Source organism: Schistocerca americana, chromosome 1 (genome assembly GCF_021461395.2).
Source record: "Schistocerca americana isolate TAMUIC-IGC-003095 chromosome 1, iqSchAmer2.1, whole genome shotgun sequence".
Lineage (NCBI taxonomy): Eukaryota > Metazoa > Arthropoda > Insecta > Orthoptera > Acrididae > Schistocerca > Schistocerca americana.
The window spans coordinates 1204322577-1204466755 of NC_060119.1; positions in this window are offsets into that span (position 1 = coordinate 1204322577).

Here is a 144179-nt window from a genome sequence, read left to right on the forward strand (position 1 = left end):
TTGCCGCGGAAAATAAGACTTTTTGATCAAATAATTTTATTGGCTTTGAAATATTAACCGTAGCGACGGTGACATACTTAATTTGATACATAATTCCAAAGAAAGACCGAATCTGTGGTCGAAATTGTAGATTGAATTTTATTTTAAGACTCTCTCCTTGTCATGAGACTGGGCAGGGCTTCAGTTGCTCCCGCACACCTACCTGCAGGCCAAAGAAAAATCTCTGCTCTGCCTCTGTCACGAAGTAATTTTTCTGCAGCATAAGTTTGTATGAAATTGAAGTGTGAGTGATAATTCGTTCACAGAAGATAAGAAGAAAAATTGTTAAAGTATGGTGCTGCAAGGGAGTCGTAGAGATTCGTTGGGTTGACTGGGTACCTAATGAGGAGGTGCAGAATAGAGCAGTCAGCAAAAGAAATTCGTAGTGTACCTTGTGTAAAGGAATAGGTTGACAGGATACGTTCTGTGGCATCAAGAAATGCAAGTTTTAAAATGGATGTAAGGGTGGAGGTGATAATCGTACGGGGAGATAAATGCCTGAGTACAGTAAATAGTTTGAAATAGATACTACAGAAAAAATACTCCTACAAGAACACAAAAAAGACTAATGCCTTCTTTTTTGAAAGACTCCATCTGGAAAGTGGCACCAGATACCTCATTTTACCTTCCTCAGCTCCTTTATACATTTTCCGACGAATTCTGACATACGCACCCCTTTTAACATGCAGCTATCATCTGACTTCCACAAGCTTCCCTAGCTGCAATTCGCTGACACCCACTAGTCCATCGCTGTAAACCTCCCACAGAATTTTACGTGAATATTTTACTTGTACAAACAGGGTAACTTTGAATCTGTGTTTCTCGGAAACGGATAAATGAATATATTTGCGTATATCGTTAAGATTTTAGCTATTTAGTCTACATAGGCACCTTGGAATCCGCCGGCTGGTGTAGCCGTGCGGTTCTAGGCGCTACAGTCTGGATCCGAGCGACCGCTACGGTCGCAGGTTCGAATCCTGCCTCGGACATGGATGTGTGTGATGTCCTTAGGTTAGTTAGGTTTAATTAGTTCTAAGTTCTAGGTGACTGATGACCTCAAAAGTTAAGTCGCATAGTGCTCAGAGACATGTGAACCATTTGAAACACCTTGGAATCCACGGATCGGCTTTGGTTGCCAAAAACCATGTTTTTCGAGTTTTCTGAGGAACTAAACAATGCCTCCGCAAGCCCCTTAAGGCTCACCATGAACCACATACAATGCAACAAGAAGCAACCGATTTGCTCCATTTGCTTAAGCTGGTGCTTTTCCTGGTGTTGTAGGATATTTACAATAAGACTACACTTTTGTTCAGTATATAAATCGTCCCTAGCCAAAGGGCTTTACAAAACACTTGATCCTATCTTTCCATCACCAACAAAACCCGAGGTATGAGCCGCGGCGTTTTGGAACATACACTCCTGGAAATTGAAATAAGAACACCGTGAATTCATTGTCCCAGGAAGGGAAAACTTTATTGACACATTCCTGGGGTCAGATACATCACATGAACACACTGACAGAACCACAGGCACATAGACACAGGCAACAGAGCATGCACAATGTCGGCACTAGTACAGTGTATATCCACCTTTCGCAGCAATGCAGGCTGCTATTCTCCCATGGAGACGATCTTAGAGATGCTGGATGTAGTCCTGTGGAACGGCTTGCCATGCCATTTCCACCTGGCGCCTCAGTTGGACCAGCGTTCGTGCTGGACGTGCAGACCGCGTGAGACGACGCTTCATCCAGTCCCAAACATGCTCAATGGGGGACAGATCCGGAGATCTTGCTGGCCAGGGTAGTTGACTTACACCTTCTAGAGCACGTTGGGTGGCACGGGATACATGCAGACGTGCATTGTCCTGTTGGAACAGCAAGTTCCCTTGCCGGTCTAGGAATGGTAGAACGATGGGTTCGATGACGGTTTGGATGTACCGTGCACTATTCAGTGTCCCCTCGACGATCACCAGTGGTGTACGGCAAGTGTAGGAGATCGCTCCCCACACCATGATGCCGGGTGTTGGCCCTGTGTGCCTTGGTCGTATGCAGTCCTGATTGTGGCGCTCACCTGCACGGCGCCAAACACGCATACGACCATCATTGGCACCAAGGCAGAAGCGACTCTCATCGCTGAAGACGACACGTCTCCATTCGTCCCTCCATTCACGCCTGTCGCGACACCACTGGAGGCGGACTGCACGATGTTGGGGCGTGAGCGGAAGACGGCCTAACGGTGTGCGGGACCGTAGCCCAGCTTCATGGAGACGGTTGCGAATGGTCCTCGCCGATACCCCAGGAGCAACAGTGTCCCTAATTTGCTGGGAAGTGGTGGTGCGGTCCCCTACGGCACTGCGTAGGATCCTACGGTCTTGGCGTGCATCCGTGCGTCGCTGCGGTCCGGTCCCAGGTCGACGGGCACGTGCACCTTCCGCCGACCACTGGCGACAACATCGATGTACTGTGGAGACCTCACGCCCCACGTGTTGAGCAATTCGGCGGTACGTCCACCCGGCCTCCCGCATGCCCACTATACGCCCTCGCTCAAAGTCTGTCAACTGCACATGCGGTTCACGTCCACGCTGTCGCGGCATGCAACCAGTGTTAAAGACTGCGATGGAGCTCCGTATGCCACGGCAAACTGGCTGACACTGACGGCGGCGGTGCACAAATGCTGCGCAGCTAGCGCCATTCGACGGCCAACACCGCGGTTCCTGGTGTGTCCGCTGTGCCGTGCGTGTGATCATTGCTTGTACAGCCCTCTCGCAGTGTCCGGAGCAAGTATGGTGGGTCTGACACACCGGTATCAATGTGTTCTTTTTTCCGTTTCCAGGAGTGTATTTGGTAGCACACGGTGTCGGTTGCGTTAAGTTACATTGGCTATGCATAGATAAGATGCTTACACAGGATAGACTAGCATGGATAACAGCATCAAACTAACCTTCGGACTGAAGACCACAATGACAACACACAACTGCAGCGTGGTGAAGGACTTGTAAATCGTTCCACAAGTTGGTGGTCTTCTAACATTACCCACATTGTATTTAACTGACTTGTGATTATCTCCTGGAATACAAAGGCTATATTCGAACTTCAGATTATGTTTCAAAGAACCGCAAATATCGGTCGTGCTTTGAACTGCTCATAACAAGCTATGTCTCTCACTCTGTCGTTACAACTCGAATTCGTACAAACGTATAGAATAAACAGTGTATTTCCAGAATGAGATTTTCACTCCGTAGCGGAGTGTGCGCTGATATGAAACTTCCTGGCAGATTAAAACTGTGTGCCCCACCGAGACTCGAACTCGGGACCTTTGCCTCCCGCGGCCAAGTGCTCTACCATCTGAACTACCGAAGCACGACTCACGCCCGGTCCTCACAGCTTTACTTCTCCCAGTATCTCGTCTCCTACCTTCCAAACTTTACAGAAGCTCTCCTGCAGACCTTGCAGAACTAGCACTCCTGAAAGAAGCCTGGGGGAGGTTTCCAGAATGAGATTTTCACTCTGCAGCGGAGTGTGCGCTGATATGAAACTTCCTGGCAGATTAAAACTGTGTGCCCAACCGAGACTCGAACTCGGGAGTCACGAATTTCTTCCGTGGGCCAGATTGAAACCAAGTACAGTTCGGATCCAGAGCACAGGCCCCTGGTTGCGCACACATGCACAAGTTGGTGGTTTCCTCCAGAAATTACAGAGTTCAGCTATAGACATGGATATCACACTGTAGTTTCGCAGCTTTCACCTACAAAAGCAAAACATTTAACTTCAAGCAGCTTCCCTGGGTGAACTTGATATTTCGATACTAGAGATAGGATTACATTTCAGAAAACCCACTTTATCGTTCTATCTCCATTATCTTTGAAAGTCATTTCCGATTCTTCCTTGTTAAACTACTAGAAGTGATATTATTTGCTTCCTCGTCTTCGAGCGTCGGTGAGATTAGTTTTTGCGGAAGAAAGGTGGATCGTCTTACTGTCGATTGTTTTACAGTAAGATTTTATAAGAATTTTGTGTCATTATGTGATAACATTTTTTTCCGTATCATGTACTGAATGGAAACTGTAAAACACTGGCGAAAATGGACTGAAGTTAATGGCAATTATGCCTTTTTAAAAGGGAATAACATTAGGTAAAAGAATTTATGAAAAATTATATTCAGAATTGTTGCTTGTTACTCAAAAGTCTGTTACTGAAGTGTTATCTGAATAAGATACTTCAGAGGAATCAGTTAAATTAGAGTTAAAGAATATCAAAGTTCCTTTAAGTAATGATTTGCATGAATGGTGTGACTGTCAGTTTTGATTAGTAATATGCAGCGCTTATACCCAGTATACTCATTTACTTGTTGGGTTTATTCCAATCTCTGTCTCTTTTTATCGTCAACAAATACCTCTAGTACCACGAAACGTATTCTGTGGTGTCTTAACACATGTCCTATCATCCTTCCCATTCTTCAAAAATGGTTCAAATGGCTCTGAGCATTATGGGACTTAACTTCTGAGGTCATCAGTCCCCTAGAACTTAGAACTGCTTAAACCTAACTAACCTAAGGACATCACACACATCCATGCCCGAGGCAGGATTCGAACCTGCGACCGTAGCGGTGGCACGATTCCAGACTGCAGCGCCTAGAACCGCTCGTGCACTCCGGCCGGCTCCCATTCTTCCTGTGAGCGTTTTCCACATGTTCCTTTCTTCGCCGATTCCACTGAGAAGCTCCTCGTTGCTTATCTGATCAGTCCCCATTGTTTTAAAGGTTCTCAATAGTAGCACGTCGTAAATACTCTGATTCTTGCCTTTCCCAGTTTTCGCACAGCCGAACACTCACTTGCATGGGGTGCAGTTCCACAACGTACATTCTCAGACGTTAAATAGCAAATATTAAATTCACAATTTTTAGTAAAAATAATTTATTTATATTCTTAGTTACTATTCATGTCAAATGATAAATGCTTATAGGAAATAAAAATTTTATACATAAGTAGGAAAGTCTCATTATTAAGTAGAAAAATGTATCCCTTTTAAGAAGAGGTGTCATGGGAAGTCTGTGATCATCTTTAGAACTGAATGGACATATGTAGCGTTCGTCAACAATAGAATCTTCGATATCATCTAATATGCGTTTCAGGATACCCCCATCATCAGATCTCTTGAAACCACCAGTTACAATGTTGTATTTACAGTTTCGTTCTTTATTTGAGGGGGGGAGGGAGGGTGGCTATGCAGTTCATTTCACAACAGCTCATATTGGAAATTAATTTAACTGATCCATACTAGTTTAATGTCCAATATTATAAAAATAAAATGTGTTTGGCCTATATGTGTTTCACTAGAACACTAATGGCATTACAAAAACGTTTTATTGAGGTTATAAATTACGACATGAAATCAAATTGGTAGGGTTAATGATAGGAATAATTTAAATAAAACGTAATCCAGCTCCTGACAGAATTTTCTGCATGGATTCTATTAATTGCCTGTTTTTATAGTCAGGCCCGTGTTAATTTATTTTGAACTATATAAAACCTGCTTTTGTCTGATAATTCAAAACATACAAATAAAAAAAATCACTAAACCATTTACAAGAAATTTAAAGTGAAGTGGAAGATGGTCGTCTCTTTGGTTTGCTAAATCACTTATACAGTTTGGACATCAATCCTTTCTCGTCGGTGAATTGGAATCATTTGGAGCCCATTCAGACGTGCTTCGCTACTTGTATTTCTTACGCATTTCTTGATTCTCTGAAGTGTGCAGAAATTCATCTGATTCACGGTCGTTAGGACTGGTAGAGATGCCAAGAGCTGTAGAAACCGAAACACATCAGGTTGGATCTCACGTCGTAGGCAGTAAACGTTTTCATTGCGGTTTGAGGCAAGTGCTCCAGTCGACTCAGATGTTGATGAAAAAGCTGCAGCTCAGCCGTTGCCGTTGTTAAATCAGCGATTGATGGATCTGAAGCATAAAACGAACGGAATTTTACAACTCCATCTACGATACCTATGTCTTCAGTTTTTCGTGGTATAAGACAATTAAAGCTGTTGAAAAGCTCACAGTGTATCGAGAACCGAACCTACAGTGAATTAGTGAAGGTATCCAGAAAGGGCATGAACGCAGACACTCCGTAGTAACCCTCATCATCGTCACCGTTATTCTGATTCGCCCGATGTGCCTGCCTGGTGGGAATGGGTTGTTGCTTGATTTCAGCTCAGTTGGCCTAAGCTAATTCCTTGAATTCTAGCTCTCCTTGCTAACTGTTCCCTTTTCAGATCACAGGAACTTCGGTTAACTCTATAAAAGCTATATCTTGGCGTTGAAAATGATGACGGGTGAACTCAAGAAGTGCAAAGACATCCGAAAGTACAGGGTGATTGAAAAAGAATACCACAACTTTAAAAATGTGTATTTAATGAAAGAAACATAATATAACCTTCTGTTATACATCATTACAAAGAGTATTTAAAAAGGTTTTTTTTACTCAAAAACAAGTTCAGAGATGTTCAATATGGCCCCCTCCAGACACTCGAGCAATATCAACCCGATACTCCAACTCGTTCCACACTCTCTGTAGCATATCAGGCGTAACAGTTTGGATAGCTGCTGTTATTTCTCGTTTCAAATCATCAATGGTGGCTGGGAGAGGTGGCCGAAACACCATATCCTTAACATACCCCCATAAGAAAAAATCGCAGGGGGTAAGATCAGGGGTTCTTGGAGGCCAGTGATGAAGTGCTCTGTCACGGGCTGCCTGGCGGCCGATCCATCGCCTCGGGTAGTTGACGTTCAGGTAGTTACGGACAGATAAGTGCCAATGTGGTGGCGCTCCATCCTGCTGAAATATGAATTGTTGTGCTTCTTGTTCGAGCTGAGGGAACAGCCAATTCTCTAACATCTCCAGATACTGTAGTCCAGTTACAGTAGCACCTTCGAAGAAACAGGGACCAAAAACTTTATTGGCTGAAATGGCACAGAAAACGTTCACCTTAGGCGAGTCACGTTCATACTGAGTTGTTTCCCATACTTCGTTCGAAATGCACGCTGAACAGCTGTCGTCGATTCACTTCTGCCGTACTCAATAACACAAAAAGCTTTCTGTTGAGCGGTCGCCATCTTAGCATCAACTGACGCTGACGCCTAGTCAACAGCGCCTCAAGCGAACAAATGCACAACTAAATGAAACTTTACAGCTCCCTTAATTCGCCGACAGATAGTGCTTAGCTCTGCCTTTTGTCGTTGAAGAGTTTTAAATTCCTAAAGTTGTGGTATTCTTTGTGAATCAACCTGTATAAAAGGGCAGACAACAGAAACTCCCTTCGGGATGACTGCTAACAGAATCATGGTATCATGAGATGTGATGCTGTAGTCAGATTCTTGAATCTTTCCCAAGGTCGTAACAGCAAACCATATACACTGAAGAGCCAAAGAAACTGCTAAACATGCCTAATATCGTATAGGACTCCTGCGAGCACGCAAATGTGCCGCAACACGACGTGGCATGCACTCGGCTAAAATCTGAAGTAATGTTGGATGGCACTGACACAATAAATCCAGCAGGGCTGTCGATAAATCCGTAAGAGTATGAGAGGGTGGAGATCTCTTCTGAACAGCACGTTGCAAGGCATTCAAGATATGCTCAATAATGTTCTTGTCTGGGGAGTTTGGTGGCCAGCGGAAGCGTTTAAACTCAGACGAATGTTCCTGGAGCCACTCTCTACCAATTCTGGATGTGTGGGGTGTCATATTGTCCTGATGGAATTTCCCAAGTCCATCGCAATGCACAATGGACATGAATGGATACAATTGTTCAGACAGAATGATTGCGTACGTCTCACCTGTCAGTCACATCTAGACATATCTGGGCTCCCACATCAATACAATTGCAAACGCCCCACACCATTAAAGAGCCCCATCAGCTTGAACTGTCTCCTGCTGACATGCAGGGTCCCTGGATTCATGATGGTGTCTCCACACCCGTACACGTCCATCCACTCGATACAATTTGAAACGAGACTCGTCCGACCAGGCAACATGTTTCCAATCATCAATAGTCCAATGTTGGTGCCAACGAGCCTAGTCGATGCGTAAAGCTTTGTGTCGTGCAGTCATCAAGGGTACTCGAATAGGCCTTCGGCTCCGAAATCCCATATCGATGATGTTTCGTCGAATGGTTCGCACGTTGGCACTTGTTGATGCCCCAGCACTGAAATCTGCAGCAATTTGCGGAATGTTGGCACTTCTGTGACGTTGAGGGATTCTCTTCAGACGTTGTTGGTCCTGTTCTTGCAGGATCTTTTCAGTCCGCAGCGATGTCTGAGATTTGATGTTTTACCGGATCCCTGGTATTCACGGTACAATCGTGTAGTGGTCGTACAGGAAAATCACTATTTCGCCGCTCCCTCGCGACTATAACATCACGTTCAAACTCACTTAAATCTTGATAACCTGCCACTATAGAAGCAGTAGCCGATCCAACAACTGCACCAGAAAGCAGAGCAGTATTCTACCTACTTATATGCTTCTGTATTTGAATACGCATGCCTAAATCAGTTTATTTGGCGGTTCAGTATATTTCCTTGAAGTCTTGTGTGCTGCAAAGACCCCCAATCCATCTAGTGAATGTGGTACGTTTCAAACTCCTGCCTCGCACGTCGGTGAATGATTCAAGGGTATTAATTAATATTTGGCAACGTGCTGGTATCCCAAAGAAATGACGTCCAATTTCCAGTATTCCTGGTGAATTCTTGATATACGGACTTGTGCACGTGTTGGTGGCTACCATACTGAAATTATAAGTTGCACAATGGAAATATACAGCTAAATGGCAGTCCTGTTGATTTAATGCATGAGCCACACGGTGTTTTCTCGACACGGATGCTGCGCCTGTCCTTTAAAAATGATACATCAAGACCAAATTTTACCAAGTTTTCAATTATAGGTCCAACTAATCGTTTGTCAGGCCCTTCAAACACTGAGATAAATTGCAGGTGATTTTCATTGATCTTGAGATCCGGGGAAATACAGTGGGCACAAAGGGAGATCTGCTCTCTTACAGCACTTTCAGCAGTTCATCTAGAAGAACCATACAACCTTCTGCATCATCAGTGCGATGATAATTCCTCCCCAGGAGTTGGTTCAGATTTTGGAGTAGGGTACTTACCTACTTGTCGTGCTCACCAGCTTTTTCTAAACTTGCTCGCAGCTTTCGTCACCTTTCGTGGTATAGGCTTTTAGAATGGTGTGATAGTTACCTATATTCAATCTCCTGAGTCCACAGAGAATCACCACCTTGATGATTGTGACTGTACTTGTATCTTTTTCCACCTGCTTCATCCAGCCTTGGCCCAGGCAATGTTTTATGTCTTTTGTCTTGTTCATTATTATGTAAAAAAATTGTCACCATCGATTACAGCAGCCTTATGATAAGCATTGATCGCATGGATGTTACGATGCTCAAGAACATGCTTCCAATTCGAAAACTGGAGTTTACCGGGTCTCCAACATTTTTATAGCTACCTTTTCCCAAACTTCTCTCGTTAGCGAAAAACGCACAGTATTTAAAGAAGGCACCGTCCCCCTTGGGAGAATATACCAACTACAAATATTTCTTCTCCATCCATCTTGGGATGAACTTACGATGATGACCAGTTTTACAAACTGAGGAGAAATTTGGAAGTGGCGTCGGACGCAAAAAGATTTTGGAAATAATGTAGCTTCATGTGGTCAACTTTTTCGTTATTTATTAGCACTCACTTATGTCATACTTTCAGACTGGTGATGGATTTTCAGAGCCTTATGTTTCAATGAAAGATGTTGATTTTGCTTCACGACCCAACAAAGGCGAATCAGGATTAGCAGTAAAGGTTCTATTGTTTGAAAACAACTGTGGTGGCAGCTGTGGTAGATCATCCACTTTTCTGGTCTCAGAGGATAGTTTCTTCTGGCTGTGGAGTTTTCCTATTTTTGTTTTGACATGCATTGTGTTAGCTCTCAAAATCAAGATATCACTATACTAGCTTCAATAACACTGGTTTTCGCAACACTATCCTATCAACAATTTAACAAGTGGAAATAAGTACGGAACAAAGTAGAGCACTTCGTGCTCAACTCATACTCCGACAATGTGCACACCACCTCTGTAACGTGCATTGTTTCCGTATTCATTCACGTTCATTTACAGGTAATTTAATGTGTTAGGACTGAGCGCGTAATTTAACTCACCATTGATGTCAAACTGACATGTTACTAAAACAAAACTGGAAACTTGTAATGTTACTATCTAATGGAGCATGTTGTGTAAATAAATAAGCTTTAAAGGTTAAACAAACCTCTGTTTACCATTAACCAGTAGTAACAACATACAACCACGCCAGTTATGTGCTGTGATCGGTTAGGAAACAGTCTGCCGTTGGCATACTGTAGCAGCATACACTCCTCTTCTTCACACACTGAAGGAGAGGTATTTTTAACCCTTGTTTTCTACACGAAGTATTACGATACTGTGTGCAGGTATGTAAGAAAAACATGCCAGTAATTTAAGTTTGGTGGAAATGGGGCGGTCTTAAGCCCGGAAGCTAGGGGCCGTTTAAATATACCACTGCAGTGCTATGTACCTTATTACTACGTATCGGAATACCATTAGTTTTTGGGCTCTCACAGCGTGCAGGAATGTAGTGGGAGGCGAAATAGGTCTGCGTATGAATTCTGAAAACTCTGATGATGGGGATTTCCTGAAACGCGTAATGATGATATGTCCGTAAAAGTTGTACTGGTGACCAACACTAGTGTATTTCCACTTGGTGAAAACTAAAAAATAAACACCTAGGAACTCGTCCCAGCTTTTCATGGATAAGAGCAAGTATCTATGGGCGGACGATTTGTGTGGCGCAGTGGTAATATGTTATACACCCAGACTTCTTTCGTGAATGAGTCTCTTAGTGAAGACAGTATCTAAATCCCTACAGTTCCTGAGATTAGCTTCACAATACGGACAGAAAAAAATCGGCTAAGGAATTCAGCTCAGTAATATCTACACCTACAGCTAAATTTGTAGAGAAAAGACAACATTTTATTTTCTATCTGGTGTATCACAGCTTTCTGCCAAGTTGTAGTGCACTATTAGTCCTCGCACATCCAGGTAATTAATAATTAAAAATTTTAATGACACAATAACCAACCTGTGCCATAAAAGAAATTTAATTCTCTTATTGAGAAGTTTATGCCTACTGTAGTATTTGCCAGTGTCAACAATAAAGTACATACAGCAAAATGCCATGGTTATAAAAGATATACAGGAGCAGTAAGTGACACAGTACTCAGTCCATTAATACAATAACAGCTCTTAGAGGCCTACATATAATTCACAGTGTCTCGGACACTGTGAACTAGGGGTAGGCATCTAGGAGCTCTTATTGTATTAATAGATTGAGTATTGTGCTCCTGCATATGTTTAGGACCATGGAATTTTGCTGTATGCACTTTATTATCGACACTCGTAAATAATACGATAGGCATAACCTAGTGAAGAATCCCACTAAGTGCCTGTAACCAATAAGAAAATTATATTTCTTTCATGCAAATAGTTGCTTAATATTTTATTATATACGACTACGTTCGCTGAAGGTGGATAAAAACTAAAATTAAAAAGTAGACAGATTTTTGTTAGTAAGTATTGAACTTTTCATTTTTTTAATAAGCATCGAAATTTTACTATACATAGAGGGGTCTCAAATTAAACGGGCGCCCCTCACGATCGAGGTTCAAGTAACAATGAACTAAGAAGCAGTAGCTGATAGTAACGTTAAAAACACGTAGTATGCGGTTTATAAGAGATGTTGTAAGTGGTGGTCATAAGCATCCAGCCATCATTGACACCATGTGATGACATTACCAATAACACGCTGTAATTATGAAGGTGTGGTGTTCTTAATTTCTCTTGTAGTATTCCGTTCTACATCGTCTATTGTGGAAGGACAGTCAACATGCACTTCGCTTTTTAATGTGCCCCATAAATAAAAATCACTCGATGTCAATTCCTGGAACCTTGGGGGCCAGAGCACTCTACTGACAAGTCTTTCTCCAGGGAACACGTTGTAGATGAGGCCTTACTTTGGTTGGATGTGTGAGTCGTTGCTCCATCTTTCTGGGATACTGTGTGAAGCTTCTCTCCATCTGTTAGTTATAAAAAGTCAAATATCTCTAGATATTTGGCACTGTTTAAGGTATAACTGAAAATCGATTCCCAAAATTGCACATGCCGGACAACGCATACCGAACACCTCACTTTTCCGACATGAAATGTTCTTCATGCAGATTATGTGGGTTACCCTGCGATCAGTATATGCAATTCTAGGAGGATACATAACCTATCAAATGAACCAGGCCACTTCTGACAAAAAGTAAAGCAAGAGGTCCAAGTAACCGTCAGCAATTGTTGTCAACCGCCAGTTACAATAATGAACTCTTTTTATCTTGAGCCTCAGATTTCAGCTCATGCACCACACTCACGCTATAGGCTTATAATTTTATATCTCATAGTACACGATGACACGACGTACGAGAGACACCATCCTGCTGCGATAATGTCCTTAACGACTTGCGGGAACTTCTCGTAACGTCCATACGAATTTTGTATGTTGTTTCAGGAGTCCTCATTGTCGGTAGCCTATTCCTTTGCAGATTCCGAAAGCTTTCTACAGCCCTCCATTTCCTGCACAGGTCGTGAATAGCGTTTGTCGATGTGAGTTTCCTGCCAGGAAACTTCGCTTGATTTTTTTTTTTGTTTTGTTGTTTTACACTCTCTGATGGAACCTGTCTTTCTGTGACACTCCAAAATATCGGTACGTTGTTCTAATGCAAACTTCCCCATTTCTCCAACAAGTCAACAGCAAACGCTTCTCACAATAACTGACGCACGAACACGCAGCGACGCTCAGTTCTCGGTAAAGTGTAGTGTAACCAACTTTCAAGACAATGGTGCGCTTCACAAGGAGTTCTACTAGAGATGGTTAGGTTAGGTTAGGTGACCTGGTGTTATGTGGGACACCCTGTATAAAATTCAAAAGCAAAGAAAAGAATTACGGCCAGCGAGAATCGATCTAGTAACTCCACAATTATATGCCACGAGTCTACACATACGGCCATAGACTACTTCTTAAAACAAGATCGTCGAAGTCGATTATTTTTTCAGAAGATTGTCTGTTTTAAAAGTCGACTTGTAGGCTCAGCACTACAGTTTGTTCCCTGAGCCAGTAGTTTGGCATCTTGTCTCTCCCAATAAATTTCAGCGGTCTTACATTATGTTAGATTCAGTTTTCGTTCCATAGGCCCAAAATATGAGATGATTCTCGTGGGTGTAGAACATGCCAGAAAGTATAACACAAAACATAAAACATTTGAAAGTAATTCTTACTACCCCAATCATTTTTCAGGATATTGTCTAAATAGGTGAATAAAATGCCATAAACTGGAACAGCTAATATTTACAGAATTAACGTGCTGTCAGAATGAAACACTGTTATGTACTATTAATAAATTTATCGTACACAAAATACTTAATCTTGAGTGTTGTGACCAAGTCCTGTCAAAACTGAAATCAAACAGATATTATTACTTAAGATGGCTTAACAGTCTCTGTTAAGATATTCATCTGAGGAGTGGAAGGAACTGCGTATCAAAAAGTCTTTCAAACTCTGTTTAAACTGTGATTTATCTGAAACCAAGTATTTAATGGTTGCTGACAATTTATTGAAAATGTGTGTTCCTGAAAATTGGACCCCTTTTTGGACCAAGGTAATTGATTTTATGTCTTTATGTAGAGTGTTCTTATTCCTAGTACTGATACTGTGTATTGTGTTATTGGTTCGAAATAGAGATGTATTACTTACAACAAATTTCATTAAAGAATAAATATACTGAGAAGCAGTGGTTAGAATACCAAGTTTCTTGAACTGGTTTCTACATAATGTTTTTGAATTTATACCACAAATTGTTATCACATGCTTTTGCACCCTAAATACTTTTGCTCAGTTTGATGAGTTGCACCAGAACACTATCCAATAAGACATAATAGAATGAAAGTAAGCTAAGTATGCAAGTTTTTTTTTACATTTATGTCTCTTACATCTGACACCATTCTCAAAGCAAATACAGACTTGTTTAGACGTTTAATCAGTTCTGTGGTATGCCCTTCCCAACAAAATTTATCATCGATTTGTAATCCTAGAAATTTAACACTGTCATCCTCTTCGATCTGCATGTCTTCATATGTTATACACATGCCGGAAGGAAATCTCCTACATGTTCTGAACTGCATATAGTGGGTCTTCTCAAAGTTTAATAACATTGAATTGGCTTTAACCTCTTATTAATGTCAGTGAAAATTTGATTAGCAGCTGTTTGTAAATCTGTACTTGACTTGCTACTTATTGCAATGTTAGTATTATCAGCAAACAAACAAACTTAGCATCTGACAATGTAACAGCTGAGAGGTCAGTAATGTACATAAGAAAAAGCAATGGACCCAAGATAGAAGCTTGAGGAACACTACATGTAATTAATTCCCAGCCAGACAAAGACTGGCTGCTTACTGCAGAGGTATTTCGCAATGACACTCTTTCTTTCCTGTTAGATAGATAAGACTCAAACCATTTCACAACATTGTTGGTGACGCCATAATGATCTAATTTACTTAAGAATGTGCTGTGGTTCACATAGTCAAAGACTTTTGAAATGTCACAGAAAATGCCAGTAGCCTCAAATTTACTATCTAATAAATTAAGTGCATTCTCACTGTAAGTGTAAATAGTTTTTTCTATATCTGAAACCCTTAATAAATCCTAATTGTGACTTGGGCAATCTATTATTTGCAGTCAGATGGTTAAGGAGATGCTTGAACAAAACCTTTTCAAATATTTTAAAGGAAGGTGGCAAAAATGAAATTGGTCAATAATTTGATGGTATTTCTTTATCCCATTTCTTGTAAAGAGGGTTAACGTCAGCATACTTTAGCCAGTCTGGAAATGTTCCGCTGATAAGAGACTGATTACACAGATAACTTAAGATAGAACTCAACTCACATGAGCACTCATCGGTTAACTTTGTTGATACCTTATCATATCCACTGGAATACTTAGATTTTATGGATTTTATGACGGATGCTACTTCTTTGGCAGACGTGAGTGTCATTTCCATTTTACTGAAGTTATTTTTAAAGACTGGTCTCATATACGCCATTGCACTGTTCACCGAACCTGATAACTGCAAGTAGTACTTGTTTAAGAGGTTTGAAACATTACATCTACTTGTTACCAATGTCTCATTTATTTTTAGAGCTATCTGTTCCTCTTCCTTCTTGGTCACACCTGTCTCTATTTTCACTATATCCCATACAGTTTTTTATTTGTGGAATTTTCTGGTTTTCATAATAAAGCTGCTTCAATTTCTGGATTACTTGATTCAACATTTTGTTGTATTCTTTGTGATACATTACAATTCTAACAACAGAGGTGTTCCTAGATAGTAGATACAGTCTCCTTTTTGTCCCACATGATATCTTAATGCCTTGTGTAATCCATGGTTTATTTTTTGACTTCTGTGTGATTTGAGTTACCTTTAGCGGAAAACAGTTCTCAAAAGTGGAGGTAACTTTATTAATGAATGCTTTGTATTCTCCATTTGAGTCAGAAGTATTCTAAAATCAATCCAGTTCTTATCTGTGAGCATTTTCCTGAATCTGACAATTTTTTCTAATTTATTACACTCCTGTACTCATATTTAAAATATTTTTTTATCCTAACATTTAACACAAGATGCTACATATCACGATCAGATAGCCTATTTACTATTGGTTTTGTGACATGACTTGTTTCCCTACATTTGTCTACAAAGATATTTTCCATAGCAGTCTCAGAGCATTTACATATTCTAGTAGCAAAGTTGACAATAGGAACTAAATTGAATAATAGTGTTACTGACTGCAATAATTGTTAACTGATAGGGCTTTTCATTAAATCCACATTAAAATCACCAGCAACCACTATTTCCTCGGTTTTTACCATGAGATAGGACAGCAGATCTTCCAGACTATTTTATGTACAGGCTAAAATTTCCTGGAGGTGATATGTATATACCTACTATTATAAAAGACTTATTATGAAATGCTACTTCTGTTGCACAAGCTTGTAAGTGCTGCTCTGAGCAAAATTTATTAGCACCAATATTCTTGAAACAAAACAGTTTCTGACAAATATGGCATCTTCTCTGTTCTCCATATTTTCTCTACAGCAATAAGAAGCTAAGTTGAATCCTGTAACATGGAAGATATCTATAACAGTGGTCATTAAGATGTTCAGAGGGGCAGATTATATCAACTGGTTGGTTCAACTCTTATTCTTCAACACAAATAAGCAACTCATTAAGCTTACCTCTTAGTCCTTGGGTATTTTCATGTAATAACGATAACTGATTTTGTGCACTGGCTGAATTACAACTGGGTGAACCTATTTTTCCTGCCAATTTTTGAGTAACTTTTGTTTCAATCAGATGTTGTCTGCATGAATTGTGCATACTAAAATTTGCTTTCTGGCTGCCTGTTTTATCAGTGTGAATGTCATTTTCAGCCCGTCTCCAAACGTGTTTTGTTTCTGCCCTCCCTACCCTAAAAAAACTGCTGATCTGTCACTTGTAACCACCGGTACTGTATCACTTGTGACATTGCCCCCCCCCCTTAAGTTGTTTGCTATTAGCACAGACAGTTTTCTCTTCCCTGTCCTGTTGAGGTGAAGGTCATGCCTTGTATAGTCCCACCTGCTGATAGAGTCAACAGGAACCACACTGATATGAGAATCAATATCTGATCCAAGCAGCAGTTCCGCCCCTAAATTAACTCACCTAACAGAAGGGTTTAAATGAGGTTGGTAATGGCTTCTCATAACAGACACAAGCTCAGCACCAGTACGTCTCGTTGCTGAAGCTATCTTTACCACGTCTCTCTCTACTGAATAATTAGGTTTCCTAACTATACTGTTGCCCGCCCACACGCTATTACCACGGTGTCTACCTTTGTGAAGTATTTACAAAGTGCACATACATCCTCTACCACCTGATCCAGACTTGCACTAGGTTTAAAAAAACTTGTGACCAGGTAATTTGACCCTAGTTCATCCTGCCACAGTTGGCCAACACCTCTACAATGTAAACTACCTACCAACAAAACTTTCTCGTTATTCACTGTTTTTTTCTGACTTTTGTCGAATAAACTTTGCCCACATAGTATTAGGGACAGAAAGTTGGCTGAAACCAGATGGAAACAGTAATGAAATTCTAAACTCAGATAGGAATGTATACTGCAGAGACAGGCGGGACAGTGAAGGAGGAGGCGTGTTTATAGCGATAAGTAGTGCAATAGTATCGAAGGAAATTCACGGAGATCCGAAAATTGAAATAATTTGGTTGCAGTTCACGGTTAAAGCAGGCTCAGACATGGTAATTGGTTGTCTCTATAGGCCCGCTGGCTTAGCAGCTGTTGTGGATGAGTACCTGAAGGATAATCTGGAAAATATTTCGAGTAGATTTCCGCACCGTGCTATAGTTCTGGGTGGAGATTTTAATTTGCCGGGTATGAACTGGGAGACTCAAACGTTCATAACGGGTGGCAGGGACAAAGAATCCAGTACAATTTTTTTTAATTGCTTTATCTGAAAACTACCTTGAGCAGTTAAACAGAGAACCGACTCGTGGTGATAACATATTAGATCTTCTGGTGACAAACAGACCCCAACTATTTGAAACAGTTAACGCAGAACAGGGAATCAGGGATCATAAAGGGGTTACTGCATCGATGATTTCAGCCGTAAATAGAAATATTAAAAAAGGTAGGAAGATTTTTCTGTTGAACAAAAGTGACAAAAAGCAGACTTCGGAGTACCTGACGGCTCAACACAAAAGTTTTGTCTCAAGTACAGATAGTGTTGAGGATCAGTGGACAAAGTTCAAAACCATCGTACAATATGCATTAGATGAGTAAGTGCTCAGCAAGATCTTAAGAGATGGAAAAGAGCCACCGTGGTATAACAACCGAGTTTGAAAACTGCTGCGGAAGCAAAGGGAACTTCTCAGCAAACATAAACATAGCCAAAGCCTTGCAAACAAAAATTACGCGAAAAGAAATGTAGTGTGAGGAGGGCTATGCGAGAGGCGTTCAATGAATTCGAAAGTAAAGTTCTATGTATTGACTTGGCAGAAAATCCTAAATCAAAAGCGGTAGGTGGACCAAAACAAAACGTCCAGACACTCTATGACCAAAATGGTACTGAAACAGAGGATGACAGACTAAAGACCGAAATACTAAATGTCTTTTTTCAAAGCTGTTTCACAGAGGAAGACTGCACTGTAGTTCCTTCTCTAGATTGTCGCAAATTTGACAGAATTGTAGACATCGAAATAGACGACAGAGGGACAGAGAAACAATTAAAATCGCTCAAAAGAGGAAAGGCCGCTGGACATGATGGTATACCAGTTCGATTTTACACAGAGTACGCCAAGGAACATGCCCCCCTTCTTGCAGCGGTGTACCGTAGGTCTCTAGAAGAGCGTAGCGTTCCAAAGGATTGGAATAGGGCACAGGTCATCCCCGTTTTCAAGAACGGACGTCGAACAGATGTGCAGAACTATAGACCTATATCTCTAACGTCGATCAGTTGTAGAATTTTGGAACACGTATTATGTTCGAGTGTAATGACTTTTCTGGAGACTAGAAATCTACTCTGTAGGAATCAGAATGGGTTTCGAAAAAGATGGTCGTGTGAAACCCAGCTCACGCTATTCGTCCACGAGACTCAGAGGGCCATAGACACGGGTTCCCAGGTAGATGCCGTGTTTCTTGATTTCCGCAAGGCGTTCGATACAGTTCACAACAGTCATTTAATGAACAATGTAAGAGCACGTGGACTATCAGACCAATTGTGCGATTGGATTGAAGAGTTCCTAGATAACAGGACGCAGCATGTCATTCTCAATGGAGAGAAGTCTTCCGAAGTAAGAGTGATTTCAGGCGTGCCGCAGAGGAGTGTCGTAGGACCGTTGCTATTCGCAATATACATAAATGACGTTGTGGATGGCATCGGAAGTTCAGTGCGGTTTTTTGTGGATGATGCTGTGGTATATCGAGAGGTTGTAACGGTGGAAAATTCTACTGAAATGAAGGAGGATCTGCAGGGAAATGACGCATGGTGCAGGGGATGGCTGTTGAATCTCAATGTAGACAAGTGTAATGTGCTGCGAATAGGTAGAAAGAAAGATCCCCTATCATTTAGCTACAGTATAGCAGGTCAGCATCTGGAATAAGTTAATTCCATAAATTATCTGGGAGTAGGCATTAGGAGTGATTTAAAATGGAATGATCGTATGAAGTTGATCGTCGGTATAGCAGATGCCAGACTGAGATTCATTGGAAGAATCCTAAGAAAATGCAATCCGAAAACAAAGGAAGTAGGTTACAGTACGCTTGTTCGCCCGCTGCTTGAATACTGCTCACCAGTGTGGGATCCGTAGCAGATAGGGTTGATAGAAGAGATAGAGAAGATCCAACTGAGAGCAGTGCGTATCGTTAGAGGATCATCTAGTAATCGCGAAAGCGTTACGGAGATGATAGGTAAACTCCAGTGGAAGACTCTGCAGGAGAGACGCTCAGTAGCTCGGTACGGGCTTTTGTTGAGAGAACATACCTTCACCGAGGAGTCAAGCAGTATATTGCTCCTTCCTGCGTATATCAGAGAGATTAGAGCCCACATAGAGGCATACCGACAATCTTTCATTCCACGAACAATACGAGACTGGAATAAAAGGGAGAACCGATAGAGGTACTCAAGATACCCTCCGCCACACACCGTCAGGTGGCTTGCTGAGTATGGATGTAGATGTAGAAACCTCCGCCCTGCTCCCATTAAAATTCCATCTCTAATAACGCCTGGAGTAGGTTGTCCGACTTGTAAAGGAGCCAAGCACGTGGACGCGAGTGCTCCGTAAACCGATTTAGGCGGACGCGAGACATAGTCTGGGCGCCTGTGTCAACTGCAGACAGGCCGGATCCCATCACGGCAGGAGACAAGGCGCGCTCTCCGCTGTTTGCGCGCTTGCCCGCCGAGGCGCCCTGTGTGCACAGTGTAATGGCGCGAACCGCACCGCGCCACACCGGGCCCCGGGATGCAGATTACGTCTCCGGCTGCGTGTTTGTCCAGCGTACGGGCTCCATTCGTTCTGCGCACCTGCCCACTTTCTCCTCCTGTTGTGGGAGTCCATTTGCACTGCAAGGAAGTTACTGTGCGCATACGGCAGGTGGTCTGGACTTCATTTCTCGTCGCGTGCAATAAAAAAATGGCTCCCAGCACTAATGGGACGTAACATCTGACGTCATCAGTCCCGTACACTTAAAACTACTTAAAACTCACGAACCTATGAACATCACACACATCCATGCGCAAGGCAGGATTCGAAACTGCGACCGTAGCAGCAGCGCGGTTCCGGACTGAAGCGCCTAGAACCGCTCGGCCACAGCGGCCGGTCTCATGCAATATTGTACCATTACAATTGGTAAGCATGCGACAGCTTGCACTACTAGCAGGTTCCCGTAAATGGACTTTTCCGGGGCTCATACCTCGGGTTCTTTTGGTAGCAGAAAGGTAGGGTTATGGACAGCCCTTGTGTTAGGGACCATTTGCATACCAAACGGAAGGATCGTCTTACTGTAACTATCTACAGTACAGGATCATCTCCAGCTTAGGCAAATGCAGGTAATCGGTTGGTTCGTTTTGCAATAGATGTAGTTTACGGTCAGCCTTAAGAGGCTTATGGAGGCACCATTGTAAACTTATCAGTCCGTCGCTGACATAGAAGACTGCAAACCTTCTTTCCTTCCCGTCTGGGCAAGCTGTGCGGTGACTATAGTACATGTAAAGCTTACTGGGACAGGGTAAATGCTAGTTACAATGAAACCGATAATTCGATTGTAATATTGGCATTTTAATTTGGTATTCCCCACAACTGACTAAATTTACAAAAAAAAAAAAAATTGAATCTCTTTGTCCACCCACACACACCTGAGAATGGCACATTAACAATTTGCAATTACACGCCCTAATTACCGGCAGCTGCGTTGATAAATACTCGGTACCTCGCAAGGATAACTTCTAGATCGAGAATATTAGGTAAGTTGTTGGAAGTGGTTAGGCGTTGGTAAAAATCTCACTGCTGAGCACACAAAGAGCTCTAACCGCAGAACTCTGCACGGAACACGCAATGGTGCAATGCTGCGATACAGACCGTATATCTCCCTTCGAAGACGATGGCCAAGACGCCGTCTCCTAGTCCGTACCGCTCGATGGCTGAAGACGAAGTCCCCACAATTCACTCGTCTCCCAAGCGTACAAAACGCGGCGGAAGAATACTCAGTTTCGGCCAATGCCGAACGCTCTATCATCGCCGAAATCCCTCCACTGATATCTACTCAATAATCGAGTAGGTCATAACGCTCCTAGGCAACGAAATTCCCTTCTTCGCCACGTGTTGCCCAGCACAGGTGCCTCCGGATGGCGGGCTATCCCCAAAAGCTCCGTATTGTCCCGCGTTTCCAGTGAGCGCTACCTGCCGCCCACGGCGCCCCGGCGAGCTACGGGCATCTACAAACTTTACATTCCACAATTCTCAGCTTCCGATACTTTTCATCAACGCTTTAACTTAGTGGCTCAATCCTGCAGACATGCAGGGAGTACTGCTCGAGAGTACCTCATATTTATCATAATTCAATAGAGTCGTGATCTGATGCCCTTTATTATTAATACTAATGTTGGTAAGTTAACGTGTAAGTGCCCATGTCCTGGCACCTTACACCATGTACACTGGAGCGCCCAACAAATGGTATAGTCATGCGCATTCAAATACAGAGATATACAAACAGCCAGAATACTGCGCTGCGGTCGGCAACGCCTGCGTAAGATAACAGGAGTCTGACACAGTTGTTAGATTGGTTACTGCTACTAAAATGGCAGGTTATCAAGATTTAAGTGTGGTAAGATGTGATGGTATAGTTGGCGCACGAGCGATGGGGCACAGAAACTCCGAGGTAGCGATGAAGTAGGGATTTTCCCTTATGACCATTTCACGAGTGTATCGTGAATATCAGGAATTCGGCAAAACATCAAACCTCCGACATCGCTGCGACCGGAAAAAGATTCTGCAGCAACGGGACCAACGACGACTGAACAGAATCGTTCATCGTGTGCAACCCTTTCCCAAATTGCTACACATTTCAGTGCTGGGCCATCAACAAGTGTCAGCGTGCGAACCATTCAACGAAACATCATAGATATGGACTTTCGGAGCCGAAGGCCCAATCTTGTACACTTAATGTGTGCACGACACAAAGCTTTACGCCTCACCTGGGCCTGTCAACACCGATATTGGGCTGTAGATGACTAGAAAATGTTCCCCGGTCGCACGAACTTGTTCCCCTTCTAGCGGTAATTTATTGTGGGTTACAAGAGCTACCTACGGACTGAAAAGAAGCTCAGACCATATCCGTTTTCAGGTAACGTCGACAGACGGGCGTAATTATATGCCAATATGACTGATGTCTATCTGCGTAGAGTTATGGAACATGTTTTACGCTCACGAATTATAACATTTCTGGGGAAACAAAATCTCCTCAATAAAAACGGAGTGAACCCCCCCCCCCCCCCCCGACAGGTACCTTCCGAAACTCAGCTCGCTCTTCTCGCCCATGACACCCAGGCGCTGTAGGCAAAGGCACTCAGGCTGATACCAGTGTTACTTGGCGTCACGAAGGCATTTCATACAGTTCCGCACTGTCGTTTAGTGAGTAAAGCTAGACGGTTTGCAGATTATGCTGTTATTTACCGTCTTGTCAACTCATCAGATGATCAAAACCAATTAAAAACCATTCAGACAAGCTATCCACATGGAGCGAAAAGTGGCAACTGACTATAAATACTGAAAAAATTGTATCGAGCGGGTGGACGTGTACGAGTATGGAGACAACGTGATGACCCATGGACCCTGTATGTCAGAAGGGGACTGTTGAAGCTGGTGGAGGCTTTATAGTGATGTGGGGCGTGTAGTTGGAGTGGTATGGTACTCTGACACGTGTAGATACGACTCTGACAGGTGACACATCCTGTCTGACCACCTGCATCCATTCATATCGACTGTACATTTGGACGGACTTCTGCAATTTCATCAGGGCAATGCGGCACCCCACTGAATAGAAGGCTACCAGCTCAATACCTCTATACATTTAAAAATTTCCCTAAATTGAAGCATGTTAACATATTCGCCGTCTTTTATGCTGAAAGGGAAGGAAACAGTGGCAGTTTGAAAAAGAATGAAATGTAAGCGGTTGTGGTACATAAAGAGCGACGTGTGTGAGAAAGAGATGGTGACAGTGTCAATGGAACATTGTTGACGCCGGCCGGTGTCTCCGAGCGGTTCTAGGCTCTATCGTCTGGAACCGCACGACCGCTACGGTCACAGGTTCCAATCCTGCCTCGGGCACGAATATGTGTGATGTCCGTAGGTTAGTTCTAAGTTCTAGGGGAGTGATGACCTCAGAAATTAAGTCCCATAGTGCTCAGAGCCATTTTTGTGAACATCGTTGACAGTGAGGGAACAGCACTAGGAAAAGAGTGAATTAGGCAGTGCCACAAGGAGAGGAGTATAGAGACGGACAAAGTGACGAGGAAGAGAGGTATAGTCAAAGTTAGAAAAGAAGAGACAGCAGCAGTGAGAGAGTAGCTATAGGAGAGAACAGGAGGGTAACAGTGGCAGTAGTAATAGGAGTATGCCAGGGCGAAGAACAGTTACTGGAAGCCGCGAGAAAGTAACAGGTAGAGAAATACAAACAAATAATGACAATCTGTTGGGCCGAATGAGTGTGAATGGGCGAGAGGGAATAGGTTGGTATCGGCTATACCTATTATGCGGCGTATCTCCGTACACACTCCACGAGTCGCTATGCAGTGGACGGCGGAGGGTCCTTTGTGGCAGTGTCAGCGATTTTCTGTCCCGCTCCAACTGCATTTACCTCTGTACGCCCCTAATCTCTTTCATCTAATGGTACTGAAAGCTAATTGAGATATTCGGTGGTGGCGGGAGAATGGTAACACAGTCCTACTCGAAGGTGATTTCGCTAAATTCACCCAAAATGGGTTTTCAAACTCTATGTGGCCCTTCTTCCAGATTTTCCGTTTGAAGTGCCCTAGTAAACATTGTTATACTTTTTTTCAGGACCATACTGACTTGTGCTGTTCTAGAAGCGCGTCTATTCGTTTGATTCCTGTTGTCATGCTACTTGATGAGGACTCCAAACGTTGGATCAGTATTACAGAATTCGTCACAATAGTGCCTTGTACTCATATGTGTTCCTCTTTGCCAGAATCTTGTGTACCTCATGTCTTCCATAACACTGACTTTGCGAGTTCATCCCATTTCATATCGCCCTAATTGCTTATACCATGTAATGTGCTTACAATTTTCGCCACTAATCTTGAATCTGATACTATCAGCTTATTTCTCATTGTGATACGCATTACCTATATTTACCCATAATTTGAAAGAGAGAGCTGCCATTCATTAGACGAAGTAAATTTTTTTCCAAGCCTTTCTGCACATCCTTGCGATTGCTCTCCGTAAACGCAGTGCAGAGGTTAGCAAAAATATACACAAGAAGCTAGACCAACCATTCACAGGCCACTACTCCAGAATTTGAACTCTTTTTGAAACACGAATAACAATAAGGCAGCGAATTAATTCCAAAGCAGGCAGCTAGTACTGTTATAGACTACGACAGTCCACTCTAACAGAGATTGTCAGACGACATGAATGATGACCTTTCGAAGAACGTCTACGATGTTTTCGTGGAAACGTGCTGGATAAACTGAAGGACATTATATTAGAGGAATAATGACACAATTCTGCTGTCGCCATAACATATTTCATTTAGAATTAATGGTAGTAAGTTATGAGAAATCATAAGGTGTCCCAGAGTTCGTAGACAGTCAATATTCCCTTACTCCCAAAGAAAATGGAGTCGCTGCGCGGAGTGGCCGCACGCTTAGAGGGGCCATGTCACGGATTGCTCGGCCCCTTCTGCCGGAGGTTCGAGTCCTCCCTCGGGCATGAGTGTGTGTGTTGTTCTTGGTATAAGTTAGTTTAAGTAGTGTGTAAGTCTAGGGGCCGATGACATCAGCAGTTTGGTTCCTTTGGAATTCCCACACATTTGAACATTTTCTGAAAAGTGAGTATGGTAGAAATCAGCTCATACTCGTAGGAAGTGCTGTCCACCATGCATTGAGCAGTGGCTTGCAGAATATGTATAGAAATCTAAAAACTCACTCATACGTTGCAAGTTTCCCGTATATGTACACCCATTTTTGAAGTCCCTTGATCTCTCTCTCCTGGTTAATATCTAATACTTTTTACAAAGTCTTTTGTGAAATTTGGTTCAAAAGTTGTTTAACACTGGCTGAAGAGTAACAGATCTATAGTGGGTTACATGTCGTTTGTTCCCTACATTCGTAAATGTAGCTTTCAGACAAGTGTCTCAAACAGGTATTTGTCATCACTTTGTTTTGATTTGTATTTACACACCAGAATGAAATTTCACTCTGCAGAGAAGTGTGTGCTTATTGTAAAATTGCTAGTAGATTAAAACCGTTCGCCCGACTAGGACTCGAAACTGGGGCCTCTGCCTTTTGGGGGCAAGTACTCTATCGACGAAGCCACCGAGACACGGCTCACGACCCCAGATCGCTTCAGGCAAATACCTGGATGGTTCCTTCGAAAGGGCACGGCCGACTTCCTTCCCCGTCCTCCCCTAATCCACGTGGACTGCTGACTTCGCTGTTTGGTCCCCCCCTCCCCCCACCCCTCAAATCGACCAACCAACTCTCGGTTTGGAGGATTGTGCTCAAGAAGAGCGGAATGGTCAGGCCGTGATTCGTGTCTGGAAGGATTAATCGGTAGATCACCTGCTCTCGAAAGGCAATATTCCAGATTCTATTTCCACTGCCAAACAGAAAAGAGTAGCGCCAAGAAGATGAGGAGGAAACGAAACGAAACTTAACGAAACTTCACGGGTTGAGAAAGTATTTAATGTTACGTCAGTGGCTACAAAATCAAGTCTTAAATCTAATGTTGAGTGGTACTTAGGTAAATAAATTAGTGAAATCAAAGTGAACTAGAAATTAGAATATAAATGAAAAACGTGGTTTAGTTTAGAGAGTTACATACTGGCATTCAGCGGGCAGAACAGAAGAGACAATGACCGTGAAGTCAGCAAGTTCCACATAAGCGGGCGCTGTCGATTCAGCCGTCAGGGCATCGCCCGACCGGCTCACGTGTTTCTCAGTTGTCGCATGTGAGCAAAGGCCCTCGCTTACATTCCAAGAGCCAATGACCGACGTTAAGAAGATTCTTCGAGAAGCTTTTCAACGTGACGGAAGAGGCAATGAACGGCTCACGCGTTTCTCAGTCGTCACATGCGATCAGAGGCCCCCGCCTACATTCCAAGAGCCAACGACCGAGGTCAAGAAGATTCTTCGAGAAGCTTTTCAACGTGACAGAAGAGGCAATGGCCGTGAAGTCGTTCACCTCCAGTGAACTGAAGTGAATAAATACGCGAGACGCGGTGGGCCCGACAGATGAAGACCGATGAAGACGGGGACGAAGACGAAGATGGAGATGAAGACGAAGACGAGAGACGAAGGAAGAAAAGAAGAGTAGCAGTAGTTTTCAGTCAGTTTCGGTGCTGAAGACCGTCATGCAAGAAGAGACTGCATCATGCCCAGACGCACCAAGTCCGCCGCTGTAGTGGAATAGCAAGCAGCAGCCGCGGCGCCAGAAGACAGAAGTTAAAAGGTATTTGAAGTCTGATTTTTACGTACCCGGGTGACTCGTGAGGACGGGAAGGAGACGGCCTCACCTCAGCAGTCACCTGTGAGCTGGGATGAAGACCTGACAGCTGAAGACTGGCAAGCGGGAGTCCGTGGTTCGAGTTCGGGACACTGGCCTTGCCCCGCCGCGCCGCTCCGCTGGTCGACGCACAACACACGCGGCCGCTTAGAGAAGAGAAACACTGGGACGCCACATCCAAGGTATCACCATCCGATGCACGACTTCGCTCGCAATAATTAAACAGGCCACCTCGCGCTGCGCGTCTCCAGTCAACTGGGCGAGACGGCGACACGAGATACACACCGCTACGCGTAATCAGACGCCGCCGCCGCCGCCGCCGCTGCCGCAGCAGTAGACTTCACAAACGACACAGCTGCCGCTCTCCGAACCAGAACATCCCGTAAGATACAGTTGTACAAATCTTCAATAAAAGTTATCTTATGTAAAAATGATGTTTCATTCGACCTCATACCCGAGCCAAGGAAGAACCCACCCTGCCCACATGTTGTTAAGAGAGAAAAGTTAATTTATTTAATTTTTTCACCCTGACAGAATGCTTTAGAATGCTCATCCTGACAATTGACAGCATCCAAAGAGAAAACCCAGTTATATTGAGTGGCAGAAGTGTCACATTTACTAACACAACTGTTACACTAAGAAGAATTTGGCACTATGAACTCACTTATCAGCATGTCGTTAGACACACAGGACATGGATGCTTGCACTGATTCGTTTGGGAAGGGTGTCATAAAGCCTGTCTATCTTGTCGTGAAGGGAGCTGGTTCACAGCTGATGCATCTCGTCAATTACATCTTAGGCACTGGGAGGGAGCTGACATCCCAGTTGGTCCAAAGCATGAGTAATTGGAGACAGATCTGGGGATCTTGCTGTCCACGGGAGCACCAGATTATGAGACACCATGTGTGTCCTGTTGAAAAATAGCACCCCAATACTATCGCAAAAGAGGTAGAACTAGAGGACGCAGTACCGTTTTCCTTTGTGAGTTCCCTCAATCACCACCAACCGAAACCTGAAGTCATACCTCATAGATCCACACACCACGACGGCAGAAGTAAAGCATCTATGCCTTTCCAAAGTTTGAGACAATGGGTTGGTTCTCTCTACGGGTAGTCACCATACTCACAGACTATGATTATCCTGAGCAGTTGAGAGGCACTGTTCATCTTTGAACACAGTGCGACGCCATTCGTGAGGAGTCCATGCTTGCCGGTCACGGTACACTTCTAAACACAGCCGTATGTGTTTAGCCATTGACCACAAAATATGGATGCGACAGTAATTCTCTACTTCAGCTGCTGCTAGTCTCCGACCAGTTGTGTGGAAATGGCAGGAAATGTTGCAGGGAATCCATCATTTGATCTCGGATGTCAGGCGCAATAAGGGATTACAACGTGCGTGGTGAACAATCTGACAACCTTCCTCTACGCTGGTCATAGTGATCGGCAGGAATACGCATGCCCTGACGCTGACATACAGTCCAACAACTGTTCAGTGTCACATACAAATGCCGCACAAATATAGAAATTTGCATGACTCGACCAGTCGGCCAAGTGAAGATATTCGGTGAGGTCGCTTCAAACTCAGACAGATGCTAATACCGCTCCCTCTATGATTTAGTGGCACCTTCATGTGTTTCACAATTATCACTCAACAGCTGACGCCGTTCACGCTCCTTCCATATACTATGTGATCAAAAGTATCCAGACACATCCAAAAATATGTTGTTGTTCTTGTGTCAGTTCAGTCCTGAGACTGGTTTGATGCAGCTCTCCATGCTACTCTATCCTGTGCAAGCTTCTTCATCTCCCAGTACCTACTGCAGCCTACATCCTTCTGAATCTGCTTAGTGTATTCATCTCTTGGTCTCCCTCTACGATTTTTACCCTACATGCTGCCCTCCAGTACCAAATTCGTGATCCGTTGATGCCTCAGAACATGTCCTACCAACCGATCCCTTCTTCTGGTCAAGTTGTGCCACAAACTCCTCTTCTCCCCAATTCTATTCAATACCTCCTCATGTGATCTACCCGTCTAATCTTCAGCACTCTTCTGTAGCACCACATTTCGAAATCTTCTATTCTCTTCTTGTCCAAACTATTTATCGTCCATGTTTCACTTCCATACATGGCTACACTCCATACAAATACTTGCAGAAACGACTTCCTGACACTTAAATCAATACTCAATGTTAACAGATTTCTCTTCTTCAGAAACGCTTTCCTTGCCATATCCAATCTACATGTTATATCCTCTCTACTTCGACCAACATCGGTTGTTTTGCTCCCCAAATAGCAAAACTCCTTTACTACTGTAAGTGTCTCTTTTCCTAATCTAATTAACTCAGCATCACCCGATTTTTTTCGACTACATTCCATTATCCCCGTTTTGCTTTTGTTGATGTTTATCTTATACCCTCCTTTCAAGACACTGGCCATTCCGTTCTTCTGCTCTTCCAAGTCCTTTGCTGTCTCTAACAGAATTACAATGACATACGTTTCTCATATTAGATGCATTGTGCTGCCACCTACTGCCGGGTACTCCATACCAGTAACGTCAGTAGTCATTAGACTTCGTGAGAAAGGAAATAGACGCTCCACGGAACTCATGGACTTCGAATATGTTCAGGTGAATGGGTGTCACTTGTGTCATACGTCTATACGCGAGATTCCCACACTCCTAAACATCATTAGGTCCACTGTTTCCGATGGAATAGTGAAGTGGGAATGTGAAGTTATACCTACAGCAGCACAAAAGCGTACAGGCCATCTCGTCTGTTGACTGACAGAGACCGCCGACAGTGGAAGAGGGTCGTAATGTGTAGTAGGCAGACATCTATCCAGACCATCACACAGGAATTCGAAACTGTATCAGGATCCACTGCGAGTACTATGACAGTTAGGTGGAAGGTGAGAAAAAATGGATTTCGTGGTCGAGCGGCTGCTCATAAGCCTCACATCACGCCGGTGAATGCCAAACGACGCCTCGCTTGGTGTAAGGAGCATAAACATTGGACGATTGAACAGTGGAAAAGCGTTGCGTGAAGTGACGAATCACGGTACACAATGTGGCGGTCCGATGGCAGGATATGTTTACGGTGAATTCACGGTGAACGTCATCTGCCAGCGTATACAGTGCCAACAGTAAAATTCGGAGGCGGTGGGGTTATCATATACACCATTTACAGGGTTAACCATAAATAATACATGACTAAAAAGTCAGTTCACAATTATATTCATTGGAGTAAACTTGACATTCTTCCCTCAACACTTCCTAGGATTGGCAAGAATACCACGATGAGGACAGGCCTACATTGATGTTTCAAGCTCCTTTTGGCTTCCCACAGTTGAAGAGCTATTCGGAGTTTGCGATTGCATCTTTCAACACGATCGAGCTCTTGTTCGTAATGCACAGCCTGTGGCAGAGTGGTTACACAACAATAACATCCCTGTAATGTACTGGCCTGCACAGAGTCCTGAACTGAATCCTACAGAACACGTTTGGGATGTTTTGGAACGCCGACTTCGTGCCAGGCCTCACGGCAGGCATCGATACCTCTCCTCAGTGCAGCACTCCGTGCAGAATGGGCTGCCATTCCCCGAGAAACCTTCCAGCACCTGATTGAATGTATGCCCTAGAGAGTGGAAGCTGTCATCAAGAATAAGGGTGAGCCAATACAATATTAAATTCCAGTATTACAATGGAGGGCGCCACGAACTTGTAAGTCATTTTCAGCCACGTGTCCGGATACTTTTGATCACGTTGTGTTCCTTAACATGCTTGGTAACAATTCTAAACACGAACTACAGCAACGCACTCTGGTGATCGTACTGCCTGCCACAAGGAACTGCAACTCTATAAAAACTTACATTCCCGTCGATGCTGGGTACTAGTAGAAAGTCAAACTCATATGCGACCAGTTCTGTGGATGCTTCAGTTTCAGTGTTAGACAGTGTATATTCTCTTTGTGTCATGCCGCTAACAATTATCGGAGAGACGTTTGTGACGTCTCGCACAGTAACAGCGTCACAGAGGTATTATTTTTAAAACGTGATGTGTACGGACGCATTTCATGAAGCAGCATTACGACTCATCTATCGCAGTACTTTATATTTTCATTAGTACTAAAAACGATAAATCATGATATCTGATGGGGTGTACTGAGTTAATTATCGTCAATTTCCAAAATTGGCTTCTGTTTATAATTCAGTTGCTGATGCATAATTTAACGGTAAATATGGCGAGTCAGTAATTAGTACAAACATTATCAGCTGAATTTTGTGGCGTGCCACTCTAAAACTACTTTGCTTAATATATGTATACATGTGACATTTCATGTATATTTTTAGTGGTGAACTTTAATGTCCCATCAGTAAAATGGCTACTGAAAAACCACTCAGACAAATCGAACGAATAATATTTTTGTTGTGAATAGTTTTATTTTACCAGTTACCAAGATTGAATGCTGTGCACAATTTACGGGAGAATGGCATTTCCTTATGGTCATTACAACCACCAACTTGCAAGATACAGAGAAGGAATAACTCCTACCTGTGTTCAGTGTAGCATGTCGCAGTGTCAGTATTGATACGACAGTATTCGTTTGTGGTTTCGTGGACGAGTTTTGTTAGGGTAATCATCGTATAAAGGATACCAGAGCTTAGTTGTACATTTCTTGTTTTCGTCTTTAGCTCTCTGTACGTTTTAATGTAGTTTTGCAGCGTAAGTTCTCGAGTTTGCGTAGTGCAATTCCGTGATTACAGTGCAAAGACGTTTCAGGTTAAGGTAACAAATTGATCCTCCGAATGGGTGGAACATTTCTAGATACTGGATGTGTATGTAAAGGGAAGAGTCCTGGCCGCGATATCCCGATCGCCTGTTTACGGCCCATGCTTCTCTGATGGAAATAGGGTAAATGGTCACCAGTATTTCGCTATGTTACAAAACTGGTTGTTTCCTAGGCTGCACAAAGCCAACTTCAATTTTCAACAAGACGGGGCACCCCTTCACTGGAGTCGCCAAGTGCGTGAGTATGTGAATGAAACTCTACGGAACCGTTGGATTGGTCGTCAAGGAGCTGGCGACTTAGCATGTCTCAGCTGGGCTCCACAGTCACCGATCTGGACACTCTCTGATATCTTCCTGTGGGGTTTCGTTATAGACAATGTTTAAGTACAACCACTCCCACAGAACCTGGAAGAGTTGAAGAACCGGATCAATACGGCCATAACATCAGTGACGAAGGACATGTCTGCCCGAGTATGGGAGAAATTGGAAATTTGTGGTAAAGTCTTATGGGACCAAACTGCTGAGGTCATCGGTCCCTAAGCTTATGCACTTCTTAATCTATCTTAAAGTAACTTACGCTTAGGACAACACACACACACACATACCCCAGGGAGGACTCGAACCTCCGACGGGGGGAGCCGCCCGGACCGTGACAAGACGCCCACACGGCGCGGCTACCCCGCTCGGCTATGGGAGAACTTTGAGTGTCAATGTGATATTGTTCGTGTCGCTGATGAAGGACGTATTGAACATCTGTAATCTGAACTTCAAAGGTTCGTAAGTATGTGTGTTAAGTTTCATATCCGTATGTCTTAAAGTTTAATAAATATATGCATTCAAAATAAATACATTCTTTTTGAAACACCCTGTACTTTATCTTCATATCAATAACATCTTAATTTTTTGTGGAAGTAATGTTAGTCTTCGAGTGCGTTACGGGAGTAAGTTACGATGTACATACTGAAACACGAAGGTGTAGTGCTGTGGAAACAACACAACTATTTTCTTTAAAAACAGATACTAGCAAATTTTCAAGAAACTAAATGATATTCCTTTTTTGTTTATTTCGCATAACGATGCGTGACAGAGAGTGGTTGAAAGGTGTAATCTGTTGACTGAAGAGCCACTGTTGACATCTAAATGCGCGGTGCATTTTCCCACTGCAGTGGACTTCTGTTAATGTTTCTTTCTTGCCGTTTTTAACCAGTTCTGAAGCTGTAAGTGCGCGAAGGGCACCGTTAGGGAGTGTCCACTGTAGTGGCCTGCGCGCATTTGCAACCTCACCAGTGATTAAAAACGTCCTCCCGCCGAAGGTTCGAGTCCTCCTTAGGGCATTGATAAGTGTGTTGTTCTAAGCATAAGTTAGGTTATGTTAGTTTAAGTAGTGTGAAAGTATAAGGACCGATGACCTCAGCAGTTTGGTCCCTTAGGAATTCACACACATTTGAACATTTTGAACATTAAAAATAGCAAAGAAGCTACATTAACAGCTGGCCACTGCAGTCTGAGAACCCATAAGCAAAATTATTGACTCATTTGCTATATCTATAGAATGAAAGATAAAAGGGTAGGAAGGAAGCATGGAAGCCAGCTGTGGGAGAAGGTGGGAATATAAAGTAGGAAGAAATATGGAAATGAGGAAAAAGAACCTGTGATAACATAACACATGAGGACAGCCCATAGCTTACATGAGTATTTTAAAAGCTTATGTGAAAATCATTTTTAAGCTTAACAATTTCATATTACTGAGGAAAAAAAATGCTAGGAGAAAGCTTAAATGTGCAAGTATCTCCTTATTTGAGAAGAGTATATAATCTAGCATTATTTACAGGGAATTTATCTAGATTAAATCTCGTATTGTACCAAGCTTTGGTACGCAAAAGTCAAAAATACAGTCTCACCAAGAGAATATATGGTAGAACACGTACCTTACGTGTGTAATTGTGTCATTTTGTTTGATCTTCAGAAACGGGTAGGAGGGGCGGTGAGGGGAAGGACTGAAGGATGGATGACACTGGAGAGGGAAAATGTTAATATGTAGTAGAAGAATAATGAGGGTGAGGGAGTTGAAAATTTACCAAAAATATGAATTTACAGTCACATATAACTTGCATTACATCTTAAAAAATGTGCTTCAAAATATTTGTGTTTGAAAGATAGTACTGTGCATAAACAACCTACTGAAAAACAATCTTTGAGCTACAAACAGCATCTACAACATTGAAGCCTATAGTATATACTAATATCTACACTGAACAGTACACAACGTCAAATGGCCCACTGAGACGATATTAGGGAACCTCTACTTCACAGTTTCCACATTCCCTACAAAGATATAGTACTGTAGCCATCATCTGTACTGAATGAAACATTGTATCAAGAAACGAAAAGTAAAAGTGTAGTATTTTCTTAGTAGGTCTGAAAATGGTCTCTACGTGAAACTTGGCTAGTACTTTCCCAATGCGATCCGTGATATTGTGGATGAACGGTAGAAATACTTTTCCAGCTGATGGTTGTTGCTGTCTCCTATTTTTAGGCATTTTTCTATTTGGGTGAAATGCTCGGTTAATCTCGTTTTTCGTATAACCATTTTTCGCAAAAGCCATTTGTATTGAATGCCTAAGATCAACAAAAGATGCTCGTCACCCCCTAGCCACCCCAGGGGTATATAAAATTCCGTGCAGTTGTAGCAGGGTTTACATAGGAACTACAAAAAGAAGCATCAATACACGGTTGACAGAGCACAAAAGAAACTGTCGCTTGGGACATACCGACAAATCGGCAGTAGCGGAACATGTTTTTAAGGATGTAGATCACGAAATAAAATTTGGTGAGACAAGCGTGCTAGCGAGGACATCGCATTATTATACACGTATGTATAGAGAGGCAATTGAAATCCACAAACATCAATACAATTTTAATCGTAAAGAAGAAGGATTAATATTGGATAAGATATGGCGGTCGACGTTGCATCAATCACGTGACAATCGATTGCCTGAAATCGAGAGAACAGACGATAGCCAGAGATAACTGTACATCGACGCCACGTGACGTGCGGTGGCGCCCTATACGATATCCATATAAGCGGCGGCCCCAGCTCCTAGAAGCCAGTCGTTGACTCACCTCGGAAGATGTTCTCCGTAGTTGAGAACGAAACGTCAGGGAGAAGAAGTTCTACAGATCGACCACGGCAACTTAGCCCGGAAGTGTTTATTGATGAAGACGCCGGCCGTGAAAGCCTACATGGAATGAATGGTATTCTTTGCTCTCTCTTCTACAGCTGGCCTAACGAGCTGTGACCTAACTCTATCAGATAGAGCCTTCTTACGTTATGCTTTTTCTTATTCCAGTTTGGGTTGTTTATCATGAAAATTGTTCCAGCATTGAGACGGACAGTAACTGAATGATGTCGCGTCATTTGATCAATTCTGTCTATGCCCCCTTTGGTTTCATTGTAGTAGAGACTGGTGTTTGTCTTTTCTCTCTCTGTCGACTCATCCACGTTTTTACCATTGTGTTGTGTGCAAAGAAGTAGGAGATCCTTAGTAGGCTTCAGTTTGGAGATGTATGAAACAAAGGTAACTGGTGCGTTGTCTTTTTTCGGATCTGTGAATAAGGACTTAGAGAAAAATGTTTCTCGGCCCTGCGTCTTCTTTAGTTGTTCTGGTATATGTTTTCTGTTACTCTTCAATGTTCCCACCAGAGATAACTTGTCATCATTGGTAAGTTCCTCAGCTAGGTCTATGGATGTATAATAACGATCTGTTGTTATATTTCTTCCACTTCCTGCCAGCGGATTCACTAGGCGTCTAACAACTGCCTTTGCACTCCGTTCCTCAGCAGATTGTTCATCCTTCCCTCATAGATCTTCATTTTTAGAACATACCGGGTGTGTGCATCTGGTAACATCCTGATCAATATGCCATACTTCCAGGCCTGTCTTTCATAAAGACCTTAAAGGGACATCTTCTACAAAGTAGGAAGAGAATTTCATCGATCGTTAGATCTGCACTTGGTATATAGTATTTCACAAACATTTCGTCAATTTTGTCCAAAACTTCTTGAAGGGGGCAAAACTTATCCTGCTTTCGTCTTTCGGTTCTTGTTTCTTTATCATCAAATCTAATCAGGGACAGAAGTTCTCCAAATCGAATACGACTCATTGTAGCTATGTAGGTATTATTTCGGCTGGTCCCGGCGGATGTTCGAGTTCTCCCTCGGGCATGGGTGTGTGTGTGTTTGTCCTTAGGATAATTTAGGTTAAGTAGTATGTAAGCTTAGGGACTGATGACCTTAGCAGTTAAGTCCCATAATATTTCACCTACATTTGAACATTTTAGATATTATTTCCGAGTACTTTCCCCAAAAAGTCCTCAAGAGGCAGTCTAGTGTCGTTCTTTGTGCCCATGAGAATCAAAATACCAAGGAAGGCGTACATTTCTTCTATGGTTGTGAGAATGAAGTTCTTATTACGATCTTCTTGGTTATTTCTGGAGTCATAAATCTTTTGAAAAATTCTGACACACTAGAGATCAAGCCTTCATGAGTCAAATCTTAACCAAAATCCACTGTATTTTCTACTGACCTGCGCACTTGCCTTGGAGGCGCAGTTTTATATGCCCTACCGCCTTTTTCTGTAACAATGATGCTGGAAGCAGCTGCATGCTGTTCATCAGGGGATGAACTCCGTGAACTTGACTCATTTTCAACTGCTGTGTCACTATCGTATGTCACAACTGTATCATTATCTTCTGCATCACTTTCATCACCTTCACTTGCTTCATTTATTATAGCTGACACCTCTTCATCTGTGAGAAGCCTCTCATACAGACGACGCGTTTTATTAGAACAGCGCGTAATGTACAACTGCTCGAACAACAAAGGAGATTTATTTCAAAACAACAATGGCAACACATTACAGCGGTGCCAACAGCGAGAAACTGCATTTCTGTCTGCCATATTGAGAAATATTTTAATAAGAAAAGTTGTCTCACCGATGTCTAAGGGGAGGATGCAAAAAAAAAAGCCCACACTTGAAATAAATATATTAGGCAGATTTAAATGTCACAAAAATTATAAAACCATGACAGCAGATACTCTAGATATTTTTCTACAACTACCTAAATTCTTGCTTCTTCACTCCAACAAACAGATATATTACACAAATAAAACAAATGTTCAGATGTGTGTGAAATCTTATGGGACGTAACTGCTAAGGTCATCAGTTCCTAATGTTACACACTACTTTACCTAAATTATCCAAAGGACAAACACACACACACCCATGTCCGAGGGAGGACTCGAACCTCCGCCGGGACCAGCCACACAGTCCATCACTGTAGCGCCTAAGACTGCTCCGCTAATCTCGCGCGGCAAATAAAACAAATACTCCGGGGAATTTTTGCCCCCCCCCCCCCTCTAGTGGTGCTAGGGCTAAATGAAGAATTAACAGCAAGTTAAGGCGGTTATGTGACATTTGGAAATATACAAGAGATGTGGGGCACAGCCTCCTGAAAATACAGGGTGATTCGAAAAGAATACCACAACGTTAGGAATTTAAAACTCTGCAACGACAAAAGGCAGAGCTAAGCACTATCTGTCGGCGAATTAAGGGAACTATAAAGTTTCATTTAGTTGTACATTTGTTCGCTTGAGGCGCTGTTGACTAGGCGTCAGCGTCAGTTGATGCTAAGATGGACTACAGTATATGGAGATGTTAGAGAATTGGCTGTTCCCTCAGCTCGAACAAGAAGCACAACAATTCATATTTCAGCAGGATGGAGCGCCACCACATTGGCACTTATCTGTCCGTAACTACCTGAACGTCAACTACCCGAGGCGATGGATCGGCCGCCAGGCAGCCCGTGACAGAGCACTTCATCACTGGCCTCCAAGAAGCCCTGATCTTACTCCCTGCGATTTTTTCTTATGGGGGTATGTTAAGGATATGGTGTTTCGGCCACCTCTCCTAGCCACGATTGATGATTTGAAACGAGAAATAACAGCAGCTATCCAAATTGTTACGCCTGATATGCTACAGAGAGTGTGGAACGTGTTGGAGTATCGGGTTGATATTGCTCGAGTGTCTGGAGGGGGCCATATTGAACATCTCTGAACTTGTTTTTGAGTAAAAAAAAAAAAACCTTTTTAAATATTCTTTGTAATGATGTATAACAGAAGGTTATATTACGTTTCTTTCATTAAATACACATTTTTAAAGTTGTGGTATTCTTTTTGAATCACCCTGTACTTTCGGATGTCTTTGCACTTCTTGAGTTCACCCGTCATCATTTTCAACGCCAAGATATAGCTTTTATAGAGTTAACCGAAGTTCCTGTGATCTGAAAAGGGAACAGTTAGCAAGGAGAGCTAGAATTCAAGGAATTAGCTTAGGCCAACTGAGCTGAAATCAAGCAACAACCCATTCCCACCAGGCAAGCACATCGGGCGAATCAGAATAACGGTGACGATGATGAGGGTTACTACGAAGTGTCTGCGTTCATGCCCTTTCTGGATACCTTCACTAATTCACTGTAGGTTCGGTTCTCGACACATTGTGAGCTTTTCAACAGCTTTAATTGTCTTATACCACGAAAAACTGAAGACGAGTGAAAAGAAAACCTTTTTAAATACTCTTTGTAATGATATATAACAGAAGGTTATATTATGTTTCCCTCATTAAATACACATTTTTAAAGTTGTGGTATTCTTTTTGAATCACCCTGTATATAACCGTAACGTCTTAGATAGGGAATTTGTAAATTAAATGAGGCACTGAAGGTTTCTATTGATTCAGAAAAACATTTCTTTATTATAATTCTGGTCTTGAATCAGGATGTTCTTTGCAATCAGGTTATCAATTTTGGTCGTTAATGACCACCTTCAGATATGAGTAAACGATAACAAATAAACATTGTAATCCAAGACTGCAATAATAAATAAATATTAAAGCTTATATTTTTATCGTCAGTCCTATAGTAGGAAACATGAGAACTCGCCTCTGTTTATCACCCAGCTATATCTGCCGTAACTGCTCTAGACACCAGGAAACCCCAGAGTTTACTCGCTATGGCTCACCTCACCGCAACGGCTGTGTCCGTTTCAGCTACCGACCTCGCACGCGCCTTCTGACAGCTGTCACTCAGCACCTGACCTGTTTGTGGTCGCCCTGTGTACACGCACCGGCTAAACGAGCCGGCTTCACTCTCTGCAACTCGATCAGCACCTCAGGGTCAGAGAACGTGACGACACGAAAGGTTACCACAGTCATTATCGCTGCTGGGCGATCAAATAATTGGAACGGGAATTTTCGGATGAAAGGCGTTATTGTTGCAGCCGAAGTACATTTAAAGGGTGGGCATTAGTAAAATATTGCCGAACATGGTGCTGTCTGCACAATCCAGCATAGGTGCCACGAGACTAATTTACTAGAGATTAGGCTCGGTACCGAAGCTTATACTCGAAGTTATTCATTTTTCTTTCACCACATACGCGAATAGATAGATTCATTACGTAGTATTTAAACGAAGTAGTCTTTTCCCTGAACTACTTGCACCGTAACTTGCAGTACACGCAGTATTTCACATTTCCTATTACAGTTTTCTGTTGATTGCAGAGGGGTCTGAAATAAGGGTGTGCTAAGCAAGCCGTGTCCGGAAATGTACCGTTTGGATGTAAAATCCACTGTGCCAAAAGGCATGGAATACCTCTCGATATCGTGCTGGCCTCCTATCGAGCGGCGTAGTCCAGTAACTCGACATGGCATGGGATCAACAAGTTGTTTGAAGTAGCCAGCAGAAATATTGAGCCATGCTTGCCTCTATAGCCGCCCATAATTGCGAAAGTATTGCCGGTGTAAGATTTTCAGCAGTAACTGACCTCTCTATTGTACCCCACAAATGTTCAGTGGGTCTCCTGTTGGGTGATTTGGGTGGCCATATAATTCCCTCGAACTGTTCAGAATGTTCTTCAAGCCAATAATGAACAGTTGTGACACGACATGGCGCATTGCCATTCAAAAATATCACATCGTTGTTTAGGAACATGAAGTAAATGAATGGCTGCGAATGGGCTCCAAGTTGCCGAACGTAACCATTTGTAGTGAATGATAGATTCTGTTTTACCTGATTACCCTGTCCACTCCGTGTAAACACAGCCCACACCATTATGGAGCCACCCCCGATTTGCCGAATTCCTTCCCTCAATAGCTCCTTCTGCTATCGTTCCAATGATGTTATTGTGTCGTAGGATGTGCCGTACAAGTTTGTCCCTTCTTGTTTGGATGTGCCTCCACAGAGATCTGGTTTCCTGTACTCTTATAAGCACTTCTTCCTTTGTTACTTTGTCTCTCCAGCTGATCTTCATCATCCTTCTTTAGCACCACATCTCCATGGCCTCTAGCCATCTTCTATCTTCTCTTTCCATTTCCAAGTTTTACATGATACGTTTCCTTATTTTCAGACTGATGTTGTTGCTGGGTAGTAAGTTCCTTCTCCGATTAAATGCAATTTTGGCCTTTTGTATTGTGGTCGCAATTTCTTTCCGGCTTCTATCATCTCTTGTGATTTTGCTTTCTAGGTAAGTAAATTCCCTTATCACTTCCAGCTCCTCTCTTCCAATACTAATTCTTAGAGGTTCATATTCTGCTCCTGTACTGCATACCATCACTTTAGTCTTTTTCTTGTTTATTCTCATTCCATGCTGATTGCATAGAATTTTTTCCATTGTTCTGAGGACTTCCTCCAGATCTTCTTTTGTCTCTGTGACTATAGCAATACCATCTGCATAACGTAGCACGTCTATCTTCTGCCCATTTATTTTCATCCCCACCTCAGTTGTTTCTCGAACTTGGTCTATAGCTTCCTGGATGTAAGCAATTGAATATAAGAGGAGAGAGATCATATTCTTAGCTTACCCCTTTTCTAATATTTGCTTGTTGTTCATGGTGACAGTTCCTAATCACTGCCACCTCATTCTTATAGAAACTGAGTATCACACGGATGTCTTTGTACTTTATTTCACTTTTCCTCAAACTTCTGAACATCTCTTCCCAGATAACGTTATCACATGACTTTTCCATGTCTACAAAGGCAATATAAGGTGGTTTATTTTTCTGTGATTGCTTTTCGATAACGAGTCTCAGTGCCAGAATCGCCTCTATTGTTCCCAATCCCCTTCTGAAACCAAACTGATCTTCACTCAGCATATCCTCCACCTTCTTTTCAATTCTCTTCAGAACTATTTTTATGAGAATTTTTGATGCATGTGGTTTTAGACTTAAGGGTTCGGTACTGTTCGCATTTTGTAGCTGTTGCCTTCTTTGGTATAGGAACAATGATACATTTCTGGAAGTCTGCCGGTATCTCTCCTGTGTTATAGATGGACCTAATAAGCTTAAGGAGCATTATTTTCATGCTGTCACCAGCATTCGTTATTAGTTCTGCAGGGATGTCATCAATATCCGTTGCTTTGTTGTCCCGTAGTTCTTTTAGAGCTCTGTCAAATTCTTCTTGCAGAATGTCATCTCCCTAGTCACCTTCGTCTACTGGCTCTTCTCTTCCTATTACTTCCTCTGAAAGAGGTGTTCCGGCATACAACTCCTCTATGTATTCTTTCCATTTCTTCACCATGTCTTCACCAAACAGCATTTCCCCCTCTTTATTTTCTATTGTTCCTGAGAGGTTTGTTTTACGTTTGTTAAAAAACTGATTTGCTGTTCTGTAGGCTAAATCAGTTCTCCCGTTTTGCATATTTTCGTCTACTCATTTAAGTTTACAAAATAGGGACGAGTTTAATTAAACCCTTAGTAACTACGAGACCAACTAGCTGAAAAATCTTGCACAAAAATGACGAACACAGATGAGATGAGAAATGGTGTTTAGTTGCCAAAGCATACATCGGGGTGGAAGCTGCACGAATTCTCCTCTGAATTAATCATATCAGTCTCTTTCTTAATGAATCTACTGTGAGGTCCATTTCTACACAAATGGACTCCACTGCGATCAACTGTACCACAAATTATTGTTCCCTTGAGAATAGGGAGCTCTGAATAACATTTAATAACACAATGCCGGCGCAGCAATACTTTACCCTATCGTCTTGATTCAGGCGGCAGCTGTGGGCGAGAAGTAGTCGCTCCGGCAGCTATAATGTTCCGATGCGTCCACGAACACATGCGAACTATGCGGTCTGGCGTTGTGGTTGTCAGATCGCGGGGACTTCCCTATCAGACCCCTGATACCCCGGCAGATTTCAGTGTGAGGTGCACCCATTCGCTGGTCTGGCCAAACCAATTTGACTCACAGGCACGATGGCGAGTGGTGGAATTGTCAAATGTCAGATGGCCGAATAATTTTACTCTCGTGACACACGATATGTCCGAGATGATATGCAGTTCCATTGTCGGTACAGGTGGAAAGAATCTGCCACAGGCACTTAGTCCACCGCAAGATAGAGACAACACGTCTCAAACACTGGGGTAGGACCAGAAGATGAAGTCCCCAAAGAATCACAACCATTTTCCACAAAGCTTCAGTACGGGAACAAAATTAGCAAAATGAAACTGCCCTCACATTGCACAAATCCTCTACTCATTGAATGTCCTCTCTTGACTCTTTTGATGGCGGAGTACTCAATCCAGACACAGCACCAGAATTCTCACGCAGTGGGAGCAAGCCTTCACTTCGCATAGCCTGAGAGGAGCCAGTCAGCTCTCTTGACTGAAAAAAAAAGATTATATTCTAGGGAGGGGCGTCGTTCTCACGGTAGGCATGACCATGTTTTGGCAAAACACATCTAACTAGATGGGACCACAGCGCTTCATTTACAGAAGCTGTTAACCTTCGGAGACAGTTGTGCCCCTGAATGTTTTTTCCTAAGAACCTCATGACTCTTTAGTATTAGGGGAGGGAGCGGGGGGGGGGGGGGGGAGGTGGTACAGTCCTGCCTCCAGAAGACACATACATCAGCCACTCTGTCCATATCGTTCCAGATTCTGACATGAGAATGCATGGAGATGCAGGGAGTTATATGACCTTCTCACCGGGTGCACAAAAGCTCAGGTGACGGCAGTATCTCTTAAATGGTTCCCTCCAACCGCTTTCAACCACCTGGTCGTCTTCCATGACTGACTGGCGCCTGGCCCAGACGATCTATTTTTTGAGCTGGCGCTCTTCTGTCTGACCCTAGATGGAAGGAGAACAGTGCTTCACCCAAAAGTTCCTCTGCAGTAAGAACTACTGAACACTGTTTCCCAGAATCACTCGCACATTGAGATCACAGCGCTCACCATTTATGGCCCCCAATTCATTTAGTATCCTGTTCTCTGTCGCCTCCACTAGGTCCCCCAGGTATAAGTTCCCTACAGGTAACACATGCAGTCACAAGAATATTCTGCCCTCCATTTCATCTTATAGAAAAAGTAACGAAGCACAAGTAGCATACGTAGTACCAGGGTACACTAAGATCAAGTCCTAAATTTTGAATGTTAATCTGATGAATAATGTCGTTAAAGTGAGAGTGTAGTGTGCCACCTCTATAGACACCAACGTCGGTCGTCTGCCGCCATAGCCCATTAACGCCAAATTTCCCCATACTGTTCTGATGGATACGTTCTTTTTACATCCAAAATTTATATCTGTGGTTACTTCACGCAGTGGTGCTTGAGCGTTAGCACTGACAACTGTACACAAATGCAGCTGCTCTCTGTCGTCATGTGTAGGCAGCCGGGCACTGCGTTGGCTGTGGCGAGAGGTAATGCCGGAAATTTGCCATTCTCGCCACTGTCTTGACACTGTGAATCTCGGAATACCGAATTCCCTAACTATTTCCGACATGTAATGTTCCAAGCTTCTAAATCCAGCTCCCATTCCGCATTCAGTTTCCATCGTGTGGACATAATCACTCTAGAATCCTCTTCACATGAATCACTTGAGAACAAATGACAGCTTCGCCAGTGCACTGCCCTTTAATACCTTGTCTGCGCGATCCTACTGTCATTTGTGTGTGTGATATCTTAATCTCATTACTTCGATCATCTCAGTGTAAGTGGATCTTGGTGCGCATACAAGTTATGAGGATGCCGTTGTCAGTTCCTTTTGTAAGTACGACATCACATACCATTTTCTTCCGGCTCAAACAAAGACTCTGATACCTAGGAGGATTGGCTGTGGTGCTCCATGGACGCGCCGAAGTTTCGACTTTGAAGAGGACGTCATCCGTTGTATAGCGGAGAACTTGTCGACGAGTACTCGAAACATTGCCCACGCCACGGGCTGCTATAGAGAAAAGACTGCAACGGCCGTTGTCTGCGCTGTGTACAAGCATTGAGGAGGAAGATCTGAAAATTTCCCAACTCTCAGACCTAGTTTATATACAAATAGTAAATATATTAAATATCAGCCTCCAGTTGCACAAGCAAAGAAACTTTACCTAGGTTTTGGCTATAATAACGTATACTTCATCATAAATATCACAATGCGGGACTTTCCTTGTTGCCCGATGCCACTGCCTCTTATCCTCATGTTTACAAACACATTTTACGTAATCGTAGTTATTTTCTATAAGTTTAAGGCTGTTTCACAGATTGATACATGACAAATAGCGTATCTCTAATTATAAGCTTCTAATAACTGCCTTTAAAGTGACTTGTGGCGTGGTACGCCCCTATGTACTGCTCATTTATATTTAAGAGCTTCATTAAGTTTGCATATAACTCCAATAACTATACTACCTTCATAATGTTTTGTGGCGTTGCACGCACCTATTATCCTAAAAAATCTTTTACTTTATAAAATCAGTAGCTGGCTATGACATACAGCCTACTGGTTTCCTTGTGTATTAATTTATGATCACATATTGTATATCTAACCGCTTATCTGTATGGCGTTAATTCTGAGCTAAGTTCCACACATTTCAGGCACTGTTAACCTTAACTTATGGCCTTATCTTATTAGAAGGTTCTTTTACGATATGTAATGTCATTTGCCTCTCATAGAACTGTTACTTCAGCTATTATAGCTTATTTGGCAGTAACATTTCTAGCTGTTGCAACAAATAATGTTATCATTTGATGTTTAATCATGCTTTTGTACAGTACACTTTTTATATGTCTTCTGCCTTTTATGGAAAGGTAACTTCAGTGACTTATGGTTTTAATGCCATCTATAGTCAGGGCTATGGTAATAAGATATTTTCCATAATAATACCAGTTAACATTTACTGGTTTAAGTTTGTATTACTCCGCATGCGCAAGTGCGCGACCACCAGCTGAGCTCGCTGCGTCGCTGCCCCCGGCGCCCGCGATCCACCTGTCTGGCCCGTTGGTGTGACCTAACGGCAAAATATTAATTTAAGTGACGCAGTCTTATGAGTATGTTCATTTTAAGTTTGACAAGGCCAATATCTGGCATGTTTTAATTTAATTTCATATTGTGACATTTCTGAAGAAGTCGACGTTATTATAGCCGAAACCTTTGTAAAGTTTCTTTGCTTATGCACGTGGAGACCGAAATTTAATACAATCACGTTTTACAGTTGCTGATTCTCCTGCACCATGCTAAAAATATTCACAAATAGTAAATCTCCGACACTGTTTTTGAAACGTTAGGAAGCACTTTCCTGCTGAATGGAGCATGCTAGTTTTGAAACTTCTACGCTATACATACAAGGGGCAAAAAAATTTAATTATTTACAATAACTAGACGTGGACAGCTCATACGATAAGATCACAAACAATTTGTGCCCAAATATGTTCAAAAATTAACAAATGTGTAACGTTAAATTTTGAAACTTTTCAGATTAATACTTTCTTTAAAACGAAAGTAAACTAGAAATGGAAAAGAAAGTTAGTAACTCCTTCGGTTTAAATATACCTTAAAAATTTTATTAGAATGTTTTTTGACATACTTAAATTACAAATACAATCTAAAGCTTCATAAGGACATATTCTTCACAAATTTAAATTAAACATTCACCAAAAAACTGAAGAAGCTTATTTCCTTAGTAACCAGTATTACCTTACCATACTCCACACATATGACGGTGACCCCATACAACCGATATTCTACAGCTATATAGGAAAAAAATCTCATTCTAGATGGCAAAAAGTCGTCTCAGACCACAACCCAAGACAAAACCAAAGCCTTGAACCACTGACACTACCACATCGCCGGGATACTATTTAAGCAACAATAGCACTGTCAAGAAAAAAAAAGACAATAGCATTCAACGGGCAAAAGAACGTCGGTTATGTTTTACGAGATCTATTAATGTTGTCTCACTGTCCTCAAGGCAACTCGAACAACCTCTGTTAACAAGACTCTTCGACATCTATACATCTACACCTTTGCTCTGGAAACCACACTGAGGTGCATGACAGCGGGTAAGTCCAACTGCATCAGTTGTTAGAGCTTTCACCAACTCGATTCTAGTATGGCTTGTGAGCAGTGTGACTGCTTAGACGCCTCTGAGCGCTCTGAATTTTGTCTAGCTTTGCTTTCACAGTGCGTTCGGGAGCATACTTAGGGTATTTTAGTGTGTTCCTACATCCATGGCTTAAACGTTCTTCGAGAAACTTTGCAACTAGGTATTAATAGGTTAGTTTGCGTCTGTATTCAAGCGCCTGCCAATTTGTGACACTCTACCACCAGTGGAACAAACCTGTGACCATTCATCCTGCCGTTATTTTTGAAGATACGACCGCATCAGCTGCAAGGAAAGTAAAAGCAAGTCATGTTCGGATTGAAGAAACAGAATGCTTTCGATCCGAACATGACTTGATTTTACTGCACCTGATGATGCAGCTAAAAAGATGCGCAACCGGTAGTGATTATGAATAAAGGACTTAAGCTGAAGCGGTCTTATCTTCAGAATGATATATCTAGGCTGTGACGGCCCTGACTACAAAGTCTGTTGCTTTCAATATCCGCTGTTAGTCCTGTCTGGTCAAGCCTGTTCCACACGCTAGGATTGGTCGCACGCGTGTTTTGTATGCACTCACTTTTGTAGAGTTATTGTATTTACATAATATGCTATCCGTGAATCCCGGTTTACCCCTGTTTTAACTACGACTGGGGGCTATCTGACTGTTCCATTTCATATTCCTACAAATTGTTACACGCAGGAATCTGCATGAATAGATCGTTTGCAACTGCGACTCGCTCACGTTATGATCTTAGGATACTACGTTTCGTGAAGTACGCAGTTTTACATCTGTGAACTTTTGAAGCAAACTACCAGTCTTTGCACCGCTTTGAAATCTTACAAAGATCTGAGTGAATATTTATGCCACTTGTTTAAGGTATTACTTCATTAAAGATAACTGCATCATGTGAAAAAGTCTGAGATCTTTGTTAATGTTGTCTGCAAAGGCATTAATTTACAAGGTGAACATCCAGGGTCCGTACACACTTCCCTGGGGCATTCCCCAAATTGGTTCTACATATATCGATGTCTGCACCCAACATAACTTGCTGTGTCCTCCTTACCACTAAATCATTAATTCAGCCGCAAATTTTGCTTGATACGCCATACGTTCATAATTTTGACAATAGGAGCTGATGTGGTACTGAGTCAAATGCTTTTTGGAAATCGATGACTGCTGCATACACCTGTCTTGGTCCAAGGCTTTTAGTATGTCATATGAGAAAAGTGCAAGCTGATTAACTCACAATTTGTGTTTTCGGAATTCACACTTGTAGGCATGGAGGAGATCATTCTGTTCAAGATACCTCCTTAGGTCTGAGCTCTGAATATGTTATAAGATTCTACAACAAATATATGTCAGGGACATCGGGCGGTAGTTTTGTGTATCATTTCTGCTACACTTCTTGTAGATGTATGCGACAAATACTTTGTTACAGCTCCTGGCAGATCTGAAGGTAGATTATAGTTGAAAGAGGGACTAACACGGTCGCAAAATCCAGTATAAAATCCGATAGGCGTTCCAACGGCTTCTTGAGCTTTGTTCAATTTTTACGATTTCAGTTATTTCTTAAATCCACCGACACTAATGTGTGTTTCACTCATCTTTTCGTCGTGACGGACGTTCGGTGTGCGAAACCGACTTCTCTAAATTTCTCTATTGATCACAGAGCCACTTTCATCAGCGTATCTGGAGTGACAAGATAAAGTTTATGTAGACAATTAGTTCCGTCTCCACAAGGTACGGGATTTATGGTTTGGAAACACTGTGACGAAATAAATCTCTGCAGATTTAATTTCTTTTTTTTAAAAAAAACTGTTGTTGGAACTGCCACGCTTTTCATTCTATAGAGCGCATCAGGTGTCAAGCGATATTACGTCGCTGGGATCCAGAGAGATTAAAACTTCCAAATTCATTTCTCGCACCATATGAGCATTCCAGCGTGTTTCCCGATACTCAAATATAGATGATTACTCGTACATCGTGAGCTGTTCTGCGATAGAGTAGTTTCTCCGTAACGGACGGCAACGGCCATGGTATAACGTGATTTACGTTGACCGTAACTCATGCTCTTCTCACGCAAAAGTGGGACACGTAAATTGAACGTCCCTTACATACTGCGTTCTGTGACACAGTTTCGTGCTGTCCTGCAGCTGTCATAAAATTATCTCAAACATTTGTCCGGTACTTGTCCAGTATTCCTTCCAGTGGGTCGATAGGATGAAGATTTTTGTAAGTTCTGAAAATGAATCTTTCTCTCTGCAGGTAAACTTCTTCTGTAATGAAACTCTTCGACAGATCTTATTTCGGGCTAGGAATCGAACCCTGAAGATTGTCGTCAGTGGGGAACAATCTCTCCAAATCAGTCCCGCACATTGTCTTCCGATACAAGAAGAGTACTGTAAGACAGGAATCTTAAGAGGGGTATATAAGCATGATAACATCGCTCATTTTGAAACAGCGATGTCAGTGAATGAGAGCGTTTTAAATTAGTCAGGGCTCCCAGTACAGTTTTAACATGTCCGGAACTTTCTTATTAGTTGGCACACTGACATTAGTTTCGCCAGTACATCTTTTGGTACTGAATGTAACCCAAAATTTTTTGAATGTCAGTAAATCACTATATGATAATACTACAATTATTGTAAACGAAGAGTGATTGTTTTTTAACAAGGGACTAAATTAAGGGGGTGGTCTCTCATGTAAAGTCAATACACACACACACAACACACATACATACACACACATACACACGTGCGTGTATGTGCAGGTGGTCATTGGTACCTTAACGTGTATCCGCATCAGTACGTTGTTATTTCCTCTGCGTCTGTCTTTCCACAAACGCGTCACGTAATTAACTATCTGATATTTTATGCACGGCGTAACTGCTCAACTAAGAGGACTGTACCTGTTATTATATACTAACCGTTTTGCGCCCATGTGTTAACACTTCAATACCTGACATGCGGACCAGGAAAATATAACCATTAATGGCTTGCATTTGCAGTACATAGTTAGAAGTACTGATCAACCTGAAAAATACTACTTCAAATAGCTATAATTATAAGTCTGCAGATGAAATAAATACTGATTTAATGCTGTTCATTTCATTAAACTCAGTAAACAATAAAAGTATCTGCGTTTATTCCCCTAATGCATTGTGTATATATATATATATTAACAAACCTCTAGAAGAACGGAATTCTAAAGACCCCATGAAGGCGGACTTGGGAAAGAACAAATCTATTAAAACTATTCTATTTGCAGACGATCAGTTTCTCCTTGCATTCAGTGAAAGCGCTTTCCAAGAAACTATGTTTTGAATGATGTTTTACAAACTCATCAATTGGTTGTGTAGAAAACAAAAGTTATGGGAATGGAAGGGACGCACATAGGCAGTGCCAAATTAGTGATAAACAATGATATAAGAGAACAGGTACCGGCAGCTATGGCTGAGTGCTTCTAGGCGCTTCAATCCGGAACCGCGCCGCTGGTACGGTCGCAGGTTCGAATTCTGCCTCCTGCATGGATGTGTGTTAAGTCCTTAAGTTAGTCGGGTATATATAGCTCTAAGTCTAGGGGACCGATGAGCTCAGATGTTAAGTCCCATAGTGCTTAGAGCCATTTTTGAGAACAGCTAAAGTAGTTTACATATGTCGGGACAGAGATATGTGTACACAACACTAACTCATTTGCAGTTAAATATATATAAAATATAGTGCTAGAAATGATGTATGAGATGGTATCTCAGTATAACTATGAGGGAAGAGATAACATTAAGCTAACACAACGTAGCGGCTGAGCTTGCTCCCATATGTGCTGGTGAAAACTGGATCATTAAAAAAGGAGACCGACGAATAAGAGAAGAAGCTAAGGTGAAATTTCTGAGGTCACTTGTTAGACTAACGCTATAAGACAGAATGCAAAGTGCAGGGTTAAGTGAACAACTAGGCACAAAACGGGCAACTATGACAGAAGACATCAGACAATACCAAATAAATAGTATGAACACATCTGAGGTCAAATAACAGGCATTACATTTAAACCAAACGAAAAACAGTGTACTGGACGCCCAAGGAAGATATGAAGACAGCAGTTACGATAAATTGGTTTGGTCTCGGAATGGGCCAACACACACTCCATGAAATGGCAGAAGTAGTACTCGTAGACGAAGAAGAACAAGAAGTGGATTGAAATAAGGGTTTTAACAGGGATGCAACTAAAGATCAAGCGTTTTATGGACCAATGATCAACTAAGAACCTTCGTTAATGAAAAGAGAAAATTGTAGAAGGCTTTTGACCCTGGAAACTTTTGTTTTCAGCGGGAAACTTTTTTACTATGGGTAATAGGGTATTTTGAGCATACCTCAATGGGCGATTCAAAGAGTACTTGAAGATAGTTGGGCGTTGGAAGTAGGCGCTCGATACCGCCACAATGGCTCGATTGGTAGTAGCGATGCCAGTGATGGAGAACATGTTGAATTACTACCGCAGTCACTTTTAATTTGTCAGAAGCTTTCCGTGCAGACCTCATCGTCAAAATATTTTCAGATGAAGTGAGACTTGCAACATGCTCACAGCAAAAGGTTTGCAGTTCGGACATGCATTTTGCATATACAACTGAGAGTCTCCACTATCGGAGAAAAATGAGACGCCATTTGTCCCTGCTTCCAGAAAGCTGATATGACATTTAACGTAAACGTTTTTTGAACGTGCTATTGCAAAATAACAGCTATTGAGTAAAACTGGCGTTTCAACCGCTATAATATTTATGTTAAGAGGTTGTGGCTTCAAAGTCTAGGCTTGTATATTTATATCGGTAAGACGACGAACGGCATAGGCAGCCAAAGTGTAGATCATGTCAATGCTGATGTAAGTAGTTTCCATCCTCGTAGATGACTTGAGGACTAGCAGCCTTGTAGCCGGGTTCTGAAATGACGAATTAATCTCACTGAAGACTGGCTAGAGAATGAAGCAGGCAAATAAAAACCTCTGTGGTTAGTATATCAATCATTAGAAATTTTAAGGTAAAAGAATATTTTAGCATCCTATAGAATGTGACAAATACAGCGGGATTTCATAAAGAATATGTGTATTTCGAATGCATATATTTATTAAACTTTAACACATACGAATATGAAACTTGACACACATATTTACGAACCTCTCAAGTTCAGATTATAGATGTTCAGTATGTCCTCCATCAGCGACACGAACAACATCACATCGATACTCAAATTTCTCCTATAATCTGGCAAGCATGTCCTTCGTCACTGACTTTATGGCAGTACGGATCCGGTTCTTCATCTCTTGCATGTTCTGTGGGAGTGGTGGTACTTAAAGGTTGTGTATAGTGAAACCCCACAGGAAGAGATCAGAGGGTGTCAAATGCGGTGACCGTGGAGCCCATCTGAGGCATGCTAAGTCGCCAGCTTCTTGACGACGAATCCAACTTTTCGGTAGAGTTTCATCCAGATATTCACGCACTTGGCGACTCCAGTGAGGAGGTGCCACGAATTGTTGAACAATGAAATTGCCTTCGTTCAGCCCCGGAAACAACCAGTTTTGTAACGTAGCTAGATACTGATCGTTAACCGTGTTTCCGTCAAAAAAGAATGAGCCGTAAGCACATGATCGGGATAGCGCAAGAAACACATTGACTTTCGGGCGAATCTCGTACATGTTCAATGGCTGCATGTGGGTTTGTAGGCCCCCAATTCGAATACTGTGTTCGTTCACCTGACCACTACCATGGATAGTCACTTCATAGCTAAGCTCGATGCGTTGTGCGAAGGCGTTATAATTGTCAGTACCATCAAGAATCACGTTACAAAATTCTACACATTTGCGTTTGTCATCAGGACGCAGAGCTTGTAACAGCTGTAACTGATACGGATTCATAACCAACCTTCGTCTCAAAACACGCCAAGTTGTTGTTGAAGGCAGTTGTAACTTCCGACTGGCAGGACAAGCTGATTTTGAAGAACTACGTTGGAAAGCAGTTTGAATTCGTGCAACATTTTCTTAAGGAAAACGAGGGCGGCCAGAACTCTTTCCTTTACGTACAAATCCTGTATCTAGAAACTGTCGATAACATCTGCGAATGTTACACCCATTCGGAGGATCAGTTTGGTACCTCAACCTGAAATGTCTTTAAACTGTAAACTCGCAAACTCGAGGACACAAAATAATTTCTGCAGCCGAGTAGCCATTTTAAACATAATACGGTGACCAAGCAAAACAGAAGAGAACTGGCATCTAGCGGCTATTAATATAAACTAGTATATGTATTCGTTTCTACGATAGCCGAGCCGCGAGGCAACGATCAATAGTTTGTACAAAATAATACTTTGTAAAATGTATATTCTTTTTGCAACACCCTGTATAATTTGTGTCAGTGACTAATGCATTATTATTAAGTCGACGGAAAAGATCCCCTTAGTATCACCGTAGTAAAAAAAATGATTTTTTTTTTTTGCTGTAAACTTGTTGAAGCCAACCGCCAAAAGGTAGACTGACAGTGAAGAACATTGTGTCATGGATAAAGATGCAGTGCATTAGGTACAAAAAGAATCATCCACTCACACTCTTTCCGAAGCTTTCAACGCGCATGAGGTTTCACAAGTTGAACTTGGGATCTACAAAAGGAGACACAGTTTTTCCGATAAACATACCTCAGAGAAAGCTCAACATAAGACCACTCGCTATTAACGAAAGACAAGAAGAGGAACATGGACGAACATTTGTTCTTTATTACACCTGTTCTCCACAATTCTTTCAGAGTCGTTCTTTTTCTGACAGTGCTGAATACATTACACCACTAAATGGAAGTGATAACATTGACTAAAACTAACAAAGCTTATCTAAGATTATGTAAATACACTGTTGTTGACTGCCACTTATGTTTTCACAATAATTAAATCAACTACCTTTTTATATCACAAGTGGTGCAACTTTGTTTGGGCTCTTATACAGCATGTCTTACACAAAAGCAGACATGTCACGTATCGATTAATCATCTCTATCCGAATTGGTTGAGAAGTGGCATCACTGTCTCGAAAGTGGCCGCACCGTATTTTAACAGAAAGTTTAGTTTCATTGTGTTCAAATGGCTCAAATGTCTCTAAGCACTATGGGACTTAACATCTGAGGTCATCAATCCCCTAGAGTTAGAACTAATTAAGCTAACTAACCTAAGGTCATCACACACATCCATTCCCGAGGCAAGATTCGAACCTGCGACCGTAGCAGCAGCGTGGTACCAGACTTAAGCGCCCAGAACCGCTCGGCCACAGTTGCCGGACCGTTGTGTTCGTACGTCAGTTGTTGTAAGAAGTTGGCATTGTTGAGTTGTTACAAAAATGGGGTAGTTTGCATTAGAACAGCGAATTGATATTGTGCACTCTGTGACGGGGCGGTAAATAAAGAATTGGGGTTGAAGAGTTCACACGAATGTGCACATACAAATGTTGGTTAAAAATGTTGTTGCAATCTTCGGCTCTCACGTACGTCTCAGGGGATGATTTCCACACTTGGTGCATTAGTACACTGTTCCACACCCGCGCATTTGTTATAGGTTTTTAATTAATTATTCACTCAGACATGAGTACAGTTTATGCTACGGAACAAAAATTAGGCAATTATTATAGAGAAATAAGTTTCTCACGATACTGTTCAATCACTATTTATTGGCGTTATCCTTTTCCTTCACACAATAAAATTAGCACTGCTGAGACGGTTTTACTTTACTTTACTTTACTTTAATAATAATTTAACTCCGATCACCCAATAGCAGTAGTATAGGCTGCTATAAATGAAAATTACTCAATCAATTCGAATGGAACCACAGATCCCACTGTCCACTTTTTTCTAACAGTTTTGGCGCTAAGTCACAGCTCGCCACATGTTCACTTACCACAATGTATACCTCGTAAATCGTACTCACACAAATAATCGCAACACTTCCAGTTCGCCAAATATATGCTTGCACACTTCCACTATTAAACAATACTCATTGTCGAAATAAATCGGCGAGAAAGAGAATTCTCAAACGACCACATGGGCCACCCGCAAGTGGAGCTTGCTTTCCACCCACCCTCCGAAACGACTGAACAACGACTACCTCTGGCCAAGATGGCCGCTCGCTTATATAGGCTTGGACGTCAACCCCTCCCCCACCTCCCCCCCCTCCCTTGGTTATGCAAGTACCAATCTCGCCAGTTAAGGTTACAAATTTTGATACATACATCCCTCGACAGAAAAAAGTACACCATCGGAACAGTGCTAAAAAGTACATCTTATGTACTATCTTACATTAATTTCTAGGATTACTCTATATCCCGTAAATCAAGTTTTAGTTTTTGCAAAATTTCACCACTTCGCGCATACTTGTTTGTATACATCTGTGCTGCAAAGTTTTAACATAGAGCTGCATATAGCACCGTTTTTAAGACGTAACCTATAGCGATCTACACATTGCGCTGCTCAAAATCTTCATATCTATAATAATTTATTAATTATGGATGATAAATGTTAATAATAATTTGCAAACAATGAAAACTATTGCAAGTTAAGTGTCTAGTATAACTTAACTAGTTTGAAATACGTGCGATGCCACCCTAAATATTATATAGTGCCATAATTTACGTTATTAATTTTCTATTGAATTTTATAAACCATTTTGCCTAAAACTTTGTTTATTGCTCTTTACTGGCTTAATTATTTATGAATCTTAACATATGACTATGGCATTCGATCCGCTATGACGAAACGTTTTTAATGAGTGCTCACTCATCCCTGTAAGTTGTTATTTACTATTTTTACTAAACTTTCAGTAATCGTGATATTAACCGATTTTGAGGTTACTATAACTTTTGCGTCTCGTGACTTGAAATAAAGATCGAGCTTTCAAAAGGTGCACGTTGCTGACCTTAATCCACTGCCGCATTGCTTTTCACCTGTTACATAGCTTTCGCGTAATGACCGAAAAACCAAACAATGCCCCAAGCTGCGTGCCACGTGGCCGCCCGGCGGCAGAGACCATTCCACCGACCGTTGCAAATCTCGCGCCGGAAGTTTGTACCGTCACAACTGTTACATAAAGACGGGCTCCATCAAGAAATGTTTGAAGTGAGGGAACCCAGTAGGAAATTTTCCACGACCAGCATTATTCAAGACAAGTACAAGATATGGAGGGCTGTAGAGCCCTTTCATAATATGCAGTAGAATGGGCGAACGACAGTGAGGATCTTTTAAACTGTAGACGGAATTTGCATGGATATTACCGGAAGTCCCTGCAAGTCGGCATTGATATTATCGCAGCAGGTCATATCACTGCGTACTAAAAGACACGAAATTAGAAGCCTATAGTGTGAGTGTGACGCAAGATTTGCGATTTAAGGATCAGGAAAACAGAGTTCATTATTTCAATTTTCTGTTAACATCCGTTGCTACCGTTTGCTTGGCCCCCTTGCTCTATTTCATGTCGGATGAAGCCTGGTTTCATTCGTCACGTTATGTAAATTCCCAGAACTGCAGATACTGGTCGCAAGACAACACATATATTCGGCATGAAGAACCTGTCCACTCAGAGAAGATAGGTTTTTGGTGAGCGTTGTCCGGCATGGGCGTTACTGGCCTCATATTTTTCAATTACACCTTAAACAGTGCCAGATATCTTCGACTCGTTCTATGCACAGTTAACATATGCAGAAAAACTGTATGCAGTATTCCAAAAGGAGGAAGCAAGCGCTCACACATACAACCTAAGTATGGCCCACATCATCAACGTGTACGCCAAAGACAGACTTTTCAGCAGAGGCCTCTGACGCCCAAGGTCCCCAGACTCAACATACTTTGGTTTCTTCTTTTTTTGCGGGGGGGGGGGGGGGGGGGAGGGGGACACTTGGAAGCAAATTGTATGCTGACAATCTTTGTACAATAAACTATCTTAAACAAAACATTACTTGAGAAATTAACGCCATGCCTCTATAATTACTTACAGTGTGTTTCTGGTAACATCATCATACGATGTCTGCCTGGATGCTCATGGCCACTACTCACAACATCTCCTATAAACAAAAAAATACATGTGTTTTAACGTTACTGTCGTCTATTCTTCTTCAGTTACTTCATTGTAATTGAAGCTCGTGAGAGAGGCGTGCTGGTTTTATGTGGGACGCTCTGTATCATGCCCATAACTATACAAAATTTAATGAAATTTAAGTTATAAAAAATTGTTCTGGTGGCATATATAATAGAATAAATAATCTAAAAAGAGATTTCAGAAATCTATTTAATACTTTAAAACAAGAATAATTTGAGTTATACCACTTGAGCTCTAAGGGGTTCAGATATGGTACCACATTACCATTTAGAAGACACATGCAAGACAAACATTAACAAACCAAGTGGAAAACAAACTTTAGGCCACTATTAACTGCTTATTTAATGTCAGATATGAAACCTTATTAAAAATGAAAGTAGAAAATTATGAAACAAAGAATACGAAAACGTTGTACGATAATTCCAACGTCATTTAACGATCAAATACACTTAGGAATTAAAATAGTATCTAACGTACCTTTAGATACTCTGTTATATGCTTATTATACATGGAGCAGAGGATAATTTACAAAGATCAGTATACATATTTAGCCAAAACGCAATTTATTATGGCTTAACTACATCTATAAATAAGACAAACGTAATGGCTTTCAGAGTAAAGAATTTAGTCAGATCGAAAAGCAAAATAAATGAGAAAATTTCACATCAAGTATCCCAGTTCAGTTGTCTAAGATGTGATATTAGTTTTAACTATGACAAATAAGGTTAATAAATATCAAAGAATCTGCGGAACAACTGGAAGAACTTTGGGAAGAAAAACAAGAAAAGAAACACAAATGATATTCCATAAAGTTGTGGTTATATCTACTGTTGTATACTGTTCCGAATCATTAAGAGTAACATACAAAGAAGAATGACGTATACAAGCTGCAGAGATGAAATTATTGGCATACATAAGAGGCATCAATAAAATGGATAGAATAAGAAATAAAACAATACGATCATATATAAAAATGTTCCGTTAATAACAAGGTAGAAGAGAATGAAATGAAATACAAGCATCATGTTGACATAATGACAGAAAATGTGTTGCCAAAAATGATAACGTATTATTGGCCCACTGGAAAGAGAGAACTAGGCAGACCTCGTAACAGATAAATGGATGGATAATAAAGATTGAAACAGGTGATCCTTGAAAGGAGACGGTGATGATCACGACTATACGTTACATCAAAAGCCAAGATGATAAAATGCTCAACTGGTTTTCTGAATCTATAATACAGGAGACTTACTTTAAACTACGTACAGATATATATTTACCAACCACAATTTCATTTTCCTTCTTTTTTGCCATATTTCAGGAACCTGGCGCTCCTACAGTTATTTGTCATCTGTACCGTGGACCAAAGTCGTCTGAGCATGTACACAACCTTCTGTTTCAAAGGTCTGTAGCACAAAGACAATTTTATACATGAGCGTAGATGTTAACGCGGCTTGAAAACGAAAGCCGCCGGAAACATACCTTTTGAAGATAAGCATTTACACATTACACACATCCTGCTCACGAGTGCTTCAACGAAAATTTACAGAAAGGTCGTAGGTTGTTCGAAGTACGTAAGTAAATTAAAGCTGATACAACTTGAGTTTCTCTCTGTGTATATAATATTCAAAGAACTTACGAGAATGCAGCCAGGTGACGTGTGCGACAACCATCGATATTTATCCAGATCAACACCTTGTCATTTTCAAAGCACAAATACAACGACAAAATTCTGTGCGAAAAAATTTAAACGTTCACCATGCGGACCTATGTCGACGAGGAATGATGATACTGCATATGCAGAAAGAAATTGCGCCATCACACAACGAAAGGTGATCAATGCAATATGTTATCGATGCTGAATGTTAATTACCAACAGGCGGCCAAGTTGCAATAACTTTATACCTTTGTTGTTTGACAAGGGACAGAACAGAATTGTATTACCACAAAAGCAAAAGCTCGTATCTTATGGTCATCTGCTAATTCAATCTCAGCCACTACGAGTAACTTCTAATATTGCTTATCTTGGTCGTTCAGTGGCGCCGGTTTTCTACGACGTGTGTGCTGTCTTTCTGAGGTTGTCATATTGTAGTTCTTGATCTGCATAGTCTCGCCCATTGAGGGTTTAAATTTCGCTGCACGGCGTTATCTAGCTACATTTGTGCCTTCAGAACGACAGGGTGTTCAGTTGTCGAAATATTGGGAGTTGTCGAAAATCATCCGTTCCAGTAAGTGGTTTGAACACTTTTCAGCTGAGGGCTACTCAGGTGCTTGAGAAACTGTAAGCGTATTGTCATATCGCTGCCTTAGTTTTGGAGTATCTTTGCAAGCAGCCTCGTCTGCAGTGAGTCAAGCACGGGACACGAATCTGTTATGTTGTGTAGTGTGTAGCTCTGCATGTAAGAAGCATTGTTATTATTCAGGTTGAAGTGTTGCTACAAGTGCTATTACAGTAAAGTGATTAAATATGGAGGTAATTCAGAGGGAAGTGCGTCAAGATGTAATTAAAAATGAGCAGTGCTGCCGATGACGTATTTGTGTATCCTCTCGTTGCGTGTCGCACAGTATCAATCATCCGCGCCGTGTTCGGTCTCCCAGAATGAAGTGATGTGAATCAATAGAAATTAGTTACCATAAAAGAGTGCAGTCAAGTGCCAGTGTCTTGTAGCGAGGGTGAGGACGTGCGTTTCCGCATTATCAACAATCAGCCGCGCCGCGACGGTTACGCGCACGCTCGTACAAGTGAGAACTGAAAACTGAAAAATTAACTTTACGAACAGTGTTATATCATTACTAGTGACAAGGAGGACTATTATCAGATATCAGAATGTGTGACGAGCGTAAGAACTTTCGTTCGATCATTCAGCTTCCGCATCATCAACAATTATCCGCGCCGTGTCGGTTACGCGTACGCTCGTCCGAACAATATTTTGGACTGGTAATCATCAAGATTGTTAATTGGGATAAAAATTTACGATCTAGAGTGTAAACAGTGCAACCTGTGGTTTCCATATCGTCTCAGAATATAGATGTTCACACCAGACATAAGACAGTGTTGTAACGTTGAGGGGCTCCCCTAAACCCGCTTGCATATTTCGATAGATAATTTCAGGCAAGCCAACAGCAGTGTGGAGCAGAACAGTACGACCGCCGCGGGAGCGTCAAGTCAGCTTAAAGTACCCCAACCAATTGTGTTACAAAACTTCTACAGATTTCATTCATCTGTAAGAAAGAGCGAATTAGAATACGTGACAGGTAACTAAAGAAACCACTGAATATTAGAGAACAGGTACAACTCCGTGAATTCAACATTGTCCACTTGCACTGAATGACTGCAGACAATTACCTTAGCTAAATACTGGACAGAGTAACTCAAGGCTGATAATAAGCATAAGCAAATGCATGATGTGACTTCTTATATACGAGGTGCATTCAAGTTCTAAGGCCTCCGATTTTTTTTCTCCGGACTGGAAAGAGATAGAAACATGTGCATTCTTTTAAAATGAGGCCGCGTTCATTTTCAGTACGTCCCAGAGATGGCAGCACCGTACAGTAGATGGAATTTTACCGCCAGCGGAGAGAATGAGAACTGTTTTAAATACTTAAAATGGCGACGTTTTACTTACTTGAACAGCGCGCAATCATTCGTTTTCTTAATTTGCGTGGTGTGAAACCAATTGAAATTCATCGACAGTTGAAGGAGACATGTGGTGATGGAGTTATGGATGTGTCGAAAGTGTGTTCGTGGGTGCGACAGTTTAATGAAGGCAGAACATCGTGTGACAACAAACCGAAACAACTTCGGGCTCGCACAATCCGGTCTGACGACATGATCGAGAAAGTGGAGAGAATTGTTTTGGGGGATCGCCGAATGACTGTTGAACATATTGCCTCCAGAGTTGGCATTTCTGTGGGTTCTGTGCACACAATCCTGCATGAAGACCTGAAAATGCGAAAAGTGTCATCCACGTGGGTGCCATGAATGCCGACGGACGACCACATGGCTGCCCGTGTGGCATGTTCCCAAGCAATGTTGACGCGCAACGACAGCAGGATTGGGACTTTCTATTCGTCGGTTGTGACAATGGATGAGACGTGGATGCCATTTTTCAATCCAGATACAAAGCGCCAGTCAGCTCAATGGAAGCACACAGATTCACCGCCACCAAAAAAATTTCGGTTAACCGCCAGTGCTGAAAAAATGATGGTGACCATGTTCTGGGACAGCGAGGGTGTAATCCTTACCGATTGGGTTCCAAAGGGCACTACGGTAACGGGTGCATCCTACGAAAATGTTTTGAAGAACAAATTCATTCCTGCACTGCAACAAAAACGTCCTGGAAGGGCTGCGCGTGTGCTGTTTCACCAAGACAACGCACCCGCACATCGAGCTAACGTTACGCAACAGTTTCTTCGTGATAACAACTTTGAATTGATTCCTCATACTCCCTACTCACCTGACCTGGCTCCTAGTGACTTTTGGCTTTTTCCAACAATGAAAGACACTCTCCGTGGCCGCACATTAACCAGCCATGCTGCTATTGCCTCAGCGATTTTCCAGTGATCAAAACAGACTCCTCAAGAAGCCTTCGCCGCTGCCATGGAAACATGGCGTCAGCGTTGTGAAAAATGTGTACGTCTGCAGGGCGATTACGTCGAGAAGTAACGCCAGTTTCATCGATTTCGGGTGAGTAGTTAATTAGAAAAAATATCGGAGGCCTTAGAACTTGAATGCACCTCGTACATTTCTCATCTTAATGGTGACTGTAGGGATGTATTCTGTCCAGCCACACTAATTTGATCACCTGTGAAAAGCCTGAATAACCACCTTCTGCGGAGCGTGCAGCAAGAGAGTCAAGGAGGTTCTGGAAGGTACCGACAGACGTGAGAAGCCATACCGATTTCAGTGCAGTTGCCAGCTGCGCTACGTGTGTCGGTTAAGGATTGTGATGTTACAAAATAGAAGTGATGTTGCTATTCAATGGAAAGTTGGAAATTGAGATTTAACTAACTGTTTTATCAATCACAATTGGCGTAAGAATCATGGATTGACCATTGTCATAAAATATTGCATTATGAGATGTGAATAGTTTTTACTTGCGGTTTCGCGTGGCTTGAGGCAGTCACAACTAGCGTGCTATTGATTAAGAAGTTGCGTTATCGTCTTTCTAATTACTTCATGATCGTAGATACGATCATATCCGGTTGTGAAGTTATTGTTATGACAAAACAATTTCCTAAGGGACCAGAAAGTTCTTAAGGGCACAAAAACAACTGTAACATCACACAAAAGAGAAATTCAATATTAAAGCTGATGCAAGAAGACGATAAAACAGTTTTCTTTTTATCAATGTAACACGCACATTGGACTGCTGATCTTGGAGTCTGTAATATTACCAAAATGCATAATTAAAATGAAAATAATACTGAGGAGATAATAGAAATGAGCACTGCTAAATGATTCAGTATTCCCAGAACAAATATTTATTATAACTAAAACATATATCGTACCTTAAGCTTAATACAACAATGACGGTAGATTTTTATGTCCATATCATGTCCATTAAGTGCTCTTTTATATAGCCATTGTCCTCTTGAGTCGCTCGTGCTTCGTCACGGTAAGTTACAACAGTTCTTCTTCCTACACTTCACTCAAAACTTAGACGGAACACGTTTTTATACATTTAATAAAAAATTAGATCAGACTGCCACAAATCTGCGTCCGTCTTACTCGAGAAAAACAGTAAAAAGTCTTCTTAGCGCTCAAGGCTTCATTTGTTCTCCCTCGAACAAAATAGTGAAGGATCGTATATCTATCCGTATTTTTCTGTTTTTATTGCCGCCCAAAGACGACGAATTACATTATCTAGAAAATTCCACCGTCGCCATGCGACGCCTTATTATACATTAATCATTATTTACAAACAAGTATTTGCCTTCTGGCTGAAAGTATTAACTACTCGTATTTGTTGTTTTAATGAAGTCAAAAATAGCGAATATCTCAGGATCCATGGCACGAACAGCCCGATCAAGGATGTCCCACATATTCTCGATTGGGTTTAAATCCGGCAAGTTTAGTAGTTATGGCAATACGACAAAATCATCTGATGCCTATCGAACCATGCGCCAACACTACGAGCTGCGTGATACGTTGCATTGTCCTGCTGGTATACTCCAACGTGCCGGGGAAAATCAAGCAGCATGTGGCGGTAGACATTGTCCCAGAGGATAGATGCATACTTATGTTGACCCGCTGTGCCTTCTAGAATGCCGAAATCAACCACAGAACCCCACGTGAACTTTCTCCAAACCATAACGCTCCCAAGTGGTTGCAGCGTATCTGCTTTCAAACGTTTGACGCCCTACACGTCAGCCGCCATGTGTCCAGTGCAGCAAAAGACGCGATTCATCTGGAAGGTCCACCATTTCGCACTCAGAAGACATCCAGTTGCGGTAGTGGCGTGCAACTTCCAGCCATCACCGTCGATGAGCAGCAATCAGGAATGGTGCATGAATCAGTTCCTGCTGCAGCACACAGCATCGCTCACTGGACAGTCATTGGGGACAAACTGCTCGTAGCCCCTTGGCTCGTTTAGGCGGTCAGTTGCTCGACAGTTGCACGCCAGTACACGTCTCCACATGTACTGTTCATCTCTGTCATCTACGGTTCGTGGTGCACCACAGTAGTCTCCGTCACGATTTTGGATAGCGGCATTTTCCCATGCACGGTATACTTTAACCACATCGGCACGAGAATAGTTTACGACTTAGCCATTTTGGATATACTTGCACCCTTCGCTCGAAGTCCAACGATCATGCCCGTCTGGACGCCAGATAAATCGCTCCGTTTCTGCATTACAACTACTGCACTGTTTGCCGCGTCCCGCCCGAGACGCTTTATACAGGGCGAAGCGAAATTCGCGCACTCGGGCTTCGCAGCACGACTCCTTACATGCCCAGGATAAAAAAAAATGTCTGTCACAAAATTTCGTCCAGCGAGTACATCCAGCAGAGAAAGGATGTTATAGAGTGGCAATCTGGCAACACTGTAACCACATGAATGGTAACTACCTCTGTCAGCACATGTTAATTGTGCTGTGCGGTTGGAACAGTAGATTGAGTTTTACGTTAGCATGCAGGAGGTCAATGATTCGATCCTGGTTTGAGGCATACGTTATTAATTTGGTAAATGTAGTCCAGGTGGTACGGTAGTCCAGGTGGTACGGTACCTGGCTTCTTAAGCGATAACAACGACTACAGCGTGTCCTCTATAACACATTTGCACTTACATACTACAGTCGTAGAAATGGAAGACTGGTCAGCTTTCAAAGCAGTCCTTTCCACGTCGTGGGCGTGAATTTATTCGCACCACGTCATTTACTAGATGCGAAACCTGTTTTCTTGGTACCCTTCTCCAATGGTACCATAAATTAGAACCAAGTATTATTCTGTCCTCGTTCAGGTCCATTACATTTCGTTATGGCCTTACGTTACCAGCAGAACTTGCAACGTGCTTTACGAATACTGCGAATGGTTCTAACAACAACAGGAAGGTAACGGCGACTTCGTGAACGCCATAATATGGATGGATGAAGCGGCATTCATTCTTGAGGGTGTCTTCAATACGCACAATGCCTGCCATTGGTGTGAGGTTAAACTGTATGTCACTTGCGACCGTGGATATCAAGTTCGCTTTGTTATCTACGTCTGGGCTGCAATATTGGGCGACAGGTGTTTGGGCCCCTACATATTGCCTGACCGGTTGGCTGCACGAAGGTAACTTGTATTCATCTCAAACTATCTGGCTGATACGCTGGAAGATGTTCCGCTACATGTTTGACAGAGGGTATGGTTCCAACAATATGGTAGACCTTCACACTCTGTAATTAATGTGCGACAGTATTTGTACAGAACATTTCCAGGGAAACGGCTCGGACGTGGAGGTCCAGTTGAATGGCCCCCGCGTTCACCTGGATTTCTTCCTGTGGGGACACGTGAAAGAGCACGTGCACTCCGCCTATAACTGTGGAAGAATTGGTATTGCGTGTTCATGCTGCTCTTTTTACTGTGGATGCAGATTTTCTGCGAAGTGTGCAGAGCCGTATGATCCGGCGGGTTGCGCAGCGTTAGACGCACAGGGAGGTCGCTTTGAACATCTGCTGTCCTGAGGACAAAGTATTCTGTTGTGAAAGTCATGCGGTCATTAATTTTGACATTATTACTGTCACTGGTTACTAAAGTGCGACATCCGAGCGCTCATATTACATATAGTATAAATGATAGGTAGATATTTGTTATTGTACTGTACTATCATCTTTAGCATCTCGAAACTGATATTGTTTGTGTAGTTATTCTGTCCTATGACAGGTCATTTGTTTCAACTGTCTATTTCTTATCTGTCTAATCAAGTATTTATTATGTTCAGCGTTACAAAACGTTGTAAATTTAGGCTACATATGACCTAAGGAACAGTGTATATTACAGTATGAAATGTCAAAATAAAATTAAGAAATAAGAAAAAATGCGCCCGAACCCAGGGCTGAAGCCATGACCTCCTGCATGCTAACGCAAAACTCTCTCCACTGCACCCTTTTTTTAATATCATTTTTGCCCGTTTTTTGTTCGTTGCAGCTGGTCGTGGAGGACGTCGCAAGACATCCATTTCAGTTCGTCGTTGATCCACTAACTCAGTTTATTTATTACAGGGGGCAGCTAACCCTCTGACGGAACACGCTGAGTTACCGAGCCGGCTCACCAAATGTACAGCACGATTAATATGTGCTGACTGAGGTTGTTACCATACATGTGGTTACAGTGTTGCCAGATTGCCGCTCTTTGACGCCCGTTTTCTGCCGGAAGTACTCGCCGGACGAAATTTTGTGACAGACATTTTTTTATCGTTGGCGTGTAAGGAGTCGCGCTGCGAAGCCCGAGTCCCCGAATTTCGCTTCATGCTGTATACTCTCCATAGCAAGTGCTGCCACCTACCTTCTGTATGTAGTTATTGCACATTGAAGTCGAACATAGACGATGGTCACATTAATGTGACCCGACTGTAGAAATACAGAAGCCTTACGGAATTGTTTGCTTTGATGCCCATAGGCGTCTGATACGGAAAAGGAAGAAAGATGAAGGTTTATCTCCCCGTCTACGAAGAGGATGTTAGAGGTGGGACCACACGCTTGGGACGGGCAAGGATCAGGAAGGATATCAATCTTATCCTTTTCAAAGGATTTACAACTTTGTATTGAGTATAGAATACGGTACAGTGCATGATACAAAAGCATAGCGAGCTACTCCTGTGCAGAATAAAAAGTGTTTGTTACAAGAATGCCTCACAACTTAAATTTCAGAATTTTTCTCAGTTTTACTGAAATGGCATTGAAAATTAAACTACAGTGGTTAGACATGAGTAACTCAAGAGGAAAGCGTTTTCCCCTTAAACTCTTCACTGACTAAATTTGGCAGATTCTTACGATTGAGTCCATATTATGAAATTCAAACCCACTAAGGGAATAATTATACGGTGATGGCGGAATTGGATTTTCGAGACATTTCATGAACGGTCTGCACGTAGTTGGCGATCTAACTCTGCAGATTGTTCTGACTTTTCCTTTATGGGTTAAGAATCACCCTTGTGAATCCACAGAGTTGCCCAAAAATATGTCATTGTATGAAAATGTAAATGTCGGGTATACCGTTCGCCGGGTGCAAGTCTTTAGATTTGACGCCACTTCGGCGACTTGAGCGTCGATGGGGATGAAATGATGATGGTTAGGAGAACACACCACCCAGTCCCTCAGCGGAGAAAAATCTCCGACCCAGCCGGGAATCGAACCCCAGCCCTTACGATTGACATTCCGTTGCGCTGACCACTCAGCTACCGGGGGCGGATAGTGCGAAAATAATCAAAGAAAAGAAACTTTCGAACATCCTTATTATAAGTAGTAGTTAGATTCTATAAAAGATCCATAACGGGATACTTCCAAAAGAGCTTTGTAAATTTCTTTTGTACAATGAATTAATATGTTGATGTTCACTAATTATTTGATCATCTTATGACAGTTAAATTTTGATACTATCAATCCAGTACCATAGAAAGTCTGAGCCAACTGTTGTGTTACTGAACAGATTGCTCTGTAAGTCACGACTGCTTCAGCGACAGTTGTCCTCGGGGACAAGTGGAACGACTGATTGAAGTCGACCTGTCGAAAGATAAATTTGGGTTCCGGAGAAATGTAGAACGAGATGCTATACTGAACATACGACTTATATGAGAAGATACACAGAAGAAAGGAAATCTTACGTTTACAGCATTTGTAACCTTCTGACAAAGTTGAAGGAAACTTTGAATACAGAGTGGAATATGCTATGTGCAGCTTGTGGTGAACCAGATTGCATTTATAAGAGTCAATGATGTCCGTTTTACAATGTACATATGTATTTTGAAATCATGAAAGTTACTACTGTAGTTTCTAAATGGCGATTGTGGACGTAACAAAAGTGAAGGAAGGTTAACGGAATGTAGCAAAATAAAGTCACACGATTCTGAGGGAGCCAGATAAGGAAATCAGACACTAAATGCCGTGAATTATATGCGAGATCATAAGTGATCGACAATGACGGAAGTACAAAGTTTATAAAAAGCAGACTAACAATATCACGAAAGCCGTTATTGAAACAAAGAAATTTGATTCTGTCGAATATAAGTTTAAGTTATATCTGAGAATATTTCGACTGGCGTGCATCCTTGTGTGGAATGAAATTTGGCTATAGTACTATGTCCTTTATGTCTGTTTTGAACAAATATAAAGAATGTATTTTCTCTATTTCTGTACGTAATGTATGTAAAATTACTTCAGTCTAATGCAGCACATTTTTTTGTGGAGGGCGTCCCACAATTCCTGTTAGAGGCTTCGGACGTGTAGTGAAGGAGGAGATTTCAAAGTGATCTGGTCTTCACACTTGTTTTACGTCCAAACGGTCAATCCACTCATAGGTTCCTTATCAATACTTTGTATACCAATTCCCTCTACAGCCGCCATAAGCCTATATTAGGAACTGTTAAACACTCTGTAGATATGTAAAATACAGTCAGTCCTTCGTAATTGTTTCCCATACTGTTTCAGAATTGGGACATTACTGAGCCGGCCAGAGTGGCCGAGCGGTTCTAGGCGCTACAGTCTGGAACCGCGCGATCACTACGGTCAAAGATTCGAATTCTGCCTCGTGCATGGATGTGTGTGATGTCCTTAGCTTAGATAGGTTTATGTAGTTCTAACTTACAGGGGACTGATGACCTCAGAAGTTACGTCCCTTAGTGCTCAGAGCCATTTGAATCATTTGACATTCTTGAAACCAACCTCAATCATGCTGTCTCCTTTACTAAAGTTTCGTTGATATCCGTCGATCGTTTCTGTTCACGTTTTAAATTTTCGACGCAGTTTTACTTCGTTCTTTATTACTTTAAATTATATAGGGGAGATCGGGACACATTTACGCACTGGGCAAGTTCATTCAGAGAACTTTTGTCGGGATCCGTTCTTGATAGAGCGCTATCCTGTCAGCGGAAGATTAGTACTGCCGTCTACTGAGGGCTCTGACGAACTTCACGGCACCAGATGAACGTCTTAGCGAGAAGAACATATTTGTATTTTTGAATAAAGTGACTAAATTTAGTTACTCATATATCAAACGTCCTAGGGGGCTCAACATTTAGATTTGTGAATGGATTAGTTTACAAGAGGTTACTCTACTTTACAAGGTAAATTTGTATAATCTGAAGCCTCGAAAGTTATTACTGCAGTTCTCAAACTGATTCTAGCATGGCGTTTACGCAATACTGTTGGAGTACGTTTACGCACTATTTTGCATTGCCTCCTAACTGATACTACAGTTGAGGAAAATTTAAAACAGCAGCTGTTGGTATCGCATTGAGAAAAAACTGAAAGCACAGGAGAATATCAATTTGAGCCTGACGACTCTCGAGCAGAAGGAATTAATTCCTTGAGAATAAGGTTTGATTAGAGTAAGAAATCGCCAGAAGCAATAAGTAAAAAAGTGGCATCATTAGTCTTCTACTCAAAGGCACGTGTTCACATGGTAACTCTTCATGCTTCCCCGTCTTCTGCCGTGCTCTTAAGATCCGCGTAATATCCGCTTCCTTTTATGTTGCCTGTCACTTTGTATCTCCTTCCTCTAAATCTCTCCTCATTAACTAGTCCTTCCAAAGCGGCTGTTCATTCCCCTCTCACCGAGTATGCCATCCAGTGCTGTTTCCTTTCCGTTACAACATACATGAGCGTAACGAAGAGGATGGAAACTGCCGTTGTACATATTGCCTGAAACGATACAACTAACCAAAAAGCAATCAAGAATTTGTTCAATGCCTTGAGAGTAAAAGGTGCACTCACAATGACTGTGCCGCAGGAAATACATTATTTTTTGTGTACATAAATTGCTACTCGGCCAATGATGATGAACAGGCCTTGAAGGGTACTAGTACGGGGACAAGCGTAAAAATCGATTTTTCAAATTTTTCTCTTAAAAAATTCTATGTAGTTTTCTCAACAAAGAAAAGTCTACTCTGAGAAAAGTGTACCGAAGAAAGCCCAAAAATTAGATGGATTTAAAAGTGTTTGCACGCATGACAACGCCCCCGTACTGTTAAAAACAGAATTCTGTTTTCACCACTTTTATGCCTTTTTAGTCTCTGCTGTGTCAGTGACAGTAGGACTCAAAACCAAAACGAGAGTTTTAACAATTGTACATACGAAAACGGATACGAAAAACTTTTCTGGTAGGACTAAATACCTTGGAAGTAGGTGTGATGGACGCTCTGCTGTGTTTCAGTGATGGTGCAGTGTCAGGGGACAGGGTTACAAAACTGACTGGAGTGCCTAGTGTACTAAACATGCAAAGAAGTTTCGTTGCTATTGACTGCAGAAAAGTCTTTGAAGCAGAGAATTCAGTGTTGGAAGCCACCAAAGAAGAAAGAAAAATGAGAAGATATCTGAAAAAGAAAAGGGAGGGAGAACATTACTATATACAAGATGCATATAGACTTATTATGCATTAGTGCTACGCAGGATAGTTAGAGAAACAAGCTTTAACCTTAGCTTGACTTTCCCAGAAGTTCATTCTTTTAATGTTTTGGTATACATTTGCTAACAAATATTATAGATAGGGAGCTGGAATTTTGTACGTGTCTTAAAACATGCTTAACTAAAAAGTAGAGTATTCTTATGGCTTAAATTTGAAAATATTTTGATAGAAAAACTGAGTTAATTACTGAAATATTTTTGGTAATCACTATAAAAAATTTTGGAACCATATTTTAAGACAGCAATACTTTTTTAAATGCCAACTATAAACATAATAGCGTAGGGAATCAAAGAAAAAAATCGAGCATCTGCTTTGTTTTTATTTCGAGATACGTGTATCTAATCTGTACATTAAAATATGGTAAGCATTACAAGGGTTCACAACTCTTCTTCTTTGAGTTACACTATTGAGTTACACTATTTAGAAAATCGATTAGTTTTTAGAGATTTCTCTGTGTGTTCGTGAACCAGGCTTTTTAATTAACATTGTAACTCATGTGTATGCTATATTATTCTTATAGATGGAAATTAGCCAATCTTTTTGCATTTTACCATGTTAATTGTGAAAATATGCCTGTAATTTTGTTTACTGACATATAGTAAATATTTTAGTAGTGCATTCTGTTTAATCTTTATCATGTTATCGGAAATACATACACATGACGCCATAGGTGCATATGCTTACCTCATACCCGGAGCACTGTATTTCAACCTATATAAAATTATTTTACACTCTTAAATGGAATGAAGAATTAGCAGTATATGAGGTGCGACAATAAAGTAATGAGACTGATTTTCTTTGCAAGATGTGGCAACCCTGCAGGCTTGAATAGGCACAATATCTTTGACCTTGGTCTATAAGCTGCTTCTAGTCCAAGCCGCACATCGACGCAACTGCTCAGTCGTGATTTGTGCTGTAGTAAGTTAACACGTGTTTCAGTCTCTCGTCATTGAATGACACCGTATAACATTGCTCAATGGTATGGCATTTCCTTTTGTGTTAAATTGGGTGAAAACGCAACGACAGCTTACGGTAAGCTTCAGAAGGCTTTTGTAGAGGAGGTTGTGTCAAGAGCTCAAGTTTTTTGTTGGCATAAAATGTTTAGTCAAGGCGGAACGAATGTTGAAGATGAAGACCACAGTGGACAACCATCAACCACACAGACGGATGTCAACTTGGCCAGGGTGAGTGAACTCGTACGATCTGATAGGAGATTATCATTGAAAATGATTGCTGACGAACTGAACATCAATTGAGAAACAGTTCGTCTAATAATAACTGAAGATCTTGGTATGAGAAAGATTTGTCCTAAAATGGTCGCCAAAAATCTTACACCATAACAGCGAGAAACACGGAAAAAATGTGGCAACCGATCTGTTAGAGGAAACGGAAATCGATTCAGAATTATTGAGCCGTGCTATCACTGGTGATTAAAGTTGGTTTCTTCAGTACCATCGCAGTAGTGCTCTAAGGAATCACCCAGACCAAAGAAAGCTCGCATGTCAAAATCAAAAGTGAAATGCATGCTTGTGCGCTTCTTTGATCCCAAGGGAATTGTTCATAAAGAGTTGGTGCCTCCTGGAGAAACAGTTAACCAATATTACTACAAAGAAATTTAGAAAGACTTAGTAAAAGAGGTCTTCGTGTCCATGCCAACATTGCTAATAATTGGATTCTGTATCACGATAATGCGCCATCCCATACTGCTCTGTCAGTACAGCAATTTTTAACCTCAAAACGAATTTCAGTACTACCACAGCCACCTTATTCACCAGATATCGCTCCGTGCGGCTTTTTACTGTTTTCAAGAGTCAAGTGACATTATTTTCGAACAACACAAGATGTCCAAAAAGCTGGGACGAGGGTCCTGGAGGATATTACAGAATATTAGTTCCAGAAATGTTACCTTCAATGGCAGAAGCACTGGAAAAGGTTTGTACAATCAGAAGAGAACTACTTTGAAGGAGACAACACTAAACTTGACTAAAACGGTAAGCAATATTTTTTTTTTACATCAGTCTCATTACTTTATTGTCGCAACTCGCATATAGGAAGTTATACACTACTGGCCATCAAAATTGCTACACCAAGAAGAAATACAGATGATAAATGGGTATTCATTGGTCAAATATATTATACTAGAACTGATATGTGATTACATTTTCACGCAATTTGGGTGCATAGATCCTGAGAAATCAGTACCGCCGACCGGTGTGGCCGAGCAGTTCTAGGCGTTTCAGTCTGGAAACACGCGACCGCTACTGCCGCAGTTTCGAATCCTGCCTCGGACATGGATGTGTGTGATGTCCTTAGGTTAGTTAAGTTTAAGTAGTTCTAAGTTCTAAGGGACTGATGACCTCAGATGTTAAGTCCCATAATGCTCAGAGACATTTTTGAAATCAGTACCCAGAACAACCAACTCAGGCCCTAATAACGTCCTTGATACGCATGAGCATAGAGTCAAACAGAGCTTGGACGGCTTGTACAGGTACAGCTGCCCATGCAGCTTCAACACTATACCACAGTTCATCAAGAGTAGTGGCTGGCGTATTGTGACGAGCCATTTGCTCGGCCACCATTAACCAGACGTTTTCAATTGGTGAGACATCTGGAGAATGCGCTGGCCTGGGCAGCAGTCGAACATTTTCTGTATCCAGAAATGCCCGACATACGAATTGGTGTGTCCTCTGAGACTGATAACTGCTCAGCAGGGGTCCATCAGCACGTTTAATATTGGCGAACCGAGTTCGTCTCGTTGGTACACGATTCCTACGAGTGCGCCCTCTCTTTAATTATTATTTCGCGTAGCTTCAGTTTGATTCCTCATCCGCTGCAGAAGGCTAATTTGGCAGATTTAATTCCGAGTGCCCCCCCCCCTCCCTCGTGCTCGAGTAAAAGCACCACTTTTCAAGCGAGACAGCAGCCCACCGCCCCAGTTATTCGGCGAGAGAGGATACGTCGCAATTGAGATGAGAGGAAAGTGGGCAATTAACGGCTGCGCCACAGAAGCAGCTCGGCGGAGAATATGAGCAGAGTGCCGACCGGTAATGAAAAAGTTTTGCTTCCGCCCGGCTTTGGCGCCATTGTAACGGCCGGCGGTTGATTCGCAGCTTCTGGAGATGACCGGCGATGACTTGTGTGCGGAGGGCAGCGTGCTAGCGCTCCCCGACGTCGCCTTTCATCGCTCGCTGTGTTGCCGGCCTGGATTCGGCCGGTCACCGAGCTGCTGCGCCACTGTCATTAGTGACGTTTGCGTTTGCGTTTGAGTTTGCGTTTCGCGGGAGGGGAGATCGTTGGCCGAATGCGCTGTCGTCCTGCCATCAAAGGCCGCTTTAATGCGCCGCGTTGAATGTGGCTAGCCGCTACCGTCCCCGGCAATTAGCCTCGATAAAACTGGAAACCTATTGACAAGAGTTTAGTGTTTGCGAACTCAGTACTTCTTTCGTTTCTGCCTTTCAAATTTTTTTATCTTCCTTTTTTTGTAGTCCGGTGTAAAAAGAGCTCAAACTGGATGCGGTTTGATCCGTTCAATGGAATTTCAATGGCAGGAACAAAAAGCAGATATCTCGTGGGTCGGTGTTAAAGTGTAAAGGTTTCCCACTGAAAAAAAGTTACGCTTTTTCATAAAACTCAGTTATAATGTGAACGATTCTTTTACCTGACTTTGCCAATACTACCATTTGACAGATACGGGCTATACAGACCTTCCCGTATGTTACGTATGTATATGAAGATGTCTATCTTTCTCTCTCTTTTGTTTAAATGACATGTGCGGTATTGCTACCTTCCACAATATCTTGATAAAAACAGTTCTCAATAAAGAAAGAGGCACGTTGAATACACTGTTGTTATTCAGTAATATGCGTTTACCAACTCAATAAAGAAAAGCTTCTCTCTTACACAAAAACTGATATCCTTTGGTGCAGACGATCGGAAGAAAATGAAATACTGTCTTCCCGAAAACATATAGTTAAGATAAAGGATGACAGCCAAAACAGTTGCAGGATAAAATTTTATTAAAATTCTTGACCAAGGTTTCGGTAAATATAAAGATACCTCCATCAGAAGTAAAAAATCCTGAACAGGAAGACACTTTCATTAGAAAAGCCTTAGCATCGGAAGTGAGAAACACGAAAGCTCAAGTAACAGTGAAATTACCAGAGTAATGCAGGCACAAAATATTTTAGTTACTTACTAAAATTACATCATGCAATGGAGATTAATAAATAAATTGTGCCAAAGGCGTCGTTAATAATTAAGACATCTTCTCCATTTGTACAACATTACTATGGGCACAGGGTCAAAGCGAACAGATTAGCACCATTACTTCGCCTATGAACTATCGAGACAAGAGTGTGAAAGCACTAGGGCAGATGGTTTCGCCGAGAGAGGGCACTTGTATGTGCCAGACACTCGCGCATATTAAAATCCATGAATACCTACATAAGCGCATCAAAAATTATTAAAAAGTGTGTTATATCAAACTTTCTGTCATAATAAATAAAACATATCAGACCATTTAAAAACATTTACGTAAAATAGAAAATATGGAACCAATTTACCTGTGACCTACTGACAAACAGATGAAGCTATGGAGCACATTTAACGAGAGAGGGCACTAGTGTAATGCGCGAGAATCTCGCGTAACGTAGGCGGTGAAATACATACTAGCGAAAACAACCAAAATGTTATAATAAACCGAAACCATCTGTAATTGTGAATAAAAACATACTAGTCAATTAACCACACATACACATCGAAAATCACAAACAGCAAACATCAAAAATATGTAAAATCCAAACAAGACAGGAAAACCGCATTTCACCGGTATCAACAAGCAAGAAAACTAACTTCTAGTCAGCCAGACTATATTACATTAAGGCAAGGAGGGGTTTGAAACTGTCAAAAAAAAATTTTGTTTCTAAGCTGCACCTGTTCATTAAGAACAAAACCATCTTTTAGAGACAGATGCTTGAAAATCTTTAATTCTTCGAGCAAGTCCAGTTTGTAACCCTTATTCGCTTCATAAAGCAACTCTACGTCGTCCAGTTCACGTGGCGTATGCTGTAAGAGCCATAGATGTTCGGCAAACGTGGAATTATGTGTGTTTTCCCCATTTTTACCTAACATGTGTTCTTTATACCTTAGTTTAATGGGTCTACCTGTGTGTCCAATGTAATAGTTTGGGCAGTCGTTACACGTAATTTTGTATACACCGGACTTAGTGCCGAGTTACTCCCGTGCTCCAATAGTATGAATTACTCTTTGTTTCAGGCTATTATTTACGGAAATGGCAACTCTGTAGCCGTATTGCTTTTGTAAAAGTCTTCTTATCTTATATGAAACGTTCCCCAAAAATGGAAAAGAAATAAAGTTATTACCCTCATTCTTTTTCGCCCTGTTATCTCCTAAAGTTGAACATTTTACAGCTGTTTCGCTTAACAATTTGGTCAATTAATTTAGGGTCGTATCAATTTTTAGTAGCCATTGCTCTTAATAGAGATATTTCTTTTTCTAAACAGTTCTGTTCTATAGGTGCACTCACAGCACGATGAACTGCGGAATGAAAGAAGGCGATTTTGTGAGTTTGAGAATGACAAGAATCTACTGGAATAATGTTATCAGCTTGTTTATTACCTCAGCACTATTTTTAACAGAATAATTGTTTCCAAAAACAAAGATTTCTTTTTTAGTTTTAGTGTGTAAGAATCTCGCTAATTTATGATGTGGACTCTTTATTCCGTTACCGATGGGACGAATTGGGTGTTGACTTTTGTGTACCTTAAACTGACTTCTAAGCGTAAAGAGTCCACATCATAAATTAGCGAGATTCTTACACGCTAAAATTAAAGAAGCCTTTGTTTTTGGAAACAATTATTCTGTTAAAAATAGTACTGAGGTAATAAACAAGCTAAAATCGATAGAGATCACTTCTTCCTCTCGTTTGGTTTCTTTTGACGTCGTAAGTTTATACACGAATGTTCCAGTGGATATCACTCTTAAGATTATTGAAGATAACATTCGACAACATAGAACTCTAAGTGAGCTACATTTGTCGGAACGTATGTCACTACTGCAGGTTGTACTAGATTATAATTACTTTCAGTTTAATGGCAAAATGTATGAGCAACCATTCGGCTTAGCCATGGGTTGCCCGTTAGCTGGTATCTTAGCTGACATCTTTGTGAATACGTTAGAAGAAAATTTCTTCAAAAACAATCCTGCGTTGGGTAATATGATTCCCTTCTATGCTCGTTATGTTGATGATATAGTCATAATATTTCAAGGGAGTGACCAAGATCTACAACAACTGTTTCTTGTTTTCAACAGTTTTCACGAGAAAATGAAATTCACAAAAGAGATACAAAACAATGAGAGAGAACTCCCTTTCCTTGACTTGAAACTTAAGTTATCTGGTAACACTATTAGCTTCGACATTTCTAGTAAAGAAACTTTTTCTGATAATATTATTCCAGTAGATTCTTGTCATCCTCAAACTCACAAAATCGCCTTCTTTCATTCTGCAGTTCATCGTGCTGTGAGCATACCTATAGAACAGAACTGTTTATAAAAAGAAATATCTCTGTTAAGAGCGATGGCTACTAACGATGGATACGACCCTAAATTAATTGACCAAATTGTTAAGAAAAAAAAGCTGTAAAATGTTCAACTTTAGGAGATAACAGGGCGAAAAAGAATGAGGGTAATAACTTTATTTCGGTTCCATTTTTGGGGAACGTTTCATATAAAATAAGAAAACATTTACAGAAACAATACGGTTACAGAGTTGCCTTTTCCGTAAATAACAGCCTGAAACAAAGAGTAATTCATACTATTGGAGCACGGGAATAACTCGGCACTAAGTCCGCTGTATACAAAATTACGTGTAACGACTGCCCAAACTATTATATTGGACACACAGGTAGACCCATTAAAGTAAGGTATAAAGAACACATGTTAGGTAAAAATGGGGAAAACGCACATAATTCCACGTTTGCCGAACATCTATGACTCTTACCGCATACGCCACGTGAACTGGACGACGTAGAGTTGCTTCATGAAGCGAATAAGGGTTACAAACTGGACTTGCTCGAAGAATTAAAGATTTTCAAGCATCTGTCTCTAAAAGATGGTTTTGTTCTTAATGAACAGGTGCAGCTTAGAAACAAAAATTTTTTTGACAGTTTCAAACCCCTCCTTGCCTTAATGTAATATAGTCTGGCTGACTAGAAGTCAGTTTTCTTGCTTGTTGATGCCGGTGAAATGCGGTTTTCCTGTCTTGTTTGGATTTTACATATTTTTGATGTTTGCTGTTTGTGATTTTCGATGTGTATGTGTGGTTAATTGACTAGTATGTTTTTATTCACAACGACAGATGGTTTCGGTTTATTATAACATTTTGGTTGTTTTCGCTAGTATGTATTTCAACGACTACGTTACGCGAGATTCTCGAGCATTACACTAGTGCCCTCTCTCGTTAAATGTGCTCCATAGCTTCATCTGTTTGTCAGTAGGTCACAGGTAAATTGGTTCCATATTTTCTATTTTACGTAAATGTTTTTAAATGGTCTGATATGTTTTATTTATTATGACAGAAAGTTTGGTATAACACAACTTTTAATAATATTTGATGCGTTTATGTAGGTATTCATGGATTTTAATATGCGCGAGTGTCTGGCACATACAAGTGCCCTCTCTCGGCGAAACCATCTGCCCTAGTGCTTTCACACTCTTGTCTCGATAGTTCATAGGCGAAGTAATGGTGCTAATCTGTTCGCTTTGACCCTGTGCCCATAGTAATGTTGTACAAATGGGGAAGATGTCTTAATTATTGACGACGCCTTTGGCACAATTTATTTATTAATCTCCATTGCGTGATGTAATTTTAGTAAGTAACTAGTAGATTTTGTGCCTGCATTACTCTGGTAATTTCACTGTTACTTAAGCTTTTGTGTTTCTCACTTCCGAAGGCATCATTTGAGGGTTGGATTCCCTCTCTTCTTCATCGAAGAGTTTCACTGCCTGGGCTACTCTCAGGGTGCACCTTCGACGTGGAAGATCCCCGCCGTTTCCCTGCCGTGTCGTCTGCTTGCCGTCCATACTGCCTGCCGGTGCTCGCCGCCGCCGCCGCCGCCGCCGCCGCCGCCGCCGCCGCCGCTTGGTCGCCGCCTTCCGGTCCTCGCCGCCGCCGCCGCCGCCACCGCCGCCTGCCGGGGCTCGCCGCCCCCGCCTGGTCGCCGCCTGCCGGTGCTCGCCGCCGCCGCCGCCGCCGCCGTCGTCGCCGCCTGCCGGGGCTCGCCGCCGCCGCCAGCCGGTGCCCGCCGCCATCCTGTGCCCGCCGCCGCCGCCATCCGGTGCCGCCTGGTCGCCGCCATCGCCACCGTTCTGACCCTGGTCTACGGCCGTCTTCGTCTTCATCCGTCTTCGTCTTTGTCTGTCCCCAGTTTCTGTCCTTTCCTCTTCGTTCTGTTCGTTCTTGTTTCTCTCTCCCGTCATGTCCACCCCCACCACCACTGTCACTACTACCACCACCGCCATTGTCTATACCTCCCCTTCCGCCGCCTCCACCACTGTAACTTGGTGGGCCCAGTCCCACCCCCCTCCTTCCATTCCGCCTCTCCTCACTCTCCCTTCACACTCTATCTTTGTCGCCCCCTCTCCCGCTTCTTCCTCCCGCACCTCTCGTTCTGATCCCTTCCCCCCACTCCCCCAGCCTGTCACTGCAGCTCCGGCTCAGGTGGTGGCCCGTCGGGCCACTGCCCACGCCCAGCTCTCCCCGTCACCTTCGCCATCACCGCCGCCACTGCCACCATCATCGTCGTCGCCGCCGTCGCCTTCGCCTTCACCGTCACCGTCATCATCTCCGGCGCCGACTCCGGCCCCGGGACCTGCCCCTCCCCGCCACATTCCCGTTGTTCCCGTCCCCCACACCTCCTCCTCCGCCGTCAAGCGCCCCTGTGGCACTCCTGCTTCCTCTGCTTCCAAAAAGGCTGCGCCTCGTCCTCCTTCCCCCACCCATGATGCCATGGAAGTCTCCCCGCCTGTCCCTGCCCCCTCATCCTCCTCCTCTCTCCCTTCCTCCTACCGCTACCTCCTCTCCCGTCCTGATCCCTCTCTCCTTGAAGCCCGGAACCTCACCCTCTTCCTTCGCCAGCATTATCCTGGTGCCCCCATCTCCCTCCTCACTCCTCGCCGAGATTCGGTCCTCATCTCCTCCCCCAGCCCAACCCTCCACACCTACCTCCTTTCCCGCATCCGTGTCACCCGCTTTGGCCCTCATGCCTCTCTCACCCCAGCTCCTTCACCACCTCCCTCCCGCCAACCCCAACCTCCGCGTCGCCCGCCAACTCTCACCGCCGTGATCACTCGGCTTAGTCCAGTGATCACGGAGGAGGAGGTGTTGGCGGAGCTCCAGGCGCATCCCCATTTGGAGGTGCATTTGGTTTGCCGCATACATAATGCTTCCGTCCCCACCCGCCTTATGCGGGTTTTTTCTGAGCACGCCCCCTCCATTGACCGTCTCCTGAAGGAGGGTGCCCTCCTTTTTAACCAGCGGTACAAGGTCGACCCCTCCCGTTCCCCTCCTCAATCCCTGCGCTGCCAGAGGTGTCTGCGCTATAACGCGCACCCCACAGCTGAGTGCCGTGAGACCCCACCTGCCCGCATTGTCAGCAAGCGCACTTCCTCAGGCAGTGCCCTAACCTCCAATCCCCTCCTTCCTGCAATACCTGCAATCTCCCCCATCCCACCTATTCCCAAAAGTGTAAAGCCCAACCCCCTCCTACCACTCCTGAACTCACCGTCCCTGTCCGTCCCCTGGACGCCCCCACCCCTCCTGGCAATTCCATTCGTCCCTCCCCCACCGCTGAGGACATCATAAGGTTCCTTACCATCGTCCTCCAGAATGTTCATCCCTTTCAGCGCCCACACACCCTCCAACAGATCTCCCTCGCCGCCCGTTCCATATTCCAACTCAAGATGTACGCCACCTACTCCAACAACCAGGCTCATTTCACCTTCTCCCGCCTCGACACCCTCGTCTAAATCCCTATCATGGCGCGACAGCAACGTATCCTTTTCAACAACATCCGCTCCCTACCCGCCAACAGGAACCTCTTCCTCCACACCCTTGCCACCCACCGCGTGGATGCCTTCCTCCTTAATGAAACCTTCCTCCAACCCCACCACACCATTCACACTTCGCCCTACCTCCTCCACCGCTCCGATAATCCCCTCCCAACTGCGCGTGGCAGAGTTGCCATTGGTCCCCACCGCCAGATCCCCGTTCGGCTCCAACCTCTCCTTCCCGACCCCACCGAACACCTGATCCTTAGTCTCTTCTTCCCCGGCCTTACCGTTACCTGCGCCACCATCTATGTCCGCCCCAATGCTCCTATTCCCTTCGACTTCCTCTCCCACGTCGATCGTACCTTTTCCTCCTACGTGATCGCCGCCGACCTCAACATCCATAGTCGTTCCGCTGCCCGGTTACGGCGATGGCATCGGTTCCTCTCCACCCTTCAAGGTGACCTCGTCCCCATCCCCCGGCATACCCGTCCTGAATCCAACTCCACTCCTGATGTTATCCTCTCCTCCCCCAACCTCCTTGGCCGCATAACGGTGGATGTCCTGGAGCCTATTGGAAGCGACCATCTCCCTGTCCTCCTCACCGTTTCAGACGGTCGTCGCCCTCGCCCCGACCCTCGTACTGACCCTCCCCCTACGTATGTCCACGACTATTCCCGAGCCGACTGGAATGCCTACCGGGATACCCTTTCCGCCCAGGTCGATAGCCACCCTCCCACCTACCACCACCCTGACGATGTCACCCATGCCGCCTCCTTTCTCCAACAGACCTTGTCTGAGGCCGTGGAGGCCCACGTTCCTACTGTCGCCATCCACCCCCACCGTCCTACCTTACCCCCACAGGCCATTGTCCTCCTCCGTGAATCCCGTCGTCTCTACCGTGCCTTCCTCCGCACGCGTGACCCGGACACACTACGACGCCACCGGCAACTCCAGCGACACGTTCGTAATTTGCTCGCGGCTAAGAAACGCCGGGACTGGCGACAGACATGCACCCGTTTAAATGCAACCCTACCAATCAACTCGTCCAAGTTCTGGACGGCCTTCCGTCGCCTTACCGGAACTAAACCCTCCCCCTACTATCCTCTTCTCCATGATGATCACCCCTTCCCTGACACCCTTAGTAAGGCCAATCACTTTGCCTCCTACCTCTCCGATGTCATCTCCATCCCCGACGATCCCCAGTTCGATTACTCCCTCTTCCCGGGTATCCGCGATTGAACTGACACCTCTGTCCCTCCCCTCGCTCCTGGTTTCCAGTACTTGGACAACATTACACACACGGAACTCAATGCCCCTATCACTACACAGGATCTCATTGTTACACTCCGCACCAAACGCAACACCGCTCCTGGTCACGATCGTGTCACCTACCGTCACCTTCGTGAAGCTCCTGTCTCTTTCCTCTCCACCCTCGCCAGGCTCTACAATGTAGTCCTGTCCACCGGTTACTACCCCGACCTGTGGAAAACCTCACGTATCCTCATGTTCCTTAAACCTGGCAAACCGCCGTCCGCCATCTCCTCCTACCGTCCCATCAGCCTTACCTCGGTCTTCAGCAAGGTCCTGGAATCTATCCTCACCCGTCGCATCCACCAGCATCTCCGCCAGCACCGCATCCTTCCCGTCACCCAGTGTGGCTTTCGGCTGTCCTTCTCTTCCGACGACCTTCTCCTTCACCTCACTCATCTCCTTTCCGAACAGCTTAATTCCCGCCGCTCAGCAATCTTCCTCTCCCTGGACCTCGAACGTGCATATGACCGCGTATGGCATTCCGGTCTCCTCTTCAAGCTCCAAACCTTCGCCCTTCCCATTAACTACGTCCGTCTGATCGGCTCCTTTCTCTCCCGCCGTCCTTCCTATGTCACCATCCATAACACCGATTCCTACACCTTTTTCCCCTCCGCCGGTGTGCCCCAAGGCTCCGTCCTCTCCCCCCTTCTGTACCTGTTGTACACGGCGGACATGCCGCCGCCGTCACCCCCCCCGTCCACCTTCTCCAGTTTGCCGATGACACCCCCTTCCTTGCCCTTGCCCCCACCCTACAGCGCTCCCAACGCCTTCTCCAATCCCATCTTGAATGGTTCACCGCTTGGTGCAACCAGTGGTTGCTCAAGGTCAATCCTTCCAAAACCCAGGCGATCATTGTAGGCAAAACCCTTCCTTCCTTCCGCCTCCTTGATTTCTATCTCACCGTCTATGGCCGTCCCATCGCCCTCACTCCCACCCTTAAGTACCTTGGCGTCACCCTCGATCGTCGCCTCTCCTGGACTCCCCATCCCCAGACAATCCAAGCCAAGGCACGTTCCCGCCTCCGTCTCCTCAAGCTCCTTTCCGGCCGTACGTGGGGTCTGGACCCCTCCACCATCCTCCACACCTATAAATCCCTCATCCGCCCTATCCTTTGTTATGCCCATCCAGCATGGATCTCCGCTCCCCCTACCTTTTATAAATCCCTCCAAATCCTTGAACGCCATGCTCTCCGCCTCGCCTATTGCATTCGTCTCCCCTCCCCCACCTGGATCCTCTACAATCTCATCCCCTTCCCCCACCTCCTCCTTTTCCTTGAAAGGATATGGATCCTGTACACCTCCCGCAAACTCGATCCTCCTCACCCGCTCGTCTCCCCGATCCTCTCCCACCCCCGCTCGCTGCCACGCCTGTATTCGCACGTCCCACCCGGTCTCCACCTCTCCACCCTCCTTACCCTCTCCCAAGGTGGCTTCCGCCAGCTCCCCCTCCCTGATGATGTCCTCCTCCCCTGCATCTACCCCTCCTATCAACTTTGTCCCTGCCCCACCTCCCACTTCCGGTGTCCTTTCCTTTCGGCACCCTCCCTCCCTCCCTTCTCTTCCCTTCCCTCCCCTTCTCTTTCCTTTTCCCCCATCCCCTCCCTCCAGCACTCTTCCCCCCGGGCTTCCCCTCCTCCTTCCTCCCTACCCCCTTTCTCCCCTGCCCGTGGCATCTCTGCTCTACCCTCTCCCTCTCCCACTCCCCTTTCTCCTCCTCCTCTCTTGGCAGGTCCCCGGACTCGCACACGCACAGTGAACATTCGCGCGCCGGAGATCATCGCCATCAGTGTCTAGTGTGTGTGCTTCGTTTTGTGTTTCGTGCCATTACAACTCAACTGTTCACATGTGCCGTCGCAGTTCTCCGTGTTTTGTGCGCCGTATCAACAAGTATTAGTGTTTTTTTCGTCCAACGTGAACGGCTTCATGTTTATTGTATCTTTTGTATCTCCATTTTTTTGCCCGCCGTTTTTTGTATTGTCTGTATCACCTCTATGTCATGTTATTGTTCCACTTAAGGCTGAAGAGCAGCATAATGTGCTGCTGCCAGCCCACCTGTATAGGTGATTAAAATTACAATAAAGGAAAAAAAAAATCACTTCCGAAGCTAAGGCTTCGTAAGGAAAGTGTCTACCTGTTCAGGATTTTTTACTTCTGGTGAAGGTATATTTATATGTACCGAAACCTTGGTCAAGAATATTAATAAAATTTTTATCCTGCAACTGTTTTGGCTGCATCCTTTATCGTGAAGAATTTCAACAGTTGCTTTTGCAGCTATGTTTAAAATCTTGATATAGTTAAGAGTTAAGCATGTGTGGAGCCACTGTCACCAACAACCCACTGTATTTACTTCTAGTAGAAGGAGACGTAGAAATCAATAACAGAGGTACATCGCTCTCAGCCCCCGCAAGCAGAATATTCCTTGGTCTAATGAATAACAACATACAAAACTTAACGCTCTTGAGTAGTGGACCATTGCAAAAGAAAAGCACACAATTTTTTTAAAATCCATCTTTTATTCTACATGTTTGAAAGTTTTACAGTGTGTTGATACATCCTTTAGGAACATTATTTTCATTTCTCCACATAATTTCAATCCCTCTCAACTACCTTACGCCATCTTGGAACGAGCGCTTGTATACCCGCACGGTAAAATTCTGGACCAACCTGTTGGAGCCACTGCTAGGCAGCGTGCACAAGGGAGTCATCATCTTCAAACCTTGTTTCGCGAGAGAGTCTTCCAGTTTCCCAAAGAGATAATAGTCAGATCTGGACTGTAAGGCGGGTGTATCAGTGTTGTCCATACGAGTTTTGTGATCGCATCGATGGTTTTTTGACTCACATGTGGCCGTGCATTGTCTTGCAACACTTTCAGTATTCTGCAAAAACCTTCTTCCCCTATCCCAACGTAGCGTGACAATACGTTCACTGTGATGCATCTGTCAGCAAATTCGTTAACTCTCTGCACACTGTCTAGAGTGTGTTCACTACGAAGCCTGCTGCTGCAAGGACAATCCTCAATATTGCCGTGCCCGCTTTCATCACGTAACCTGCTTGTCCACCGACTAACTGTAGTGCGATCAACAGCAGCATCTCCATACACCTTTTTCGACCTCTTCTGGATGTTTGCCACTGTCTCGGTTACACAGCACAGGAATTCTATGACAGCACGTTGCTTCTGACGAACATCAAGTGTAGCAGCCATCTTGAACACATGCTGTGACGCCGCTACTCACGGGAACAGGTTGGACCAAGTTTGAAAACAATAGGGAAGGATGTTTCTACTACCTCTGAAATTTTCAGACAGGCAGAATGAAAACTGTATTTTTACAAAAATAGTGTGCGTTTCTTTTGGAGTGACCCTCGGAATTCAAAAACTGAGACGAAGCAATTACTTACGTCGCTTTTTTAACTTTTTCAGTATGTATTATCATACTTTAAATAACCTATCTCCCTTTTATGTGATACTTGTGTAACCGTGTTAAATGTTAGAGCAAACTCTTCATATGACAAAGAGAACAGAAAGTTAATGCAACATACAAAGCGTACATTAGTAAAGGAGGAAACAACGTCTGCATTAAACGCGCACCGTTAATAACACGCAAAGTAGATACAAGTCTAATCTCATAATGATGCATAGAGCAAAGGAAAGATGATAAAAGAAAATTTCAGAGGAAAATGTATGTATATTTGGCTACAGAATTTGTCGTTAATGCAAATGAACAAACCGAGCTACGAAACAAAATGAACCTCTAGATCGACAAAACTCCACTGGTTACATAATATAATATTACATAATATCAAGTAACAAACGTTGTACTAAATTACTTAAAAATTCTCTAACAAAATTTTATTGTCATCAACTTTCTAGCTTGGTGCGGCCTGGTACGATTTTCTAACCAACGAGTAAAACTTATACCTAATATTTTCAGTATTTCTTCTACACACTCCAGTCGCCGTCTTTCCCCATTGCTTTGTCGTCTATGCCTCCTTCTACTACGTTAGAAAGTAGTCTTAGATAGCTTATCACAGATTCTGCCACAGTATTGTCAGAATTGCTCTGTGGTGTGTCTGCCTTTTCTAAATCAATGTCATCGTTAACTGACGGACCCACATTTTCGTTTCCATTCTTTCGTATATTACTCTGACAAGCAGCTTGCATACACGAGGTGTCAACTGGTTCTGAGATAGATCTCGCAGTTATTTGCCTTTGCTGTCTTCGGGACTATTAAGGATGACACGACTCGGAAACTCTGACAGTATGTGCCCAGTACCACTGATTATGCTCACTACCTTGAATAATCGTTTGGTTGCCACTTTCTCCTGTTGTTAGTTGGCGAGTTTCCTGTGACACTGTCACCAAACTTGTTTTAGAATAACCTTACGCTCATTTCCCTTTACCGGTAATCGATCAGTGACGCTGAATAATAGTTACACTAAGCATTTAGTACCTACGGTGACTGTTCGTTTTATTATTTTCTTTTCATTTCTCTCTTTAGTACAGTGAAGGCATTGCATAGAGATTGCACAGATGGGATCCTATCAACTAGGGAAAGATGAGGGTCCTTTTAAGAGGAGATGGCTCAAAATCCGATGTGAAGTCGCAATCTCATTTACACAGACAAGCCCTTGTGGTGTCACCGCCAGACACCACACTTGCTAGGTGGTAGCTTAAATCGGCCGCGGTCCATTTAGTACATGTCGGACCCGCGTGTCGCCACTGTGTAATCGCAGACCTAGCGCCACCACCAAGGCAGGTCTCGTGATACGAGAGAGCACTCGCCCCAGTTGTACGAGAACCTAGCTACCGCCCAGTTGTACGAAGCCTTTCTCTCTCATTAGCCGAGAGACAGAATAGCCATACAGTGATTGTACTTAAAGTCTTCTGTGTATCGTCAAGATCGATGTACCACAAGGAATAAGTAAAGTTAAGTATTAAACATGCTCCGTTCTTTTCTTCCCAACATTAATTACGTATCCTGTTCCAGTACTTCACGCCCGTCTGCGTTAGTCTAGAGTGCCTTTTCAGCCATCTCAACTTCACGGTGTCGGCCCAGCTACCGACACAACAGCCCTCATCCCACGATCTCCAGGCCCATGGAACGGTCGTTTTCTATTGGAAAAAAGCAATATTGTTCCTAGAAGCAATTTTGGCCAGATATGATATCCATAGTAAGGGGTCACTTTCCAGAATGTAGCGTTTGTCATCCTCAGCCCACAGGCGTCATCGGATGCGGATATGGACGGACATGTGGTCAGCACCCCGCTCTCCCGGCCGCATATCAGTTTCCGAGGCTGGAGCCGCAACTTCTCAATAAAGTTGCTCCTCAGTTTGCCTCACAAGGGCTGAGTGCACCTCGCTTGCATACAGCGCTCGGAAAACCGATGGTCACCCATCCAAGTGCTGGCCCAGCCCGACAGCGCTCAACTTCGGTGATCTGACGGGAACCAGTTTTACCACAGCGGCAAGGCCGTTGGCTGAAGAGACAAGCAGCGTGTCGTAAATCTCAAAGCTGGTGATTTGGACAACTGATGCTAGTGTAGGAAACAATGGTCCAAGAAATGGCGAAGTGTCAGACAAGCTGAAAGATGGCTTCTTGCAGTTCTTCAAGAATGTACAATAATTCAGAGTCAAGTATTAAAACAAATCTGTATACATCCAAATTCTCGGAAAAAATCAGCCGCAACCAGTGACACAACAATATTTCAATATCTTTAAAAGTACAGAAGCTAATAGTTCGCAGTGCATAAACAGTTGCGCAAGGACACTAACTTATTTATCTATGAACAAACATTTATTTGTAATTTCTGTGAATGCGAGTGTGATCCAATATTTATAACATTTACTTATTTAAATATTGTTTTAATATATTGGTTTAGTCCAGGAAGTGGTCAAGTTGAGTGAAATATTGTCTGTAAAGCTTACGAACGATGTGTTTTTGGTGTGTAGGGCTTTCAGCGAATGGCAAAGCAGACAATAACAGAAAACTACGGGGGTCAAGCGGAGACTGGGAGTTTTCAAATGGATAGCTCAAGTGTAACAGAAGGGTAACAGAAGTTATATTGAATTTAATTGACGAAAGGAGAAAATATAAAAATGCAGTAAATGAAGCAGGCAAAAAGGAGTACAAACGTCTCAAAAATGAGATCGACAGAAAGTGCAAAGTGGCTAATCAGGCATGGCTAGAGAACAAATGTAAGGATGTAGAGGCTTATCTCACTAGGGGTAAGATAGATACTGCCTACAGGAAAATTAAAGAGACCTGTGGAGAAAAGAGAAACACTTGCATTATCATCAAGAGCTCAGATGGAAACCCAGTTGTAACCAAAGAAGGGAAAGCAGAAAGGTGGAAGGAGTGTATAGAGGGTCTATACAAGGGCTATGTACTTGAGGACAATATTATAGAAATGGAAGAGACTGTAGATGAAGATGAAATGGCAGATACGATACTGCGTGAAGAGTTTGACAGAGCACTGAAAAACCTGAGCCGAAACAAGGCCCCCGGAGTAGACAACACTCCATTAGAACTACTGACGGCCTTGGGAGAGCCAGTCCTCACGAAAAGATGTATTAAACAGTCGAAATAGCCTCAGACTTCAAGAAGAATATAATAATTCCAATCCCAAAGAAAGCAGGTGTTGACATATGTGAGAATTACCGAACTATCAGTTTAATAAGTCACGGCTGCAAAATACTAACTCGAATTCTTTACAGAAGAATGGAAAAACTAGTAGAAGCCGACCTCGGGGAAGATCAGTTGGGATTCCGTAGATATGTTGGAACACGTGAGGCAATACCGACCCTACGACTCATCTTAGAAGCTAGATTAAGGAAAGGCAAACCTACGTTTCTAGCAATTGTAGACTTAGAGAAATCTTTTGACAAAGGTGACTGGAATACTCTCTTTGAAATTCTGAAGGTGGCAGGGGTAAAATACAGGGAGCGAAAGGCTATTTACAATTTGTACAGAAACCAGATGGCAGTAATAAGAATCGAGCGACATGAAAGGGAAGCCGTGGTTGGGAAAGGAATGAGACAGGGATGTAGCCTATCCCTGATGTTACTCAATCTGTATATTGAGCAAGCAGTAAAGGAAACAAAAGAAAAATTCGGAGTAGGTATTAAAATCCATGGAGAAGAAATAAAAACTTTGAGGTTCACCGACGACATTGTAATTGTGTCAGAGACAGCAAAGGACTTGGAAGAGCAGTTGAAAGAAATGGATGGTGTCTTGAAAGAAGGATATAAGATAAACATCAACAAAAGCAAAACGAGGATAATGGAATGTAGTCGAATTAAGTCGGGTGATGCTGAGGGAATTAGATTAGGAAATAAGACATTTTAGGTATTAAAGTAGTTTTGCTATTTGGGGAGCAAAATAACTGATGATGGTCGAAGTAGAGAGGATATAAAATGTAGACTGGCAATGGCAAGGAAAGCGTTTCTGAAGAAGAGAAATTTGTTAACATCGAGTATAGATTTAAGTGTCAGGAAGTCATTTCTGAAAGTATTTGTATAGCTTGTAGCCATGTATGGAAGTGAAACATGGACGATAAATAGTTTGGACAAGAAGAGAATAAAAGCTTTTGAAATGTGGTGCTACAGGAGAATGCTGAAGATTAGATGGGTAGATCACATAACTAATGAGGAAGTATTGAATAGGAATGGGGAGAAGAGAAGTTTGTGGCACAACTTGACTAGAAGAAGGGATCGGTTGGTCGGACATGTTCTGAGGCATCAACGGATCACCAGTTTAGTATCGGAGGGCAGCGTGGAGGGTAAAAATCGTAGAGGGAGACGAAGAGATGAATACACTAAGCAGATTCAGAAGGATGTAGGTTGCGGTAGGTACTGGGAGATGAAGCCGCTTGCACAGTATAGAGTTGCATGGAGAGCTGCATCAAACCAGTCTCAGGACTGAAGACCACAACAACAGCTCAAGGGCGTGATTCTGGACTCAGATGTTCGTTCTGGAAGAAGTAAGATCTGCCTGTGGTGCCATGTGATTTTTTACACAACGGGTGTAGATTCTGGGCAGTGAATGGCCGCTACCATACTTCAACTTCTGCAGATATATTTCGAAAGGTCTACAGTGGCTCCACTGTAGAACTCTTAATTTTTTACACTTCTATTACAGAAATAAGGACAGACTGACATGAGTTAGAATTCTTTGTATTGTGTGTATTAATTTGTGAATCATCAGTTTGGACTCTGAACTGTTTCGATATGAGGATATAATGTGTACTGTAATTACGACATGGAATTTGTTTTCGTGTATCTTTCATGACAATTTATTTGGAGATTGCTTCTATTCTCGAAACACTCGCAACGTAACTTTACTGCGTTTGATAAGGGTATTTTCTGTCTGTATTTTAACAGAACGTCATAGTAGCACATCCCATTCATTTGAGATGTCCTTTCTTGAATGAACATTATTAATGGTAATTCTCTGTCGCCTACATCACTTACAGACTTCAGAAAAGAACCATTGTTATTAAATTAATCATTTAACTTTTATTTCATATTTCTGTGAATTTTATTAACTCGCAGTTCTAGCTAATGCATTGACTATTTGACTATACCATCACAGCTACAGATTATCATTTACAACGAATCAGCTGTGGGTCATGAAAGTGGACGTGCGTGGCTCGATCCTATGACTACATTGAGCTATTCTTTTTAAGCCAAAGAGATGCATAGCCCGAGTACCTAATGTATGAGTAACTATGCGCAAACATGCAACTGATTTCTTCATATGGACTATTGTTTTGTATAGCAACTACACTAGCAGTAACCGTTAGGTACTGCCACACCGCCGAAGATCGGACTTTAGTATCTAAGGGTATGTGAAACAACGCAACCCATATCCTCCATCAGAAATTCCGGCGATATATTACTTATCCCTTTTGGTATGAAAAAAGATTCGCCAAACACGTGGCAAACTATTATAAATACTAGGACCTCTGCGTCCTCAAATTGTTAGGCACTTTTATCTCATTAGCAGACATTTCTTCCGTTCACAGAAGCCCTTAATATATTAATTCATCCTATCAACTCCATCTTCTGCGTTTAACTGTGGAATTATTTTGTTCACTCTGCAAGCTGGCTCCATAGCTTCTAAATTCGTCAGAAGTTATGTTGACTTTTCTGCGTGCTAAATGTGTCCTTCCAACGATCTCTGTGATAACCATGTCTGTTTCGATTTCTTGCTCTTTTTCCTACAGTAATTTTTGACTTTAACTTCTTTGTACTTCTTAATTATCTCAATACTGACGTAGTTTGCTGTATCCTTTTCTGATTTCCTAAATATTTTTCATTTTCTTCATTTGTTGATCTGTTACAGTTTACCCAAGGTCCTAGCGCTGTCTTCTTTATACTACTATTTATTTATCTGCCGTTTTGCTGGCTTTACAACACACTGACACACATATACATAGATAAACGCATACACAAAGATTCAATTTTAGTCTGGATCAATGACACCATCCTTCCAGATTTAAATTACAATAGTTGTAGTCCATCAGTCAGATCCAACTTTTCCGGAAGTTTCCCTTAGTCATCAAAAGAATGTAGGAATTGGGAATACTTTTCCACACTTTCCCATCTGGGATTCCGTCTCCTAGCTTGATGGCATATTTAGTTTAAAATAACGGAGTTGTATGACAGACAATCCTACTCTCTCCTGTTCATAGCATGAGAAGAAATAGAAATGATCATAGAGAAAGGGGATAACTCTACTGCTGTCGCTGATGGTATCTGTAGATTTCACTTAGCTGTACATGGAGCGCCAAGAACAAAAATAGCTACCACATTACACTCACTGGAAGAAGTATCTAACACACTGCACACCCTGTTCAGTGGAGCCTTGAAGCTGAAACTAGTGACAGTTCAATGGAGAAAAGCTATTTATGTTACCAGAGCATAGCAGACCATTAAACGACCCTTACTCTTATAAACCAACCACTTTATTACCAGTAATAGGAAAACAGTTGGAAACAATATCACGTACGCGACTACAGCACTTCGCTGAGTAACGAAAGATATTTCCCGATATTCAAGTCTACTTTAAAAGCAGCATATTATAGCAATCCTATATATAGACCCCGTAGAAACATCACAGAAACCGAGAACGTCACAGACTGGGTACTGGCTGTATTGACAGATTCTTTCACCCTGTACTACACTATAATCATTTCCGGCATTTCCACACAAAATATCCAAATACTCAACTGAATCCTGGCTGACAGGCCCACAGCCGTCACAGTGGATGGCAAACATGCTATAACTTTCATCCCGAAAGCCGGACTACCGCAGGAAGCCTTTTTACTTCCATTACAGTATGGTATTTACACTGCCAAGATGCCTTTCCTAACTCACAGGAACGAAGACTTGGCGTTAAACGCTGATGACACTGCATACTGGTACCACGAAACGGTAGCAGAAGCCGTACAACAAATGAAAACGCAGTACATCAGCAAAACAGAGAAATGGTTGAGCCAGTGCCTCATAAAAAATAATGCCGAAAACCTCAATTGTTTTATTACAAATACTTTACTAAGAAAGAAAGAGAAATAAACACCATAAGGCATAAAATTAAAGCTCTGGCACAAGAAAAAGCACTAAAAATTAAAGGTAATTATCTCGGATTTGGTATGGATACTACATTTTCATCGAAGCTTCACGTGGAAATCATAGCAAAAGCATGACGACTCTTGGGACTTTTAATACTGATTAAGGAATGCCTAAACAACCCTTCAAACGACACATTGATTCATTCATAGAAGACCTTCTTTAGATCGGTTTTCGAGTACGTAGCACCTGTGTGGATGGCTAACCAAAACCAGCCGACATGATTATTCAGTAGAGAAAGAAGATACCTTAGAATAGCTTCAGTCTCAATCACACATAAGGCAAACAACGACACATTCTAAGTAGCCAATATACAACCTTTAAAATACAAACTCAACGAGCTCGCTAGTAAACTCGTAGTGAACAGATGAAGTACCAATAATGAAAGAAATGTATTAGAAATTGTAAATACCTTCAGCTGCACAACTGATTAACGCGAATGAAAATTTTTGGCAGACAGGGACTCAAACCCGGTTTTTCCGCTTATCGCAAGCGGACGCCTTAACCACTCAGGCTATTTTTTATTATCACAATGACTTAGTACTATCATGACACTTCAGTAGACCATAGTCATACCATCATGCAACAGAGGCTGCAAAATGGAAAAACATTAATAATGATAACGGAACAATAAATAAGAGAAAAAAACCGAAAACGTAGCCGACAAACCAGCTTCAAGCTCACAAGAAACTTATCAACAATTATTTTATACATTTTTAGAAATTTTTAATTTTTAATTTTTTTATTTTGGGTTTTTTATATATTTTTATAGTTAGTAATTGAATCTAAAAGTAGTAGAAAAACGAAACAAGATTACATTCGAAATAGCAAACTACGAAAAATTCCAAGTATACTCAGAAAAACTTATGACTGTAGACGTTCAAGTGTATCTATATTTCATCGATACACAATAGAACTGGAGCGATGCTGAGTCAAAACACAAAACTAAACGAACAGGGAAACCAGGAGAGGGCAAGTCGAAGCAGATCAGGTGGGAAAATACATAACAAAGAAAAACACTTATCATCAGAATAGATTAAATTAACCAACACCTTGCTGACGGAAAACAAGATTCAACATGTTGGCGAAGAGGTCTCGGTATCGAGGCATTGGCAAGCATGTCCAGGCAGTCTCAGAAGATCGAGTAAGGAAGGCCAATTGTGTCCTGACCGAAGTCGAGTTTGCCTTACGACCTCCACAAGTAAAGCGATGTCGTATCCTATTGGGAGACGTACTACGACTACATAAATCCGTGTCACTAAGCCCAATACGGAAAAAGTCACTCGTTCGTTGGAATCAAGTTATTTACGACCTTATACCACGAGGACGCTACGCACATCGGCAAAATCGGAAGACAGATATTGAACCAAACTTTCGTCCAGTCTCTTTCAACGAGGTTCGGCAAGGGACTGCTTCCCCACGGATCTGTAGGAATTTCATGGTGAGGACATGTCTCCATAAGATGTCAGCCCCTAAATAGCTTACCGCAAGGTATAAATGATGAATGAGTCTTAACTTGTAACTGAGGCGACCAACATCAATAGAGGGTTCTAGACTAGCAGGACGGACACAGAAATAAATGAGACGTGAAAGTGTGAGTTTCCTGAGTGATTGTCAAAATTGAGCGACTCACATATAGCAACTGCGACTTTCTGCGTGTATCATTCAGATCCAGTGCCCCCCAAAGGAGCGAGGCTTCGTGATCACCTCATACTGTAACCGAAATATGTGTCTTTTCCGTAAGAAACGACCAGACAATTGTTGCAGTTTCTTCGTCATTATCGAGGGAAGCGGATAAACTTGGGCGACGTAATAAGCTCTGCGTAAGACATATGTATCCAGGTACTCGGACTTTCTGGAGCAGAGTAAGAGAACGCCTTTAAGTTCTAATGTCGCTTCCTGAATTTTTTCCGTAACAGACTTCCAGTTGAGCGGCGCCATTGTGAGTGGACAACGATCAATGATGATACCGAGAGACATATGCCGATCCACCGCAGTAGCGCATGGAACAACTAAGTCATCAAAACCTCTCAAGGGAAGTAGCTTGCATTTACCTTCATTAAGTTTTTCACCTGAACTCAGACAAAAATCATCGATGACAGCCTTCAGTCGAGGTATCTCAGTAGGACTGCGAAGTAGAACCATCACGTCATCCTCGTATGCACTAACAGCTATAGTCCAGTCGGAAAGCGTCAAACCTGTAAGCTGGGATGCTAGCATCCGAAGTAGGGCTCCAGAGACAACACAAACAAAGTCATTGACAGCGGACTTCCTTGAGGCACTCCCATACGGATATTTATTGGGGGCGTTAGTTGGGCATTAAGAACCACCAAAGCCGAAATACCCGTAACCAGATTTGAGAGAACTCGCCGCGTGACAACTGTGAAACCAACTGCCTCTCGCTATTTGAGTATGTCTGAAGGAGACAGAATAGTACACCATATAATACAAATACTGCAAACAGTAAGACAACCAGTACACTGACAACAATACTACTTATGGAGAAATTAAATTTCCAGGGTTTCAGTTTAGTTACTCGTCACATATATTAGCCCAATACATAAAGAAAACGGACGAAGAATACAACGACACAGAACTGCACGTACAATGGTGTGCAAAACTTAAGGACAAACGTAACTTTCGCATGATGTGTTACTGCCAAGTTGGGCAAGTGGACGAACTGCACTGTGTGTTCCCAACCCATCCCACAAGGACTCAATGGGATTTAACTCGGGTGAGCGGCAAAACCAGTACAATCGTGAAATACAGTTTAGTTCCAATAGCTCCTCCAACTGGGCTCTTTGATGTCGTTTCGCACTGTCATACATAAAAATGAAGTCAGGACCGAATGCAGCCCTGGAAAGATGCACACGTATTATCAGAAGTTTATCTTGGAAGGCCTTACACTCCATCCATACACTCCCGATCCCTCCACGTGCAATTTCCATATATTTGGTGCCTAGAAGAAATACATTCGTTGGCGTCTATTTGCTTCAAACGAAGAGTTGCGCGAGTATAAACATGGTTCCGTCCACAATTACAGACACTTTTCCAAGAAGGCCTTGACCGTCTTGTCTAACAGTGTGATAAATGTATTAACAATTACGGTGGTTACTTTAGAAATGATGAACAGTTTACATAATTTCTTCTATCTGTCTCGATTTCATTTGTCTGCTCCTTAAAGATAAATGATCTACTGTCTCTTCCTTCTTGGCAACATCATCCTGATGATACGAACAGAAACTAAATCAGAATCTTTTCGTGTTGGAGAGATCATAATAAAAGTTTCTCAGTTAGAAAAAAAGCACTCCGTCTTCAGGTCACGAGTGGCCTACCGGGACCATCCGACCGCCGTGTCATCCTCAGGATGCGGGTGGGAAGGGCGTGGGGTCAGCACACCGCTCTCCCAGTCGTTATGATGGTATTCTTGACCGAAGCCGCTACTATTCGGTCGAGTAGCTCCTCAGTTGGCATCACGAGGCTGAGTGCACCCCGGAAAATGGCAACAGCGCATGGCGGCCCGGATGGTCGCCCATCCAAATGCCGACCACGCCCGACAGCGCTTAACTTCGGTGATCTCACGGGATCGGGTGTAGCCACTGCGGCAAGGCCGTTGTCTTTTTAAAAATTTCTCAGTTACAGCGCATATTTACTAAACGTATACATCGTGTCTGTAATGCAGTTATTTCTATTGATTTCTGCATTGTCTTACAGTTAACTATTGTCGACTCTTCTGCCACCGTAGGGGAGTTTCCCACTCGGAAAGCGAGAGGGTGCATTGGCCACTAACCTCTCAAATGCCTCCTTTTGACTCGGCCGTTGGTGCAATGTGGGCGAAACGAAGTATGTAAGCATAAATGCGAGGAAATCAGTGCTGGTATCCATAAGACTATAGAGGTACCTACTGGTCACATACCTGATGAATAGCATACTCCTGATTTAATAACACAGAAAGATAACTCCAAACCGACGCTGACGTAAACCCCTCTAACTATTCACACATCGTTATTTTCCTATTAATTATGTAGTTCTTTCTGAGTTGTTTTACACAGGTATCACTTGAAAATTTACTACGTTATGAAAATAAGCAATCCTCCACTGCCACTTTGGTGGAATTTTTATGACGTCTTGCAATATAGTAATCGACAACATTATGTTCAGTATGGCACGAAACTGCCAACCACATTAGCCATCAAATTTTGCGCATAAATTCAAGGGATGGGGATGAAAGTCGGGATCATCGAGAAAGAAATCTCGTAGGTTCAGTTTAACGCACAGAAAAAAACTAACTTTTGTTTTTACTTTATTGGGAGGATATTAATTTTGACTTTAGTAGTATCTCGTTGAACCTTTCAGGCTTCAGTTTCAGATTCTATTTCACGCACATTGCCTTGAATCAACTAGCATTCACGCCTGTGTGGAAGCATCGATCTTAATAAAATAAGTGGAGTAATACATTCAATTCTCTTACTATAGGCGACGTTCAGAAGAGGCAAATTATTTTATAAGATAAGATGTGATTAAAAAATGAAAAAAAAGCCATTGATACATGTATGTTATGAGATGTATACTGTTAAGTCATTGAAAATCGTTAACATCTGTAGGACTTTCTAAGTATCAAAACGGTGTAATCAAATTGTTCCCTGCTTCCTCTAAACACAATTATCTCCAAAATCTGGAACAAACAGACTTTTTAATTCTGTAAGGGGAATGTAAATGTCATCTGTGTGCCAACGCGAGATTTGCTGTATCAAAGAAGTAGCGAGCGATTCCACAAATGAATATGCATGCTTTTGTCCATGAATAACAGATGAATACGATTCTGAATTCGAGCAGTCCACGGGGTGTACAACCGATCGTCTATTCCAAAAAGTGAGGATTAAATACAGAAAGCCGTAATGGAAACAGAACAGCGACGGATAGAAACGTGTAGTTTCGCAGAAATTATTGGGAAAGACCTATCAGGAAAAAGTGATTTGGTATACTGCAATGTTTTTTGTTAGTTCTTTCTTAACAGATCTGGTCGTAGACTGAAGAAGCTTCTCCGGCTACTTCTAATAATCTAAATTTGAATTAACCTTATCTGATACATGCACCCTAAGATCTTTAGGTAATAAATAACACTTTTAATGAATTTCTCACAACTGTTTATATGCGGCTTCGAAAATGGATCTTCACCTGAATCCAACACAACAAATATAATTCTTACAAATAATTAAAACACTCATCTATTCCTACCTGCACTACTCCCTTCAAACATAGTTACAAGTAACACAGAAGTCACTTTCGGGTACTCATAATATTTTGGTTTAGTACTGGACAAAAAATTAACTCGCCTGTATGTGGTACGGCGTATGCATCAGTTAAAATCTTAAAAAGGATACAAAGAGTGTTGTATCCTCATCGCCAGTATTGATTCTTGAACCGTAGGAATCAAAGGAGAGCATGTTGTTTGTTGGCCAGTATCCTGATTTTACAAGACAACTGCACACATATATGAACAGGGTTTTTTATTTATATAAACAAGAAGCTACTTATCTTCAAGAGAGTCCATGTGTTTTGGTACAAGCTCTTCAAGTAATAGTCCACGTTAACCTCACTGCTGGTGAAGTATAAGTCTCACTATGTGATGAATCACAGACGCCAAACTGGAGTGCGAGTTGGTGTGTCAGTGATGGAGCTAGTGAGTGACTGGGTGACCGCGATAGTGTCTGAGACTGTGACTGACTCGGACTGATTGAGGCGTTCCGGTCACTGCTGGCGATCTAAATGCTTGCAGTCGAGAGGGCGTTGTCGGCGTGTTTCTTGCAAGTCTGTCTTTGGCCGCCCTCCTGATTGGAGCGTTTGATCCAGCGCCTACTATCGATCTTCTTGCAACATCTTTGCCGACCAGTGTACTGGCGACAGCTTACGCCAGCCCAGAAAACACTGTTATGTGAGAAATAAAACAACTTAGGGCCTAATAATACCGATCTTCATGTACTATATTGATTGATAACAATGTTAAAAACAGTGAAAACCTCTCGTCTAGATCTCTCTGACTTCTCGTATAATTTCTGCTGGTAATTGCCGTTCTTATTGAGAGCGACGTTACAAGCTTTAGTGTCAGATAGTGGTAGGGTACGTCTAATACAACTGGCAGATTACCAGCGAGAACGTGTCCCAGGGATTCAAACAGATCATAATCGAACGGAGCCAAGTCTGGAGAATAATCCGCATGCCCAAGTATTTACCAACTGGACGCCTCGATCGTTTCCTTGGTCCGTTTTACTGCATTATACGGGGCGTTATCATGGAGCAATATCACTCTGTGTTGCCTCTTTCCACATTCCGATAGTTTTCCACGTAATGCTCGATTTAAATCGACCATTTGCTGTTGGTAGCAATCGGTGGTAACGGTTTCACCAGGTTTTAGCGGCTGATAATGGATGACACCCTTCTCATTCCGACAAACGTAGGACATTGTCTTCTTTCCAGAGCGATTTGGTTTTGCAGTCGAAGTCGATGGTTTGCCTGGATTCACCTATGATTTACGACGGGCTTAGGATTCTCAAAATATATCCATTTCTCATCATCTGTCGCTATTCGATGGAGAAACGACTTTCTTTTGTATCCGGCGAGGAGCTTTTCACAAGTGGACTTTCGATTTGGTTGCTGTCTCTCATTTAGTTCATACGGAACCCATTTTCCCACTTTCTGCAACTTTTCCAAAGCTTTCTACCAAAGAGAAATGGCTCTCTGCGTCACATTCAATTGTTCCGCGCGTTCCTGTTGAGTTTGAGTATTATCTTCATCCAATAAGGCCTGCAATTCGTTCTCTCCGAACTTTTTCGATGGTCTTCCGCGATCATCGTTTCTCACGCCAAAATCACCATTTCTGAATTTCTTGAACCACTCGGAACACTGTATTTTCCGAAGAGCATGTCCGCCGAAAGCTTCGAAAAACAATCGGTGCGATTCTGCCACAGTTTTCTTCAAATGATAACAGAAACACAAAGCTGTCCGCAAGTCGTAATTCGCAGGCACAAAACTCGACATGTCTACTGGCTTTAAATGTATACCGACGTGTGGAACTTGTGTTACTGTGTGTTGACATTCGTCATCAGCCATTACAGGAAGCAGCTGGAGCTGCAGATGTGGTCTCACGGGCCCTACACTGACGGCTAGTACTATCTACAGGGATATTCCGGTTTCATACTTCTACGTCTCGTACGTCGTCGTACGCTGTCCTTCAGATCAGCAAGAGTCTGAATACATCCCTGATATAAAAGATCTTTCAGATGTCCTCACAACCGGGAGTAACTTGGATTTAGATCAGCAGATTTGGAAGACCAGCCACGACCCGCCAGGGTAGCCGAGAGCGATAACGCGCTGCTCCCTGGACTCGGATAGGCGCGCCGGCCCCGGATCGAATCCGCCCGGCGAATTAACGACGAGGGTTATTGTGCCGGCCAGCCTGGATGTAGTTTTTAGGCGGTTTTCCACATCCCGCTAGGTCAATACCAGGCTGGTCCCCACATTCCACCTCAGTTACACGACTCGCAGACATCTGAACACGTTCGCACTATTCCAGTTATTACACTCAATGCAGACAGTAGGGGTACGCTAATTCCGTCCCAGGGGGTACGGGGTGGCGGCAGGAAGGGCATCCGGCCACCCCTTTCCACTAACCTTGCCAAATCCATTCCTAACACTGCGTCAGCGCGGGACATGGCATCAGTGAAAGAAAGAAAGAAAGAAATTTGGAAGGCCAGACACCTTGAAATTGCCTGGAGATAAATCAGTCGTTGTCGAAAGTTTCTCTAAGCTAATCTTTCACCTGGTGAGCAATTATGGTGTCGCCACATCTTGCATGAAAATAGTGTTTCAGACACAGTTGTCTTGACGCAAAGCTGGAGTCGCGTATTTGCATAAGGAGATCCTTAAACGTGCAGTTTCACCGTACACGTAACAAGCCTGCGAGACCGAAACAGAAGACGCTTGTGAAACTACATTACACAGTGACGTAAGCTGCATGCAGAGGATGTTCCTGCGCGACATGTAGCAGGGAAGAAACCCATATGAGACGGTTCTGTGCATCCACGGCATCGAGCAGAGTGAAATGTGCCTCGTTCTTCAACGGAATCACATGTCATCCATTTTCAGGTGTGCGAAATAACGAACGGCAAAGTCATGGCGTTGTAGTCTATTTTGGAGCTTAATTTTATGAACAAGCTGAATCTTGTAAAGGTAACAGTGTAAAACGTGCCGCAAAATCTTTTGAACTGTTGACCAGGAACGTGAGAATTCCCATGACACAGCTCAATCACTGCCTGCAGAATGTGAGGCATGTGCTACACGGTAGACTATAGTGCACCAGCATCATCAAGCACTGCCATGGGAATGGACCTCCTTCCTTTCCATGCTGGGCCACTAAATTCACCTGTTTCTTCAGATTTCTCAGTCATACTCTGTACCACGTATATTGACACCAGGCCTCTCTGCCGCTATCCTCGAAATTCAGCGCTGCTATTGTTGCCTTTCTGATAAAAGAGCTTTACCAGCAGTGCACGGTCTCTCTTCTGAATAGCCGTTGCATTTTGAACGGAAAACTTCAATCTTCTTAACTGTTCACAGTAACGGTCATTTCACAAAAGAAACCAACACGCATTGCCAAGAGATACGCAGCATACTGACGTCAAAACAGGAACAATTCCAAAATTTGACTGCCTGCAGTGCCATATTTTTACCTGGTGGCAGCAAGTGCGACCATTGTTATTTCAGCACACTGTGCGAGGTTGTAATCCCTAACACAGTACTCGTTAAAGCATGTGCCATGGTAAGTGAGCGGGATTCACCTTATGAGAAAGGATTTTCGCATAGATATCGACCCCGTGCACCTGAATGGTGGCAAATCAGACTTACGTGCACTCTGTAATAACAATGATCCGTCAAGTAAGTTCGAAATGCAATCACACGTCAGGATGGATCAAAACCAAACTAGAAGATGCTACCAATGTGACAATAATACGGTCGCCAGCCTAATTAGGCATTAACTGAGTTTCTTCCCTGTACAAGTTGGTATATATTCATGAAAACAACAAGTTGAAACATTGCATAATACAGTAGAATTTTAGAACCAGAAAATCTATTGAACTGATAGTTTCACGTTCTGTACTGGTATGGAAAATCACGAATGCATAACACTACACTATAATGTTTACTACAAAACTTTATACTGTCTATTAATGTGATTAAAACCGGGCATAGGTTACCCTAGAAATTGTGCTTTCATGCCACAAACAAAATGTCAATTTTGATACAGACAAAACACTTATAAATTTTGACTTTTATATTGAATTTAACTTTTGCTGGTCAAACTAATTTAGAACACTTCAGAATTCAAATGAATGAAAGGGGCAGTGGGGGGGGGGGGGGGGGGACCCTGAAACTGTTATGATCGCTGTATTTAAAAAAAAATGATTACTGACTTTATTATTCATTCAAGATTTCCGGTATACAAGTTACTACTCTTTTCATCTTATTAACTGCTTATTTTAATTCCTTTAAATCTGTCTCGAAATAACAAACTTCATTACTATATCAATACTGAAGTTATCTTTCGACTTCGTTAGACCATCGCTATTCATTTACTGGTTCAATAACAAAACATTTCTTTATTCTAATATAGCTAGTACTGCAAATAATTATTATTAACACAAATTTTAATTTTCATTTCGGGACACTCGGATTGTACAACGTTTGGAAAGGACCCTGTCTAGGTTAGTTGTGAGGGTAATTAAATGATGGAAAAGTTCTGGTAAAATTTAGGTTATTATTGCACCAATCAAACACGGTTCACTCTCTGATCCATACGTATCTAGTACTAGTAGTTTTAACCTGCTAGTATCGATGCGGCGGTTGGCGGGCGGCAAGATGGCGAGGCACAGAGCACACATACAACCACAGCTATGGCTCTTGACGAATTGGCACTTTAATTATTTTTAGTGTCGCAATACTTTTCCATTTAGTGCCTATGGAATTTTGACATGCTATGTGGGCGTTGGAACGGCATACCCGAGGCTCAGTGAAGCTATGTCTTCCAGGAGAGCCTCCTCGCTCCAGAAGGTGTTGCTCAAACCAGTGCCAAACTCCATCTACTACTGCTGAGCCCGTTGTGCCGTGCAGTGCCCGCGCGTATTTCCCTGCGCTCGCCCGCCATTCACCTTTTACCGCTTCCTGACATACCGGGTATTCACCCGAGGTTTTGCATTCTACATATCCTAACAAAAATTGCCTACGTATGGACCAGACGCACAGTTACAATTTTAAACATCTTACAACAGTTTCAACATTTGTTACATTTCAATTCTATTACAATATTACTTGACATTTGACATAAACATTAATATTCACATTGAGACTTATTTACAGTTTTCTTAAAATAAGGGCATGAAACAAAAGGAAATGTAATCAGAAGATCAATTACACAAGTTTATCGTAAAATCAGATGAAAAGGATTACTTATATGTACAACAGTACAGAGTCGTTGTTGTTACAAGGTCACCGCTTAATGAACGCATCTACGATGTTTCAACTTCCTGTGATGTATGCAGCCCGCACTGCAACTCGTGGAACACCGTGAGTTTAATTATAACCACGTAGTGTTAGCTAAACAGTTGCATTTTAGTATGCCATTTGTCGGCTTTATTAACGTCATTATGGTAGAAGAGGTAACGCAGGAGCCATTACTACGCAGCTAGCGTTTGTAACGTCTCTTAGCGAAACACATATTATATGTGGTAAGAAAAAAGGAGAAAAGAATAATTGAACTGGATGATTGTAATTGCGTGGACAACGATTGTGTAAACTTTATATAATAAAGTGAAAGCATTATGTGTCATGTTTTGCTCTTGTATAGAGTTATGTACTGATTTTTTTTTTAAAGATAATATCTGTGTCGCCGAGTACTGAAACCGACACAGACGATACTTATTAAATATCAAACGAAGATGAGAATATGTGACAAGTATAAATACTGGTGACCGAACTTTAATTTATCTGTCGTCTTCTTGGAGTTACGTGAGTAGGAAGATCCTGTGACGTTATATTGTACGCTTGCGTAGCATTCTTTTGCCAAGATTTGAGGGACGTACGCCATTACGTACTCATTGTAAAGGTGTGTAATAATTTAATCTGTTTAAATGTTTGGAATAGAGTTACTTAGTGAAAACTTGCATTATGATTTGTAATAAGCTTGCCTGGTATTTTACCCCATCCTTTTAAGAAATTTTCAGTTATTTAAATATTATTCGTGGCGCAGAGCTGCGCTACGAACGAACGAGCCGCTGCCGCGGCGCATTCAAACTGCATTAAATGAAACCAATCATACCGCAAAGAAGCTGACAGGTACTAGTAAACTAAAATTATTTCCTTGAGCTTCCGGAATTGCAGAGCAGAGCAGCAGATTTTATGGTGTGTTTTACAAGTTGACGCGGGCTCCGGATGATATATTATTAACAGTGCAAAAAGATGATTTACCTTCATAACATAAAAGAAATCATGCTGTGCGTAGTTCTGGTCTGGCAAACATTATAGTAAAGACATCTTTTTCTCTGATAACAGTCTCACGTTCTCGTGTTAGTCGTGGTACTTATTGGTGTTTTAGTGTTAACAAAAATCCACTGCAAAATTTTGATGTTGAACAAACATTGCGTACTGTAACATCAGTATTGATAACAAAATAATTTTTAGTAACCTTTTCAATAACCGTAAAGTAAGGAAGATATGTTGAACTTTAATGCGAGTTACAGTAACGAAACAATGTTCCTTTAATAGACAGCCAGATCAAGAATAATAAGAACATAATATACGAGGGCTATCTACAAAGTACATTACGTTTTGGAATTAAAAATAAATAAAGTATTGGGAAATTTTTTAAATTATATACAGATGAAAGCCACACTTAAATAGCACTTTTCTACATAGTTGACAATTAAATTAAGGCACTTATCGTAGCGATGGATGAGCTTGGAAATTCCTTCGTCGTAGAATTCGGCCGCCTGGTCCTTCAACCACGTGGTTACCTCTTCTTGAAGCTGTGCGTCGTCATCAAAACGCTGCATAGCCAACCACCTCTTCATTGCTGGGAATAAGTGGAAGTCGGTCGGTGCCAGGTCGGGACTGAACGGCGGATGAGGAAACAACTCCCACTTAAAAGATTCAAGAACTTCACGAGTGGCATTTGCCGTGTGGGCCCGGGCGTTGTCGTGAATCAGAAAGATCTTTGAGCCCAACTTTCCCCTGCGCATGTTTCGAATTGCTCTTCTGAGGTTGTGCAGAGTTTTGCAATACCTTTGAGAGTTTATTGTAGTGCCTCTTTCCAGGAAATCCACAAAAATCACACCTTTTCTGTCCCAAAAGACAACCATGTAGAAAAGTAGTATTGAAGTGTGGCTTTCATCTGTATATAAGAAAAAAAATTTCCAATACTTTATTTATTTTTAATTCCAAAACGTAATGTACTTTGCGGATAGCCCTCGTATTTTGTTTTGTTGAAAATTAATGATACAAAGGAAGTCACAGCACAGTATCCCTAAAAAGTATTTCAGGGCTCTCTTCGTAGCAACGTATTTTATCTCATATATTAGTTGTTACGCGAGCATATAACGAAGCAAGTAGAGCCAGCGAAACGTTACAATATGTTTCCGGTGAGTAGATAGATGGTTACCTCTTTCCCTTCCTCATCGCTGCAGATTGCACGTTCTAGCGGCGCTCATCCGCGCGGAACGCTCGCTGGTGAAGGGCCGTCGGCAGAGGAGGGGACCAAACTTTTAAAAGCTGACGACCCGCGCACAACTCCCAGCGGGCGCCGCCGCCTCCATTTTTCTCGAGTGCTGACGACGAACTAATTTCGATGCCGCCTGCCGGCGGGGCGCGGGACTATCGCAGATCTCGGCGTCCGTGTTGACACAGCTCTCGACGCGGCCCGCCCCCGCCCCGCCCTCTCGCTGAGTCAACCCCCTGGCCGGGTCGCCAGCCGGAACAATGGGCACTCGGCCCGGCGCTGCAGGGCAAAAACAAAGCCGCCGACGGCCGCCTCGCTGCCCGGCTTTTCGCAGGCAGGCGCCACCGCGAAACACGATACCTGGCGACGGGCGCCGCACTCCGGTGCGACGCGGCAGCGTGCGACTCTTGCACTCGAGTGATGAATGCGGTTGCGCCTGCAAGTGGGGTTTGGCGTCCTGGACATAAAGTTCCTTCGTCGTACTGTATTGAACTATGATGTCCTGTGCTTAAATACTCATTTAACCACGACATTGTGCTGACTAAAAAAGATTTACGGGTATCTCCGTTTATACAGGGTGTTACAAAAAGGTACGGCCAAACTTTCAAGAAACATTCCTCACACACAAAGAAAGAACATATGTTATGTGGACATGTGTCCGGAAACGCTTACTTTCCATGTTAGAGCTCATTTTATTTCTTCTCTTCAAATCACATTAATCATGGAATGGAAACACAGCAACAGAACGTACCAGCGTAACTTCAAACACTTTGTTACAGGAAATGTTCAAAATGTTCTCCGTTAGCGAGGATACATGCTTCCACCGTGCGTCGCATGGAATCCCTGATGCGCTGATGCAGCCCTGGAGAATGGCGTATTGTATCATAGCCGTCCACAATACGAGCACGAACAGTCTCAACATTTGGTACCGGGGTTGCGTAGACAAGAGCTTTCAAATGCCCCAATAAATGAAAGTCAAGAGGGTTGAGGTCAGGAGAGCGTGGAGGTCATGAAATTGGTCCGCCTCTAACAATCCATCGGTCACCGAATCTGTTGTTGAGAAGCGTACGAACACTTCGACTGAAATGCGCAGGAGCTTCATCGTGCAAGAACCACATGTTGTGTCGTACTTCTAAAGGCACATGGTCTAGCAGCACAGGTAGAGCATGAAATCATGATAAAGTGCTCCCTTGAGCGTAGGTGGGAGAACATGGGGCCCAATCAAGACATCACCAACAATGCCTGCCCAAACGTTCACAGAAAACCTGTGTTGATGACGTGATTGCACAATTGCATGCGGATTCTCGTCAGCCCACACATGTTGATTGTGAAAATTTACAATTTGATCACGTTGGAATGAAGCCTCATGCGTAAAGAGAACATTTGCACTGAATTGAGGATTGACACATTGTTGGATGAACCATTCGCAGAAGTGTACCCGTGGAGGCCAATCAGCTGCTGATAGTGTACATGGTACGGAAACAACTGGTCCTCCCGTAGCACTCTCCATTCCGTGACGTGGTCAACGTTACCTTGTACAGCAGCAACTTCTCTGACGTTGACATTGGGGTAATCGTCAACTGCACGAAGAATGGCCTCGTCCATTGCAGGCGTCTTCGTCGTTCTAGGTCTTCCCCAGTCGGGAGTCATAGGCCGGAATGTTCCGTGCTCCCTAAGACGGCGACCAATTTCTTCGAACGTCTTCCTGTCGGGACACCTTCGTTCTGGAAATCTGTCTCGATACAAACGTACGGCGCCACGGCTATTGCCCCGTGCTAATCCATACATCAAATGGGCACCTGCCAACTCCGCATTTGTAAACATTGCACTGACTGCAAAAACAACGTTCGTGATGAACACTAACCTGTTGATGCTACGTACTGATGTGCTAGATGCTAGTACTGTAGAGCAATGAGTCGCATGTCAACAGAAGCACCGATGTCAACTTTACCTTCCTTCAATTGGGCCAACTGGCGGTGAATCGAGGAAGTACAGTACATACTGACGAAACTAAAATGAGCTCTAACATGGAAATTAAGCGTTTCCGGACACATGTCCACATAACATCTTTTCTTTATTTGTGTGTGAGGAATGTTTCCTGAAAGTTTGGCCGTACCTTTTTGTAACACCCTGTATACATAGAAGGATAAAAATCTGTCACTGCATGACACTCTAATGTTAAAATCTCTATACGTGCCATTACTATTTGGGGAGCAAAGTAACTGATGATGGTCGAAATAGATAGGATATAAAACGTAGACTGGCAATAGCGAGGAAAGCGTTTCTGAAGAAGAGAAATTTGTTAACATCGAGTATAGATTTAAGTGCCAGGAACTCGTTTCTGAAAGTATTTCTATGGAGTTTAGCCATGTATGGTAGTGAAACATGGACGATAAATAGTTTGGACAAGAACATAATAGAAGCTCTTGAAATGTGGTGCTACAGAAGAATACTGAAGATTAGATGGGTAGATCACATAACTAATGAGGAGGTATTGAATAGAATTGGGAAGAAGAGGAGTTTGTGGCACAACTTGACTAGAAGAAGAGACCAGTTGGTAGGACATGTTCTGAGGCATCAAGGGATCACAAATTTAGCATTGGAAGGCAGCGTGGAGGGTAAAAATCGTAGAGGGAGACCAAGAGATGAATACACTAAGCAGACTCAGAAGGATGTAGGTTGCAGTAGGTACTGGGAGATGAAGAAGCTTGCACAGGATAAAGTAGCACGGAGAGCTGCATCAAACCAGTCTCAGGATTGAGGACCACAACAACAACAACAACAACAACAACAACATACGTGCCAACCTTTTTCTGGCGTGGGTGCTTGCCCCTTTGAACGCTGGACGGAACCTGGACCCAGCTGACCTTGTGGTCTCATAAAACATGAAACATGGCACTGCGTGCCGTTTCGTTTCGAGACCACAAGCTCAGCTGGGTCCAGGATCCGTGCAGGTCTCGAAACGAAACGGCACGCAGTGCCATGTTTCATGTTTCATGAGACCACAAGGTCAGAATGGTCCAGGGTCCATTGGTCAGCATGGCGGCGTCACTGTCCCGCTGAGATAGTTGTCCTGTCACTCGGCCAATGATACGTCTATTTTCTAACATGTGAGCGTGGGCGGTATGAGTGTCAAACGGACACCCTGGATGGACCCTGGACCCGGCTGACCTTGTGGTCTCATGAAACATGAAACATGGCACTGTGTGCCGTTTCGTTTCGAGACCACAAGCTCAGCCGGGTCCAGGGTCTGTGCAGGTCTCGAAACGAAACGGCACGCAGTGCCATGTTTCATGTCTAATGAGACAACAAGGTCAGCCGGGTCCAGGGTCCGTCCAGGATCCAATGGTCAGCATGGCGGCGTCACTGTCCCGCTGAGATAGTTGTCCTGTCACTCGGCCACTGATTATTTTCTAACATGTGAGCGTGGGCAGTATGGGTGTGAAACGGACAACCTGGACGGACCCTGGACCCGGCTGACCTTGTGGTCTCATGAAACATGAAACAGGGCACTGCGTGCCGTTTAGTTTCGAGACCACAAGCTCAGCCGGGTCCAGGGTCCATCCAGGGTCCAATGGTCAGCTTGGTGGCGTCACTGTCCCGGTGAGATAGTTATCCTTTTAGGACACTATCTGGGCAAGCACCCACGCCAGTTAAAGGTTGGCACGTATAGAGATTTTAAAATTAGAGTGTCATACAGTGACAGTTTTTTATCCTTCTATGTATCTAAACGGAGGCACCAGTAAATCTTTTTTAGTCAGCCCAAAGTCGTGGTTAAATGAGCATTTAAGCACAGGACAACATAGTTCAATACAGTACGACGGAGGAACTTTATATCCAGGACCGGTGGACAATATTGAAATGGCGGAAAGAGGGAACAATTTTAATGCTAATAGAAGAAACAATACAATTGGTAGGCAAGATGCTGCAAATGAAATTAGATTCGGTCAAAATCCAGCATATGATGACTTAGACGAAGGGCAAGCACCCACGCCAGCAAAAGGTTGGCACGCATAGAGATTTTAAAATTAGAGTGTCATGCAGTGACAGAGTTTTATCCTTCTATGTATCTAAACGGAGACACCAGTAAATCTTTTTTAGTCAGCCCAAAGTCGTGGTGAAATGAGTATTTAAGCACAGGACAACATAGTTCAATACAGTACGACGGAGGAACTTTATATCCAGGACCGGTGGGCGATATTGAAATGGCGGAAGGGGAGAACAACTTTAATGCTAATAGAAGCAACAATATAAGGACAATTTGTTAGGCAAGATGCTGCAAATCAAATTAGATTTGGGCAAAAACCAGCATATGATGACTTAGATGAAGAAGTTATTGAAATTGAATTGGAGCCAAAGGCGGCAGAAGATGTAAATAGTGGTTTACGGCAGCGCCATCCTTATCAATACGGTGAGGAAGGTCATTAACGGACCCAGGACGCGGCTGACCTTGTGGTTGCGAAACTAAACGGCACGCATTGCCATGTTTCATGAGACCTCAAGGTCAGCCGGGTGCAGGGTCTGTCCAGGGTCCAATGGTCAGCATGGCGGCGTCACTGTCCCGCTGAGATAGTTGTCCTGTCACTCGGCCAATGATACGTCTATTTTCTAACATGTGAGCGTGGGCGGTATGGGTGTCAAACGACATTTTGCGAGATTTCATTGTCAGGAGCTGCGGAAAAACAACTAGAAACCCTCGGGTCTCGTGGTTAACTTGCGATGAGTTCTACTACCTTTTGTAAATACGACATCGCAGATAAGATGCACTTAGCGTTCCTAGGTCTACAACGATAAATTTATTTTATTTTATTTGTCAGGTGAAGTGGGACCATGCGATTCGGTACGGAACGAGTCAGTAATAAGTTTACAATACGAGTTCTCAAAATCTTCACCTGACCGAAGAGTTTTGATCTCCTGGTGCTTTGATGGAACTCCTTGTCTATTTTGAAGGTTTATAAAACCTGTAAAACTTGTTTCATATAGTGCTTGCTTCACTTTCAAATCATTACTAATAACAAAGAAACCATTATAAAATTTAAAAAAGACCCAAAATTTAATTTTGTTTTCACAAACATTTAGTATTTATGTTATTTTTCCGTTAGTACTGCAAGTGACATGCATTTAAGTGGTGTTTATGAAATAAGTGGAGCCGTTAGCTATATCCAGATGATAATCAGGACATAAAACCCCGTCTGAGGCCTCCAATCGGTTTTATGTTAATAACTGGCAACCAATGCTGTACAATCGCAATGAAATCATGAGATGTTCAATTGACTCTTTTACTAGAGCATGTTACGCGTTTCGGGATTACACCCATCATCAGACATCGCAAACTTCAATTCCTTCCTAACCAACCAGGCGCACAGCCTTGACAACTCAAAGTTTCGAATAACATATCACTGCGACACAAGCAGTCTTGAAGCAGAGCGTATAGTCTTTCATGACTGTATTGCGATTGTACAACATTGATTGCCAGTTATTAATTTATATCCAGATGGCTAAAAGAGCCACACGCAAATGGAAATGCTAATTGATATTAAAATCAAAATAAAAGATGGAGTTGCCACCAACTCTAGCCAAACGACAAACACGAGGTTCGACTGAGTTGGAAAATTAATTGATTTAGTCATAATAAAAAACTCATAAAGGAACATTAATTGTAATGTCACTCAGAAAAAATGGGATGCAATTATTAATATGATCCAGGAATTCACATGAATCAAATACTAAAATGAAGTAAAAAGTGTGTGAACACTGTGAATAAGAGCAGCTTGCAGCAACATTTGTGAAAACAAAATCTGTCCTAAAGAATTTGTTAAAAAAAAGGGAATACTAATTATTGGACCCGTGTTCATGGAAACGCTATGGATGGGCTAACAGGGAAACTACAAGGTAAATGGCGTAGGTAAAGGTGAGACAACATCGGTTCACTGGATAGGACTTGAATGAAAATACTATATTTCTAAAGACGTTGATATAAGACATCAATATAACTGCTTTTGCCCGGTAAATACGTATGATTGCTTGTGAAACGCTATACGATTCACAACAGAATCTCTTAATTTAGAATCGCGATCGTAATTAGAGGGAGCGGGAAATATTTAATACTCGCATTCAGACAAACATTCACTTACAGAACAACAAGGACGGCCCCAACACCAACATGCAACGAAGCTAGGAGGTTTGTTCCGCTGTGTTGACAGATGATTAAATAAAAGAGTGATCTGAATATCATGGCTGCATTTAAAGTTGAACCTCGGTTTGGAGAAACTGTCTCAACGAGGGTCTCACACATACGCTTACGCGCTTAACATGAAATCACAGATCACAAATACAATTCAATAATCCGGACAGGATACTTTTTCTTCTTTTGGTCGCCAGTCTTCTGACTGGTTTGATGCGGCCTGCCAAGAATTCTTCTCCTGTGCTAGCCTATTCATATCAGAGTAGCACTTGCAAACCACGCCCTCTATTACTTGCTGGATATATTCTAATCTCTTTCATCTTCTAAAGTTTTTACCTTCTATAGCTCCTTCTAGTACCGCGGAAGTCATTCCCTCATGTCTTAACAGATGTCCTATGATACTGTCCCTTTTCCTTATCAGTGTTTGCCACATATTCCTTTCCTCTGCGATTCTGCGTAGAATATCCTCATTCTTTACCCTATCACCCCCCTCCCCCCTAAGCTTAGGGACCGATGACTTCAGCAGTCTGGTTCTACATCTACATCTACATCCATACTCCGCAAGCCACCTGACGGTGTGTGGCGGAGGGTACCCTGAGTACCTATATCGGTTCTCCCTTCTATTCCAGTCTCGTATTGTTCGTGGAAAGAAGGATTGTCGGCATGCTTCTGTGTGGGCTCTAATCTCTCTGATTTTATCCTCATGGTCTCTTCGCGAGATATACGCAGGAGGGAGCAATATACTGCTTGACTCTTCGGTGAAGGTATGTTCTCGAAACTTTAACAAAAGCCCGTACCGAGTTACTGAGCGTCTCTCCTGCAGAGTCTTCCACTGGAGTTTATCTATCATCTCCGTAACGCTTTCGCGATTACTTAATGATCCTGTAACGAAGCGCGCTGCTCTCCGTTGGATCTTCTCTATCTCTTCTATCAACCCTATCTGGTACGGATCCCACACCGCTGAGCAGTATTCAAGCAGTGGGCGAAAAAGCGTACTGTAACCTACTTCCATACACCTTACCACAAATTTTCAAATTTCTTTATCAGTCCACCTAATTTTCAACATTGGTCTGTAGCACCAGATCTCAAATGCTTCGATTCTCTTCTGTACCGGTTTTCCCACAGTCCGTGTTTCACTACCACCAGAAAAACATTCTCAGAAATTTCTTCCTCAAATTGAGGCCGATATTTGATATTAGTAGACTTCTCTTGGCCACGAATGCCTTTTTTGCCGTAGCTAGTCTACTTTTGATATCCTCCTTGCTCCGACCGTCTTTGGTTATTTTACTGCCTACGCAACAGAATTCCTTAACTTCATCGTCTATGTGATCACCAATTCTGATGTTAAGTTTCTAGCTGTTCTCATTTCTACTACTTCTCATTACCTTCGTCTTTCTTCGATTTACTCTCAATCCATACTGTGTACCCATTAGACGGTTCATTCCGTTCAGCAGATCATGTAATTCTTCTTCACTTTCACTCAGGATAGCAATGCCATCAGCGAATCGTATCACTGATATCCTTTCACCTTGAATTTTAATTCCACTCCTGAATCTTTCTTTTATTTCTATCATTCAATTCTTCGATCTACACATTGAATGGCTACATCCTTGTCTTACACCCTTTTTAATACGAGCACTTCGTTCTTGGTCGTCCACACCTATTATTCACCCTTGGTTGTTGTACATATTATATATCACCCGTCATTCCCTACAGCTTACACCTACTTTTTCAGAATTTCGAACAGCTTGCACCATTTTATAATGTCGAATGCTTTTTCTGGGTCGATTAATCCTATTAATGTGTCTTGATTTAATATTCCAAAATGAGAGCAATAAGTAAAATCTAGGACATAGACAGGGGGCTACGGGAAAGTTAGGCACACAGATAACTCGTGTGGCCACGTATTTCGCGGGAACACAGTTTCTACGTACTGTGCCCAAATTTTAGCAACAATAAACCAAGCAGCAGTGAACAATTGACCTTTTATTGAGCACACATTTGAACAGACAAAGGATAATGCCAGAGGGCCAACAATTTCTAAAATTAACCCGTGTGAGCGATTTACAACGGACGTATACTAATGAAACAAAGAAAATTCACAAAGAGGCAAAAATTACCAAGATTCGGGAAAGATTACAATGTATAGACACGCAGTCGCAGGCAATCAAACATTCACACTGACAACACAAGACTAAGTGGCACCTGACAGGAGTTCAAGTTTGACTAACACACGTACACACCTCACAAATACAATAACATGACACTGAAGAAACACATTTCATGTTCATTTCACAATGGTAGTGTTTGAGATTCATGAGCCAAAACCCAGATTCAAATTAACTTTCTCCTGCTATTGAAGATTAAAGAGGGGGCCCTTAAATTGTTCCTTCCTTTATCGTCAACTATGCACACCTTACATAAACACTTTTCATTACAATAATACTGAATTCCAATCCCACTTGCTGTTAATTATCTTGCATTTGCCATGAGAATATGCTTAAGTTAGAGTTAAATTTCAAATGGGATCAAAATTAAGTGCCTTATAACACCACTTGTGAAGGAAGTAATTTTAATTAACCACATTTATGTTCGTTAGCTCTAAAACTTTGGCAGTTTCTAAGTAAAAGTAGTTCATAGCAAATAAAAGCTTTTCATAAGTTTAGTATTATGTGCCTCTCTCTTTATCTATGAAACCAATGATTAACTAGCAACTTTTATATGCACTAAAACTGAAACATATACACATTGAAATAGAAAAAAATTAGCATTTGTTCATAAACAGGATACTCTGTCTTTAGCACTTTTAGGATAGGACTCTGCTTGGTACCATGAAGAAGATAATTTCAACGGCCAAACACAAATTTTGCAACACTTGAATTATTATTGCAAAAACACACACAAGGACACTGGTTCATACTGGCGCAATGTTGGTGGCATGCACGTGGCGGCTATCTGGTTTCAACCATAGTGGTTTAATGCCCTTTTTCACTTCTTCTTGGAAGCGAGTTAATCATTTTTAGAGCAATTCCAAATACGAAAGCACCATTTGACACCCGGAACCACATCCGAGGCCATCCATCATAGATTTAGTTTCAGAACGTCTCACTTGGCACCTGCGGTGTTTACTATGCGACTGCTGGCCACTGACTGCCTACTGTGTTCTCTCTCTTGCAGCCCAGATTAACCGCCACTTCCACCTTTTCTTGCGTGCCGAACACCTTCCATAGTGGAAGGGGTTACCTACGTCTTGTAAGTTACATCATATAATTTCCCAAAGTAAGAATCAGTTACTTACATACAATTTTGTTTTTACAAACAGACATATTTTATAAAAGTTCATTATTTAAGCACACTGTTAAGTTAAACAAATTATACATCATAAAGTTCCATTTCCCTCCAACAATTCAAAAATCTCAACTCATACAGAATAAATACTGCATTGTTTATACACTTACTTACATTTTACTAACTACTCATAATCGATAATGGTGTTACACGGTAAATTTCACACAAAGGCAACAAACCTGTTTGCCTACATGAAAATTGCAAGGGTTGGCCATTGTGTAAGACTACCACTGATTATCTGCAGCAGACTAAACCACCGTACAGCAATATGAAACACACCCACATTCATTCACTCACGCACGCCAGAGAGTTTTGGAATAGGAGAGCAAGGGATAAACATTTTATGGAATCATAGTCGTGAGTTGGGTTATGTATAAAAACATGGAAGTCTTATAATTACGTTATAGACGCTTTTGCAAGTCTGAAAAGAACCAACATAACGGCCATATGATGCTTGCAAATCGAAGAAAGAAATAAGCTCCTGCTAATTTGAATCATAGCTTAGTCTTCTCTGGTACGAAATTTAGCAACGAAAACACGCGAATTGTTCTGTTGGATGCAAAGTGCTCTGAAAAGCAAATAAAATGATAACGAAAGGGGAATATAGGACTCTTCCAATACAAAGTGGAATAGAATTTTCAACGGCTTTATTGATTTTGGGCTTCAGTTATATATCGTCTTGATATCATGTGCAACAGCACAAAGTGGAATTTTAATACACAGTCCGGTCCAGAGACTACCACCTAAGTTCAATCTTAATAACAACTCACAGACGACAGGTGGCAGGACAAGCAATGGAGGATATATAAAGAGTGTAGGGTGGGGGGGGGGGGATTACGACGAGAAGCAGTGCTGACGTGGCCGTAATGCGGAAAGCGAGCGATTTGTCTGACGTCCAAAGGGAATGACCATTGGCTTTCGGGCCATGAGTGGAAACATATCCGGCACGGCTGGCTTTGTAAACTGTTCGCGTACCGCCGTGGTTAGAGTATACTGTGCATGGCTATCCAAAGCCTGCACCGAGGCAACTGTGTTACACCAAGGGCCACAGGAGTTAGGAGTGAATGACTGCTGCGGAGATGTGTGCGGGAGAATAGAAGCGCACCTATTGAGCAACAGATCGCCCAGACGAGACGAGGGGCTACCAACAGTGTCTCCGTAACAACTGATCAGCGAACGTTGCTGGTCTGATCATCTGCAGCAGGTACCTGGTTCATGCACCATGTTGACTCCTCTTCGTCTGCGACGAAGGCTCGATTCTTCACGTCAATAACAGGGGGCCATTGCAGACGAGTCAAGCTTTATGCTCCATTGGACAGGTGGCAAATGCCATGCAACAATCGTCAGGAAGAACCAGGCGGATGGAGGGAGCGTTATGATCTGGGGAACGTTTTCGTGGCATTGCCTGTGTGATCTCTTGATTCTGGAAGCTACAATGGATGAGTACAAGTACAGTGGATGACAAAAGAGTGCATCTATCCTTAGGGACCATTTATCCGTACGTGCAGTGTTTTTGTTCTCGGCACGATGGCATCCGCCAATAGGACAGTTCACCATAATCATACAGCTCGCTGTGCACGTGCGTGGTTCCAAGAGCATTATTGTAAGTCTACCGTACTTGCATGATCACCACACACACCGGATAGAAAGCCAAATGAGAATCTGTGTGATCACCTCGATCGATTTGTTGGCGTCATGAATCTTTAGCGGAGAAACGTAGCACAGCTGGCCAAGGCAATGGAGTCCTTATGGATCCACATCGCTGTCCGTACCTTCCAGGTCATCGCTAACTCTTTTCTTGCACGTCTTTCAGAAGTCCTCGCTGCGAAAGGTGGTTATTATGCGTCAAGACTGTTCCTGAACTTTGTCTCCGCTGCAGCACAACAAGAAAATCCTGCTTCACATAAATATGTATGGTGAGCATGATGAGGGTATGGTGATGATGATGGGGTCCCATGCTACAAGGAGCGTAAGGAACGATGAGGGAGACCCGCACCGCCGTACTAGGCAAGGTCCTAGCGGGGGTGGTTTGCCATTGCCTTCCTCCGACCGTATGGGGATGAATAATGATGATACAGACGATACAACAACACCCAGTCATCTCGAGGAAGGAAAAATTTCTGACCCCGCCAGAAACCGAACCCGGGACCTCCCGTGCGCGGAAATTGAGAACGCTACCGCAAGACCACGAGCTGCGGATAGATGTATGGTGAAGGGAAGTAAAACATTAAGAGCTATATTTGGTAAATTCAAATATGCTTCTGATAAATTCGCCCACAAATTACACAATCGCAAATCCTCGTGGTTTTGCATTAAATTCAAGTCATTTATTAAGTCAATTAACTTTTCGTAGTCTCTTGCGCTTTAGCCCGCTGGCTTAGCTTTTGCGGACTATGGATTGCAAACCAAGGAAGTATCCTCACTTACCTTCCGAAATTATTATAGAAGTAGTTTTCCCACGTCACGCTAGTGCTCCATAAAAAGATTAGACACTTCATCTGTTTTAAAAATGTTTTCACTCAAACATTCTTGTAAAGCGGGACAGTAATTAAAAATGTTCTCTTGAACTGAAGCTATCCAAAATTTCTATTTTTTCCAAAAGATATAATACTACATCTTGTATGAAAAACTGTAGCACTCTTCCCTTGCCATGAGAAGCTCATTTCGTTGCAGACTGTAAAGATATCTGCCACATGTGCGAGTTCTATCAACCGTAAATGTTTTCATAGAAATTGATTCAAATTTTGTGCTGAATGACATGTCCGAGAGAAGCGGCGTCACGCATGTATGAATGTCTGTGCATCTTCATATATGTGAGTGCTACACGTTTTACAATTATTTCACTGTGAACTTAAATTACGTCCGAACTCCTGCGGCAGTAAGGGTGAGCTGCCTACAAGAGGAGAATGTACAGGAACGCTACTTGCGAACGACAGGACAGGAAATCGGGTCGGATGGGAAGCATGCCATGACAGCAGAGATGGTCAAGGTAGCCGATAGCGTTAAGCGGGAAATCCGGGTTCGATTCCTGCTCCGGTACAAAAAATTTTCACCTTCCGTCTTTGGATTTATTTCAAAGCCCGAATACGGCTGACGTCGTTTGATTTTCTTAATTTATGTGACTGCCTTTCCCATTTACGGTGGATGCCACCAGCCTGAGCACAGAGAGTACCAACTTGCTTTGCACGAATTTTTAACCACAGAGTTAGATCGCGTGGGTTGACAGTTGTTCTTACAATGAAGAGTCCCATCTTGTAGTGGCCATTATTAATAAGGGGATCGGATCAAGCTATAGCGACAAGAAAGTATATGCGATTTTTAGAAAGGATTTAAATTGGAAGAATGTTATTGGTAATGACACGCACGTGGCGTTTATTGGCACCAACAGCCGTCGGTTATGAAATTTACATCCGTTAAATTAGTATCGTCAAAATATCGAAACAACCGGCCTTGTTATTAGCAATGTTCCGTGGACCTCTTATTCGCTTCTCGCGGAACACAGTTTGGAAAACCCTTGGTTTACAAAACGGTAATAAAAAAAATTGTAAAAAAGGAGTTAATAAAAGTGAGAAAGAGTATACGAATAAATAATACGTTACCGAGAAGAGATCTGAACAATTGCGAGGACCTCGTTTACCGTATACAAAGCGTGTGCCCGAAGGAAAGCTTTAATCTTAGATTTTGCATTTATCAGTGAATTCTTTGTTATGATGGAAGCTTATTAAAAATGAAGTTCAAGAATATTGAATACTTTTTTTACAACACTTCAGGAAGTAGATAACACTTTTCCGTCTGGTTTTTCTTGAATGAATATTTCAGTTTCTTCAGTGCAGTCGCTATTGTCAACACGAATCTCTTGATGGAACACATGAGAACAATGACAGAGAATTCGGAGTCATCTAAGCAATGACGGACACAAAATTCGTGAACTGAGATCTTAGGTCAGTCTGATCGCCCTTTTCTGGGATATATACTGCTGAAGAGTGCACAGACTTGCTCCAAAGTACAAAATCATACACGGTAAGAGAGTAAAAGTATTTTCCGTTTGAAAACATGATCCAAGTAGGCCGTATTCTTTTTACTGCCTGTGTTATCGGCCAGTTCCAAACCTGGGTCATTTTCAAGCACGTATCTTAAGCTTCCAGCTATATTTTACATATATTGCTAGAAGCTTAAGATACGTGATTGAAACTGGCGCAAAGCTGAAATTGGCCGATCACACAGATAATAAAGAGCATAAAGCCTACTCGGACCATGTTTTCAACTTCAAAACACGTCGAGGCTGTGAGCCCCCACAAAAATGAACTCTTAAAGAATAAAAGTACGCCAAGCTTCTACATATCAGTGTAAAAGATGATGGAAGTTATTTTTATAGCGAAGATTGCAGGATTTAGTTTCTGCATAGAATCTTCAGCGTGATACGCCCAGAAAAAGCCTACCACGTAGCCTCAGTCCTAAGAACCGCAAATGAGCGATTTCCGGATTTGACCAATCTGTGAGAGGAAAATTTCGCTGTATCAGAAAGAGTGTGCATTGCGTTTTCTTGCAGTTAAGCGTTCATCTGTTCAACGAGGGCCACGTGCTGATGCTACGGACCACTATATTAACAACATCATTTATGTTACCTTCCAAGTCTTACGCAAACCTCTGCAGTGCTTGTTGACACTGGAATACAGTCTTCTGTTCTCTGATTTTCAGATGTGAAGTGAAAAGTTGTTGAACTGTTTTCCAATCCCATAATGTTCCAATATATGCCGTAGCAACGCACGGGTGACATGACTAAATTCTTTGGTTTAAGTCAAAGAAAATTCCGACTGTTCTCATCCTGTCGCTTAACACTGCCAGCGCCCCACGCACAAAAGGTTAAATGGAATATTCTGTGGATGCTTCTGTCCTGAAGCCAAACTGAGAATCTCACAACAAATTACACGTACTGAGTTATGCCACTCCTGCCTCACAAATTACTTTCCCAAGAATTTCGAAAAGTGCCAAACAAATGCATTCTGCCAGGTAAATTTGAGATCGTTGTGTTTCTCGAATAGACAACATTATGATGCGTCTTCAGTAGTGCGTCTACCCAAGAAATTTAATAATTTTCTCTTTCTCCTGAAGGGCATGGCAGATGTTGCACCCGTTGTACTATTTATCACGATATTTCCTCTATGCATTCACGTATGGAGCGAGAGGTTGATTCCTTAAACGTGTCTACCAGCGTGTCCAGTCTTCGCGATCTTTGTGGGAGCGGTATGAGCACTTAAACACTTAATATTGGTTCTAGAAACTTTGTAAGTTGGTTTTTACAGGAAAGATTTTATCCATCATCAAACTGGTGCCATTTCTGTTTCTTCTACATCTGTGACCCTCTCCCAAGGGTCAGACAAACCTCTGGCCATTTGTGCTGCCCTCCACTGTATTTGTTCACTATCATCTTTCAGTCCTTCTTTGCACGGTTCCTATAAACTTGAGCAATATTGTAGAATGGGTCTCGCGAGTCGTTTGTATGCAGTCTCCTTTGTAGACAGCCTTTCCCTACTACTCTGCCAATAAACCGAAGCCTGTTACATGCTTTACCTATAACTGTGCTTATGTGATCGTTCCATTTCATATCTATATACACTGTTCCAAACAGGTATCTGTAAGAATTTACCAATTCCATTTGTGGCTCACCGATATTGCAGTCATAACACACCATGCTTTCTTTGTTTCGTGAAGCGGACAGTTTCACATTTCTGAACATTTAAAGCAAGTTTCCTACAATTTCATGACTTTGATACTTTATAAAGGTCTGACAGAATGAAACTTCCTGGCAGATTAAAACTGTGTGCCCGACCGAGACTCGAACTCGGGACCTTTGCCTTTCGCGGGCAAGTGCTCTACCAACTGAGCTACCGAAGCACGACTCACGCCCGGTACCCACAGCTTTATTTCTGCCAGTATCTCGTCTCCTACCTTCCAAACTTTACAGAAGTTCTCCTGCGATCTTTGCAGAACTAGCACTCCTGAAAGAAAGGATATAGCGGAGACATGGCTTAGCCACAGCCTGGGGGATGTTTCCAGAATGAGATTTTCACTCTGCAGCGGAGTGTGCACTGATATGAAACTTCCTGGCAGATCAAAACTGTGTGCCCGACCGAGACTCGAACTCGGGACCTTTGCCTTTCGCGGGCAAGTGCTCTACCAACTGAGCTACCGAAGCACGACTCACGGTCGGTACCCACAGCTTTACTTCTGCCAGTATCTCGTCTCCTACCTTCCAAACTTTACAGAAGTTCTCCTGCTGTGGGTACCGGGCGTGAGTCGTGCTTCGGTAGCTCAGTTGGTAGAGCACTTGCCCGCGAAAGGCAAAGGTCCCGAGTTCGAGTCTCGGTCGGGCACACAGTTTTAATCTGCCAGGAAGTTTCATATCAGCGCACACTCCGCTGCAGAGTGAAAATCTCATTCTGGAAACATCCCCCAGGCTGTGGCTAAGCCATGTCTCCGCTATATCCTTTCTTTCAGGAGTGCTAGTTCTGCAAGGTCCGCAGGAGAACTTCTGTAAAGTTTGGAAGGTAGGAGACGAGATACTGGCAGAAGTAAAGCTGTGGGTACCGGGCGTGAGTCGTGCTTCGGTAGCTCAGTTGGTAGAGCACTTGCCCGCGAAAGGCAAAGGTCCCGAGTTCGAGTCTCGGTCGGGCACACAGTTTTAATCTGCCAGGAAGTTTCATATCAGCGCACACTCCGCTGCAGAGTGAAAATCTCATTCTGTCTGACAGAATGCTTGAGAAGTTTATTGTATACAGTACTTTCTTATAGACACCTGCATCATCTGCGAAATTCTGGGGTTAGTATTAATATTGCCTGAGAGGTCATTAACATACAATATAAGCAACAACGACCCCAACACATCCGGCCGGGGTGGCCGAGCGGTTCTAGGAGCTACCGTCTGGAACCGCGAGACCGCTACGGTTGCCGATTCGAATCCTGCCTCGGACAAGGATGTGTGCGGTGTCCTTAGGTTAGTTAGGTTTAAGCAGTTCTAGGGGACTGATGACCTTTGAAGTTAAGTCCCATAGTGGACAGAGCCATTTGAACCATTTTTGGTCCCAACACACGTCCCTGGGGCACGCCAAAAGCTGCTTCTGTACTTGACGATGACTCTCCATCCAAGATAACTTGCTGTGTACTCCCTGCCAAAAATCCTCAATCCAGTCACAAAGGCTGCTTAATATTCCATACGATCGTACTTTTGAATAATCGCAGGTGTGGTACTGAGTCATATGCTCCCTCTACGATTCATCTAGGAATATGCCCTACGGCCATTTCCAGTTAATTCATTGTTATCCAATGGTAACCAAGCACACCGAGTTCCCCAGCAAATGTCAGGCTCATTATGTTCATCACCAGACACCACAACTGATGTTGTCACTTCAGCGGCTGATCAAACCAGCATTAGCTCCCATTTCGACACAAGGCCAACTCAAACGTAAGCCCTGGTACAGCAGTAAAAATATATTTCGCTGCTAAGTCCGTTCGCACATAGTTTACGACTGTATAGAATCCATTAAAGCTCACCAAACATGACTTTATTCTGGGCGACGGTATCTACTACTTTTACCACCAGGGGCAAGTAGAGAGAGTTGAATTTAGTAAGACTACAGTGCTAGAACTCCATGTTGAGTCCTATACAGGGAATTTTTGGTCTCCTGAAAGGTCATAATAAGCTAGCAATTTCCAAATTGCTGTTACGCCGGTACAACATTTCTGAATTAGTTTTATTTTGATCAGTCTGCAAAAGACAACAGGCCTCGTTAGAAGATAAAATTTGCACGTATTTGGAAGCACGTAATGCTACCATCGTATGTAATTAATCATAACAACAATAAAGTCTGCGTGAAGTCTTCCTTTCCTTCCATGGGAGTTGTGAGCGGTACAAAATATTTTACAAGGATGTTGAACTGTAATATGATAGACCAGAAGAGAAAAACATGGTGGCCAGTTGGGAGTGTAGCCACATCTAGGGAGACGGCTCTGCAGAAAGCAAAGAGATCGTCCTGAAGGGGGCTTCTCTTCTAGATGGCAGAGGGAGTGGTTACTATCGAGCGTCTTCCACTGCACTGCCAATATGGGACATCCAGCTCCGGCCGCCGACTGAGATATGCCTTGCCCACCATGTACATACTGCCACCCGGATGGGCTACTTAGCCCTCCGCAATTAAGACGAATTGCAGAGTCACTGTAGCTCTCTAACCCAAGTCTGCCTTTCTGTTCCATTTGTCTCTTAGAAACCACGATTTGAAACCCTGGCAACGACCCTAAAAATCTAGATAATGGGCAAATCGTACTTTTCCATTTCATTTAGTACAGTAATGTATTAATAGCATTTGTAGAGCAACTGTCCAAAATCACTGTGTTGGTAAAAATATATGTTTGTGGCCAATTTTCTTACCTTCATGCGTATGGCAACCCTAATGCAATTTGGCACTTTGAGCAATAGTGATTTCTCTTATTTAATATGCAAAAGCCGCTATCAAGTTCAGTTTAATGTACTGTAAGCATCAAGTGCTTCAAATTCGAACACTACAGGCCTGTCTTTACATTCGTAGCAACTTTCGTAGGAGTTGTCGAACCACAACAGATTTTTCACAACCATGCTCGGCAAACATCTCTCTAAATCGTATCTGTATACATTCGACAGCATCCACTACCAACACGTTCCAAAACGCTGCACATAAAAACGCCAATTTTCCGGGGATCATGTCTCGGGTTCTGTTGGCCATGGAAAGGTACGGTAAATTGTTTTGAACAGTCCTTTGGCTAGGAGCCACTTGCATACTAAGCAGAAGAATCGTCTTACTGTGACTATCGTACAGTATAGGATCAAAGTTTGAATATTACATACCTTGTCCAGCTTAGGCAAACGGAGCAAATCGGTCGGTTCTTTATGTTTTGGATGTGGTCTACGGTAGGTTTTGAGAGTCTTATAGAGAAACCGCTTAGTTCATTGGCAGTTCTTGCGAAAACCAGACAAAAGCGTTTTCCACCATTTCTTTCGCTCTCAGCATATGGTATCTAAACAATTAACAACAACAAATTCCTCAAATTTGAACAATATCTTCTCTAGGAATTTATCTAGCCGTGTTATGTACCGTTTTCAAAAATATTTCTCCGTTATCGAGAAACACCCCAAAAACGTAGAGCGTAGAGACAATGGTAGTGACAGAGAAAGGTGGAACAAACAATGAAGTAATTCTTTTTGTTTTTGTAGTCATCACCCTTCTAACTGGTGTGATGTGGCCCCCTACGAATTCCTCTCCTCTGATATCCCTTTCATATCATAGTAGCACCTGTAAACTATGCCCTCAATTATTTGCTGGATGTATTACATTCTCTGTTTTCCTCTCTCCGCCACACTAGCTGCATGTCCAGCGCGTTGGAATGCCACTCCCGGTGTCCGGGTTCGAGTCCCGGCTGGGGCGGGAGATTTTCTCCTCTCGGGGACTGCATGTTGTGCTGTCCTCATCATCATTTCATCCCCACTGTCGACGCTCAAGTCGTCCAATGTGGCGTCCCTTTCACTTGCATTGGCGGCCGAATTTCCCGACTGGGAACTCCCGGCCTCTGAAGCCATGTGATCGTTTCCATTTTCTCTTCCTCTACAGTTTTTGCCCGCTACAGCTCCTTTTAGTACCGTGGAAATCATTTCATGATGTCCTAACAGATGTCCTATCATCGTGTCCCTTCTCCTTGTCAGTGTTATCCACATATTTCTTTCCTTTCCTATTCTGTGCAGAACCTCCTCTTTCCTTACCTTATCAATCCACCTAATTTTTAACATTCGTCTGTTGCACGACATCTCAAATGCTGCGATTCTCTTTTTCTGCGGTTTTCCCACAGTCCATGTTTCACTACCATACAATGTTGAGTTCCAAACTTCATTCCCAGAAATTTCTTCCTGAAATTAAGACCTATGTTTAGTAATAGTAGACTTTTCTTGGCCAGGAATGACCTTCTTGCCAGTGTTACTCTGGTTTAGATGTCCTCCTTGCTCCGAACATCATTGATTATTTTGCTGCTTAGGTAGCAGAATTCCTTAACTTCATCAACCCTGATGTTAAGTTCTCGATGTTCTCATATCTGCTACTTCTCATTGCCTTCGTCCTTATTCGACTTACTCTTAATCCATATTCTGTACACGTTAGACAGTCCATTCCATTCAGCAGACCACGTAATTCTTCTTCAATTTCACTCAGAATAGCAATGTCCTCAGCGAATTGTATCAGCGATATCCTTTACCTTGAATTTCAAACCCACTCCAGAACCATTCTTCCATTTTCATCATTTCTTCTTTGATGTATAGTGTGAACAGTAGGGGCAAGACACAACTTCCATACCTTACACCAATTTTAATCCGAGCACTTCGTTATTGGTCGTTCATTCTTATTTTTCCCTCTTGACTCTTTTACATATTGTATATTACCCGTCTCTCCCTATAGCTTACCCCTATTTTTCTCAGCATTTCGAACATTTTGCACCATTTGACATTTTTCCTAGTTCGAGAAATCCTATGAAGGTGGCTTGATTTTTCTTTAGTCTTGCTTCGATTATCAACCGCAACGTGAGATTTGCTCTCTGATGCCTTCACCTTTCCTAAGGCCAAACTCCCCCCCATAAACCATAGACCTGGCCGTTGGTGGGGAGGCTTGCGTGCATCAGCGATACAGATAGCCGTACCGTAGGTGCAACCACAACGGAGGGGTATCTGTTGAGAGGCCAGAGAAACGTGCGGTTCCTGAAGAGGGGCAGCAGCCTTTTCAGTAGTTGCAAGGGCAACAGACTGGATGATTGACTGATCTGGCCTTGTAACACTAACCAAAACGTCCTTGCTGTGCTGGTACTGCGAATGGCTGAACGCAAGGGGAAACTACGGCCGTAATTTTTCCCGAGGGCATGCAGCTTCACTGTATGGTTAAATATTACGGAGGTAAAATTGTTCCCCATTCGGATCTCCGAGCGGGGACTACTCAAGAGGATGTCGTTATCAGGTGAAAGAAAACTGGCGTTCTACGGATCGGAGCGTGGAATGTCAGATCCCTTAATCGGGCAGGTAGGTTAGAAAATTTAAAAAGGGAAATGGATAGGTTAAAGTTAGATATAGTGGGAATTAGTGAAGTTCGGTGGCAGGAAGAACAAGACTTCTGGTCAAGTGACTACAGGGTTATAAACACAAAATCAAATAGGGGTAATGCAGGAGTAGGTTTAATAATGAATAGGAAAATAGGAATGCGGGCAAGCTACTACTAACAGCATAGTGAACGCACTATTGTCGCCAAGATAGACACGAAGCCCACGCCTACTACAGTAGTACAAGTTTATATGCCAACTAGCTCTGCAGATGACGAAGAAATTGAAGAAATGTATGATGAAATAAAAGAAATTATTCAGATAGTGAAGGGTGACGAGAATTTAATAGTCATGGTTGACTGGAATTCGGTAGTAGGAAAAGGGAGGGAAGGAAACGTAGTAGGTGAATATGCATTGGGGCTAAGAAATGAAAGAGGAAGCCGCCTGATAGAATTTTGCACAGAGCACATCTTAATCATAGCTAATACTTGGTCCAAGAATCATAAAAGAAGGCTGTATACATGGAAGATGCCTGGAGATACTGAAAGGTTTCAGATAGATTATCTAGTGGTAACACAGAGATTTAGGAACCAGGTTTTAAATTGTAAGACATTACCAGGGGCAGATGTGGACCATGACCACAATCTATTGGTTATGAACTGTAGGCTAAAACTGAAGAAACTGCAAAAAGGTGGGAATTTAAGGAGATGGGACCTGGATAAACTGAAAGAACCAGAGGTTGTACAGAGTTTCAGGGAGAGCATAAGGGAACAATTGACAGGACTGGGGGAAAGAAATACAGTAGAAGAATGGGTAGCTTTGAGGGATGAAATAGTGACGGCAGCAAAGGATCAAATAGGTAAAAAGACGAGGGTTAGTAGAAATCCTTGGGTAATAGAAAAAATAATGAATTTAATTGATGAAAGGAGAAAATATAAAATTGCAGTAAATGAAGCAGGTAAAAAGGAATAAAAACGTCTCAGAAATGATAACGACAGGAAGTGCAAAATGGCTAAGCAGGGATGGCTAGAGGACAAATGTAAGGATGTATAGGCTTATCTCAGGAGGGGTAAAATAGATACTGCCTACAGGAAGATTAAAGAAAATTTTGGAGATAAGAGAACCACTTGCATTAACATCAAGAGCTCAGATGGAAACCCAGTTCCAAGCAAAGAAGGGAAGGTAGAAAGGTGGAAGGAGTATATAGAAGGTCTATACAAGGGCGATGTACTTGAGGACAATATTATGGAAATGGAAGAGAATGTAGCTGAAGCTGAAATGGGAGATAGGACACTGCGTGAAGAGTTTGACAGAGCACTGAAAGACCTGAGCCGAAACAAGGCCCCCGGAGTAGACAACACTCCATTAGAACTACTGACAGCCCTGGGAGAGCCAGTCCTGACAGAACTCTACCATCTGGTGAGCAAGAAGTATGAAACAGGTGAAATACCCTCAGACTTCAAGAAGAATATAATTATTCCAATCCCAAAGAAAGCAGGTGTTGGCAGATGTGAGAATTACCGAACTATCAGTTTAATAAGTCACAGCTGCAAAATACTAACGTGAATTCTTTACAGAAGAATGTAAAAACTAGTAGAAGCCGACCTCGGGGAATATCAGTTTGGATTCCGTAGAAATGTTGGAACACGTGAGGCAATACTGACCCTATGACTCATCTTAGAAGCTAGATTAAGGAAGAGCAAACCTACGTTTCTAGCATTTGTAGACTCAGACAAAGCTTTTGACATGTTCATTGGAAAACTCTCTTTTAAATTCTGAAGGTGGCAGGGGTAAAATACAGGGAGCGAAAGGCTATTTACAATTTGTACAGAAACCAGATGGCAGTTATACGAATCGAGGGGCAGAATCGAGTGGCATGAAAGGGAAGAAGTGGTTGGGAAGGAAGTGAGACAGGGCTGTAGCCTATCCCCGATGTTGTTCAATCTGTATTTTGAGCCAGCAGTGACGGAAGCAAAAGAAAAATTCGGAGTAGGTATTAAAATCCATGGAGAAAAAATAAAAACTTTGAGGTTCGCCGATGACATTGTAATTCTATAAGAGACGGCAAAGGACTTGGAAGAGCAGTTGAACGGAATGGATAGTGTCTTGAAAGGACGATATAAGATGAACATCAACAAAAGCAAAACGAGGATAATGGAATGTAGTCGAATGAAGTCGGGTGATGTTGAGGGAATTAGATTAGGAAATGAGACACTTAAAGTAGTAAAGGAGGTTTGCTATTTGGGGAGCAAAATAACTGATGATGGTCGAAGTAGAGAGGATATAAAATGTAGACTGGCAATGGCAAGGAAAACGATTCTGAAGAGGAGAAATTTGTTAACACCGAGTATAGATTTAAGTGTCAGGATGTCATTTCTGAAAGTATTTGTATGGAGTGCAGCCACGTATGGAAGTGAAACATGGACGATAAATAGTTTGGACAAGAAGAGAATAGAAGCTTTTGAGATGTGGTGCTACAGATTAATGCTGAAGATTAGATGGGTAGATCACATAACTAACGAGGAAGTATTGAATAGGATTGGGGAGAAGAGAAGTTTGTGGCACAACTTGACTAGAAGAAGGGATCGGTTGGTAGGACATGTTCTGAGCCATCAACGGATCATCAATTTAGTATTGGAGGGCAGCGTGGAGGGTAAAAATCGTAGAGGGAGACCAAGAGATGAATACACTAAGCAGATTCAGAAGGATGTAGGTTGCGGTAGGTACTGGGAGATGAAGAGGCTTGCGCAGGATAGAGTAGCATGGGCAGCTGAATCAAACCAGTCTCAGGACTGAAGACCACAACAAGGCTAAACTAATCGTTATATAACACATCCTCAGTTTACTTTTCATTCTTCGATATATTATTCTTGTTAGCAACTTGAATGCATAAGCCGTTAAACTGTATGTGCGATAATTTTCGCTCTTGTCGGCCGTTGGAATCTTCGGAATTATGTGGATGATATTTTTCCGAAAGTCAGTTGGTATATCTCAAGACTCATACATTCCACACAGCAACGTTAATGTTAGTTTTGTTGCCACTTCGCCAAATATTTTAAAAATTCTAATGAGATGTTATCAATCCCTTCTGCCTTATATGATCTTATGTCCTCCAAAGCGCTTTTACATTCTCATTTTAATACTATATCGCCTATCTCTTCTAACTCGACTCCTGTTTCTTCTTCTGCCACATCAGACAAATCTTTCCCCTCATAAAGGCCTTCAGTGATATCTCTCCATCATATCTGCTGTCTCCTCTGCGTTTAACACTGGTGTTCCCGTTACACTCTTAATGTTACCAGCCTAGCTTTTAATTTAATTTTGGCTTTCCTATATCCTTATTCAGTCATTCTGACGATCATTTATTTTTAGATTTCTTCACAGTTTTCCTTCGGCCATTTCGTCTTAGCTTCCCTACACATCCTATTTAGTTCATTACTCAGTGCATTGTATTACTGCATCCCTGAATTTCCCTGAACATTTTTGTACTTCCTTCTTTCAACCATCAACTGAAGTATTTCTTCTGTAACCCATGTTTTCATCGCAGGTACGTTCTTTATATCTACGTATTTCCTCCCAACTTTTGTGATTGTAGATCTTAGATGTGTCTATTCCTCTTCAACTGAACTGCCTACTCAGATATTCCTCATTGGTGTATCTATAGCCTTAGAGTACTTCACGCATATCTCGTCATTCCTTGGTAGTTCTGTATCCCACTTCTTTACGTATTGACTGCTCCTGACTACTCTCTTAAACTTCAGCCTGCTCATCATCACTACTAAATTGCGATCTGGCTCTATATCTGCTCATGGGTATGCCTCACAATCCAGTATCTGATTTCGGAATCTCTGTCTGTCCGTGATGTGATCTAACTTAAACCTTCCCGTATCACCCGGCCTTTTCCAAGTACACCTCCTCCTCTTGTGATTCTTGAACACAGTATTCACTATTACTAGCTGAATGTTGTTATAGAACTCAATTAGTCTTTCTCATTCCTTGTCCCAAGCCTATATTCTCCTGTAACATTTTCTTCTTCTCCCTGCCCTACAACTGCATTCGAGTCCCCCATGACTTTTAGATTTTCATCTCCCTCTATATACCGTATTACCCTTTCAATATCCTCATCTACTTCCTTTATCTCTTCATCTTCCGTTAGCGACATCGGCATGTATAACTGAACTGTCGTTGTCGGTGTTGGTTTACCGTAGATTCTGAGAAGAACAACCCTATCACTGAAGTGTTCGCAGAAACACACTCCATGCGCTGTCTTCCTATTCGTAACGAATCGTACACCCGCTACACCAATTCTTGTGTGTCACTATTAATTTCCTGAGAAAAACTATTAACATCAGATAGTGGCGTTTCCTAAGGGAGAGTGGTGTGACTCGGAACGCTTTTCATATTTTCGCATTTAGGCAACTCGTAAAATAACTTTAACGCATTTTTATTCCAGTTTTAAATGACAACATTCACATTTTGAGAACAGTTACTTCATTATTCTGCGCCACACCAGTAAGTGCAAACTGATTAAGCAGAAGCATTATCAAAAACCAGTTACGACTCAAATACGCCTTGAAATGGAAAGTGCTGAAAAATAACGCAAATTTCTGTTTATAAGACGAGTAAAATTGCTAAGGCATTAAAGAAACTTGCTCGGTACAAATGCCACACAGTCCATGCTAGAAGACATTCTTGCGCGTCAAGGTACAAGATGGCGGACGACCAACGAAATACTGCTTAACTGTCCGCACGTTATGTAACTAGCTTCAAAAATGTGCAGAATTTTAATACTGTGACTGAAGATTTATTAATTTCTTCCATGTAGCTTCCACATACTACGCAGGACTTAAATGATCAGAGCTAAAATTATTTACAAATGTAGTGCGGAACAGAAATTCATCTTTCATAACGACAAAAACAGCAGAAAATAATGGAAACTGCTTGTAGCAATCTGTAGTGCGTATTTCTCCATATGATTGTAATATCGGCCACCAGATTAAAATACTTAACAGGAAACATGATATGTTTATATGTACAATGTACTCGAAGTATAACTAACCTGTAAAAAGATCTAAGTGTAGATAATTTCAACCACTGGCATAATTTTTAACAGTACAACACATCATTACCTCCTCCAATAATCTTTCAGATATTCGATTTGTAGTGTTGAAATAAGCCCGCAGAAACTGTAATTATCCTAGGTTGATGCAGGTGTGCATAGCTAATCTTGTCAGTTCGTAAACTTAATAAGCCGATTCAGAATGAGATAGAAGGATTCCTTTTCTTTCTTTTCAAAAAAGAGTCACAGGAAAAAAACTAAAATCAAGCAGATAAAAAAAATTGGCGGAAGGTGAAAACTGAATCACATGATTTCAGAGCAGTTGAATTTTATACACCTTTGGGTTTTGTGAGCGATACTCCTGGTAGGCTATTTGGTTGAGAAGTGAGTCAGTCCTTTTTCTGTAGTTGATCACAGTTATTTATAACTCAGATAAAGAATTTAATCGAAATCAGTGTTAATTTACTGTTAGTTAGACTGAAATTTATATGTCCGAGCTTCATTTCCGTCTCTAATGACCTCGTGGTAACTCTTCCTTTTTTCTTACAAAATCAGCTTATTACGGTCACAATAACGATTCTGGATGAACAAATGTCGAATACAGAGCTAAAATATGCATCAGCATTTAGAAGAGAACGGAAACGTACTCTGTAGGAATCAACATGAATTTTGCGAACAGCAATGTTGTGATAACAAACATTCTCCTCGCCTTGTTCGTCTTTGTTCTTCAAAGGGCAGTAGTTCATGGCACTCAGGTCGATAACGAGTCCGTTGTCTTCTGGAAGGCAATCGATCTAGTGGAGTACTGCCGCCTAGAGAACAGAATACGACCATGTCGAAAACTGAACCAGCTTTGTAGCCGGAGTCTGGGATTCTTAGCAGAGAAAACCTAGCTTGCTGCGAAATCTTTGGATCTGAAAGCAGCTTCTAGAGCACACAAGAAAGTTTTGTAGTGCCGTCTGAGGTTCGGTGAAACATTTCGCGTGCTGTGCCGCCTTGACTTTTCTGTATGCCTGAGCGCTACAGAAATGTCGAGGCGGCAGAAAGAGTAGTGAAACACAGAAACACCAGAAGAGAATCAGCGCTTGATCTGAGGATTAGAATTTGACCGAAAACATTAATAAAATACCACAATTGACGCATACGTATAAGGTAAAACATAATGTTTTTCGAGTGAACTTCTAGTGATAAATAACTGGAAATAGCAAGGACTGCATAATAGATTGGTGTCCAAAAGTAAAACAACAAATGGAAATTTTGCAAGGTTGCTTTTATTGCTCTTATTTTGCTTCGAAACCGTATAAACCGGTGACAGTTAGGTAGAAACAGTGTAAAGAATTCAGAACGTAATCAGCTGCAACAAGAATAAAGGTAGACAAAAATGTTCTTCGTTATTTTCATTTTTTCGTCTTAATCAATTTGCACACACATGTTCCGACAACTAGTTAATGTGCTCAGTACATGGTGTGACCGCCGATGGCAGAAATACAGGCCTGACAACGACGGGGCATGATCTGAATTATGTCATGTTTGGGGCAACGACGCCCATTCTTCCTACAGAGCCGCACGCAGTCTTGAACAGTGGTTAGTGTATGATGACGGGGTGTGAACTGTCTCCCTTGTGTGCATTACATACATGATCTATGGGATTCAAATCAGGAGAGCGATGAGGCCTCACCGTCGTGCAATATCTTCCTCTGTGAGGTAGAGCATTATAGTTCATCAGTGCGAAGTCTGGACACAAAGCACCTCACAATAACCGCAAATGAGATCCCAAGATCTCTTCACGATACCTGACAATAACTAAACCTTGCCGATTCACCGGTACAATGTCATGAAGAGGTGTTCGAGTGGTCAACATATACTTGCCCACACCATTAAGGTTCAAAATGGTTCAAATGGCTCTGAGCACTATGGGACTTAACATCTATGGTCATCAGTCCCCTAGAACTTAGAACTACTTAAACCTAACTAACCTAAGGACAGCACACAACACCCAGCCATCACGAGGCAGAGAAAATCCCTGACCCCGCCGGGAATCGAACCCGGGAACCCGGGCGTGGGAAGCGAGAACGCTACCGCACGACCACGAGATGCGGGCCACATCATTAAGGACCCTCCTCCATATCGGTCTCTTTCTACAATGTTTAGGTCCCGAAATCGTGTTCCACGTTCCGTCAAGATGCGAGCGGAACAGCGGAAAGTTCTACGGGACTGAAAGAAGTCCCAGGTCATAGCAATCTACTAAAAGGGTAGAAAATCGGATGTACATAATTACCAGCCAATTTTACTGACATCGATTTGTTATAGAATCATGGAACACATTTCGTGTTCAGACATAATGACCTTTCTAGACGCTGAGAAGCTCATCTGCAGAAACCAGCACGGGTTTAGGAAACAGCGGTCATGCGAAACACAACTGGCCCTCTTTGTGCATGATACACAACAGGCTCTAGATACCGGCTCCCAGGTTGATGCCATATTTCTCGACTTTCGAAAGGCGTTCGACTTAGTTCCGCACTGTCGCTTGCTCCAGAAAGTGCGCGCTTACGGTCTGTCCGATGACATACGCGGTTGGATAGAAAGATTCCTAACAGACAGAGAGCAGTATGGCGTCCTTAATGGGGTGAATCCAACAGAAACAAGAGTAACTTCAGGTGCGCCACAGGGCAGCGTAATAGGTCCGCTGCATTTTACGATTTGCATCGATTTGATTGACGGTATTGACAGCGGCATTAGATTGTTTGCCAATGATGCTGTAGTCTACAGAAAAGTAGTATCACACGAAAGTTTTGAACAAATCAATGAGGATTTGCAGAAAATAAATGCGTGGTGTAATGACTGGCAGTTATCTCTCAATATTAGTAAGTGTATCCTACTGCGCATAACAAGGCGAAAATCCCATTAATGTACGAGTACAAAATAAATGCCCAGTCTTTGGAAGCGGTAACATCCGTCAAGAATGTGGTGTGGCTATTCGAAATGGTCTCAAATAGAATGATCTGATTACACAAGTAACGGGCAAGGCGAAGTCTAGATTGCGGTTTATTGGTAGAATCCTGAAGCGATTCAGTCCTTCAACAGTGGAAATTGCTTACAATACGTTAGTTCGCCCTGTCTTAGAGAGTTGTTCGTCTGTATGGGACCCTTACCACTTGGGTACAATTCAAGAGATTGAGGAGGTCCAAAGAAGAGAGACAAGATTCATGACTGGTACACTGAGCCATCGCGAGAGCGTTACAAATCTCATAGAAAAAGTTTGAAGTGGGATACACATACAGATAGGCGACGCGCTAACGGAAGGGGCCGCTCACTAAATTCCGAAATCCGATCTTCGGCGAGGATGTAAAGCATATATTATTACCAACATCTTTCAAATCGTGCAATGATCACCATTCAAAGATAAGGGAAATCAGAGCTCGTACTGAGGCGTTCAGACAATCGTTTTTCCCTCGTGCGATCCGCGAGTGGAACAGAGGGGGGAAACATGACTTTGACACGAATTGTGCCCTCCGCCACACATCACTTGGTGGCTAGAGGAGTATATATGTAGATGAAGATGTAGATGAGTCCATCGAGAATTACTTTCCAGACTAAATCGGGACACACCTGTGGGAACAACATTGGTCCATTGTTCGACCGTCCAGGTGGTAAGTTGATGACTACAATCTAGAGCTTCCCTTCTGTGAATATGCTTCGGGGGTTGAAATATACCAGGTCTCCGACAATAAAGGCCACTCTGCTGAAAGCCTTCTTCACACCGTTTGCCTCGATACAACACGTCCAGTGGATGCTACGAGCTCACTAGCCAGTTGCCGTACGGCATTAGATCGGTACTGTCATGCCCTTACAGACAAGTAATCGTCCTCTCTTTTTAAGCCGGCCGGCCGGTGTAGCCGAGCAGTTCTAGGCGCTTCAGTCAGGAACGGCGCGCCTGCTACGGTCGCGGGTTCGAATTCTGCCTCGGGCATGTATGTATGTGATATGGTTCAAATGGTTCAAATGGCTCTGAGCACTATGGGACTCAACTGCTGAGGTCATAAGTCCCCTAGAACTTAGAACTACTTAAACCTAACTAACCTAAGGACAACACACACATCCATGCCCGAGGCAGGATTCGAACCTGCTACCGTAGCGGTCGCGCGGTTCCAGACTGTAGCGCCAGAACCGCTCGGCCACCAGCGGCCGGCTGTATGTGATATCCTTAGGTTAGGTTTAATTAGTTGTAAGTCTAGGGGACTGATGACCTCAGATGTTAAGTACCATAGCGCTTAGAGCCATTTCAACCATTTTTTTTAACTCGGATGTGGTAGGCTCTGACCTGGACTTCGGGATACAGTTTCAGTCTCTATAATCTGTCGCCACATCCAATAAACAACAGAACGATTGACATTAAACCATCGGGCCACATCAGTCCACGAATGCCTGCTTCTTTTCTTTCTCTGGCCCTCCATCGCAGAGAGTCCTGTAAGCACCCATTCTGTTCCATAGTTCACCGTCTGTGACTGTGTACACAGTGACTGTGGATGTGGGTCTACCCAGCAAAATCTGCCTCGTTTCATGGGTGCCCTGACGTCATCGTTGGCGTGATTGTCCATTGACCGGAATGCCATCCTCAGTGGGGAACACGATCGTACTGATATCTGCTTGACAGTTTGTAACAACACCGACGTTGTACTATCGTACATATAAATAATATTTTTTTCCATCAGATTTTTCGATAAATTAGTGTAATTGATGTTCTGATTTCATTTCTTTTTTGTTTCATGCCATTATGTTAAGGAAACTGTAAACAATTTTCAATGTCAATATTAATGTTTATGTCAAATGTCAAGCAATATTGTAATAGAATTGAAATGTAACAAATGTTGAAACTATTGTAAGATGTTTAAAATTGTAACTGTGCGTCTGGTCCATACGTAGGCAATGTGTTAGATTATGTAGAATGTAAAACCTCGGGTGAATACCCTGTCTGTAAGGGAGCGGTAAAAGGTGGATGGCAGGCGAGCGCGGGAAAATGCACGCGGGCGCTGTACGGCATAACGGGCTCAGCAATAGTAGTTGGAGTTTGGCATTGGTCTGAGCAACACGTTCTAGAGCGAGGAGGCTCCCCTGGAAGACGTAGCTTCACTGAGCCTCGGGTATGCCGTTCCACATCTCACACAGCATGGCAAAATTCCATAGGCATTAAATGGTAAAGTATTGCGACACTATGAAGAAATAAAGTGCCGATACGTCAAGAGCCATAGCTGTGGTTGTATGTGTGCTCTGCGCCTCGCCATCTCGCCGCCTGCCAACCGCCGCATCGATACAAACAGGTTGAAACTTTTAGTACTGTATTCGTATGGACCAGTGTTACTTTTGTTCCATACTGTTGAATAACAACTTAAATTTTACCAGAACTTTCCTATCATTTAATTGTCCTCACAACTAACCTAGACAGGGTCCTTTCCAAACGTTGTGCAATCCGAGTGTCCCGAGATGAAAAATTAAAGTTTGTGTTAATAATAATTATCTGCAGACCTAGCTATGTTAGAATGGTGTTTAAAGAACTGTTCTGCTAATGAACCAGTAAATGAATAACGAAGGTCTGACAAAGTTGGAAGATAACTTTAATATTGATTTAGTAATGAAGTTTAATTATTTCGAGACAGATAAAAAGTTATTTAAATAATCAGGAAATAAGATAAAGAGAGTAGTAACTCGTATACTGGAAATCTTGAGCGCATAATAATTTCAGTAATCAAATTTTTTTAAACAGTGATCACAACAGTTTCAGGGTCCCAACCCACCCCCCCCCCCCCCCCCCCCCCCGACCCCGTTTTTATTCATTTCAATTCTGAAGTGTTCTAAATTGATTTGACCAGCAAAAGCCAAAGTCAATATAAAAGCCAAAATTTATCAGTGTTTTATCTTTATCAAAATTGACATTGTATGTTTGACTCGAAAGTGCTGTTTCTAGGGCAACCTGTGCCCGATTTTAATCAGATCAATAGACAGTACGAAGTTTTGTAGTATACATTATAGTGTAGTGTTATGTATTTATGGTTTTTCCATATCAGTACAGAACAAGAAACTATCAGTTCAATAGATTTTCTGGTTCAATAATTTACTATATTATGCAGTGTTACTACGTGTTGGTTTGCATGAATATACACCATCTTGTACAGGGAAGGAACTCAGTTAATGCCTAATTAGACTGGCGACCGCATTATTAACCAACTGGTAGCATCTTCTGTGTTGCTTTTTGTCCGTCCGGACGTGTAGTTGCATTTCGGACTTACTTGACGAATCATTGTTATTACAGAGTGGGTGTAAGTCTGATTTGCCACCATTCAGGTACACGCGGTCAATATCTGTACAAAAATCCTCTGTCGTAAGGTGAACCCCACTCACTTACCATAGTACAGGCTTTAATGAGTATTGTGTGCCCCACGCGCACGTTACAAGTTTGTATGATTATATCGTGAATTAGACACAGAACGGGGGAACAGCGGTTTGTTGCTTTCATTTAGGACACCAGAGTATATGCAAACAATCGTCCGGACCGACAGAAAGTGAAACGGTCACATAAAAGAAAAATCGTTGTAGGAAGTAGCAACGAGACTACAATTTATTGCGATAATTCCAAATAAATCTACTACAACAAGCAAAACAGCACACTAAATCTTGTCCGACTGCTTCTTGCGTTTTACTCGTCAGTATTACTGCATAGATTTAGCGTATATATAGAAGATCCAAAGAAAAGAGGCGTCTTTTGTCACGGATTCGATTCGGAGGACCGAGAGCCTTAAGTAAGCCCACACACCGGTTACTAGTACCGTGTACCAAATGGTCCAAATGGCTCTGAGAACTATGGGACTTAACATGTGAGGTCATCAGTCCCATATACTTAGAACTAATTCAACCTAACTAAGCTAAGGACAGCACACACATCCATGCCCGAGGCGGTATTCGAACCTGCGACCGTAGCGACAGCGCGGTTCCGGACGGCAGCGACTACAACCGCTCCGTCACCACGGCCGGCAGTACCATGAACCACACCGTTCCTAGTACCATGTACCACAAGAAAGACAACATGCATGACCAATAACTTCGTTGTTAAAATTCCGCCGTCCGGTGTGGCCGTGCGGTTCAAGGCACTTCAGTCTGGAGCCGCGTGACCGCTACGGTCGCAGGTTCGAATCCTGCCTCGGGCATGGATGTGTGTGATGTCCTTAGGTTAGTTAGGTTTAAGTAGTTTTAAGTTCTAGGGGACTGATGACCACAGATGTTAAGTCCTATAGTGCTCAGAGCCATTTGAACCATTTTGTTAAAATTCCGAGATTATACGTCCAACTAGACACAGTCAACATATTCGTCATCCGACGTACGTCAGGTGAATTACTCATTGCGATAGTATAAGTTGGACCTGGAAAAAGGCTTATTAAATGCTGTTGCTACATTGGCCTTCCGTGTACCGGTATCGTAACGTTCAGTACACAGCATACCCAGATGTGCTTTGTATCGTTAAAGCACAATCGCCCACCACCCGTACCTTCACCTCTGTGCCATGTCGCACTACGGATACACCAAATTTTCCACATACATGATGTGCAACAACTTCAGACAGACCTAATAAAAACGCTAAGGTCGTCACATGGTTCCCAACCCAAAATAGTCAAAGCTGAGTCAAGATACGTCCGTCCCTTTTATTACAATTTTCAACCATCAAATCGATAGTGTACTGTTTCTTTACTCTTGGGAGGCACTGTTTATATATTACACAAATTATTTTCTGTATAATAGTTAGTATAAGAAATGTTTCTGGACAGGAAAAACCAACGCCAATGGAACCAGGTAAATGACACACAACATTTTGCCAAAGTTATGCACCACTATAATCAAGCCGATCCGCCATCTCAAAAGTTCCAATGAAGAAGACTTGCGCGTCATTCGTTTAGTAGTAGCCAAGAAGAAATAAGGTTTTCAAGCGGTATCGTCTCCAGATTGCCTCACACTACGATTGTTTGTGCCGCCAGTCAGGGTACCTCCCTCCACGCTACTTTGATTTTTAATATTTTACTGCGGCTCTGAAAAAGTGATTAATCTTCCCATGTGACTCGGCTGGAGACTGACACATTTCGTCTGTGCGTCTTGAGTTTCCAAATTCGTTTTCATCGTACACATAATTTAAATGCAGTGTTAAGATTCGTTAAAAGTTTTACGATGAACCAATATTTTTTAGCCGCAAATGGTTGGCTGGACTAAGATTCAACCTCCTGGGCGGTGAATAGTTTAAACTTGATTCCGCTTCGTCAGCAGAACACAACGTGTCGCAATCCACCTGCAGTTTTACGAAGGGCTATCGTGTCTCTTCAAATTCATGCGAAATTTGGCTGGCCGATTTTACTCTCGTAAATGTCCTCAAGTTGTCAAGCAGAGTAACTACAGTCCTTGACACCAAATCAGTTGCCTACTTACTTCATTTCCTGCTACCATTACACTATGGCAATAAAATCAAGGAAATTCGGGCTCTTACAGAAACTTACCAACAACTGCTCTTCTGCCAAACAGTTCGTAATTGGAATAGTAAAGGGTTTTATCAACAACTGTGTCATAAGTACCCGGTGTCTTACATTGAAGCGTGGCGTGAGGAATATATTACTTTCTTTGTCTTTTTTGTGTTTATATAACCTGATGTGACAAGGCCCATGAGGCCTTCCTTTACATCGGACTAGGTTTTCACAAATACAATATCTTTTTTACGTCATTGTCACATAAGAAATAACAAATTCAGTATGACAAAAAACATTAAAAATATTTGAGTATCTATAGTGATTATGTGAGTAAATAATACTATGAAGTAATTTCGTTAGTAATGCCGATAGTTGCAATACTGCAGCTGCTGTCTGTAAAGGGACATGCCCCTATAGCATTACTTTTCCTCAACAGTAGTAGTCGACACCAGAAATATTTCTCGAATTTTGAAGAAGTCAGTATTATCGCAGCTGTTTTTCTGAAAAATTTCATATATTTTGTACATAATATGTTATATTTCAAGGTAAAATCCACGAAAAGGTATTGTTTTGTTTTCGTTTTTGCAATCAATATGTACTAGCTCTGAATTCATTTATAAAATAGTAATCTCAACTAATAGAAACTCGTCAACACAAATTGTAAACGCTTTGGAATATTGTTGTTACCGCAGAGGGACGGAGTAGTAAGAATGCCTCTTATATGATCGGATGTATTTTTGTATTTTGGACGAATAATTTAGGGTTTGACAAAGTGAAAATTCAAAACACAGTGTGATATTGTAAAATGTAATGCGATAAATTACTGTGAAAACAAAATTTCTGAAAAGACATTCTTCAAAATTATGTACATCAACGGAACCATGAGAGTCTAAAATGTGAATATTTCAGCTTCAAGAATAAGACCACTAGACACGACGAATTGGAGCCAACTGTGCGAGAAATATTAGGTTAAAAATCTATTGTAAACCTTACTCCTCTCGAATGTTCTGAAAAGACTCCACCAGCGTAAACAGTAGCAACAACAAGAAAGGGAGGGGTAGATTACATGTTGCCACTAACAGAGATAATAGTAAATACAATAATTATAATTATAACGGTAATAGTAAGAATGATGATGGCGACAGCTTTAAAAAGAATTTATAGGTGTGCAAAACAGATATTTTCTGATACAACAAGTTTTCGGGAAAGTAAATTTAAGGTGACTGCACCATCTAAGAATACTGGGAAATGAGGAATATCTGGTTGGAAAGCAGCGTTTACCGATGTATCAAATGCGTACAGGAACAATTGTAATTAATATTGTTGCTTTAACTGTTATGTCGTTAACTATCTTAGGTATAGGGAGTTGTTATTTTATTCTCCAATACGGCAGGTTAAGCAGGAGTCGTGTTCCTGTTACTGAGAAGGACTTCAAGAAAGTGGCTGAATGATGGAGTGGGACAAGAAGGATTTTGCTGTGATGGGAACATGTATTTCTGCCATATTTTTCGGACAAGAGCGTTAAGGTCAAGGAGACATATGGGGGACGTAAGTTCGTAGGCTTCCACAGTCGTTGTCATTTTGGATAAAATAGTATTGGGTAGCGTCATTGTACACTACTAAAAGAAGAAAACTGCCGACTTTTCGACCGACTTGCTGCGGTCCTCTTCAGGGCAACGTTTAAAATATTAGCAATTTAGTTGTTTTTGTAGTTTACAATACCCAAGATTATTTTATCGATTATGAGGAACAGTCTATGACAATAAGACTTAAGAGACGACATAGGGTACGGAAATTTCTGTGCTTACCTGTAAAGAGTCAGCATAGCTGTGCATATGATGGTGAAATGGGATCAAAAGTTCGAAGGCCACAGTTATAACCAAAAAAGGCACTCATTGCCAGTTCCATGCGCCATCACCTTTCCTGAGAAAGATCTTGCAGGATGAATCTCTGTTATCGATAATTGGAAATGCAAGTGTTCGTACAGTTTCTTCTTCAGGTCAAGAGGGAAGAGCTTTTCATATTTTTGTAGGGAATGGAGAGGTGCTGAGGCCCTCTTGCACATCGCAGCTACTCACTCCGACAAATTTAGATTTTCATTACTGTTAGACTCTTTGCTGAGAGAGAGAAGTTTAAATTTGTCCCATTTATGGTCAAACACAGTTTGGGACTCCCTGTGGGCTAATAAGCCTAGAATGACCGACCAGTACCTCTTGCGGTTCAGATGGGCTGAACTTTAACCATATATAATGTGCCCATTTTTGATTTGCATGTGGGCTGGTATTGAGATTCTCGGTAGCTGTATTCAAGTTTAATGGTTTTCACTTAGCTATAGTTGGATGTCATCAGCGTACGACAAAAAGTGATAGCATCTCATTGACATGCAGTGAAAAGTGTATAGGACCTAAAACTGAAACCTGGGGGACGCTTGATACTACCTGCCTTCACTGTGTCTTTATGACTGTGTCTTTATGGTGCCCATGGCGCCTCACACGATGTATTTCTGGTGAGACATCAGGTATGAGCGAAACCACTACACTGGAATTTTCGAGAAATTTTTGCTGCTAATTTCAGCAAGTCATATGTCGAAGTCGACTGTATCAAAGGCTTTGCTGAAAAATAAGATCCCATGACAGTCTCCTCTTGTGCTGTCATGGCAAGCTTCATGTCATCATCTCTTATCTTTATTAAGGCAGATACTGTGCTTTGACACAGATTTAGATGATGATGTAACGGAAGTAATCCTACATACACTATTACAATGCATGAATTCTGTTGCAAGTCGATTATGCAGAACACACAGCTGAGAGACAAACCCGTCGGAGTCTCTAAGGAGATAACCTGATCTCCTTTGCAGAACAGAGGGGGAGCGCCTGGTAGCAGTGCGGCCGATTAAGCAATCCGATGATAGCAGTATGGCATTGTGCTACGCTAACGCAATCCGTTTAAAGCTGACATCCGATAGTCCCTTTGTGCCCTGTCAGATACCGGGACATTTGATCTACTCTTGTGCACACGGTAGTCCAATAAATAAATCTGCAGAATCAAATTCTGGTCTATTTTGTAACAACATTATACCCTTTGTGCAGACGTTGGTCAGAATTGCATCTGACAGCGGTTTGCTATATACTCTTCAGGAAGTTTTATTTGTCGTTATTCTACCAACTGTGAGTGCAGTTCATGTCTTCACTTAATTCTTATGCAAGCGGTAATTATTATTTCTCGATTTTACAAGGGTTGTGTGAGAAGTAATGGCACCACCTTCGTTACTTGCGTTTGGATGGAAATATTTTAATAAATCAAACACAGTAATAATCCTTAGAATGTGATCTTTAATTATCAGTATTCACTTTTACACATAATCACCAGCCAATTGGATACATTTCTGCCAACGATGAAGAAGTTTTCTGAAGCCGTCACGGAAGAAATCGACAGTGTTTCCGCAACCACAGTCTCACAGTTCTCTCAAAATTTTCATCAGAAGCATAATGATGTCCCGGCAAATCGTCTTTCATTATCGGGAAGAGATGGAAGCCAGAAGGTGCTAAATCTAGACCGTATGGAGGATGCCGTGTGGTGGTGATATTCAGTCTCTGAAGTTCTGCTGTGGTGGCACGTGAAGTGTCTGGTTTGGCATTGTCATGCTGTAGGAAAACATTTCCCGTTTCCTTTTGGACCATTGTTAACCGCCATTTCAGAGTTCGCAGCGTTGTGATTTAACGTTCTGAATTTACTGTCGTTCCACGGTCAAGGAAATCAACATGGATAATACCATCTGTGTCGCAGAACACTGTGGCCATGATTTTTCCAGCTGAGGGCTGCGTCTTGAAATTCTTTTTCTGGGACGAGTCCTTGTGTCGATATTCCATAGACTGACGTTTCGTTTCCGGGTAGTAATAGTGTGCTCAAGTTTCGTCTCCTGTCGCGATTGAATGGAGAAAGGCGTCACCTTCCTTCTCGTAACGTGAGACGAGTTCCTGGCAAATTTCAAGTCTGTGCTCTTTCATTTCAGGAGTCAGGATCCGGGTACCCGTCGTACACAGATTTTGCGTTAGCCAAGCAAAACAATAATGTGACGCACACGTTCTTGTGAAATGCCGACTGTGCTTGCAATATCTCTCTGAGTAATACGACGATCGCCCTCCAGAATGGATCTGTCAACATTTTGGTTCTGACACTCGGTGGTTGCTGTCACAGGACGTCTAACTCTTTGGTTGTCACGCAGATCAGATATTCCCACCTCAACGTCTTTAAACTTAATCCCCCAACGACGCACAGTACTCACATCAACACAATCATCATAGACTGCTTTCATTCACTGATGAATTTTGGGTGACACCTTTTGCTGCCAAGAATTCAATGAACGCATGTTGCTTGAAACGCAATGACCGACCGTCTGCGCAGGGTTCCATACTTTACACTGTAACAATACAACCGTTCAATGCTAAGGCTTCCCGCGAACTGGAGCTGTAGAGAAGAGGCTACGGAACAAGCCAGTACCTACCTGCCTCATGCCAATGCTGGCAACTGTTGAAGAGTTACGAAGGTGGAGGCATTAGTTTTCAGTGAACCCTTGTATTTCGACAGTTTGTACCACCATCACAGCCAGCAAAATAGTTATATCGGCTGGTTGTAATTAACGAGCAACTACTCAAAGACTTTCATTGCGGGATGTAATTATTGCATCGTAGAGAAACCTAGTAGCTATTCTAACGCCTTAATGCGGAACGGATTTAGGGCGGAAAAAAAATTATTCCAATGGTTGATCACCAGGTGCAAATCTGACACTGTGAATGCAACAGAGAAATATAGAAATGTTTGCGTATATAATGGATTAGGAAAGGGATATGGACAGAACAGGTCAAACAAGTGAGAAAAGCACAATTTTCAATTTATTATGAATCGCTGCTTACACAGTTTATTCAGTATGAGCAAAGGAGATGTCGACGAGATGCTTCACAGCGCCAGATCTGCACCTGTTGACCAAAATTAGAACTGACATTTTCTCCAGCGTAAGTTGGTTCCATTTTAACGCATTAGCATGTCACCAAGTTTTGGTGCCAACCGATAACTGCAGCCCACACTGGACCTCCATGAGTAGCTGGACGTTATTATAACCACTCGGTATGGAAACTTATTTAAGCGGTTATCGCCTCCAGTAATTGTACAGAAACTAGTGGAAATGGATATATGCATGAAATATTTGCAATAGGATTAAGACGTCAAAAAAAAAAAAAAAAAAAAAAAAATACCACACAAAAAGCCACTCTGGGAATTATGAATGTCTACATGTATATAAAAAACTTAAAATCAGAGAGAGTCCTCATAAAATTATGACAATCTAAACGTAACACTACTATAGTTCAACATCTAAAGTTTAGGAGTACAGGGCAACTCCAGAAAAGCCTTAGTTTCTGACAATGTACATTTGGAGCACATGTACTGAAACATGGACTGTTGGAAAACCAGAAAAGAAGTGAATCGAAGCATTTGAGATGTTGTGCTACAGACGAATGTTGAAAAGGTAAGGAATGAGAAGTTTCCATGCGGAATTGGAGCGGACTGGAACGTTTGGAAAATAATGACAGGATTAAGGGACACCATGATAGAACATCTGTTAAGACGCCAAGGAATAGTTTTCATGGTACTAGAGGGAGCTGTAGAGGATAAAAGCTGTAGAGGAAGACAAGGATTGAATACGTTCAGGAAATAATTGAGGAAGTATGTTGCAAGTGCTACTCTGAAATGAAGATGCTGACTCAGGAGAGGAATTCTTGGCGGGCC